Source organism: Natator depressus, chromosome 4 (genome assembly GCF_965152275.1).
Source record: "Natator depressus isolate rNatDep1 chromosome 4, rNatDep2.hap1, whole genome shotgun sequence".
Lineage (NCBI taxonomy): Eukaryota > Metazoa > Chordata > Testudines > Cheloniidae > Natator > Natator depressus.
Window position 1 is genome coordinate 2,929,394 of NC_134237.1, and position 121,857 is coordinate 3,051,250.

Genomic DNA, 121,857 nt, shown 5'->3' on the forward strand with positions numbered 1-121,857 from the left:
AGGGCAGATATGGCAGAACAATGCTGAACAAAGCAGCTTTATACCTATAGTTTAATAGATGGTACGGAGAACAAGGGAACTAGCTGGTAACTGGATTAGCCGGCTATATGGATACTTAGGGCAGCTTGCTATTGGATAAGTATGCTGAAGAAAGGATGTATAAAAGCCTGTGTAACTTCCTGCTCGGTGTGCAGGATTTGAGATTCTATTCTCCCTGTACCTTCTTTGAAGCTTCAAATAAACTTTTCCGCTTCTCCACCCCGTTGTGATTATTGGGTGACGCACACCGGGCAACGAACCCCTGCTGTTGCTTGCCTCTGGCACTGGGTGCCGGCAACAGCTTTTGGCGTCCCTGGGAGGGCTACGAGGCTGCTATTTAGCCTTGCCCGGACCCCTCCTGGAGGTCGAGGATTGCAGCGAGAACCGACGCCCAGCACGCACCGGTGAGTTCATCGGGGGCCTCGGAGGAGATGCGATTTGATCGACCCCGGAGGGCAAAACGGTGCAACGCACTCATATAGTGGAGAAGCAGCTGCGGGCGACGGTGGGGAACCGGTCCCTTAGATAAGGTAGGAACCTTTTGAAATCCGGATTGTATGCTCTGTTGGAACCTGGGGATGCCCAGAGTTACCCTGTAGGTATGGGACAGGGACAGAGCTCGGGGGGTAGGGCATAGCGTACGCCCTTAGCCCTGGTCTACACTAGGACTTTAGGTCGAATTTAGCAGCGTTAAATCGATGTAAACCTGCACCCGTCCACATGATGAAGCCCTTTATTTCAACTTAAAGGGCTCTTAAAATCGATTTCCGTACTCCACCCCTGACAAGTGGATTAGCGCTTAAATCGGCCTTGCCGGGTTGAATTTGGGGTACTGTGGACACAATTCGACGGTATTGGCCTCGGGGAGCTATCCCAGAGTGCTCCATTGTGACCGCTCTGGACAGCACTCTCAACTCAGATGCACTGGCCAGGTAGACAGGAAAAGAACGGCGAACTTTTGAATCTCATTTCCTGTTTGGCCAGCGTGGCAAGCTGCAGGTGACCATGCAGAGCTCATCAGCAGAGGTGACCATGATGGAGTCCCAGAATCGCAAAAGAGCTCCAGCATGGACTGAACAGGAGGTACGGGATCTGATCGCTGTATGGGGAGAGGAATCCGTGCTATCAGAACTCCGTTCCAGTTTTCGAAATGTCAAAACCTTTGTCAAAATCTTCCAGGCATGAAGGACAGAGGCCATAACAGGGATCTGAAGCAGTGCCGCGTGAAACTTAAGGAGCTGAGGCAAGCCTACCAGAAAACCAGAGGGGCGAACGGCCGCTCCGGGTCAGAGCCCCAAACATGCCGCTTCTATGATGAGCTGCATGCCATTTTAGGGGGTTCAGCCACCACTACCCCAGCCGTGTTGTTTGACTCCATCAATGGAGATGGAGGCAACACGGAAGCAGGTTTTGGGGACGAAGAAGAAGAAGAAGATGATGATGAGGTTCTAGATAGCTCACAGCAAGCAAGCGGAGAAACCGGTTTTCCCGACAGCCAGGAACTGTTTCTCACCCTGGACCTGGAGCCAGTACCCCCTGAACCCAGCCAAGGCTGCCTCCTGGACCCGGCAGGTGGAGAAGGGACCTCCGGTGAGTGTACCTTTTAAAATACTATACATGGTTTAAAAGCAAGCATGTGAAAGGACTAATTTGCCCTGGCATTCGCGGCTTTCCTGGATGTACTCCCAAAGCCTTTGCAAAAGGTTTCTGGGCAGGGCAGCCTTATTCCATCCACCATGGTAGGACACTTTACCACTCCAGGCCAGTAACACGTACTCGGGAATCATTGTACAACAAAGCATTGCAGTGTATGTTTGCTGGCATTCAAACATCATCCGTTCTTTATCTCTCTGTGTTATCCTCAGGAGAGTGAGATATCATTCATGGTCACCTGGTTGAAATAGGGTGCTTTTCTTCAGGGGACACTCAGAGGAGCCCGTTCCTGCTGGGCTGTTTGTCTGCGGCTGAACAGAAATGTTCCCCGCAGTTAGCCATGGGGAGGGGGGAGGGTTGAGGGGGTAGCCACACGGTGGGGGGAGGCAAAATGCGACCTTATAACGAAAGCACATGTGCTATGTATGTAATGTTAACAGCAAGGTTTACCCTGAAAGAGTGTAGCCACTGTTTTATAAAATGTGTCTTTTTAAATACCGCAGTCCCTTTTTTTTTCTCCACCAGCTGCATGTGTTTCAAGGATCACAGGATCTTCTCCTTCCCAGAGGCTAGTGAAGATTAGAAAGAAAAAAGAACGCACTCGTGATGAAATGTTCTCTGAGCTCATGCTGTCCTCCCACACTGACAGAGCACAGATGAATGCGTGGAGGCAAATAATGTCAGAGTGCAGGAAAGCACAAAATGACCGGGAGGAGAGGTGGCGGGCTGAAGAGAGTAAGTGGTGGGCTGAAGACAGGGCTGAAGCTCAAATGTGGCGGCAGCGTGATGAGAGGAGGCAGGATTCAATGCTGAGGCTGGAGGATCAAACCAGTATGCTCCAGGGTATGGTTGAGCTGCAACAAAGGCAGCTGGAGCACAGACTGCCACTACAGCCCCTGTGTAACCAACCGCCCTCCTCCCCAAGTTCCATAGCCTCCACACCCAGACGCCGAAGAACGCGGTCAGGGGGCCACCAGCCAACCAGCCACTCCACCACAGAGGATTGCCTCCAAAAAAGAAGGCTGGCATTCAATAAATTTTAAAGTTGTAAACTTTTAAAGTGCTATGCGTAAAGTGCTGTGTGGCATTTTCCTTCCCTCCTCCACCACCCCTCCTGGGCTACCTTGGTAGTCATCCCCCTATTTGTGTGATGAATGAATAAAGAATGCATGAATGTGAAGCAACAATGACTTTATTGCCTCTGCAAGCAGTGATCGAAGGGAAGAGGGGAGAGTGGTTAGCTTACAGGGAAGTACAGTGAAACAAGGGGCGGGGGGTTTCATCAAGGAGAAACAAAGAACTTTCACACCGTAGCCTGGCCAGTCATGAAACTGGTTTTCAAAGCTTCTCTGATGCGTACCGCGCCCTCCTGTGCTCTTCTAACCGCCCTGGTGTCTGGCTGCGCATAACCAGCAGCCAGGCGATTTGCCTCAATCTCCCCCTTACTCTCACAGATATTGTGGAGCACACAGCAAGCAGTAATAACAGTGGGAATATTGGTTTCGCTGAGGTCTAAGCGAGTCAGTAAACTGCGCCAGCGTGCCTTTAAACGTCCAAATGCACATTCTACCACCATTCTGCACTTGCTCAGCCTGTAGTTGAACAGCTCCTGACTACTGTCCAGGCTGCCTGTGTATGGCTTCATGAGCCATGGCATTAAGGGGTAGGCTGGGTCCCCAAGGATAACTATAGGCATTTCAACATCCCCAACCGTTATTTTCTGGTCTGGGAATAAAGTCCCTTGCTGCAGCTTTTGAAACAGACCAGAGTTCCTGAAGATGCGAGCGTCATGTACCTTTGCCGGCCATCCCACGTTGATGTTGGTGAAACGTCCCTTGTGATCCACCAGAGCTTGCAGCACTATTGAAAAGTACCCCTTGCGGTTTATGTACTCACCGGCCTGGTGCTCCGGTGCCAAGATAGGGATATGAGTTCCGTCTATGGCCCCACCACAGTTAGGGAAGCCCATTGCAGCAAAGCCATCCACTATGACCTGCACATTTCCCAGGGTCACTACCCTTGATATCAGCAGATCTTTGATTGCGTGGGCTTCTTGCATCACAGCAGCCACCACAGTAGATTTGCCCACTCCAAATTGATTCCCAACTGACCGGTAGCTGTCTGGCGTTGCAAGCTTCCACAGGGCTATTGCCACTCGCTTCTCAACTGTGAGGGCTGCTCTCATCTTGGTATTCGTGCGCTTCAGGGCAGGGGAAATCAAGTCACAAAGTTCCATGAAAGTGCCCTTATGCATGCTAAAGTTTCACAGCCACTGGGAATCGTCCCAGACCTGCAACACTATGCGGTCCCACCAGTCTGTTCTTGTTTCCCGGGCCCAGAATCAGCGTTCCATGGCACGAGCCTGCCCCACTGCCACCAGGATGGCCAAATTGCCGGGGCCTGTGCTTTGAGAGAAGTCTGTGTCCATGTCCTCATCACTCTCGTTACCGTGCTGCCATCGCCTCCTTGCCTGCTTTTGCAGGGTCTGGTTCTGCATATACTGCATGATAATGCGCGAGGTGTTTACAATGCTCATAACTGCCGCGGTACTCAGGGTACTTTTCAATAGTGCTGCAAGCACTGGTGGATCACAAGGGACGTTTCACCAACATCAACGTGGGATGGCCGGCAAAGGTACATGATGCTCGCATCTTCAGGAACTCCGGTCTGTTTCAAAAGCTGCAGCAAGGGACTTTATTCCCAGACCAGAAAATAACCGTTGGGGATGTTGAAATGCCTATAGTTATCCTTGGGGACCCAGCCTACCCCTTAATGCCATGGCTCATGAAGCCATACACAGGCAGCCTGGACAGTAGCCAGGAGCTGTTCAACTACAGGCTGAGCAAGTGAGAATGGTGGTAGAATGTGCATTTGGACGTTTAAAAGCACGCTGGCGCAGTTTACTGACTCGGTTAGACCTCAGCAAAACCAATATTTCCACTGTTATTACTGCTTGCTGTGTGCTCCACAATCTCTGAGAGAGTAAGGGGGAGACATTTATGCTGGGGTGGGAAGTTGAGGCAAATCGCCTGGCCACTGATTACGCGCAGCCAGACAACAGGGCGGTTAGAAGAGCACAGCAGGGTATGCTGCACATCAGAGAAGCTTTGAAAACCAGTTTCATGGCTGATCAGGCTACGGTGTGACAGTTCTGTTTGTTTCTCCTTGATGAAACCCCCCACCCCTTGGTTCATTCTACTTCCCTGTATGCCAACCGCCCTCCCCACCCCTCCCCCCTTCGATCACCGCTTGCAGAGGCAATAAAGTCATTGTTGTTTCAAATGCATACATTCTTTATTAATTCATCACACAAATAGGGGGATAACTGCCAAGGTAGCCTGGGAGGGGTGGGGGAGGAGGGAAGCACCAGGTGGGGTGGAGAGGAGGGGAGAAGGGAAGGACAAGGCCACACTGCACTTCAAAACTTATTGAATGCCAGCTTTCTGTTGATTGGGCAGTCCTCTGGGGTGGAGTGGTTGGGTGCCCAGAGGTTCCCCCTCCCCCCACATTCTTGGGCATCTGGGTGAGGAGGCTATGGAACTTGGGGAGGAGGGTAGTTGGTTACACAGGGGCTGCAGTGGCGGTCTGTGCCTTTCCTGCACCTCAACCATACGCCGGAATATTGGTTTGATCCTCCAGTAGCCTCAGCACTGCATCCTGCCTCCTTTCATCACGCTGACACCACCTTTCCTCTCGCTCGTCCCTCCTCTCCTCACGTTCATTTTGTGCTTTCCTGGACTCTGCCATTGTCTCCCTCCATGCATTGTGCTGGGCTCTTTCAGTGCGGGAGGACTCCATGAGCTCAGAGAGCATTTCATCATGAGTGCGTTTTTTTCACCTTCTAATCTGTGCTAGCCTCTGGGACGGAGATGCTAGTCACAGCGTTGAAACATTTGCAGCTGCGGGAGAAAAAAAGGGAGATTAAAATTGAAAAAAACACACATTGGCCATTTAAAAGGAGGGGCTGAAGTTTTTGGGTTAACGTGCAGCACAAACCCAACTAAACTCCCCCCACACCCAATTCTCTGGGATGATCGTGTCACCCCTCCCCCCACCGCGTGGCTAACAGTGGGGAGGATTTATTTGCAGCCAAGACAAACAGCCCAGCAGGAACGGCCACCTCTGATGTCCCCTTAATAAAATTCCCCTATTTCAACCAGGTGACCATGAATGATATCACTCTCCTGAGGATAACACAGAGAGATAAAGAACGGATGTTGCTTGAGTGCCAGCAAACACCGGGACCACACGCTGCCATGCTTTCTTATGCAATGATTCCAGACTACGTGCTACTGGCCTGCCGTGGTAAAGTGTCCTACCATGGAGGACGCAATAAGGCTTCCCGCTCCAGAAACCTTTTGCAAAGGCTTTGGGAGTACCTCCAGGGCAGCTTCATTAAGATGTCCCTGGAGGATTTCTGCTCCATCCCCAGACACATTAATAGACTTTTCTAGTAGCTGTACTGGCCGCGAATGCATCCCAAGTCTTCAGGGCAAATTAATCATTAAACATGCCTTTAAACCCTGTATTATATTTACAAAGGTACACTCACCAGAGGTGCCATCTCCGCCTTCAAGGTCCGGGGGCCCGGGTTGGGAGGGTATTGTCTCCAGAGTGATAAACAGTTCCTGGTTATCGGGGAGAACAGTTTCTCTGCTTGCCTGGTGTGCGCTATCTTCCTCATCCCCCAAATCCTCATCCCTGTTGCATGAGACTCCTTTGCAGGAGTCCACGTACAGGTGTGGAGTAGTTGTAGGGGTACCCCCTAGAATTGCATGCAGCTCATCATAAAAGCGGCATGTCTGGGGCTCTGACCCCGAGCAGGTGTTTGCCTCTTGGGTTTTTTGGTAGGCTTGTCTGAGCTCCTTAAGTTTCACGCGGCACTGCTGCGTGTCCCTGTGACAGCCTCTGTCCTTCATGCCCTTGGAGATTTTTTCAAATATTTTGGCATTTTGTCTTTTGGAACAGAGATCTAATAGCACTGATTCATCTCCCGATAAAGTGATCAGATCCAGTACCTCCCATTCGGTCCATGCTGGAGCTCTTTTGCAATTCTGGTACTCCATGGTTATCTCTGCTGATGAGCTCTGCGTGGTCACACCATGGTGGCCAAACAGGAAATGAAATTCAAAAGTTTGTGGGGCTTTTCCTGTGTACTGGCCAGTGCATCCGAGTTGAATGCGCTGTCCAGAGCAGTCACAATGGAGCACTGTGGAATTGCTCCCGATGGCCAATACCGTCGAATTGCATCCACACTAACCCAAATTGGACCTGGCAATGTCAATTTCGGCCCTAATCCCCTCATCGGGGAGGGGATCGATTTTAAGAGCCCACTGAGTCAACAAAAATGCCTTTGTTGTGTGGACGGGTGCAGGGTTAAATCGATCTAACGCTGCTAATTTCGACCTAAACTCGCAGTGTAGACCAGGACTTAATGATTACCACAGTGAGCCCCATGCACCCTGAAAGCAGGAGATGCTAAGTGAAGCAGAGTGGCTGCACTGTGGATGCGAGCAACATAATAGATGCAAGTGTATGCTATGTGCAGTGTGGAGACAGCATCATTAATACACAGCTTTAGGGAGCAGCAAGGAGACCCAGGCAGGAGACTACAGGGAGCCACATGGCACCAGTGATGTGCGTGCCAGGCCCACTGCAGGAGGTACAGGGCTGGAGAGTCAGCCCAATGCTACAGTGGATAGAAGGTTGCTGCCAGCTCCAGGATGGGTCCCTTGGTGCCCTCCTGTAGAGGGGGTACCATAAGTCACTATCTCAGATTTCCTCCCCCTGCCAACAGGGGAGCTCCCTTCTCCACAGTCCTGGCAGGCAGCCCCTTGTTGGCTGCCCTACACCTTTGAAAAATGTTCCCAAATCCTGCAGTACCAGCTCCTGGCCAAATGAGGAGGTGTCTGCCCTTTCCTGCAACCAAGGCCCTCTTGGGAATTATTTATTTTATTTGCACGTGTTGGTCCTCCGACCTCTGCCCAGCCACCCTGCTCCACTGAAAAAGGCTGAATTCAAAATGGCCACTCTTGGATTTCCTGGTTCAGGTGAAAACCTCCTGTTTTGATAATCTGAGTCAGAATATTTCATTTCAATAAATATTTGGAGGTTTCAACATCTCATCTCAGTATCGAAATATCGCAATTTCCCACAGGATGGAAAAGCTGTTTTTGACTAGCTCTAGTAAATTGGCACAGATGTCATCATTGTCATGACATGGTAAAAACTCATTGAGTCCAACAGGATTAGTTCAAGCACAAGAGATTTAATTTTCTCAGGGGGTGGTTTAAATTCACCATGCCTGACGAGATGGCAGTTTTGGAGTCCATCTTCTGAAAGTCCCTGTAAGCACTCAGCACCCACTGAGAAGAATGGAGAACCCTGCAGCCATTGAGGACAATGGGAGCTGCTGGATGCTGAGCACTTTTGAAAAATCTGGCCCTGAATGTTAAACAGATTTTCTAAAAAGTTAGGCTGATTTGAAGTTCACAGCCTGGGGGTATTTTATTTGCACTATGCATTGGAATTTAAAAGGAACACAAACAGTTTTTCAACTCATGATCTTGCTTATTAACCATACTTAATGGAAGAGGATTAAAACAAAGATTTTTAAAAATCAAATTTAATTTTCCTGGGTTATACTGTTCACTTTTCACATTTATGGTCACTGGGATGATGAAACAGACTAGTCAGTGTTTAGTCAGTTTCAATTCTCATGCTGGGTAGTGCATAAAGCAGTGGTCTTCAACCTATTTACCACTGTGGGCCGAAACTGCAGCTTTCTGTGTTATGTGAGCCGCAACCAAACATTATACTATCTCTAGGCCCCGAGGATGTCAAATGGGCCAAAGCTGTGTGCTGAGTGGCCCGCAGGTTGAGAACCACTGCTATAAAGGCTGGGAAGCAGATTCTGCAGGGCAATGTTTGTTTCCATTGGCAGTCTTGCGTTTAGTCTTACAAGTCTCTAAAAGGCTGTTTTTACAAAGCCTGTAGTTTGTGCCAAACTTGTCCACCTACCCCTCTACTAGTGCAATTTCCACCCAAGTTCGAAATGCCTCAGTCCAAGCCAGCACACTCTTCCCCTCTACCTACCTCTTCCCTACCCAATTTCCTTGAAAAATTATTTTGCAACATTTACCAAAACAAAAGCAAGAGGAGCATGGAGGAAACTGCCAGGGGGATTACACAGAAACTGATCTATTTACATAGTCCAACTGCAAACTTCCACTCAAAAGAATGTATTAAACCTCCCTCTAGCTTTAATATAGAGCTTAGTACGACTACATTTGGCTGGCACAGGGGGTGGTGGGGGGGTTGGAGGAGAGAGAGAAATAAACGACACCGTATGAACACCAGCATTTTCTGAAGGGCTTTACAGTTAAAGGAGAAGCAACTGTGATTGGAAGAGGAGTGAAAACAGCTCTCTCCCCTCCCCTTCCCCCTCCCCCCGGCAGCCATCATATTCTGTATACAGCCACTACAGATCCTGGCACCAACCCAATCAGTACATACTGTCCAAGAGTGTATTAGAAAGATGGAAACACTGGTCATGCCTCTATAGTTGAAGTCAACAGGAGCTGGGATTGCTCAGCAAAAAATCAATCCATTTTTTATTGTGGTGTCTGAACTTCCAGTCTTCACATTTGACAGTTTTGGCCATGACGATTAAGAATGTAGAGTTCTCCAAACTAGACTGCAAACATCTAAACATATACACTCGAATGCTGAATTCACAGTTGTGGCCAGAGTGAAAGCTGCTTTATGTGTTATGATTTACTCTTTATAGTTCTAGTTAGAGACCATACATGTGATAGACAAAGTGATTTCTAACACTGCATTCAGGTTCTTTCTGTAAAAAATAATTGTGTTTTGTTCAGTTACCCCTGTTCTCAGCCCATTCCATTGTGCTATACAAAACAGTAGCACAAAAATGTGTTTTTGTGCCTGATCTGCCTGCCATCCAAAGCACAATACTCACTGTAACTTGGTCTTGGAGCCAGCTGCTGCTAGAGAATTCCTTCCAGTCCACGCACACTTCCTTTTCTACCGTGATTGTTGCTACCTGCTAGCAATTGCAAAGCAAGTGCCCCCCACACTTTAACACAGGAGACATGCGTCCCTGCAGTGCTAAGATGATAAAATGGTGCAAGAGTTGAGACTGAGACTGAAAAGCAGTGTGTCTGACATGCTGGTAGCTGGAAATGCAAGTACGGATGTTCCTCTGCTTATGGTTTTTGTCTGAAGGGCTCCAGGAATTTCTGCTCAGTAAGAAATACTGTTCCTGTGCCATGCAATAAATCCATCCCAGCTTAGCGAGCCTGGCCGTCTGAACTGCAGCCCCCAGACCCAGTGACACTTGTGCACCAGTCTATGTACAGTGTGCTGTCTGGTAAGGCAGTCTGGCGTTGGAAGGCTTGGTTATTTCAATCATGTAGAGTTAGCGGCTACCAAAGGGTGGAGGAAGCAAGACTCCCATCCTTGAAGAGGTACCATCAGAGCAGTTCAGAGAAAGCCTAACCAGCCCAGGGGCCTCCAAGAGCCAGCTCCTATGCTCATTTCTTCGCAAGGAGCTGAGTGTGACTGGTGCCCCCATTAGTACACTATCCCTACAAATATCGGTATAAAACCCCAGACACCATCTTATGATTCAGGGGCTTTAGGCTGGCACAAGAGTGTGCATCAGTAAGACAGCATGAGCATCCTTTGTGAGGAGAAGCAGGGCATGAGGCATTGTCTACATCATCTTGCTGCAGCAAAGATTTTTGGAAAATATTCCTAAACCCCTGAAGATCGCACCCAAACAGGTCATAATACATGTGAAGGCTGAAATCTGGACTGTGTCCCTTGGGCATGGCCAGACCCTGAAAACAAAGTATTGAATGCCAGACACCACAGGGCAGATGCTCAGAGAGCTCAGCACCCAGCACTCCGGCCGCAGAGGAGAAGTGTGCCATTTCCAATGCCCTGCCTCATTCCAGAAGGATTTGTTCCTCACGGAACCCAGAACGTGGGCTGCTCCCCCACAGCGCGCTCCCAAAGGCCAGTGTTATCCACTAACAAAGCAGCATTCTCACACACTGCGTCTGGCTAGACGAAATCAAAGCCTCCAGACAGTGCCAAGGTGCCACAGGTCGCCTGTACCTTGTCCTGGGAGGCTCCATGCAACCTCAGATTATTCTTAACTGACACATTTAAGAATGTGGCTCTCCAGAGTTCAAGCCACAAAATGAAGTGATAGTGAACTGTCCCTTCTGAGATGCACAGCCACCTCCAGACAGCACCCCACAGGCTCTGTGTCCAATGTCTGCCCTCCTGTCACCTAGGTGAGGGCCTTTGCCAGGCAGCCCAGAGACAGCAAGGGCCCGTGGGGAGGCCAGTAATGTGGCATGTTTGTCAAGACTCATCACTCCAGCTGATTCTCTGCTGCAAGCAAGACTGGGGAAATACCTTGTGTTTGTGTAACTGCTGCAGGGGGCCAGGGCACACCAGGGAGGGACAATGGTCTGACTCGGTAAGCAAATGAACCATGATTCTTCCACCTCTCCCCCCCCCCCCCCCCCCAAAAAAAAAAAAAAAAAAAAACAATGGAGGGAAACATCGGGCAGCGGGTTAGGAAAGGGAGCGGGAATGGGAGGAGGAAAAGCTTCCCTTCCCTTCCCACTGCAGAGGAAATGAAGCCCAGGAGGAACCTTTTCAAGACAGCGTGAAGGAAGCCGTGACTTTGTGCTGCTTCTTACTCTGATCTTTATTCTGTTCTCAGCACTTTACAGCAGAGAGCTCCAGTCCCTCACACAGCCAGCTCGGCAGCCGCTCTCGTTACCAGCCTCCCTTGCCTCCTTTCTTCTTCTTCTGCTGCTGCTTCTTCTTGGTTGCTGCAGCGCCAGCAGGTTTCTGGTGCCGGGGGGGTATCATGTTACTCGTGGCTGCGGAAGACGTGGCTGTGGTACTGCCAGGCCGTGGGGAGGTAGGCGGGCTGCTTGCTGTCTTACTGGCATCCCTGCAGGGAGACAGGGAACACCGCCGGGTTAGGAGCGCCTCCCAGAGCCTGGGGACTTAGAACATCGCTGCTAGAGAGAGGAACATTTTCCCTTTCTTTGCCCAAAACAGAAATCAAAGGGAAACTGATTTAGGCTCCAAAACAGATAAACAAGCAATTGGCCTTATGCCATGGGACTTGCTTTTAAAGCTGTGGAATTACAGCCCAACAAAAAACGGTTATCTTACCCTTTTTGTAACGGTTGTTCTTCGAAATGTGTTGCTCATATCTATCCCAGTTAGGTGTGCGCGCACGACGCGTGCACGGCTGTCGGAAACTTTTCCCTAGCAGCTACCTGTCGGGCCGGCTGTGGAGCCCCCTGAAATGGCGCCGGTATGGCGCTCTATATACAACCCTGCCGGCCCGACCCCCGCTTCAGTTCCTTCTTGCCAGCTACTCTGACAGAGGGGAAGGTGAGGGGGAATGGAATAGATATGAGCAACACATCTCAAAGAACAACAGTTACAAAGATGAGTAACTGTTTTTTCTTCTTCGAGTGCTTGCTCATATTAATTCCAGTTAGGTGACTCCCAACCCTTACCTAGGAGGTGGGGTCAGAGTCAAGGTATTGCCGACCAAAGTACTGCTCTGCTGAAGGCCGCATCATCCCTAGATCGGTGGACGATGGCATAGTGCATGAAAGTAAGCACCGAAGACTACATCCCAGCCCTGTACATTTTCTGGAGAGGTACTTGGGCTAGAAAGTCAGTCTACAAGGCCTGCGCCCTCATGGAGTGAGCAGTGATGGAATCTTTGCCAAGTCATAACAAGTGCGGATACAAGCTGTGATCCAGGAAGAGATCCGCTGGGAAGAGACTGGCAAACCCTTCATCCACTCTGCTATAGCAACAAACAACTGGGTTGTCTTTTGGAACGGCTTTGTGAGATCGATATAGAAAGGGAGCACCCTCCTAACATCCAGCGAGTGTAGTTGTTGCTCTTAAGGGCTGTTGTGAGGTTTTGGATAGAAGACTGGCAGGAAAATGTCCTGGCTGATATGGAAACGGGACACTACCTTGGGAAAGAAAGCTGGATGGGGTCTAAGTTGTACCTTGTCCTTATGAAAGACAGTGTACAGGGGCTCAGAGGTGAGGGCCTGTAGTTCAGACATGCGTCATGCTGAGGTGATAGCCATCAGAAAAGCTACCTTCCAAGAGAGGTAGAGGAGTGAACAAGAAACTAAAGGCTCAAAGGGAGGGCCCATGAGGGGGGAGAGGACTTTGTTAAAGTCCCAGGCTGGGATGGGGGGCTTCATCGGGGGATGTATCTTCTCCAGTCCTTTAAGGAAATGACCCATGATGGCGTAAGCGAACACCGAACGCCCAGAATCACCTGGGTGAAAAGCTGAGATGGCCGCGAGGTGGACCTTGACAGAACCAAAACACCAGACGCTGGTGTTTTAGCTAAAGAAGATATTCCAGGATACAAGGGATGGGAGCCTGGAGCGGGAGTACCTGCCTTTGGGAGCACCAGCTGGAGAACCTCTTCCATTTCGCCCTGTACGTGGTCCTAGTAGACGGCTTGTGGCTTTCCAGAAATACCTGCCTCACCGGCTCTGAACAAGCGAGCTCTGCCTGATTCAGCCACGGATTCTCCAGGCCATGAGGTGGAGAGACTGAAGGTCTGGGTGAAGGAGGTCCTGTGTAATGAGATCGGGAGTGAGAGGTAGCCACATCAGTGACTGGACCGACAAATCCACGAGGGTGAGATACCAGCAATGGCGAGGCCAAGCTGGGGCCACCAAAATGACATCCACCTTGTCCCTGTGAACCTTGAAAAGCACTTCGTGGATGAGCGGGAATGACAAAAATGCGTATAGCAGCTCACCTGACCATGGAGTCATGAACGCATCTGCGACTGAGCCTGGGCTGTGGCTCCTGAAGGAGCAAAAGGTTGGGCACTTCCTGTTGGCCCGTGTGCCAACCTGGTCGATTTGGGAAAACCCCCAACTGCGGAAGATGGAGTGGATGATGTCTGGGTGAATCGACCACTCGTGTGAGAGGAAACGTCTGCTTAGGCTGTCCGCCAGCATGTTCTGAACACCTGGCCGGTATGAGGCCTGGAGAAGGATGCAGTGGGCTAGACAAAATCCCCACAGTAGGAGGGCTTCCTGACACAGAGGAAATGAGCGGGCTCCACCTTGCCTGTTTATATAGAACATGGCCGTGGTGTTGTCCGTCAGTACCGCTATGCAGTGGCCCTGCAAGTCAGTCAGAAAAGCTTGGCAGGCGAGACGGATCACCCCGAGTTCTTTGATGTTGATACGTAGAGCCAGTTCCTCTCCTTGCCATAAGCCCTGAGATGTCAGGCTTCCCAGATGTGCTCCCCAGCCCAACACGGACGCGTTTGTGACTAAAGTCAAGGTGGGTTGGGGTGGGTGAAAATGAACCCCGGCGAGTACCATGCGGGGATTCAGCCACCACCGGAGGGAATTGAGGGTGTGCTGAGGGATGGTCAGCACCATGTCAGGACTGTCGTGGCCTGGGTGGTACACAGAGGTGAGCCACGCTTACAAGGGTCTGAGTCGTAACCTGGCGTGTTGAACCACATAAGTGCAGGATGCCATATGGCCTAACAGCCGGAGACACTGCCTCGCCGTGGTGGTAGGGAAGCTGCAAAGGTTGCCGATTATCTGCGAGAGGGCCAGGTGACGAGTCTCTGGCAGGAATGCTCTCGCTTGAGACACATCCAGAACGGCCCCGATGAATTCTATCCTCTGAGTTGGAGTGAGCACTGATTTGACGACGCTGAAAATGATACCTAAATGTTTGAACGTGTCCCTGACTATCTGCACCTGCGATTCCACATGCTGGCGGGAGCGGCCCCAGAGGACCAGTCGTCCAGGTAAGGGTAGACATGCACGTGGTGGCGGCGGAGCAAAGCTGCTACAACTGCCATGCACTTGATGAAGACATGAGGCACTGTGCAAAGCTCAAATGGGAAGGCCATGAACTGGTAATGCACCTTGTTCACTATGAACCGTCTGTGAGCTGGTGTGATGGATACGTGGAAATAAGCGTCCCTCAGATAGAGGGTGGCATACCAGTCTCCCAGGTCTAGGGAAGGAATGATTGTGCTTAGGAACTTCAAGCTGACTATGAACTTGTTGAGCTCCCACAGGTCCAGAATGGGCCTGAGGCCCCGCTTAGCTCTGGGGATTGAGGAAATATCGGGAGAAGACCTTCTCCACCACTCCTAGAGCAAGGAGAGCCTGGATCTCCTGGACGAGAAGCTGCTCATGATACGGGTCCCTGAAGAGGGACAGGCAAGGGGGATGGGAGGGTGGGGAGGAACGGAATTGGATAGAATATCCCGCCTCTACCCTGTGGAGCACCCATTGGTCCGACGTAATAAGGGACCATGCATGGTAAAAGCAGGATAGGACGGTTCAGGAAAGGAGGGGTTGTGGACTGGTAATCCGTCCTTGTTTGCACCTTTAAAAGGGGCGCTTAGGGCCCGAAGGGGGTTTGGATTGCCCCTGGCCCTGCCCAGGAGGACGATGCGACAGCTTGCATTGACTGTATCTACTTCTCCTATGAGAGAAGTCCTGTCTGGGCCTAGGGGGAAAAGACCACTGCTGGGTGGTCTGCGATTTAAAGGGCTTCCTTTGGGTCACCAGAGTGTGCATGCTGAGGGATTTTATTGTGTTCCGGGAGTCCTTTGGGTGACGCAATCTGGAATTTGTTTGCTCAGCAAATAGGCCCTGGCCAAAGGGAAGGTCCTGTATGGTCTGCTGGACCTCCGGGGGAAGGCCAGAGGACTGGAGCCAGGCATTGCGCCTCATCGCAATCCTGGACGCCAGAGTCCGAGGCATCAAAGGAGCCTTGGAGGGAAGTCCGGGCAACAGCTTTACCCTCCTCGGTGATGACCCCCAACTCCACTCTCAATTCAGAGGGAAGGTGCTCTTTAAACTTTAAGATTGAGGACCATGAGTTATAGTTGTATCTACTCAGGACCACGAGTTGATTTGTGATCCTGAGAGAGAGAGACCCCCTGTGGAATAAATTTTCCTTCCAAACAGATCAAGCCGTTTAGCCTCCCTTGATTTGGGTGCGGGGGCCTGCTGACCTTGTCTCTCTTTTTCATTCACCGCCTCCACCACGAGAGAGCATGGGGGAGGGTGGGTGAAGAGACACTCATATCCCTTAGTGGGAACAAAGTATTTACGTTCAGCCCCATTGGCCACAGGGGGAACGGAGGCAGGCGTTTGCCAAATGGGTTTGGCATTGGATTGAATAGTTTTTATAATGGGTAAGGCCACCCTAGAGGGCCCTCTTGTGCCAGGATGTCCACCATAGGGTCCTCCTGTTCGACCACTTCCTCCACCTGGAGGTTCATATTCAGGGCTACTCGTCGGAGGAGTTCCTGCAGGGCCCTGTAATCCCTGGGTGGCGGCCCAGACATTGAGGTGCCTGCCACCACCTCATCCGGGGACGATGAGGAGGAAGCCACCAGTAGGATCAGTTCCATGGTGGCCTCTTGGTCCTTAGGGACCGGGTCCTCACAAGCACCAGGCGTAGCTTCAACGGGTGAACGTGGAGCTGGGTCTGGGTTTTGTGGAGGGTCCAGGGGTGGGCGGCTGAGGGTTGCCTCTGGGAGGCGAGATCCTGAACGGGGAGGTGGTGGGATATCAGGAGGGGCACCCTGGGCCTAATGGCATGCCCAAGGGGTCCAAAACTGCCACTGAGGCTGCCACTGGGGCGCTGAAGCGTCCTGCCTTAGGCTCCCCGGCCCCGACCTGGGCACCTCTGATGCCCCCGATGCCCTGCCTGAGCGGAGGAAGGGTGACCTTCAGTGGGACTGCCAAGGGGGAATGATGCAAGATAGCACCGAAGAAACATCCTCCTCCGACAGGCAGGATGCATGCCATGAAGTGTAGTGGGGCCTTGATGTCAATCGGTGCAATGGTGCAGAGCAGTACCGCTGTGAGGAGCGGTGGTATGAAGTAAAGCAGTGCCGCGACACAGAGCCGCGTCGAGGCAGGGAGCGGTGCCACGATCGAGGACAGTGACGAAGCGGGGAGAGATGCCGCGGCGTGGAGCGGTGCCTCGAGCAGGGAGCGGTGCTGTCCATTGAGCAACACCTGGAAGGTGAACAGCGTGCAGGCTGATGCCAGCGCTCAGAACGATGCCACGAGGTCACAGAATGGGACCTGGACCTCGAGTGGGACCACGACTTGTCCGCCAATAACCACCTTGAGTGGGAGCGGCTCCGAGAGTCACGGCTGCCAGACCAGTGCTTGGATTCAGAGCGGCGCCGGGACTTGGAGCGGTGCAGAGATCCAGGTCAGGGGCAGACTGGCCAAACATGGCAGGCTTGCCTCTAGATGGTGCCGTACCTCGAGGGAGTGGAGGCTTATCCCTCATAGTGGGAGACTTAGGTGCCGTCATCTCAATGAGCCCCCTAGCAGCTTCGAAGGTGTCCAGGGTGGAAGGCATCATAACTTTCCCCACATGCAGCCGCAGTGAGTCCAGGAGAGCAGGACTTCCTGGGGAGACAGGGGCCCGCGAGGATTGTGCGCAGCCCAAGGGTCTGTCAGTCATAGGACCGTCCCCTGCACAGTCCCCTTCCGGGGGTGCAGTAGCCATAGCAAGCTGCTGGGGGGACTTCCCCTTGGCCTGTTTCTTACGAGCATCCGGTGAAGGAGAACGGTGCCAGGGAGAGTGCTTCTGGGGCCTGGGGGACTGGCAGCTCCCGGGTTGGCATGCAGAGTCCTTCCACGGCACTGCAGAAGGCACTGCAGGAGGATCGCTCGGGGCCGGGTCCTGCTGCGGACAGAGGGCTGACTCCATCTGAAGTTGTTTTAGGCGAATGTCCCTCTCTTTCCTGGTGCAAGGCTTGAAAGCCTTGCAGATCTTGCACTTGTCGACTGATGGCCTTCTCCCAGACACCAGAGGCAGGAGTCATGGGGGTCGCCCGTGGGCATAGGTTTAGCACAGGAACTACAGGGTTTGAAACCTTAAGATGGCATGCCCTGAGGTCCTGCGGGGCACGAGTTGGAGGGGGAGACCCCCCAACTGCTAAGTAGTGAGACAACAATTAACAACTAACTAAGAACTATTAACTAACAATGAGTAACTATATACAGAGATTAGCAGAAGAGCTAGGGATTAGTGGGACACTTGCAAGCAAGAGACCACTGTTCCAACAACCGTCACTGGCGGTAAGAAGGAACTGAAGGGGGGGTTGGGCCGGCAGGGTCGTATATAGAGCGCCATACCGGCGCCACCCCAGGGGGCTCCACAGCCGGCCTGACAGGTAGCTGCTAGGGAAAAGTTTCCGAGAGCCATGCACGCGGTGCGCGCACACACCAACTGGAATTGATATGAGCAAGCACTCGAAGAAGAACTGAAGTGACCACACTGTCTAGGTTATGGTTAAATTATTCAGACACAAAGTAGAAAGCTCACGCTCAGGGAATGCAGACAAGCAAACCCGACAGAAGCCAGACTCTTGCTTTTCTCTTGCCTGCACTGTTACGGGGAGGTTTGTTTGCACCAGGGCTCCCCCTGCCACAACTCAGCTCCTCCCTGCTTGACCCTGCAAGTGGCAGCAATGAGCTCCTATCCAGTGCACAATTCTTACTGAGTTCAATGCAAAACAGAACCTCACTTTAGCCCAGAATCATGCTTAGGAGCTCTGAAGGGTCTGTAGGAGCTGAGCTCATTTATCGTAAAACTAAACAGAACACAGTCTCCTTTCTAGTTCAACATGAATGTAACATGGTACACCTGAAAAGTGGGAAGGGAAGAAGACAGGAGCCAAGAAAGTTTTAGGAAGTGTGATTTGCCTCCTAGCTCTAGCTCACAAAAACCGCAACCAGCACACACTTTGGTTCCAAATCAGAACATTTTATGTCAGAAGAATGGCACAAGCTTGCAGAAGACAAATTCTGGGCTGAAGGAACCTTTTCACCCAAACCTCAGGTAGCATAAATCACCTGTTTGTTCACTAACGACAAAGCACCAGGTCCCTCGTTCTGTCTGGGCTGGGGTCGTGAAAGGGTGCAAGGGAATCAGGTGAAAGTCAAGGGGCATTTACCTCCATTAGGCACTTTTGAAAACCCCAACATCTCTCTCCTCTGGAGCACCAACCGGATGATACATACTGTTGGGTATTCCATCCCTGCAGGCCCCAGGTGCAGGGAAGGCTGGGTTCTGGTGGGGCAAAGCAGCAACACCCAGCCAGGTCTGCAAGGACACTGACAAGCCCCCAGCTGGGAGGGAGGCCACCCTGCTGCTGAATGGCTCTTGCCTAGGGATGGCTCCCACACTCCTGGACAGTGAGTGAGTGAGCAGGGCTATAACAGTGGGGGGAGGGATAGCTCAGTAGTTTGAGCATTGGCCTGCTAAACCCTGGGTTGTGAGATCAATCCTTGAGGGGGCCATTTAGGGTTCTGGGCAAAATTGGGGATTGGTCCTGCTTTGAGCAGGGGGTTGGACTAGATGACCTCCTGAGGTCCCTTCCAACTCTGATATTCTATTAATCTATTCTATGAATCTATGAACAGTGGGGCTGCAGGAGGCTCCCTGCACTGCCTGGGGCTGGACACAGCAAGGTGGCCTGCCCCACGGCCACCAGCTCATCCTCCTGCTCTCAGTCTTGGCCAGTCTCTGCTCTGCCCTGCCAGGAATTCTGCTCTCAGTCTCTGCTCTGCCCTGCTAGGAACTCAGCCTTCCTCGCATCTTGTCCCTGCCGGGATCGGGGGTCACTACAAAGTTATTGTCCGACACCCCCCACCTTAATATTCTGCAACTGTGAACATTCAAATAGAAAAAAAAAATTTAAAAAGGTGAAACCCTTCAGTTCACACTGAGAAAATTAAAACTGATACATTTCAAAATGTTTAACAGTAAGAACTGATGTAGATCACAACAACAAAAACATAACCATTGAATTCTGCTAAAGCCGCCGCCCTGTCGACAGATTCTGAGCCTGTGATTTGCAGGTGGCGACAGCTGCGTAACGGCTGCACTTAGCGGTGAGTCCCAACTCACAAGTCTGCAATCAGAGCCATGGCCACCTTTTTCACAAGTGACTCCAGGTACCACTCAGGCTAAGAGGAACTACAACTCCCATTTGCTTCTACCGCTATTAGTAGCTTAATAGTTTCAATCCTTTCTAAAGTAATCAGCTGCACTAAGAAGTGATTTAGCCATGAATTGCCCATTTAACACTAGGCTCATATTATACACACACAAGTGTGATGAGAGAGAGAGAATTCATTCCACCCCAGGGGCACCACAAAGGAAAGGCTACTGGAAAAGTTGAAGCAGCTCTACCATTAAGCTAAGTCCAAGGCAGGGTTCAAAAAAGAACTAGGTAAGTTCATGGAGAATAGGTCCATCAATGGCTATTATTCAGGGTGGGCAGGGATGGTGTCCCTAACCTGTGTTTGCCAGAAGCTGAGAATGGGCGACAGGGGATGGATCACTTGATGATTAGCTGTTCTCTTCATTCCCTCTGTGGCACCTGGCATTGGCCACTGTCAGAAGACAGGATGCTGTGCTGGATGACCCAGTATGGCCGTTCTAATATTATTATGTAATTCTTTCTACCTACGTTTTCCCACACTTGCAATTGGATAAGGATGTTTCACTTCCTGTCCTGAAGTGCTGCCTAATTCACCCGTAAGCTGTTGAAGAACTACTGTTTTTAATGACCGATGAAGCTCTGTCAGCGTATACTCTGTACATTATGGTCCAGCCCCATATGCCCGGCGCACGCCAGACTCATGCCACACACGGATGACATGCTCAGTTTAAGACAACTACAGATACAGTCCCAGCTCTGGGGAGTTAGCAACCTACAGAGCAAACAAATCAGGCTCAATGCATTGGCAGAAGCAGAGGATAAGCCTCACTGGCCTCGGTGGGATCTGGGGGCCATGTTTGTGAAGCAGTTAAGGAGCGTTTGCTGCTTGAGGCACTGTGTAATTACAAAGCACTCTTCTGTGCAACCGCTACTCACAACTCAGATGTGCCAGTTGTCGTTGCTCCCTGGGTTCCCTTTCCAATCTGATCCTTCTTTTTGCCCTTCTTCCTTCCGCGATAATAGGAGCGCTCTCGCATCGGCAGCCACCGCTCAGGGTCCGGGGTCACCTTGGGATCATAGTTTTTGGGCAGTTTTCCTGCACAGCAGTCAGCAGAGGAAAAACATGGAGATCACGTGACATGGTGAAGAAAACCCCACACACATCGATATGAAGCTCGAGTAATTTTTCTATCTTCCTTCCATCTGGGATGTTGTCCTAAAAGAACTGCTCAGGGAATTATTCCAGGGCAGTTCTCTGGCCTGTGTTATACAGGGGGCCAGGCTAGTCCCTTCTGGCCTTAGAATCTGTGACTCTACAAAGCTTAAGCCCGCAAGGTGTGCAGGGTCAAATGAAGCTCCTCTTGCTGGTACAGCTGCGCCTGCTAAGTCTGACAGGCTGCTTTCCCCTCTAAAGGGGAAGTGGGAAATACTCTCAGGAATCAAAGGCATGGAAATCAGAGGGGTTCTGGTTTGTTTAGGACCCAATCCTGTATGATGCAAACTGCCTTCAACTCCCACTGAAGCCAATGGGAATAGAGGAGTGCTCAGGCCTGGCCACTTCACATTTTATGTTGAACCCAGCAGCTGAGGAGTGAAGAGGTTGAAGACACAGGACTAGGCAGGAAACATGCAGGAAGCACAGTGACCTGGTGTGAGGGAGGGCATGTAGCAGCCACCTGTTATTCTTTAAAAGAGATGGTTTAAACTCTATATGTGGGATTTCCAAACCCTCCCCACCCCTGCCAAGGAAATGAGGCACTCAGCGTCTATGGGACTTGGGCACCTAACTCCTGTAGGCGTTCCCCCCACCCTCAAAGAACAGCCTGGGATTTTCACAATCTTCTGCTTTTCTGGACAGGAGTTTAAAGAACGTTACCAGGGACAGGGGTAATGCACAGATGATACGGTGTGGTCGAGGCTCCAAACTGATGGCTAGCAGGACAGCAAAGGTGTATTTGCAAACACACACAACTCACCCTTCTTTTTCCTCTTCTTTTTCTTTACATCCCCTTGCCTAAAAGGGTGAGGAGAAGAAACAAGATCACAGTGCTGCCGTGGGTTCCCTGGAACGCACCAACAAGCACGGAGCCAGGGATGGGAAAAGAAGACTGTCTTTTTTCAAAGAAGTGAGGGGGCAAGGAGGAAAGGACACCAGTCTCAGAGAAACAGTTCTAATCCCCTGGGGCAGTGGATCTCCAGTTACTTCCCCCAAAGATCAGTCTGTAAGAGACCCTGACTCCTGCTCCCAGAATACCCCCATTTCCCCGGCTCAATGTTTCATTCTGCAGCCCTCCAGCAAACGCACCACAAGCTAATGCACAAGAACCCCTGTGTGAGGGAATGTTCCCCAGACCATGCTTGGCCTCACTCTAGTGGTGTGCACAGCTCTGACTTCACAAGGGCCTTGCTGCCCACATCTGCATCGCTCATAGGGACATGTCCTTGCATCGCTGATCGGGACGACTGCTGTCCCTCTCTGGACCTCCCAGAGTTACCTACAGACACTCTAAGGGACAGCCTGCTTTTCGACTAGTCAGACCATTTGCAGGGTGGCTGCAGAAACAGGCCTGAAGCTCTGAGGTGATCCACACAGCAGGTGCTTTCTAACCCCAAGCCCACGGAAAAGAATGACGGGCGAGAGATGCTTTTTACCCTTGTTCTTTCTGCTGGTTCTCTCCCGTGAGCTTTCCGCCTTTCTTCCGAACGTATGTAGCCCCGGGGGAATTTTCAAGCACATCCACGTCTACTTTCAAAGACATCGTGTCCGACGAGGGCAAGTGTTTGCTAAGGCTGTCGAGGGGCGGAGCTCAGGAATGGAAACAGGAATGCATTCAGCAAAGAGAGCCAGGAGGGAGGCACCAGCAGCAACTCAAACCCCATCTCGGTCCCAGGGGGATTAACCAGCAGCTCCAATCCATAGACACAGAGTGAATTAGTGCAGAGGGCAACAGTCAGGGACCCAGGAGACCTGGGTTTTGTTCCTGGCTTTGCCACTGGCCTGCTGGGTGACCTTGGACAAGTCACTTCCCTTCTAGGTACCTGTGTCCCCATCTGTACAGTGGGAGGGATGACCCTGAGGTCCTTTGTAACATGCTTTGAAAGCTGCTGATGGGGAGTGCCGTAAGAATTGGTTATTATAATAAGAGTTACACCAAACGATTCGGTGGGAAAGTACAACATGTTACCACTATAGGACAAAAACGCCACAGCAAAAAGTTGGATCATACTGATTTGTTTGCTCATCATTAACTGACTGAAGTTCTCATTGCTTTTGGGGGGCCATGGGGCGATTCAAAAGCCCTAAGGGAATTAGACACCCAAATCCTACCAGAAGTAAATAGCAGCTAGGCACTCAACTCACTTAGGTGCCTTTGAAAAGCCCACCCTTAATGTGGAGTTGCACTATGACCTTCCCACTACTCCCCAGGATCAGAGGCTCTCTGATGTCCCTGTTGGAAGGGTCCTGAAGCAGCTCAAAAATTCCAAACACTCATGACATCATTAGGAAAACATTCTGGGAACCGAAGGGACAGCAAAACCCCTTTCCCACCGCAAGCCCAGTCACCACCACAAAGGATACACCTTCGCCTTCTCGGGGTCTACGAGGGAGTATGCGGAGATGAGCTGGGCCAGAGTATGAATATCTCTTGGATTTTGCCTTGAAGAGAAGAAAGAAACATTCTGAAGTTCACTAAACACTCTACAAACACCAGCCATGCCCCAAGTGTACACTACAGCTAACCACTCGGCCCAGCGCTGGCTAGCCCCGGGCAGGTGCTTTCAGTGTGTGCAATAGCAGGTGCCAATAGAGGCCTTGAGATTCACAGTACAATACGCAGGGTGTTCACTACCTAACACTGCCAAGCACTTTGACTAGCCTCTCCCCAGGGACCATGCAGCCACCAACAACCCTAGAAATCTAGGGCCTGTTTTCATTTTTCTTACCCATTTTCTTATTCTACATTTTTTTAACTGGGGTGTTTGTTTGTTTTTCCTTTAAGGTCGCTCCGATGAAAATCTTCTACCCCTATAAAAAAACCACACTGCCTCTGCTTCTCTCCACAATTAGCTCAGACTGCACAAACAGGCCGATTTGTCTTTTGGCACAATAGGAGAGAGAGTTGCAGATCAGACCTCAGAATATGCCAGCATCAAGAAGAGTCTGGGGTTCATATGAATTTCAGATACATAAGAACGACCATACTGGGTCAGACCAAAGGTCCATCCAGCCCAGTATCCTGTCTACCGACAGTGGCCAATATCAGGTGCCCTAGAGGGAGTGAACCTAACAGGTAATGATCAAGTGATCTCTCTCCTGCCATCCATCTCCATCCTCTGACAAACAGAGGCTAGGGACACCATTCCTTACCCATCCTGGCTAATAGCCATAAATGGACTTAACCTCCATGAAATTATCCAGTTCTCTTTTAAACCCTGTTATAGTCCTAGCTTTCACAACCTCCTCTGGCAAGGAGTTCCACAGGTTGACTGTGCGCTGAGTGAAGAAGAACTTCCTTTTATTTGTTTTAAACCTGCTACCCATTAATTTCATTTGGTGGCCCCTAGTTCTTATATTATGGGAACAAGTAAATAACATTTCCTTCTTCACTTTCTCCACACCACTCATGATTTTATAGACCTCAATCATATCCCCCCTTAGTCTCCTCTTTTCCAAGCTGAAAAGTCCTAGCCTCTAATCTCTCCTCATATGGGACCCCTTCCAAACCCCTAATCATTTTAGTTGCCCTTTTCTGAACTTTTTCTAATGCCAGTATATCTTTTTTGAGATGAGGGGACCACATCTGTGCGCAGTATTCAAGATGTGGGTGTACCATGGATTTATATAAGGGCAATAAGATATTCTCCGTCTTATTCTCTATCCCTTTTTTAATGATTCTTAACATCCCATTTGCTTTTTGACTGCCGCTGCAAACTGCGTGGACGTCTTCAGAGAACTACCCACGATGACTCCAAGATCTTTCTCCTGATTAGTTGTAGCTAAATTAGCCCCCATCATATTGTATGTATCATTGGGGTTATTTTTTCCAATGTGCATTACTTTACATTTATCCACATTAAATTTCATTTGCCATTTTGTTGCCCAATCACTTAGTTTTGTGAGAGCTTTTTGAAGTTCTACACAGTCTGCTTTGGTCTTAACTATCTTGAGCAGTTTAGTATCATCTGCAAACTTTGCCACCTCACTGTTTATCCCTTTCTCCAGATCATTTATGAATAAGTTGAATAGGATTGGTCCTAGGACTGACCCTTGGGGAACACCCCTCTCCATTCTGAACATTTACCATTTATTCCTACCCTTTGTTCCCTGTCTTTTAACCAGTTCTCAGTCCATGAAAGGATCTTCCCTCTTATCCCATGACAACTTAATTTACGTAAGAGCCTTTGGTGAGGGACCTTGTCAAAGGCTTTCTGGAAATCTAACTACACTATGTCCACTGCTTCCCCCTTGTCCACATGTTTGTTGACCCCCTCAAAGAACTCTAATAGATTAGTAAGACATGATCTCCCTTTAGAGAAACCATGTTGACTTTTGCGCAACAATTTATATTCTTCTATGTGTCTGACAATTGTATTCTTTACCATTGTTTCAACTAATTTGCCCGGTACTGACGTTAGACATACCGGTCTGTAACTGCCGGGATCATCTCTAGAGCTCTTCTTAAATATCGGCGTTACATTAGCTATCTTCCAGTCACTGGGTACAATAGATGATTTAAAGGACAGGTTACAAACCATAGTTAAGAGTTCCGCAATTTCACATTTGAGTTCTTTCAGAACTCTTGGGTGAATGCCATCTGGGCCCGGTGACTTGCTACTGTTAGTTAATTCCAAAACCTCCTCTAGTGACGCTTCAACCTGTGACAATTCCTCAGATTTGTCACCTACAAAAAGATGGCTCAGGTTTGGGAATCTCCCTAACATCCTCAGCCGTGAAGACTGAAGCATAGAATTCATTTAGTTTCTCTGCAATGACTTTATCGTCTTTAAGTGCTCCTTTTGTATCTTGAGTGTCCAGGGGCCCCACTGGTTGTTTAGCAGGCTTCCTGCTTCTGATGTACTTAAAAGCATTTTGTTATTAGCTTTTGAGTTTTTGGCTAGCTGATCTTCAAACTCCTTTTTCGTTTTTCTTATTACATTTTTACATTTAATTTGGCAGTGTTTATGCTCCTTTCTATTTACCTCACTAGGACTTGACTTCCACTTTTTAAAAGATGCCTTTTTATCTCTCACCGCTTCTTTTACATGGTTGTTAAGTCACGGTGGCTCTTTCTTAGTTCTTTTACTGTGTTTTATAATTTGGGGTATACATTTAAGTTGAGCCTCTATTATGGTGTCTTTGAAAAGCATCCATGCAGCTTGCAGGGAGTTCACTCTAGTCACTGTACCATTTAATTTCTGTTTAACTAACTTCCTCATTTTTGCATAGTTCCCCTTTCTGAAATTAAATGCCACAGTGTTGGGCCGTTGAAGTGATCTTCCCACCACAGGAATGTTAAATGTTATTATATTATGGTCACTATTTCCAAGTGGTCCTGTTATAGTTACCTCTTCGACCAGATCCTACGCTCCACTCAGGACTAGATCAAGAGTTGCCTCTCCCCTTGTGGGTTCCTCTACCAGCTGCTCCAAGAAGCAGTCATTTCAAGTATCGAGAAATAATGTCTCTGCATTTCATCCTGAGGTGACATGTACCCAGTCAATATGGGGATAATTGAAATCCCCCACTATTATTGAGTTATTCTGATAGCCTCTCTAATCTCCCTTAGCATTTCATCGTCACTATCACTGTTGTGGTCAGATGGTCAATAATAGATCCCTATATTCTGTTATATTCTTATTAGAGCATGAAATTACTATCCACAGAGATTCTATGGAACATGTGGATTCATTTAAGATTTTTATTTCATTTAATTCTGCATTTTCTTTCACATATAATGCCACTCTCCCCCCGCCGGCACGACCTGTTCTGTCCTTCCGATATATTTTGTATCCCGGAATGATTGTGTCCCATTGATTGTCCTCACTCCACCAGGTTTCTGTGATGCCTATTATATCAATATCCTCCTTTAACACAAGGTACTCTAGTTCACCCATCTTATTAATTAGACTTACAGCATTTGTGTACAAGCACTTTAAAAACTTGTAAATATTTATTTGTCTGCCCTTTTCTGATGTGTGAGATTCTTTATGTGAATGTTTCTCGTCTGATCTGGCCAATACTTTATCCTCTTCCATCCTCTCCTCCTGACTAAAACCTAGAGAATCTCTATCAATAGATTCTCCTCTAAGAGAAGTCTCTGTCCGATCCACATGCACCTCTGCAGCAATCGGCTTTCCCCCATCGCTTAGTTTAAAAACTGCTCTGCAACCTTTTTAATGTGAAGTGCCAGCAGTCTGCATCTGGATACAGACTGGGGAACTCCTCCCGCAGTGAATGGGTGCTGGCTGAGGACAGAAGACATGGCATCCAACATGGAAGACACAGCTTCTATCAGGATGTAACACAAAAGAACCCACAACAGATCGCAGGGCTAGGCCTGCTGGAACAGTTACTTCATCCAAGGGGTTGGACAGGGAGCACAGCTTTGACCAGAAGCCCCTTTACAATGTTTAAAAGGACGAACTATTGCCTCAGACGTCACCAAAATGCTAGCAGACGTTATCTGGCTCTAGAACCCCTGAGCAGTCCTCACGGGGACCAGGCACTGCTCATGTTTCAGTGCACAAGACAGCAGGGCCACAGCTCAGGTCCAGAAGGAAAACAAGATACCCCTCTCCCCTCCCTGAACTCACCTCCACAGCTCTTCCAGGTCGCTGATTGCTTCCTTCTTCCTCCCATACTTCAGCTTGAAGTTGGCTGCTTCCCTTATCAGCGACAAATGAACTGGAGACTTTGGCTGCAAGTCACAAGGTTCTTCAAATGAAGACATGTTTGACAGCACTTAGCAATTTAGTGATGTGGCTGCTTTGCTTCCTGATGTTACTAGAGACTGGCTCACACCAACGTGCGCTCCCCACCCAAGTGATCTGGAAGGAGAACTGAGCTGCAGGAATTTCTTCCCCGTTCCTTGAGGAAAAGGCTTGGCAGGCTGTGGCATTAAACCATTACGCATGTTAGACGGGGCTGGGAAAGGAGAAGTGGTTTGCTCACCAGCAGCTACCTGTATGAGCCTGAGGCGGAAACAGGCTGTCAGCTCATTAATACAGTACACAGATGGCTGTTACTTAATATTCATGCCTGTGTTACCTCCTGCAACCAATGCTCTGAGCCTAGCGCTGCTGGCTGGTGTAGAAGGGGGTGGGTCCACAGCTCAGTCTTTGGGTTGCGTATTTACCAGGAGTGTAAGGGGCAGGATTGCTCCTGGCCCCTGTGCACAGCCCTCACGCACTTTCCCTGCCCCTTCACACCCAGATGGTGCTAGCACAACCTAGCCCCTTGTTCGGAGACCCCTCATATGTAAGAATAATCTCCAGTTCCTCTGCCTGGTTCTTAACAAACACAGCTACTAACCCTGCCAGCAGCCCCAGAGCAACAGAATTGGGAGGAGGGGGTGAAAATGGGAAGGGGACAGGCATTTTAGCCAGCGTCTGACAATCACGGAAAACTAACAGTCTGCTGATGATGATGATTTGCAACCTGCAGTCAGCCTCGCTTAGGACATCAGCCATTTCCCCAGTGACCAGCCAAGGCATCAGATCATCAGGTAAGGAACAAGTGCAGGCAGACACATTTTGAAAAGGCAAATGTCCTTGCTGTTAGAAAACCAGGGAAGAGAGAAACAAAGGAAACAGCCAATGCCAAGGCAGCTTTGTGAGAACACTTCCCATGGGGGTCACACTTTTTCCGGCAATTCACTGTTTGCTGAAATAATTGCTACCTCCAGCCCCAAAATAACCAGGTTCCAGGAACGAATCACTAAGCCCCCAATGGAACCATCACTCCGCTCAGACAGACTCCAACTGGCTCCTTTCAGCGGCCTGACATTCCGATTAACTGAGTACAGCCAGCAGGCTGCCGGGCTGGAATCAGTCTCCCCCTCTGAAGCTCTTCTGCTCAAGCTTTTCCTTCTCCTCAAGTGCATGCAAAAAGCCAACTGACTGCTGCTGCTCCAGTGTCAACATGGGAAGAGGGACAACACTGCGATGTTCCCTCTGCTAGCCTCCAGAATCTATAACCTGACAGGCACTGGAAGAGCTGGAGAAGAGTCTGCCATTTTTCCCACACTGCAGACTTGCCATTGGTCTGAATGACAAACCTGGTGCAAGAAGCATGCCAGAGACAGAGGGAGACATGGAGTAGAATGTTCCCTGGCCCCCCATCATCTCATCAGAGGTAGTGAGCCGTTGGCAAGGAGACCGCTCCTCTCCAGGGGACAGACAGGTGGGAGCTGGACAGGAACAGCTGGTCTCCAGCAAGTTAGCAAGGGACAAAAAGTAGCTTCACCTCTCAAATGTATTGTCTGCCCTGATCTACTTGCCTGGTATCCCTGGTGCCACTGGATAGCTTGCGTGAAGACCTCAATAGCACTGTCAATGTCTTCTTCATGACTGTACATCGTCACCAATGCAGACACCTGCAAACCCCAATAACAGTCAGCGTGCAGCCACGGGACGGGCGTTACTTGTAAGTGATCATTTTAAGGTACTTTTCATGTAAACCCGTTATTAAAAGAATTGCTGAAAAAAAAGGGAATGGAACGAACTACTACAATGGAATTTGGAGGCAGCAACCGCCCCCTGGGATTATCCTCCCCAGTACAGCTAGGACATTACTGCAATGGTCGAAACAGCCCAGTAGAACTGTTTTTAAAAGGTTTCCGATCAATAGAGGATAAGGGATGAGAGAATTACTTAATTGGAAAAGCCAAGGCTCTCACACTGTTCTCTCACCACCACAATGGTCGGCAGGGCACTTGCTGCTGCTGGGGCCCTGGGGGGAGCTGGAAGGTCTTACAATATTGGCTCCTCCTTGCTTCCCACTGCTCACTGCCACATGGAGCAGCTTAAAAATGTGTTTGATACTTCCCCAACATTGCTTACTGGGCAAGCAATTCCTGTAGCTGCCCTAGGGCTGTTAAGGGAGTGCTGGAGGAAGGGGAGGCAGGTCCGTGCAACTATGAACGAGAGGGAAGCTGTCTACTCTAAAAACAAGTTTGGGGACCCTGATGCAAGTTATTACCCTTTGTCTGGCTGGCTTTCACCACAATAAGTGAGCTATCTAAAGGTCTAACATCTACTCTGAGGCATAATGCTGTTTATCAAAAATCTCAGCAATCAAGCCCCACTGTGCAAGCAGACCAGCAGACTGAGACCAACGCTGGGCACCCAGATCTGAATCTCAGCCCAGGAGTAGCTCAGGAGACAGGAAAACAGGAACAGGGAAGGAGCATGAAAAGGATGACGGTATTCTGGGTTGGTCCCTGTTAACTGCCACTCACCATGCCTGGCTTATGCTTCAGCTCTTCTATACTCCTCAAGATGATGCATGCTTTGGTGATGCTGCCTTAGAGAAAGAAGGGAGAATAATGCAATTTAAACAGCAATGCTTTCCCTGCCCCTGTTCTCCATCCTGGATCCCCCTGCCCTCAGAGTCTCCCTGGGGAAGTCAGCATACACCAACCAGCCACTACGCTCCTCTGCCTGCAGGGCCAGCTGCGAAGAGGTTTTCTCCACTATTATTCTTAAGACAACACAATCGCTGGCCATTCATGGGGAAGAAACGTCAGTCCCAAACAGTGCTCTTCTCATCCTCAGACTAAACAGCCTTTGCAGCAACCCCAGCACCTACTGGGCTTCCCACCTAAGTGTCCAGCACGCCCAAGGCTGCTACCACATGCAAAGGGCTCATCCCCACCTCCAATGCTAGAAGCAGTGGGTCCAGAGCAATGCTTTACTTCCCTATGAGAGGGAATGGAGCATCAGCAGCTGGGTGTATTCTTTACGATTTCAGAACAAACCTAAAACAGCTCTGGCCTGCCTGCTCCGACTGATGCCAGTGCAAGTTTTATCACAAACTTCAGTGAGAGCAAAGCTGGGCCAACACCAAGTGCTTTGACCCCCTCCCCATTCTCCCCACCCCACGCAGTGTGGGGCCAGATCCTACCCCTTATTTCTCCTGAATAGTCCCACCCATTGCAGGCACAATGGAGCACGGCCCATGCCAAGTACTGGATGCTGGGTAGTGCATATTTGAGGTAGCTCGAGGGGAACTTTAAAACTTGAGTGACATGCAGTCAGCAACAGCCAGCCATTTCAACACGCAGATCCCCAGGCTTTCCAGTATGCACTTCTGCAGCCACTCAGGAAAGGGTCAATCCCGCACCAACCACATTAATATGAATTCCCCTTCCCCCGCCCCCGCTGACTCTCAGTGCCCAGCTGTCCTGCTCCCTCTCTCGGGTCAGGCTGAGGCACACACATCAGCCCAGTGTCAATGTGGTGAACGCCAGCCATCAGCACAGTGCCCAGGGCTGCCCTCCACTTGTTCCACAGGCCATGCCCCCTGGGGCACACAACCCCCCACATTGCATGGACAACGCCAGGTTCAGGCAGGAGCACTGATCTCCATAGGGCACCCCTCTCGGCAAGAGGTGCCATACTATGGGATTGCAGGCATCCTTCTGAGAAGAAAGAGACAAGGAACGGGAGAAAGTCTCCTCATTTCTCACCCCCCCATCCATGGTGAAAAGAGAAGAGGCCCGCCCCTGCCAGGCTTAATTCCCCTCCCGCCCCCCCGAAAAAGGTGCCATCCCCTAATTACAGGTTTCAGAGTAGCAGCCGTGTTAGTCTGTATCCGTAAAAAGAAAAGGAGTACTTGTGGCACCTTAGAGACTAACAAATTTATTGGAGCATAAGCTTTTGTGAGCTACAGCTCGTATGCATCCGATGAAGTGAGCTGTACCTCACGAAAGCTTATGCTCTAATAAATTGGTTAGCCTCTAAGGTGCCACAAGTACTCCTTTTCTTTTTATCCCCTAATTACAATCCCTTCCCCTGGTAACTCCTCTCAGAGACACCAGAGGGGCAGGTGCAGCCCTGTCCAAGAACTAATCAAGAGAAAAATGGTTCTGGCCAAATGCAGAGTACATCTTGCTTTAATGCTGCTCATTATGAGGAGTGGAGATGTCGTCCCAGCCCTCGTGCAAGGCTGTGAAGCGCAGTGTTTGAGAAGATATTTCTAACCCGCCCTGGATGGAGCTGTCTTGCTGGGGCTCACAGCAGCAAGAGGCCACTCTCAGTCCTGGCTCTCCGGACACTAAGGCCAGCAACAAAGAATTGTGGGGTTTTTTAAACTTAGCATTAAACAAGCATTTCTCAGCACAAAAGGGCACTGGTACCTTGAGCGATTTTCAGCTGTGCCATCGTCAGCTTTATCTGCGCCGAGTTGGCAGGGCTCTGCTCCGCAAAGTCCTGAGAGCGAGAGACGCAAAGAGCATGTTCATGAACACAGCGCATCAGCCATGGCCCGGGCCCATTTTAAAACCAACTTCAGAAAGAAAAGCTCGACTGTGTCATTTGAATAGACAGGGAGGGAGCCAGTTCGAGTGGAACCACGCCACCCAGAGTCCTGAATTGCTTCCATGGTCTGTCACTCCTCCCACAGTGCCATCCCATTCCACCACAAGCAAGTCCCAGGGTCCATGCCCTCACCACACACAGTAGCTGCTCCCTCTAGGCAAGCAGCTGGCAAGTGCAGTGTCCCAGGTGACGCCTGACACCAGGACCAAGGCCTTGTTTACATAAGGAAGCTGTACCTGTTTAAGTAAACCAGTTTAAAGTGCCATGTGAACACGACTTCAGTTTAAAACCAGCTTATTTCAATTTAGCAGAGGTTGAGTAGGAACAGGGCACTCTGAAACCGAAGTGTCCGCAGAGTCTTTAGCACCGGTTTAAACCCCAATTTTAAGTAAACCAGTGCAACCTGTGCATGTAGATGAGGCCAGAGAAGGGCTGGAGAAGGAATGTGGCCACCACCACCCTTTGGGATGAGAGGCCAGAAGTGAAGTCCTGCCTTCCAGAGGAGCACAGCCCCAGGCACCAGCGCCCACCATGTCCCTGTGGGAAGGAAAAGCAGCCCTGGCACCACCGCCATAGTGAAGGGGGTCATGTCCAAATGGGGGTCTCCCTTTACAGAAAGAACACACCCTTCATGATCAGAGCATGGGCGTGTCCATGTCTCTCCCCACAGACCAGTCACTGCATCCTCACTACTGAGCCCTGCGTAAGCCACATCCATTACACAACGCAATGACCACTGCGGGTGGTTGAGCTAACATCCACTTCTGCAGTGCCCAGTGTTGCAGGACTATTAATTGCCCCTTGTACCAACTCCATCTGTCAGGTTCCAGTGCAGGGAACAGCGCTCCGCTCTCCTGGCCAGCAGGAGGAGATCAGTCACCCACCTGTAGGAGCTCAATTGCCCCCGCATGCTGCTTCTCTCGACAGAGCTGGGCAGCCTGGATTAGCACGGGCAGCAGGTGCTCGGGGTTCTGGGACTGTAAACTTGCTGACAGCTTGCGGCACTGATCTGCCTAAGGGACACAATGGAACGTTTTCCTCAGTATTAGTGGATAGTTAGTGCAACTGTGCAAACCCCACAGAGAGAACAGGGCGAAGGGGCTAGTGGGGCCAGACGCTGCCTGCCATCAGTGGGGAATGGGACGTGGTGGCAGGGGAGGCTGTGGAAACAGGTAAAGTCACTGGCCCAAGGAGATTCTGACCCACGACTCCCACATGGCAGGGCCTTTGGGTGATAACTACAGCCATCACTCTGCACTCCTCTACATCTCTCCTACGCAACACTCAGTGGGCAGGCAGCTGGTTACTACACTGGCCAGAGCCACCTCATTACGCCCTTGTGCTCCTCCTGCCAGTTTGTTACATCTGCCTAGACGCTCAGGCTGCAAGCAGTGTGGGGGCAGAGACAGCCTTATGTGCATCCAGTGCCTAGTTCAATCAGCATCAGAGCCTGTAGGTGCTACTGCAATAATAAATACATTATCTGGGAAGAGACTCTCCAAGTGAGGCACTGTGCAGGCCACCATCATATGAATTCTTCCCAAAAGTTCTCCCTTGTTTTTCCACCAGAATGTCTGTGTGGAAGATGGAGGAGCTAGACGCACACACGGGAGTGGAGTCTGATTTTACAGGAAATGGAAGGGGAACCATGTGAAAATGCCCAGCACACCTCTTCTACCAGATACTGTAATAGACAAAGGATAAATCTCAGTTTCTGTGTACATGCAGCTCCAGGTATTTATTTCTTGCTAGAGTGGCTCAGAATCTCCCTCACTACAGGACCACACCGAAAGCTGCCATCAGCAGCCAGCGTGTAAGCCCATGAAGTGTCTGTACAGGTAGGTCTCTGTGGTCTAGAAAACAGACAGTATTTTTTGTTAGTTATTTAGACTTCTACAAAGCTCACGCCTCCAAAGCGCTGAGCTTCATGGACCCGATATTAGTACCAAATCCATTATTCCTGTGTTTTCATTTTGGCAATGGATATTATTGGTCCTTGTTAACAAGAACAGCGGTATGCACATGTCCTCATGTATAGCAATGCACAATTTCTTCTCAACCTGTAGATACCCAGCCAATACTATTTTAACCAACAATACGTTTACCAGGACAGTCACATGACGTTTCCCTGATAGGTATTAAACATTATGGGCCAGACTTTTTTTTTTTTAAATGCTCATCTCCGATTTAGGCACCTAAATGAATTGGCCAGATCATCAAAAGGCCTCAGCAAAAAGATTATTCTCAATAGGAGCTGCTGGGTGCTGAGCACTTCTGAAAAATCTAGCATCTCTGGATAACATCCTGACTATTTTGAGGGGGAAAGAACAGTCTATGGAAATCTAACTAGCTCAATTCCTCACATATTAGGAATGGCAATATACAAAAACCTGTAGGAGAACGCTTCAACCTCGCTGGACACACAATAGCAGATGTAAAGGTCGCCATCCTCCAGCAAAAAAACTTCAGGACCAGACTTCAAAGAGAAACTGCTGAGCTTCAATTCATTTGCAAATTTGACACCATCAGCACAGGATGAAACAAGGACTGTGACTGGCTAGCCAACTACAAAAGCCGTTTCTCCTCCCTTGGTGTTCACACCTCAACTGCTAGAAGAGGGCCTCATCCTCCCTGATTGAACTAACCTCATTATCCCTAGCCTGATTCTTGCTTGCATATTTATACCTGCCTCTGGAAATTTCCACTACATGCCTCCGATGAAGTGGGTATTCACCCACGAAAGCTGTTGCTCCAATATGTCTGTCAGTCTATAAGGTGCCACAGGACTCTTTGCCGCTTCTGCAGATCCAGACTAACATGGCTACCCCTCTGATACTTAACTAGCTCAACTGGATTACATTTCTGCTTAATTAAACTCCTGTGACTGGTTGTAAATCTGTACCCAGCAGACACAGGACAGTTCTCTACCTGATTGGTGTACATAGCCAGTAAAGCTTTGTTGAATTCGATGGCCTGGAGCTGTTTCTTGGAGAGTTTGTGCTCCACGCCTTCTGCATTGGTCAATTTCACCTTTTTCTTTGAGTCAAAGACATTTTGGTCCTGTAGGAAACAAAACCAAGATCAAGCCAAGTTCTACTATCTTAATTAAATGGTGATCGCTATCTAGCCCTCCCCACACCACATGCACAATGTGCCATGAACACCCACAGGCATGTGTTTCTGCCTTGTTTGCCAGCACTGGGCAGCATAAAAAACACGAGAGAGGAGCCGACGAGGCACGGTGACTGGGAGGGAAATAAGATAAGAGAGCATAGCGTGGTTAAGTATCTATATAGCCTCCATTATGGTGCTACCTGAGCACCTGACAACCTTTGTCGTCTTTATCCTCAACACCCCTGTGAGGTAAGACCATATTGTTATCCCAATCGTATAGATGGGGAACTGAGGCACACAGATTTGCCTTAGGTTGCAAAAGGAGTTTGTGGTAGAGCAGGGACAGAACCTGGGTCTCCTAAGTCAGCACCCTTCCCTCTGGGCCACATATTCTGATTCTCCCCTCGCTATTTTCCACCATAAAAACATATTAAAAGTATGTAACTAGCCAAATCCTGACTTATAGAAATAGTATTTGCCTCCTAGAGCAAAGCCTGGCTCACCTCCTGTGAAAGAAACAAGACCTTGATAACTGCTGATACACATCAATCAGTGTTTATGCTTGTTTGTTCTCTTGCAAGACTGGCTTTGAAGTTCTCACTGGTTTCTTATTACAAGAAGAGTTCACTCACTTGACAATAAAAAACACAAATTAACCAGAGTGGCAACCCTTTGGGAATGTTGCATTATTTAGGTATTTATATGACTTCCTGTGAGATACATACAGAGAAGAGCGTTAGAAGGGGCTGAACTGGGCCAGTGTGCGAGAGCTCAGCGAGTCAATACTTTCCCCTGGAGGCTGTGTCTCACGTTCCAGAGTTTTCACTTAAAAAGAAATCAGGCCTCTAGTGCTTATGGCTGTGAAGAACATTTCCCAAACGTGAACCAAGTGTAAACTGGAGCTGTGATACGTAACTAAGGCCTGGTCTACACTACGTGCTTAGCTCAACAAAAGGCAGTTTACATTGACCTAGTTGTGCACGTGTCTACACTCAAATTGGTCTCCCACCAATGAAAGCACCCCATTACGCTGACATAGTAACACCTCTGCCCCCCAAGCAGGGGAGACCCACAGTCGATGTGCTTAAGTCGACGCAATGCAAAAGGTAGACTCTGCATTAGTTACATTGACCCTAACTGTCCTCCACCAGGTGTCCCGCAATGCTCCACACTGACCACACTGGTTACCATTGTGAGATCCACTGCACAGGGGTCATGGAGACCAGAAGCCCCTTCCCTATAAAGCCTGGCGAATTTTTGAAATTCCTTTTTCTCATTGCCCAGCTTGGTGAGCACACTTAGCAGCTCTCCACTGTTGAGTGGAGCTCCCCAACTAACCATGCCAAGTGCACACTCCAGCCTGGAGCAGACAGGAGATATTGGATCTCGTGGGCTGATGGGGAGAACAGGCTGCGCAGACACAGCTCCAATCCAGCCACAGAAACGTGGACATCTACGAGCAGATTGCTTGGGGGAAGCAGGAGGAGGGGCACGACAGGGACAACAGCAGTGCCATGTGAAAGCAGGCCAGTGAGGCCAACAGTCAATGTGGGGCTGAGCCGCAGACCTATCACTTTTACAAAGAGCTACATGCCATCCTCAGACCCCACCACCACCCCCTACAGCACTATGGCTACCTCTGAGGACCCCGAGCCACAGGTCCCTGCTGTGAAAAGTGAGGAAGAGGAGTATGGAGTCAGGTGACCGGTGGGATCCACCTGCGCAGAGAGCCAGGACCTGTTTTTGACTTCGCTGCCGTCCAGCCAGTTCCACCAGCAGAGCACAGGTGAGCCTGATGCAGGGGAAGGCACCTCAGGTAGGTGCGTAGATAACTTTTCCATTACAGGGATGGCATCCCCAAAATGGCAGGACACAACTGTTGACTTTTCATTACTTTACTGGTGCTAGAAGAGGGTGTGGCACAACCAAGAGAGGTAGAGTTGCTACCTGCTTTTCATTCCCCTCGTTAGGCCAAGGGGGCCAAGTGGAGCAGTCTGTTTATGTGCACCGGCATGTCTCGTGAATCCTCCATCAAAATCTCGATGAAACTTTCATGGAGGTGTCTGCACTCCCCTGCTGAAGGTTTCTAGAGAAGGCAGCCTTATTTCTTCCGCCGCGGTGGGACACTTTCCCATGCCAGTCAGTGATAACTTCAGCAGGCGACATTGGAGTGCACAGGTTAGCAGCATATGAACCCTGGTGGCTTTGGGACCCTAGCAGCAGCTTTGCTCTCTCTGCCTTTGTTACACTCACGAGTGAGAGATCAGCTAAAATCACCCCTGCCTGTAGGAAATGGTGCCAGTGCTCAGTGCCATTGCCCTGTGCCAAGAGAATCATGCCAGTGAGCAATTCCCTCCGCATTTCCCCAACCCCAGTGGGCCATACTCACCAGGGCTGGTGCTGCGAGTGGGGCTATGCACGAGCAATCCCAATCCCAAGCGAGAATGCAGAGCTTACAACGTTAGGGGAGCAGGGGGAGTGAGTTCAGCAGCAGTAGTTTCGCTCTCTGTAGTGAATGTGCTGACAATGTACCGCTGTGTGTTGTATCTTCAGCTGCTGCCACTGTGGCCTTCAGGGTCTCCCTCCCACACCCACAGAACACCTAAGCCAGATAAGGAGGAGAAAGAAGAGGACTCGGGATGACACGTTCAATGAGACCCTGCAAGCCAGCGCTGCATCGGACCACGAGCACAGGGCCTGGAGGATGAACATTGCGGACAGCCTGGAGAAGGAAAGAGTGGAGAGGAGACAGGCCCAGGAGTCCCAGCAGGAAAAGGAGAGGGAGAGGCACCAAGACATAATGGAGAGATTCTCAGACAGCAAACACAGATGCTGCAGACTCTGCTGGACCTGCAGGTTCAACAAGCCCGAGCTTGCCTCCCTCTGCAGACCATTGCAAACTCAATAGCGGGACCTTCCCATTAATCTCCCCCTAACATTCCACATGGCATCGGGGTCACTGCACTACCCCTACCACTCCGCCCTGGGGGACACTGAAGACAACTGCAACGTCACAGACCCAGGCCTTTGAAAGCCACCGTTGGTGTACGTGTAGCTGAAATGGATGTGCATGTTCTTTTCCCTTCAAAAGTTCTGTGCTCTTAATTTATCACGTTTTTATTAGGTTTTTAAAGTATTTGTTTTAAAATTGCATGGGGATGGGGTTGCACTGAATTTTGTTACAGAATAAAATTATTTTGAACATAATTATTTCACAATACATGCAGCAGAATGCTCAGCAATTCTGAAACCCATCAATTTCCTGTTACTGCATAATGTCACACAACTCGGATTCAGTCACAATTAAAATTCATAGGTAGACTGACAACGTTACAGCAATCACCACAGGATTCCTACTAGGCCACAGGAGCACACCACCACTCACTACTCTCGCTCACTATTAAAATGGTCTTTCAAAATCTCGTTGAACTGCATAGCTCCATGTTGAGCTCTTTTAATAGCCCTTGTAGCCGGCTGTTCAAACTCAGCAAACAGCCACTCCACCTCCACCATCCACCCCCGCAAAAACGTTTCCCTCTTTGCTTCATATATATCATGCAGGACACAGCTGGCAGCTATAACCATTGGGGTATTTTTCTCACTGAGATCCAATCTTGTGAGTAAATACAACCAGCTGCCCTTCAATCAATCATTCCGTCATTCTGCACCTGCCGAGCAGGGAATTGAACCATTCCTTGGTGCTGTCAAGGTGGCCAGCGTACAGCTTCATCGGCCAGGAGAGTAAGGGGGAGGCTGGGTCGCCCAGGATCATGAGTGGTATCTCAACATTCCCTGTGGTAATCCATCTACCAGGAAAAAGTCCCTGCTTGTGGTTTTCTGAACAGTCCTGTGTTCTTAAAGATACAAGTGTCACGCATCTTCCCTGACCAGCCAACAGTGATGTCAGTGAAGCATCCCCAGTGATCCACCAATGCTTCCATAACCATAGAAAAGTAACCCTTTCTTATGATGTACTCAGTGGCTGCGAACCAGCTGAGCAGCGAACAGCAGAGCAGCTAACAAAAGGAGATTGCCTGGGAGTTCGCCTAGGGAGAGCCCACTGAGGCTTATATCTTGCCGGATTCTCTAAGTACTACAACTCCTGAAGAAGCTCGTAGAAGGAAGGTAATATGGATGGGGGGTGTTCAGCTGTTGTGACCTGCACTGGATGTGCTATGTTTGTCTTTCTTCCACAGGACAGATGCGACTTTGTCTGTACAAAGTGCAAGCTGGTCTCCATACTGGAAGAGAAGGTTCAAGGTCTGGAGCAACAGGTATCGACCCTGCGTTGCATAAGAGAAACTGAAGATTTCCTGGACGGATGTCAGGATAGGCTTCTACAGGCACAAGGTTCTGAAGATTCAGAGCAGGCTGCGCAGCGGGGACAGAAGGACGGTGAAGAAATTTGGCATCATGTGACCTCCAGAAGAAAAAAGGGGAACGTCCATGTACCAGCAGGGCAGATACAGGTAAATAACCGTTTTCATGTTCTCTCCACAGGTACTAATGTGGAGAGTGGACCAGATGATACGTCTGAGGGAAGGGAGCAGAAAGAGACTCCGCCGATTGGAAGGCATGGGATGCACTGTCCTAGGGTTGGGGGTTCCACGACCACCGCTCCCAAGAGAAGGAGGCAGGTGATGGTGGTCGGGGACTCTCTCCTCAGGGGGACTGAGTCATCTATCTGCCGCCCCGACCGGGAAAACCGAGAAGTCTGCTGCTTGCCAGGAGCTAAGATTCGCGATGTGACGGAGAGATTGCTGAGACTCATCAAGCCCTCAGATCGCTACCCCTTCCTGCTTCTTCACGTGGGCACCAATGATACTGCCAAGAATGACCTTGAGCGGATCACTGTGGACTACGTGGCTCTGGGAAGAGGTTTGAGGTGCCAGTGGTGTTCTCGTCCATCCTCCCCATGGAAGGAAAAAATCCACCTGCGTAGAGACCGTCGAATCGTGGAAGTCAACGAATGGCTACGCAGGTGGTGTCAGAGAGAAGGCTTTGGATTCTTTGACCATGAGATGGTGTTCCAAGAAGGAGGAGTGCTAGGCAGAGACGGGCTCCACCTAACCAAGAGAGGGAAGAGCATCTTCGCAAGCAGGCTGGCTAACCTAGTGAGGAGAGCTTTAAACTAGGTTCACCAGGGGAAGGAGACCAAAGCCCTGAGGTAAGTGGGGAAGTAGGATACCAGGAGGAGGCACGAGCAGGAGCGTGTGAGAGGGGAGGGCTCCTGCCTCATACTGAGAAAGAGGGGCGATCAGCAGGTTACCTCAAGTGCCTATATACAAATGCACGAAGCCTGGGAAGCAAGCAGGGAGAACTGGAAGTCCTGGCACAGTCAAGGAATTATGATGTGATTGGAATAACAGAGACCTGGTGGGATAACTCACATGACTGGAGTACTGTCAAGGATGGATATAAGCTGTTCAGGAAGGACAGACAGGGCAGAAAAGGTGGGGGAGTTGCACTGTATGTAAGAGAGCAGTATGACTGCTCAAGTATGAAACTGCAGAAAAACCTGAGAGTCTCTGGATTAAGTTTAGAAGTGTGAGCAACAAGGGTGATGTCGTGGTGGGAGTCTAGTATAGACCACCGGACCAGGGGGATGATGTGGACGAGGCTTTCTTCCGGCAACTCGCAGAAGTTACTAGACTGCAGGCCCTGGTTCTCATGGGAGACTTCAATCACCCTGATATCTGCTGGGAGAGCAATACAGCGGTGCACAGGCAATCCAGGAAGTTTTTGGAAAATGTAGGGGACAATTTCCTGGTGCAAGTGCTGGAGGAACCAACTAGGGGCAGAGCTCTTCTTGACCTGCTGCTCAGAAACCGGGAAGAATTAGTAGGGGAAGCAAAAGTAGATGGGAACCTGGGAGGCAGTGACCATGAAATGGTCGAGTTCAGGATCCTAACACAAGGAAGAAAGGAGAGCAGCAGAATACAGACCCTGGACTTCAGAAAAGCAGACTTTGACTCCCTCAGGGAACTGATGGGCAAGATCCCCTGGGAGAATAACATGAGGGGGAAAGGAGTCCAGGAGAGCTGGCTGTATTTTAAAGAATCCTTATTGAGGTTACAGGGACAAACCATCCCGACATGTAGAAAGAATAGTAAATATGGCAGGCGACCAGCTTGGCTTAACAGTGAAATCCTTGCTGCTCTTAAATACAAAAAAGAAGCTTACAAGAAGTGGAAGATTGGACAAATGACCAGGGATGAGTATAAAAATATTGCTCGGGCTTGCAGGAGTGAAATCAGGAAGGCCAAATCACACCTGGAGTTGCAGCTAGCAAGAGATGTTAAGAGTAACAAGAAGGGTTTCTTCAGGTATGTTAGCAACAAGAAGAAAGTCAAGGAAAGTGTGGGCCCCTTACTGAATGAGGGAGACAACCTAGTGACAGAGGATGTGGAAAAAGCTAACGTACTCAATGCTTTTTTTGCCTCTGTCTTCACGAACAAGGTCAGCTCCCAGACTACTGCACTGGGCAGCACAGCATGGGGAGAAGGTGACCAGCCCTCTGTGGAGAAAGAAGTGGTTTGGGACTATTTAGAAAAGCTGGATGAGCACAAGTCCATGGGGCCAGATGCGTTGCATCCGAGAGTGCTAAAGGAGTTGGCGGATGTGATTGCAGAGCCATTGGCCATTATCTCTGAAAACTCATGGCGATCGGGGGAGGTCTCAGATGACTGGAAAAAGGCTAATGTAGTGCCCATCTTTAAAAAAGGGAAGGAGGAGGATCTGGGGAACTAGACGCTAGTCAGCCTCACCTCAGTCCCTGGAAAAATCATGGAGCAGGTCCTCAAGGAATCAATTCTGAAGCACTTAGAGGAGAGGAAAGTGATCAGGAACAGTCAGCATGGATTCACCAAGGGCAAGTCATGCCTGACTAATCTAATTGCCTTCTATGACGAGATAACTGGTTCTGTGGATGAAGGGAAAGCAGTGGACGTGTTGTTCCTTGACTTTAGCAAAGCTTTTGACACAGTCTCCCACAGTATTCTTGCCAGCAAGTTAAAGAAGTATGGGCTGGATGAATGGACTATAAGGTGGACAGAAAGCTGCCTAGATTGTCGGGCTCAACGGGTAGTGATCAATGGCTCCATGTCTAGTTGGCAGCCGGTATCAAGTGGAGTGCCCCAGGGGTCGGTCCTGGGGCCAGTTTTGTTCAATATCTTCATAAATGATCTGGAGGATGGTGTGGATTGCACCCTCAGCAAGTTTGCAGATGACACTAAACTGGGAGGAGAGGTAGATACGCTGGAGGGTAGGGATAGGATACAGAGGGCCCTAGACAAATTGGAGGATTGGGCCAAAAGAAATCTGATGAGGTTCAACAAGGACAAGTGCAGAGTCCTGCACTTAGGATGGAAGAATCCAATGCACCGCTACAGACTAGGGACCGAATGGCTGGGCAGCAGTTCTGCAGAAAAGGACCTAGGGGTTACAGTGGACGAGAAGTTGGATATGAGTCAACAGTGTGTCCTTGTTGCCAAGAAGGCCAATGGCATTTTGGGATGTATAAGTAGGGGCATTGCCCACAGATCAAGGGACGTGATCGTTCCCCTCTATTCGACATTGGTGAGGCCTCATCTGGAGTACTGTGTCCAGTTTTGGGCCCCACACTACAAGAAGGATGTGGAAAAATTGGAAAGAGTCCAGCAGAGGGCAACAAAAATTATTAGGGAACTGGAACACATGACTTATGAGGAGAGGCTGAGGGAACTGGGGATGTTTAGTCCACGGAAGAGAAGAATGAGGGGGGATTTGATAGCTGCTTTCAACTACCTGAAAGGGGGTTCCAAAGAGGATGGCTCTAGACTGTTCTCAGTGGTAGCAGATGACAGAACAAGAAGTAATGGTCTCAAGTTGCAGTGGGGGAGATTTAGGTTGGATATTAGGAAAAACTTTTTCACTAGGAGGGTGGTGAAACACTGGAATGTGTTACCTAGGGAGGTGGTGGAATCTCCTTCCCTAGAAGTTTTTAAGGTCAGGCTTGAGAAAGCCCTGGCTGGGATGATTTAGTCGGGGATCGGTCCTGCTTTGAGCAGGGGGATGGACTAGATGACCTCCTGAGGTCCCTTCCAACCCTGATATTCTATGATTCTATGAACGTGGGCTTGTGCCAAAATGGGTACATGGGTGTTGTCTATCGCCCCACTGCAATTCAGGAACCTCACTGCTGCAAATCCATCAACCATGTCCTGCGCATTGCCTAGAGTCACAGTCCTGCATAGCAGGAGGTGAATAATGGCCCTGCATGCTTGCATCACAACGACCCTCAGCATGCATTTCCTGACTCCAAATTATTCCCGAGTGACCAGTAGCGATCTGGTGTTACAAGTTTCCGCAGTGCAATCGCTACTTGCTTCTCCGTTGTCAGTGCAGCTTTCCTTTTGGTGTCCCTGCAACGGAGGGCTGGAATGAGCTCAGTGCACAGATCCAGAAATCTGGCATTGTGCATCTGGAAGTTCTGCAGCCACAGCTCTTCATCCCAACCCTGCATTACAATGCGATACCACCAGCCCGTGCTTGTTTCTTGGTCCGAGAATCAGTGCCCCACTATCCGAAGCCACTCTGAGACCACCACACCACCAACCTCGAATTGGTTCTCTGTGTGTCCCACAGCAATCTGTCCTCCATGAAACCGTCATGCTCCCTATTCATTCGGTTCTTCTTGAGGCTCTGCAAATATTTCAGGATCTTGAGCCCAATGCTTGCAATGCTCATGACAATAGTGCAGAAGTAGAGTGAGACTAGATAAGAAATGACTCCTCCGTTATGCTATTTGTAGTTTTCACACATAAAAATACTGCTGTGGCTGTGCACTTGATGTAAATTTCACTGAAGTCATCCACCAGGTTTTGAAGACAGCACAAAAGCCTCATGTCCACAATATGCACTAACAGCTTGCATGATGCACTTTAGAAGTTACAGAAGCACAAGCACAGCACACCTAAATCCAGAATCTTCCCAACTCCCTGAATCCTGTACCTGAAAAAAATTCTCTCTCTCTCACACACACCCTTAGTCTGGAAGCTCCAGGCTTCTAAGACCCAGATCCTGCAAATTCCTAGCCACACATGTAACTCTAGTCATGCAAGCAGTGTGACTGGCTCCAGTGGGACTCATTTTGGTGAATTTATCTATGTGCAAGATCATTTTGCAATCTATTTTTGCAGGACTGGGGCCTATAAGGATAAAAATATAATGGAAATACCAGTGTAACAGCACAAACAGCAACACTGTAAATAGAACTTTCATGCTAGAGTGCTTCCACTTGAAAGTAAGGACTTAGTTCGAAGAGAGATGCAACTCTCCAATCTCTCTGCACGCAGAACCCCCCTCAAAGCCAATGGGAGCTCTGCATGTGGTGAGTTCTGAGTTCATGCTCATTTCTTTGCAAAAATGCTTTAGAAAGAGGATGGGCAAATTCTATACCTTATTAATAGTGATGATGTTATTTGCAATGACAGCAATCAATCCCACGTCTGTCGGCCTGCAGACAACAAATGAGAATGAAAGGCACAGCTATTAGACAGCAGCCTTGTCACATGTGGAAGGATGAGAGCTTGTTTGAATGAAGCACTTACTTTAATTTGATGATCTGATTGTAAAGCTGGAGAGCATCCTCTGTACGTCCCTGTAGTTGCATGATATACGCCATCTGACCATGAATAATGGCCAACTCAGCCTCAATGTCTTCCTCAGTCACATCCTGAAGGAAAATCCAGACAAAACAAAATGAAGCCTCTCCCTTTGTGTGCTCCCTGGCTTCAGCGTTTCGCAGAGGACCTGTTCCTTTTTCAGTCGATCTTGGGCAAAACCATCAGTCACAATCCCCACCACTAGAAGAGCATATCTTCAAAAGATACCGTTACACACATTCACGCCATAAACCAGAAAATAGGCGCAAAAGGCAGAGCTACTTTTAACAACAGAAATTACCCTCCCAACCCACGTGTGTGCGGTCTGCTTCCACCCTACAGTCATGTCAAAGTGTGCTGGATATGAATCACAAATTGTGGGCCTGATTCACGCAGCCTCAACACCTCTTCAGTGGGCGTACCCACGCCTCTAATGTGGTAGGAGTACACACACATTGCACTGATTAAGGGACTGCAGAAGGGGCACGGCAGGAGACAGTCAGGCCCCAAGAATTTAAATTTTAGCAACAGGCAGAAGGATAGCTCACACCTCAGGAGTGGTATTGGGAACATGAAATTAGGCAGACGGGTGACTCTTGCTGGGTATGATATTGCATAGCAATTTAATAAGTGATCACATGGCTAATCCCTGGGGCACTGCTTTGAAATGCTTTGGTGTAAAAGGCACATTATTCAGAGTAACAGCAACAACTTACAGAGTCTTCCGAAAGCGACTGGCGACACAGATCTAGAGAAAATAATTTGAAAGACAAATTTAGAAAGGGTTAATTCTTACCTAGAGGAAAGCACAGAACAAGACGATGGCAGGAATGTTTGTTTATATCATGTGCCCATTGTGAATAATAAGTGAGGCTTCTACAAAGTTTCACAAGTACTTTTTAATGCAAGAAAGTAAGGAAATGACTGGGTGTGTGTGGGAGAGAAATACAGTCTACAGTGAAATTTTTTAAAAAGTCAAGAATGCCGGAGACATTGCTCCTCCAGAATTCTTTTTGAGTACTCACGTTTTTTTACTTAGAGACTAACAAATTTATTTGAGCATAAGCTTTCGTGAGCTACAGCTCACTTCATCGGATGCATTCAGTGGATGAAGTGAGCTGGAGCTCACAAAAGCTTATGCTCAAATAAATTTGTTAGTCTCTAAAGTGTCACAAGTACTCCTTTTCTTTTTGCGAATACAGACTAACAGCTGCTACTCTGAAACCTGTTTTTTTACTTGTTTCTCTCCTTCCCCTGTTCATTTTCTTTAAAAATACTTTATGATCTTTCATGAAAGAGCTCTCTCCACCATAACTACTTGTTACTCATATGACCTTACCCAGACTTAAAAGACTGATGTAGATTTTGTCACTCTCCTTTGTGCAATACTGCCTCACTAGGTCCTTCTGGTTTTCATCCCCACTTTTATTCCTTGAGTCTTCTCTCTTCTCTCTCACCTACTGCTCAGTAAGCAGTTTTGCAGTGTGATAAAAGCAGTGAAGCTCTGTGTTTTCCTAAAGATTATTGTCTCAGCGCCTGGATTAACTAACAGTAGAAAGAACATCCACTAAGAATGGCCTGCAGCTCGTCTAGCTCCACACAACTGTAACTAAGGTCAAGACTGAACTATGTTATTTATTACCATGGTATCCGACAGCACACACACCTGAAGGGTTCGCATTATGTTCCACAATTAGATCACAAAAAAGCAAAATTACTAAATAGGAATGTACACAACTAGCACTCCTGATTCCACAGTAACATTTAGATTAGATATTGAACCAAAAAATTATGTTAGAAGTACATTAAGTTTGCAAAGTCAAGCACTCCAAAGTCAGGAAAGGCCAGAATTAAGGTTGCCTGTGCAAGCTTAACTCAGCCCCCTTCCTCATCTGGTTGCACACAGACAGAATCTTCAACAAATTTAGCTGTAAAACTAACAAACCTCTAGTATTTGAGAATTGAGATTTTCAGAGACGTATAGCCTGTGATGACAAAAGGCACATCCATGACACCAGGGCAACCCCTTTGCCAAATACTGAGTACTTGCTCTGTCACTTGGGCTAGAACTTCTCAGTGAAACTGCTGTAAGCATTGTTTGTTTGGTTTTTAACATGGGCAAACTAAGGTATTGTTTCTTACACCCCTTCTTGGAAATGGCTGAACTATTTATGCTGAGGTTTTCCAAAAATGTCAGGCCTGAGGCAAGCACCTGGCCTGGAAAACTTCTGAATGACTATAGTCTGGCAAAGTTATAAGCATCTGAAAACAGGGCCTTACAATGGCAAGTGTTGGGTAGCTTTAAGTACTGATGGCATTGCCAGCTCCACTTATAACATATTTAGTCAGCTTAATAAGAGGATATAAGGGAGATCAAGCTTTTCAGTTTTGCAGCTGTCGATGTTAAACCTAATCTGAAAGGCCTGTAACTTGGTTCCTCTTCGCTACTATCAACTTCTACTTTAATCGTTTATTCTCCTTCCTACACATCTTATTGAACAGACTGAAATATAACAATAATAAAAATGGTCTTTCTGAATGTGAAAAATCAAAGTTAGTACACTTGATAGGGCAACCCCCAACTCAGAACATTACGGCACTCTACAGTCTTCAGTACACTCATAAAACAACAACTAAATAGGGCTTTTAAAACTTCTGCTAACGTGAAGAGATTGCACTGTCAAAGTTATAAGCAGATACCAAATTGCACTTGAGAATTAAACACCAATTGGGAGAGAAGACTGAGATGTTATATACCGTTTACTATTGTAAAATGACAGCAAAACAATAAACTATGCATAGCTGGAAAGCAAGCTGAGAGCTACAGATTGAAAAACTATGGACTACATGGGAATTGTAGATAAGAAAACAGTTTGATCTACAATAGTTAAAAATTACTGACATAATAGTTAAGTGCTACTATGTCCCAACCAGTCTTGGCAAACAAGCTATGGAAACTGTAATAGAAGAACCCTACGGTTGTCCAATCCCATTTTCAATCCGGAATCAAATCCTTGTTCTCTCTTTAAATGTGTTTACAAAGAATGAGTGACAGAGAGATCTATAACCCCCCTGTGTTTTTACCTTCTGCTTTCTGTAGGTTTTTCATTGCCTCATTCAGCCTGCCTTGACCAATCAATGCACATGCAGCATTATAACACAGCTCATAGGTAGCTTCTTGGAGGCCCAGATCTTCCTGACATGGAGTGAAAGGATTGGGTTAAATGCTTGAAAGAAATTAAATACAGCCTAATTTTGGATTAGAATCTAAACAGATTTGTTTAAAGCCACTTTTATAGGATTACTACAGACACAAATCATAGCTTTTAGCAAACATGCCAACTTCTTAGATTAATATACAACAGAGATTCATTATGAAATCCACATGCGAAGGTGATCTTGAGAGGATATGTGCTGTCTAAAAAGCCACGGCATGAATGGTCTTCCCTTTACGCTGCAGGACAAAGCCAAGGGGGAATCTGCAATGGAGCTATCCAACTCCTAGCTGTAGAGCAGTCCTGTTCTTAGGAATTAGAGAAAATCAGATTAGACCTCAGGGGAGCTGTCCAGGCTGTTTAAGCACAGAGAGAATTGGCAGAAACTGTAGCCCTGGAGAATTTCGAAGACAAGCTGCAGTCTTAAATATTTAAAAACTTATTTAATGTGCCTAACCATTGAGCTTTACACTTGCAATGGCTCTTCCCAGTCACTAGTGCAGATTAGCAATGTTCTACTGGATTTAAGTAGGCTTTGCAGGACCTGGGGCTTACATCCATTCACATTCAGTGGAATCTTGCTGGTTTGCACGGTCTTGGAGACCCACTGTAAATTACCAGATTGCACAAGTGTGGTAATATGTGCATGAACACTAATGACATATATAGATAGTGCCAATTGCAAAAGGCACTTTTGTTAACTGTAGTTTACATTAAATTATACTTCACGACGTGCTGGGGTATCCAATAGAAAAGACACTGGTAAGCAACATGACAGATGACTCATTAGCAATAAATGTCCACATTCCCAAACTAGAAACTTGAAGTACGTCATGCACTCGTGCATTAAGGGACACTGACTGCATGGATAAACCACAAGAGTGACCTCTGACACTTCCAGAGGTCACTCTGGATGCGCTCCTGTTGGATAGGAGGCCTCCAGTTTGGAGAAACCACCATCACCCTCACTTGATGATGCGTTGGAGAGGTTTTAGTTGGGGGCTGAAGGTGATGGCTAGTGGCGTTCTGTTATTTTCTTTGTTGGGCCTGTCCTGTAGTAGGTGACTTCTGGGAACTCTTCTGGCTCTGTCAATCTGTTTCTGCACTTCAGCAGGTGGCCCAACTAAAACCTCTCCAACACATCATCAAGGATCTACAACCTATCCTGAAGGATGACCCATCACTCTCAGATCTTGGGAGACAGGCCAGTCCTTGCCTACAGACAGCCCCCCAACCTGAAGCAAATACTCACCAACAACCACATACCACACAACAGAACCACTAACCCAGGAACCTATCCTTGCAACAAAGCCCGTTGCCAACTGTGTCCACATATCTATTCAGGGGACACCATCACAGGGCCTAATCACATCAGCCACGCTATCAGAGGCTTGTTCACCTGCCCATCTACCAATGTGATATATGCCATCATGTGCCAGCAATGCCCCTCTGCCACGTGCATTGGTCAAACTGGACAGTCTCTACGTAAAAGAATGGACACAAATCAGACGTCAAGAATTATAACATTCATAAACCAGTCTGAGAACACTTCAATCTCTCTGGTTACTCGATTTCTAACCTAAAAGTGGCTATTCTTCAACAAAAAAACTTCAAAAACAGACTCCAGCGAGAGACTGCTGAATTAGAATTAATTTGCAAATTGGATACAATTAACTTAGGCTTGAATAGAGACTGGGAGTGGATGGGTCATTACACAAAGTAAAACTATTTCCCCTTGTTTATCCCCCCCCCCCCCCCCCCACTGTTCCTCAGACGTTCTTGTTAACTGCTGGAAATGGCCCACCTTGATTATCACTACAAAAGGTTTTTCCCCCCCCCACCCTGCTGGCAATAGCTCATCTTAAGTGATCACTCTCCTTACAGTGTGCACGATAAACACCCATTTTTTCATGTTCTGTGTGTATATAAATCTCCTCACTGTATTTTCCTCTGAATGCATCCGATGAAGTGAGCTGTAGCTCACAAAAGCTTATGCTCTAATAAATTGGTTAGTCTCTAAGGTGCCACAAGTACTCCTTTTCTTTTTGCGAATACAGACTAACACGGCTGCTACTCTGAAACCTGCCATTTTGTGTGTGTATTAGCTGAGTTCTCCTATTTTCTGTTAATGATTTAGGTTCTCGAATGTCCTCTTCCTGCCTCTGCCATCTATGAGCCATGCAATTCATCTTCAGAAGTGTTCTAACACAGGCAAGGTTCAGCAGAGAGAGGGTGGAAGGGGGAACAATCTCTCCCACGTGTGCGTGCATGCACACAAACTCACTGGCTCCACTTTCTCCCATGTGCTCTGTGCTGCAACCACTGCAGAAAGGTTGGTTTTCCTTTCTTCTTCGTAGTCGTCTTGGGAGTTCCGGATGAGATCCCGATACACAGCTAAGCAGTCATCATAGCGCTCCAACCTGTACAACTGAAAAGAGAGACATTGCCCTGCACATCGGCATCCACAACTAGAGACACCCGAACAAGTGCTGTAAAGTCTAATTCAGAATTTACTCGAGAAAATAGAGTCCATTATGGTCTCTGCCAGCCTCCTCACAGCAGGCTTTAGCTCTCTAGGGAGCAAATTAAATGACCATCTTTCAAGCACTGTTTACAGCAAACAACTGTTTCTTCCACATGTTGGGATTATTCTAATCAACTATGGAAACAAAAGGAGGAGGAAAAGCCTTTTCTCTTCCTCTTTTCAATCCTGATGCTCCAAGGTAGTCCATCCTTGTGTTGCTTCACACACAGCTGCTCCTGATGTCAGAGCTATATGCATGAAGCATGTGCAGGACTAGATCCTAAACCAAGCGCTCACAGAGTGAGAAGTAAAGCACTCGCCTCAGGACCGCCCACTTCCCTGGCTGATGGAAATCAAGCAAATCACTTCATTCTAGCCCTGGGGAGAAGGAAGGTGGCCAACTGTATGGCTGCACAGGCACATTTTGGTTCAGTGGCGTCCAGCAAACCACCCTGATTTCCGGAACAGAGGAATGTGATTTATTAGGAGCTGAAATGGAAGGAAGTGGGGGAAGATTAGTGAGCCAACAAGTGAAAGGGTGGTGCTATCTGACAGTTTGGGAGACCCCGGCTAACTAGAAGAGAGGGTAAAATCCTAGGCCCCACTGAAGTCAGTGGGAGTTTTGTCACTGATTTCACTGGGGTTTTCGCCCAGAACATAACCATTTATTAAATCACAGCTGAGGGGGAGAAAAGTTTCTCTCTGACTTTTTCCACCTTCACAAAGCACAGGGCTCATGAATGATAGACAGAGTTTCCAAAGCAGTAATTACCACTTGTCCATGCAGCTCCTTCAGTTTGTCTGTCTGCTGGCTGGCACTCTGAATGGTCTTCAGGGCATTTTCAATTCTGTTCAACCTGTACTCACAGTACGCCTTCTCAAAGGTGATAGAGTCACTGCGAAAACAAGGCAGAGACGGATGGCGGGCGCATCACCACAGCGCTCATTCTACAACATCTGCCTCCTAGGAGAGCCATGAACCCTTATTTGAGCATCTATAACTACTCTTATAAGCCTACCGTGTTGCTAGAGACAGAACAGCATGTGTCAGCACAAGGGTATTGAATTATTTCTCTACTGAGGAGGCATTTCAGAGGACGCTACCATGGAGATCCGGGACTTTAATCTCTTACCTTGCAGCCTAAATTTGGCCTCCGGGACCTCTCTTCTACCTTTTCCTATGTCTCTGGTACCCACATGTACCACAACCACCAATTCCTTCCCACCACTACCTGTAAGGCTATCTACGTCTCATGCGATCCACTACCATCACACCTGACAGGTAATTTCCCATGAGGTTCTACCAGTCCTCACAAGTACATATACACACCCACACACACATATTTTTACACAGGCTGAATGAAAGTTGCTTTGCTATTTAAGTTACGAGTGTTCAAAGCGTCAAGGAATTAAGGCTAAAGTCTAGATTGATTTTTTTTACATTCACATTAGTGGTTATAAATAAGGAATATGAGAAAATACTTTTAGAGTGTACTCTTGTACTACAACAATAATCAGTCCTACATCCTTTCCCTCCATGCATACTTCTTGCTTTCCCATAGAGAAGTGATTCTGACAGTACATACATTAGTTTTGCTAATAGTGAGTTCTTACATAGCAGTTTTCATCCTAAGCCACTGCACAGACACTAGGCCACAAACAGCCCTGTGAGGCAGGAAGGTAGGTATGTAACATTTATCACTGCAGTTTCACAGATGGGAAAACGGAGATAAGGAGGGGTATGGGCCCCAGTCTTGGGAACGCTTTTGCATATTCTGAACTTTATTCACCTGAGCAGTTCCATTGACTTCCACAGGAGTGCTTATGAGAGTAAGGGCATGTCTACACTACAATCTTAAGTCGACCTATGTTAGATCGACTTACAGCCACCAGAATAATTACCATGGTGGCTCATGTCCACACTACCCCCCTTCTGTCAGTGCTGTGCATCCTCACCATGATCACTTCCACTGGCCTGGGCTCTCAGTTCCACACCGCTCCGCACTGGAAGCCCAGCTGCCCCTGCAAGGCTTCTCGCCTGCATGCTCCCAGTCAGGAGTGGGGGGCAAGTCGCCCGGGGCTTCTCACCTCTAGCAGGTAAATCCGCACCCGGAGTCTGGTCAGCTGCCGTGTTCCCGGCAGGGAACTGGGACCCCGGGGGGCAGCAGGGCTCCCAGGGAGGAACGGGGAGCTCAGGTGACAGCCCGGCTTGGAGCAGAGACCTGGTAGCAGCCCAATGGGTGAGCCAGGAGCCAGCTTTCTTGTCAATTTCACAGCTGCACTGGATGACAGCCAACAGCAGATATAAGTGTCTACACAGATACTACGTCATCGTAACTACACCGACATAAGGCCTACACCTCTTGTGGAGATGGAGTTCTGTCAGTGTAGTATGGCACTTACACTGGAGGGAGCAAGGCTGTGGTGCGTATACTGACATAGTTAGGTTGACATAAGCTGCCTTACATTGACCTAACTGTGTAGTATAGACCAAGCCTAAAGTTAAGCATGTGAAACACTGAAAACATCAGCAACAGCCATTGCCAACCAGCACCACCCTTCTACCTAGATTAATAGCTTCCTGGGGCTTGTGCTTTTTTCATTTGCAGGAGGCTCTGGGGCTACCACTCACCTGGTTAACACTTTGGTATGGGTGTGGATTACACTAAGGGCTTCCTTGAAGCTTCCATTCTGAATGAGACACACCACTTTGCAGTGAAGGGCAGTCACATCATCCTTGTTGATCTGCAACACTTGGGGAAGCAAAGAGAGTTATCACAATCTCTAACTCCTTTCCTACTTCCCATTAAAATCAGAGTTCATCAAATTAAAATCCAGACAAATCAGAGTTCATCAAATTAAAATCCAGACAATGTCTCAGACCTTGTCTAGACTAGAAAGTTGAACTGCTTTTAACAATCCCAGTGACGTAGAAGTGGCCAAAAACCCGTGGAGTGGATCAGGCATAGTGGTATAAAAGTGATTATACTGGTATAGCTCATTCTGGTTTAGGCAGCAAAAGCTATACCAGTATAAAATACCTTATACTGGTAAAACTGCCTCCACAGTAGGGTTTTATACCTGTAATACTGGTATAAATAAATAAATTACACAGTTAATCGCCAGCTATACTGGTAGAATTTTTCTTTAGGGTAGACCAAGCCTTGATGTCAGCTAAGTGTGAAAGTGACGGGAGGGCTAGATAGCACCAGGGTTACTGCACTCGCACGTCACTCTGCAGATCAGAGGTCAAAGCCTGACTAGCAGGTTCTCAAGAACTGGGCATCATCAATTCTGCAATCCCTACTCAGGAACAAAAGGGAAAGCACACTGAGAAAAAGCAAAGCAAGTCCAGGTCGACAAGAGGATTAATTTCAGGACCCAGAGGCTTGCTACCAGGGAAAGATGGTAGGGAAAAATTTGGAACACGGTTTGTATTTTTGCCACACGACATTAATTGTTGACAGTTCGACTATGGAAAAAAAACAGATCCACTCCTTCCCCCGAAAACATGTCAAAGAGAAAAGTACCTGCTCTTTCCCTATACCACCCTCAGACTACACCACTTTAGATACCAGACTAACAGTCATATGACAACACCTTTCAACCCTGATTGTCCAAACTCCAGTTAGCCATAGGTCAGCTGCTTCCAAAGCTGCATACACAAACCAAGGCTCCTTCTTCCACACTGAAATCTCACAGGGCTGAAGCTCCCTGGGTGCCACCCAACGCTCCCAAACTCTGATTTCACAAAGCTTACGGGTGCCTCTACAAAACTGACAAAACTCAGAATTCTACTACATGTATGGAGACAGAGCAAGGTGAACTTAACCCCTAGAAAACATCAGGCTCTTCAGAAACCATATCTAGGCCGCCGAGTTAAACATAACCAAACTGCATCCCAAACACAATCTAACAACAGCCCCTGATGCAGGACTAGGGCCTAAATATGCACCCTTCCTCTCTTGCTTCTCCTTCCATCAGTATTCTCCCTTTTCCTCTCTCTTACCAAGGTTAGCCCGATTGCAAACCAATGGATTTATGAAGCCACATCATACTTTAGCAATGGAACTGTTCACATAATATTACTACTCAATAAAATATAGTCTGCATCTTGCTACTGTACTGTAGATGCTTTTCTTTATTATTTGTATTACTGTAGAGCCTATAACCCAGGGCCCCACCGTGCACTGTAGAAACGCAATAGAGACAATCCCTCCCTGGAAGACCTTACAATCTAAGGGTATGTCTTCACTACCCACCGGATCAGCGGGCAGCAATCAATCCAGCAGGGATCAATTTATCGCGTCTAGTCTAGACGCGATAAATAGACCCCTGAGAGCTCTCCCGTCGACTCCTGTACTCCAGCGCTGCGAGAGGCGCCGGCAGAGTCGACGGGGGAGCGGCAGCAGTCGACTCCAGCTACGTTATTCACGTAGCTGAAGTTGCGCAACTTAGATCGATCACCCCACCCCCCAGTGTAGACCAGGGCTAAGTGTAATGTTACAAAAACAAGTGGCTAAATGAAAAGATGAGGGGAGCACTAGGAAAGAATAAAACAAAACTAGTCAGCATGAAAAGCAGTGATCACAGAAAACCAGCTGCCTGACCACCAGCATTACCCTCACAGGACATACTGGGGCCCTGATCCTGAAATCAGATCCATGCAGGCAGGCTTCTGAGAAAATGAAATGCCTAATTGAGGTTGATAAGCCGCTGGCCACACAGACCCAACTGCAGAATCAGGATCCTGGGAGCTGAGAACACAAATATCCATAGATGGAGACGTTCTCAATACATTAAGATGTGATGTAATGAAAGTCCCTTGAGATGGTTTTCAAACTGTGGGGGGCCTGGAGGAACATTTGGGTGAACGTGCGGTGACGCCAGGCAACTTGGGCTTCAGCCCGGTGGAGCTCAGAGAGGGAGCACCACCTCCACCCCCGACTCACCTCTTTTTGTCTGGGCGGGGGGGGGGGGGGGGGGGGCCGGGGGCACACAATTGAAAATTGTAACTCAAAGGGGGGTGGGAGGGTCCAGCTCAAAAAGTTTGAAAACCACTGAACATAAGAACAGCCATACTGGGTCAGACCAAAGGTCCATCAAGCCCAGTATCATGTCCTCTGACAGTGGCCAATGGCAGGTGCCCCAAATGGAATGAACAGAACAGGTTATCATCAAGTGATCCATGCCCTGTCACCCAATCCCAGCTTCTGGCAAACAGAGGCTAGGGATACCATTCCTGCCCATCCTGGCTAATAGCCACTGATGGACCTATCTTCCATGAATCTATCTAACTCCCTTTTGAACCCCGTTATAGTATTGGCTTTCACAACACACTCTGGCAAGACGTTCCCAGGTTGACAGTGCGTTGCGAGAAAAGATACTTCCTTGTGTTTGTTTTAAACCTGCTACCTATTAATTTCATTTGGTGGTTCCTTGTTCTTGTATTATGAGAAAGAGTAAATAACACTTCCTTATTTACTTTCTCTATACCACTCATGATTTTATAGACCTCTATGATATCCCCCCTTAGTCGCCTCTTTTCCAAGCTGAAAAGTCCCAGTTTTATCAATCTCTCCTCATACGGAAGTCGTTCCATACTCCTAATCATTTTGGTTGCCTTTTTCTGAATCTTTTCCAACTCCAATATATCTTTTTTGAGATGGGGCGACCACATCTGCACGCAGTATTCAAGGTGTGGGCGTACCATGGATTTATACAGACAATATCATATTGCCTGTGTCTTATTATCTATCCCTTTCTTGACAATTCCCAACATTCTGTTCACTTTTTTGACTGCCACTGTACATTGAGCGGATGATTTCAGAGAACTATCCACAATGACTCCAAGATCTCTTTCTTGAGTGGTAACAGCTAATTTGGACCCCATCATTGTATATGTATAGTTAGGATTATGTTTTCCAACATGCATTACTTTGCATTTACCAACATTAAATTTCATCTGCCATTTTGTTGCCCAGTCACCCAGTTTTGTGAGATCCTTTTGTAGCTCTTTGCAGTCTGCCTGGGAAGAACAGTTTTGTATCATCTGCAAATTTTGCCACCTCACTGTTTACCCCTTTTTCCAGATCATTTATGAATATGTTAAATAGGACTGGACCCAGTACAGATCCCTGGGCGACACAACTATTTACCTCTCTCCATTCTGAAAACTGACCATTTATTCCTACCCTTTGTTTCCCATCTTTTAACCAGTTACCAATCCATGAGAGAACCTTCCCCCTTATCCCAAAGACTGATTATTTTGCTTAAGAGCCTTTGGTGAGGGGCCTTGTCAAAGGCTTTCTGAAAATCTGACTACACTATACCCACTGGATCCATGCTTGTTGATCCCCTCAAGGAATTCTAGTAGATTGGTGAGGCATGATTTCCCTTTACAAAAACCACATTGACTATTTCCCAACAAATTATGTTCATGTATGCGTCCGACAATTTTGTTCTTTATGATAGTTTCAACCAATCCCTGTGGCGGGGAAACCTCCACAACGGCCCAACACTGTAGCATTTAATTTCAGAAAGGGGAACTAGACAAAAATGAGGTGGTTAGTGAAACAGGAATTAAAAGGTACAGTACCAAAAGTAAAATCCCCGCAAGCTGCGTGGAAACTTTTTAAAGACACCATAATAGAGGCTCAACTTAAATGTATACCCCAATTTAAAAAACATAGGAAGAGAACCAAAAAAGAGCCACCGTGGTTAAACAACAAAGTAAAAGAAGCAGTGAGAAGCAAAAAGGCATCCTTTAAAAAGTGGAAGATAAATCCTAATGAGGAAAATAGAAAAGAACATAAACTCTGGCAAATGAAGTGTAAAAATATAATTAGAAAGACCAAAAAAGAAGAACAGCTAGCCAAAGACTCCAAAAGTAATATCAAAATTTTTTTTAAATACATCAGAAGCAGAAAGCCTGCTAAACCACCAGTGGGGCCACTGGACAATTGAGATGCTAAAGGAGCACTCAAAGACAATAAAGCCATTGCGGAGAAACTAAATTAATTTTTTGCATCGGTCTTCACTGTTGAGGATATGAGGGAGATTCCCAAACCTGAGCCATTCTTTTTGGGTGACAGATCTGAGCAACTGTCCCAAACTGAGGTGTCATTAGAGGTGATTTTGGAACAAACTAAACGGTAATAAGTCTCCAGGACCTGATGGTATTCACCCAAGACTTCTGAAGGAACTCAAACGTGAAATTTCAGGATTACTAACTCATCTGTAACCTATCATTTAAATCAGCTTCTGTACTAAATGACTGGAGAATAGCTAATGTGATGCCAATTTTTAAAAAGGGCTCCAGAGGTGACCCTGGCAACTACAGGCCAGTAAACCTCACTTCAGTACCGGGCAAATTGGTTGAAACTATAATAAAGCACTGAGCTAAACGATACTACCTAGCACAGACACACGTCTTAGGAGACCTCCCTGTTAATGGAGAGACATGCTTATATAGCTGGGACTTTCTAAAAGTTATTGGGCGAACTGGTGATCTCAGTTTTTGCTCAGTCATGTCAAATATCTGAGGCTACAGTGTCTCAAGCACCAGGTATGGAAGTTAACAGGTTCTCTCTGTCTTTGTTATGGTTGTGCTGCCTTTTAACAGCTAGAGGCCTTGAAATGCAACTAGGTGCTCCAGGCCAGTTGTTCTCAATCAGGGTACCTGTACCCCTGGGGGTACGCAGAGGTCTTTGGGGTGGGACGGGGACATTAATTCCTCTAGATAGTTGTCTAGTTTTAGAACAGTCTACGTGAAAAGCACTACCGAAGTCAGTACAAACTACAATTTCATACAGACAAAATGAGAAAGTCAGTAATATTTCAGTAACAGCGTGCTGGGACACTTCTGCATCCTGGTGTCTAACTCTATCGGCCAACAGTTTAAAAGTGAGGTGAAACTGGGGGTTCATAAGACCCGTGGGCCTGCTGAAAGGGCACAGCCTGGAAAAGCTGAGACCCGCTGCTCCAGCCCATCAAGGCGCAGCCGGCGCTGCCCCGGGACAGCCCGAGCCCGGCGTGTTTGTGACACGTCGGCAGACGGCACCGGCCTGCACAGCGGGCTGCAGAGAGCGCTGCACCGGGCCCGGCGGGGGGGACAGTCCCGGGGCCCGGCAGCGCTGCCCGCCACCGAGCGCCAGGGATCTCCCAGGGCCCGGGGAGAAGGGGCAGGTCCCGGTCCCGGAACGGCCAGGCGTGGCAGCTGGGCCGGCACCCCGGAATCGGTACCAGCCCGGGGCTGGACGCGGGGAGTCTCGCCGCGGCCCGGAGCCCCCACGCGCCGGCTCGGACCGGCCCACCCAGGCTGGCGGGGACGCGCGGACCGGCCCCTCCGCACCGCGCGGGGAGGGGGGGGGCCGTGCGCGCGCGCGGGACTCACGCTTGTTGACGGACTTGAGCGCGCGGCCGAAGTCTCCGTTCTGGCCGCTGCGATTCACCTCGCTCCACAGCGCGGCCGCCGTCCCCGCGCCGCCCGCGGCCGCCATCTTGGGAACGGGGAGAGAGGGGGCGCGGCTCGTCACCCTTCCCCCGGAAGCGGACGCGTGCCCGCCGGGGCCCGGCGCTGTACGGGCTCGGTCCGGGGGCGGGGCCAGCGCCGATAGCCAGGCCCGGGAGCTCTAATGGGGAAAGCGCGCCCAGCCGCCTGCACACACCGGGGCGCCGCCAGTCCCGGTCCCCGCCCAGGCCGCAGCGCCGGCTCGCCCTCGGGCCCCTGCCGCAGAAAGCTCGTGTAACGGGGAGGGGTCTCTCCGCCGGGCAAAGCGCGGGCTCTCCGCCTTCTCCGGCCAGGCCAGGCCGGCGTTTAGCGCACGCGGTGCAGGACTCCTTCAGGCCCCCTCTGAGCCCCTGGAATAAGACTTACTTCAAGGGAGCGCTACAGGCATTTGACCGGTGCTGGACTCCGGGGCCCTGAGGAGAAAAAACTTAGAAGCGTGCAGAAGTGAAAATAGCAAACACAATCTGAACCACCCGGTTTGTCACTAACTTATTCCAAGCGGATCGGGGCTTAGCAACACCGTACTTTCCCAGTTTGTTACCTGGGATAGCGGGCCCTTAACCACGCTGTTTCAGACAAGGTACTTAGGGCAGAACGAAAAAAGAAAAGGAGTACTTGTGGCACCTTAGAGACGAACAAATTTATTTGAGCATGAGCTTTCGTGAGCTACAGCTCACTTCATCGGATGCAACTTAGGGCAGAACAAAAACCTTTCCCCTCTATTCTCTGCTTGCAGTGGCCCCTTCTGACTGTAAAATCTGTAACATGGGAGAGAATATTTTAAAAATCTTAAAATGCATTTGATTTCAATGTTTGCACTGCATCACTTTTTAGTTAAGACTAGCTACTTTTGTGGCCATAGTTCTCTCAAAATTTGGCAAAACGTTTGTGCCATACATTTCCTCAGCAAACTTCTGCAGTATTTTATACACTTGGGATTATCTTGAGGCAGCTCTTATTCCAGCTTCAGTTTGGGTTCGTACAGCTTAGACTCAAGCTTTAAGGCCTGAAGGGACTATTATGATTTTTTAGTCTGACCTGTATATCACAGGCCACAGAACCTCACCCACCCATTCCTGTAATAGGCCAATAATTTCTGGATGAATTATTAAAGTCCTCAAATTTTGATTTAAAACTTCAAGTTACAGAGAATCCACCATTTACTATAGTTCAAACAAGCGACCCATGCCGCACACTACGGAGGAAGGTAAAACAAAACAGGGTTTCTGCCGACCTGACCTGGAAGAAAATTCCTTCCCAACGCCAAATATGGCAGTCTGTTAGACCCACCAGCCAGACGCCTGGGAAAAAATTATCTGTGGTAGCTCAGAGCTCTCCCCCTCTCATGTCCCATCTCTGGCCTTTGGAGAGATTTGCTAGCAGTCACACATGAGCCACATTGCTATCATAGGCAACATCAAACGATCCTGTCAAGGTTCCTTCCCCACTCTGAACTCTAGGGTACAGATGTGGAGACCTACATGAAAAAGCCCCTGAGCTTATTTTTACCAGCTTAGGTTAAAACTTCCCCAAGGTACAAACTATTTTTCCTTTTGTCCCTGGACTTTATTGCTGCCACCACCAAGCGTCTAACAAAATATAACTGGGAAAGAGCCCTCTTGGAAATGTCTTTCTCCCCAAAATCCCTCCAAGCCCTACACCCCCTTTCCTGGGGAAGGCTTGATAAAAATCCTCACCAATTTGCAGAGGTGAACACAGACCCAAACCCTTGGATCTTAAGAACAAGGAAAAAGCAATCAGGTTCTTAAAAGAAGAATTTTAATTGAAGAAAAAGTAAAAGAATCACCTCTATAAAATCAGGATGGTGAGTACCTTACAGGGTAATCAGATTCAAAACAGAGAGAATCCCTCTAGGCAAAACCTTAAGTTACAAAAAGACACAAAAACAGGAATATCCATTCCATCCAGCACAACTTATTTTATCAGCCATTTAAACAAAACAGAATCTAACACATATCTAACTAAATTGTTTATTAACCCTTTACAGGAGTTCTGACCTGCATTCCTGCTCTTGTCCCAGCAAAAGAAACAGACAGACAGACCCCTTTGTTTCCCCCCCGCCTCCAGCTTTGAAAGTATCTTGTCTCCTCATTGGTCATTTTGGTCAGGTGCCAGCGACGTTATCTTTAGCTTCTTAACCCTTTACAGGTGAAAGGGTTTTTTCCTCTGGCCAGGAGGGATTTAAAGGTGGTTAGCCTTCCCTTTATGACACATCCCCTGCATAAAAACTTAACAAGCTCAGTCTTGAAACAAGTTAAGTTTTTGCTCCCACTGCTCCTCTTGGAAGGCTGTTCCAGAACTTCACTCCTCTGCTGAGAATAGCCAAACTACACAATGACCATGAAGTACAGCTTGCTGTTGTTACAGGATTTGATTTTAACAGTATCTTTGGCACAAACAGCCTTTCCTTGTTTAACTTACAGCTTAGCAACAGTGCCTAGGAACAAGATCCACAAAAACTAAAATAATAGAACAAGTACATGTAACACTTCCATAGTAAATTGGTAGATTAACGTTGCCACTGACTTAATTTTATAAATAAAAGGACAATGTGGGAGAGATTACATTTAGAGGTTTTAGACTTGAGCATTTGTTGCACACGGTAGACAAATTTGAGGGAACACTACATGCTAAACATTTTTTCTATACTTTTTCCAGTTATGGTAACACACTACTCATTGAAGGAGTAATTTGTAATCGGCAACAGACTCAGAAGCTTCATTTTATGTTGACATTGTTAACACTTCACTTTGTTTCCAGTCTCTGGTATGTAAACCCATTGTACCACTATTTTTGTATAAACATTTAAATCTCAGTGGTTTCTTGAGGCCAGGTGATTGCATAAAGTTCAAGTCTGTAGTATCCATCCTTTTGCAAATGCAACCTAAAATTTTTTTTTTTTTTAAATAGAATAGGCAGCCTTATTCTTTAAACTATCCATCCACAAGGACTTTTTGGCCTTTTCCACTCATAAGATAGTGCAAGTTCAGAGTTCATGCGTGTGACATTCTATACCTTGGGGGAGCATACTGTAGCCCCCATATTCCTCATTTTCATATAATTGTGATCTTACAAATAAAGCATGCTTTGTAAGGTATCAGGGGAAAGGTCATGATCTGCTGGAAGTCATTTCTCTATCCATAGATGTGTATCGTTAACTCATATGATATGAGAATTGTGTTGTACGGTGGTCACTAAAACATGCTGTAAGTTAGGGGAATCAGCCAGATGTTGGCTTCACAGAGGCAACAGCAAGGAAGGTAACCAACACCCAGGTGGGGTATCAAACAACCATCAACAGCCATTGTCCAACAAGGGAGCTGCAATGGGTGCTGCAATGACTCACCTGCATGGGGCCACACCAGGGGAATTGCTCAACCTTGCTTGGAGAGACAATGCTCACGCAACTCTGGACAGGAGTGGGGGGGACAAAGCCAATAGGGAAGAAAGGACATGATAAAAGGAAGAGACATTTGCCATGCTCTTCCTCTCTTCCACCTACATCTACAGACACCACACCAAGCAACTGAAGCGCTGATCAAAGGGGAGAGCCTGGCTGAAGAGCAACCAGCCAGCCTGTGGTGAGAAGCATCTAAGATTGTAAAGACATTGAAAGTGTTAGAGCAGCTTAGAATGTGTTTTGCTTTTATTTCATTTGATCAAATCTGACTTGTTATGCTTTGACTTATAATCACTTAAAATCTATCATAGTTAATAAGTTTCTTTATTCTACCTGAAGCAGTGCATTTGGTTTGAAACATGTCAGAGGCTTCCCTTGGGATAACAAGCCTGGTACATATCAATTTCTTTGTTCAATTGACAAACTCATAAACTTGCAGTGTCCAGCAGGCATAACTGGACATTGCAAGATGGAGGTTCCTAAGGTTGTGTCTGAGACCGGAGATATTGGCTAGTGTCATTCACTTGCAAGTAGCTGGGAGCAGCTTCCATGCCAGAGGCTGTGCATGAACAGCCCAAGAGTGGAGATTCTCACAGCAGAGCAAGGTAAGGCTGGCTCCCAGAGTCAAGGATTGGAGTGACCTAGCAGATCACCAGTCCAGATAACACCAGGGGGGAACGTCGCAACAAGTATTTTAGATTTTAGTCAAGAGTAACTTATCCTAGTCAAATTCCATTTGCCATTGTGCTAATTAATGTCCATTGATATGTTTAGACCTAAAGTATCCCTAATTCTTATTTGCTAATTTAATAGTCTCAACTCAGTTGCGTCCAACAAACAAACTATATTAACACTTCCCCCACTACTGGTCCCAAGAGATCTCATTTACCCCAGAAAAGCAGCTCTTCATTGTTACGGTCATAAGTTCTTCCCTCACCCACTACAGGACTCTGACTCACTCGTTTCCTCACTTATGAGTGATGGTTAGAAAATTAAAATTTCAACCATCAGAAGCCATCTATTATAATTTTCCTCAGATTTCACACATTAGAAATACGTGTATTTTGCTTTTCAGAAACTGGTTTGACCCCCATCAAGTTATCAGTTTTTCCCCCCTAGAAAAAAGGAAAGGGCTCATCCACAGTTTCCATTGATTTCTTTTGTTAGAAACAGGCACTTCCCAATTTTCAGAAGTTTGCTGATGAACGTATTTCACACCACTCTTTATAAATCAGTATTCTTATACCTTGTGTGTACTGAGGCAATAAATGTAGCAGAAGCTCAACATACCAGAGTTTTGACTGACAATATATTACTGTGGAATATTTAAGTTTATATTGTGCTAGGTTGGGCGAATCCACTGGTTACAACTAATAAAATACTGTATGGTTTAGCATACTGTTATATATAATTTAAGAATTTCAAAAGTCCCCATATTGTGACATCTATTGGCAATGTAAGCATATACAATTAAGTTAGAGAGGTAGTATCTGATATTACACATCTTACAAATGAAATTCAAGAAAATGGGAGAGAGAGACTTGGAAAAGTGTCTAAACATTTTAAATTATCTTTTATGGCTTTTTTGGAGTTTGTTGGGACATCATTGTGTACTGATGAATATATAATCTTAAACCTCCACAGTAAGTCTCAATAGCAGCCTCAGATTAATGAAGTACTGGCTCACAGAACTGCCTCAAGTAATTTTTGAAAACAAGCACATTTTTCCAACAGCAAGGACAACCCTATGAAAACAAGTTGGGGAAAGCAATCCATGTTTTAAACACATCAGATTATACTCTTTGATTAACATAACAGTATATTTTAATTAAATACCCAGAACTCAAGCTGATATTTAAAATGTTTATTGTTTCATCATTAAAAGTTCTCTATAGAAGGATGGCAATGCTATTTCAGTGCATATTATATGGAAAAATCATACCTCTCAAGTGTCTAGCCTAGAAACCAGAGACAGCACTATGTCTAATTAGTGTGCAAGGTCAAGAACACAATGCTGTCAATGCAAATATACAGAAAAATACATGGCTATTAAATATAAAAAATTCTGTGGTCAAGTGGAAGAGTAACAGGGTATTACAATGACACCTAGGAAAGCAATGTGGGTATGGGAAAAACAGAACTCATTTCTTGGGCAATTGACTGGGACAGATCAAAAAAATTCAAGAATCTGGGAGGAGTTGTCAAAGTCACAAGTGCTACCTTTTGTGTGAAGGCAAGTACTATCCTTAGCCACTGGTTTAGAAGATTTTCAAAAGCATGGACAAGTGCCGCTGAAAGTCAATGAGACATGCTTCTAACTCACTTAGGCACTTTTGAAAATTTCCACCTTACTCAGCAGATTCTTCTGTTACACGTCTTTACAGGTGGCTGAAATGCTATCTGCTAAAGACTCACTTTCTGCACACCTATGACTTTATTCTTCAGTTCCTTTACAGCTATGGAGAATATTGCTCAAAGCCACAACATTGTGTGGCTTTAGTAGACTGACAGGTAGCTGTACACACTAGACTAAATATCTTGAACATACAATATCACACATATAACTATCAGACTTGAAATAGTCAGTTTTATAGTTAGTTTACATCCGTGTAAATAAAATAATCCCCTTTCAAACAAGATAAGCCAAGATCCACTTACTCTGTGCTTTTTTATACTGAAGCACTGGTCATTAAGACCTAAGTAATCAATTTTTTATCATGCCTGCACAGTTAGCTTTCTAATCTTCATTTTAAAAAAAGTTGAATAAAAATAGATTTAGAAGTATTTTTGGTCAGCTTTATTGATGCATCTAATACAATCAAGCCTGGCTAATCTGCATTAATCCACTGTCTACCACAATGAATGTCTAATAAATAGGATTTGCTTCAATTAAAAACAGACAACTGAGAGGTATGCAGAAAACTTGTCTTAAATATTGTAAATTACAGGTGATATAGCCTTATGGAACAAGAACTACAATTACAGATAACATTACTGTTAACAGATAATGCATGAACTGAAAGACTGACAGTCACTAGGAAATCATTTCAGTCAAAGACTTGCAAAAAAGTTGTGCTTTGACGGTACTGTATATTCATATAGCAATCAATTTTCTTACATAAGTTAAATACCTATGATTTAAGTGTTAGTCTACATTTGAAAAGCCATTTTACTCAATATATACTATGTATAAAATAAATTTAAAAAGGGAAGCGGGGAAAATATTTTGTATACGCTGCTAACAAAAAAAAAAACAAAAAACACACACACACATCAGTAGTTCCATAAATGAACATTTTACCTCCCCTTTGGTAAAATGTGAAAAGTTGACATAAGACCAAAAACATACAATACTTATAAATAGAAACATTTCAACACAGATTTTTTGAAAAATGGAATTAAATATCAGTTTTCTTTTCTCAACAATGCAATTTAAATTTTGCATTTTATAGCATCAATAAACTTACAGATAAGAGATTTGCATGTCACACCCACACAAGAGTTGAGAACAAAAAGGGGGAAGTACTCCTTTAAGGGTGTTAAAAACATAGGAATCAGATCCCAGAAAATAATTACCCGCTTATTGGCAGAAGCCCCATCCCCAAGCCAGTGGCATCAATACTTCAGTCATAGTGAGGTATGAACAGAAAAGTCTACAGCTGGTACTCCCACCCATTATGCATACCTCCACCCCCATACACATTTGCTTATTGACAATGTTGTCGTTTGGGCAGTACAATTGCTTACTTTGTCTCCTTTGTACATCATATTTTAATCACCAGGGTCAAGAGAAAGAAAAAAAAGATACATTTTATCTTTAACTCAATATTACTGTTGCTCTTTTTTTAAAAAAAAAAAAAACTTTCAATGAAACCATTTAAAAATTCTTGTTCCAGCATTTATATGTAGCATAAATACAAAAACAGAATGGAACCAACAATTACAATTTTTAAAGTGAGATACTAAACATATTTAGATAAAAGGAAGTGAAAACAGTGTCTTTTTCCAAACAATAGAAACCTTGAAATCCATCAGCAAGTCAGTCAAGATAGTACACTTAAAATAAACAAGGTGAAAAGGAGTATCTAAAATACACCCAAGGTTTGCTACGCTATTTCTCCTTATTGCCCTTTCTCTCATTTGTATGGATGGCCACTGAATGACAAGATGTCTGTGACAGTTCTGTACTAAACTCCTTTCACCACTGCTGCCAGCTGAAGTCGTCATTGCTGCCAAAGACCAAGAAAAATCCTAGGATAGTAGCAAAGATGACAGTATTCCCTGTGAGGACGAGTGCACATGCTCCCCACAAAATCTGTGGATAAGGGAAATTTAGTTACATATACAGAGAAACAGACAGCAGAAGCAACCAAATGAGACAAAAACGAGTATGCAAAGTTACTGAACGTGGTCCGAAGTGTTAACAAGTCACTGATGCAAGGACAAGTTTGTATATTATGATTTGAAATTAAACCACAAAGCCCAGGTACATGTTTTAACAATTCTCTCACAGTTGGTCCGGCACCAGAGCAGCTCCCCACACTGCTAGCAATGGAGGAAGCGCTAGAGTACAGGTACAGCTGCTTTTTACCACCATATCATCTAGACCTGCTCCAAGCAGGGTTAGATAACACAGTAAAACACGTCTGCTCTCAACCTACCCTTGTGCTTCTTTGGTTGCTAGCCCGAGTACTAGACTTGCCTAAACAGAGAATTATAGATGCAGCCCTCAAAAAAAAAAAAAAAGTTATCTTGGTAACTAAGTGGGATTTTCAAAAGCCATCTAAAGGAATTAGGTGTTCAGAATCCATTAAAAGTCAATAGAAGTTGGGCACCTGACTCCCTCAGGCACTTCTGAAAGCCACACTTCAGTTGGGAGGTTTCCCTCTAGGAAAGAACTTAAACAACAACTTTATTTTCTGATTTTCTCCATGGAATTAAAGCAGACTAGATATTCTTTTAAAAGGTGTAAGTGAAAGAATACAAAGCAGTACAGAGTGTTTTGAGGGACTGAAGAGAATTATACATGGATTAGAATGAGGGCCACTCATTTTTTCATCATTCTCTGACATCCTATATTTTTGTTTACTGAACCTAACAAAAAGAAGAAAGAGAAATAGCTGACTACCAAGGAACTATCCTTTCTATTACACAAATGGTCTCCAAATTATTTGGAACATTTCTAGTTTTGTTTCTGGGGGTAAGTTTTTATATTGCTGTTGTGTTATATATATTTTCATCTACTCAGGTACACTCTAAACATCTTAGTTTAAGTTATATCAAAATGTATCAGCAAAACTTTAAGCTCAGAGAGAGTATTACACAACATAGAATCATTTAGCAAAGAACATGTTCCCATATGGAAATATTACCAACCAGTTGTGCTCTGGCAAATACTATAGGTAGTCCAAATGCTGAGACAACAATGCCTGTTGTAAGAAATATTGCTAGTTCCTTGCAAGCATTACTTGTAGCATCTGTTTCATCTACTAATCTTCTTGCTATGCAGTATGGAATAGGAGAAAGGATGTAAAAAAACAGAACAAACAGTGGCCAGTATTGGCTGGGGAAAAGAAAAAAAAGAGACAAGAGTTAATATTCCCATTTCTCCACAGTAAATACTTCATTGTTGCTTTTCCTGATATAAGATTATACTTTTATCCCACCACCCAGGAAACAGGAAAGTTTAAGAAGCCCCTACCACAGTGATTGCTGTACAAAGCATATTAAGAACTAGTCGCTTGCCCCACTGCAAAGTTATAACCCTCTTTTAATCGATTTCCTATTCAGGCAAAACTTTAAGAATGGGGCATTCCAACATGAACTGACAGACATATTGGCTCCAGTTCATTTATGTGGGAAGTGAATTCCATAACCAAGATAGGCCCACCCATGAAAATGTTCTGGCAATAGCCCCAGATGTTCAAGCCTGGGGCTGATTCAGCTGACCTCAATGACAGTGGAGGAAAACCGGTTGAGAGGGAGTTCTCAGAAGGTTATAGAGAAAGATCTCAATCTGCTCCTCCCTTCACTTCATGAACTTGTATTGAAACATTTAAAACAAAAAACAAATCCAGCTATCATTACTAAAAATAATCAAGTGCCAAGATCTTTTAACATTTTAAATGTCCAAGTGTAACAATGCCATTATGTAATCCATACATCCATACCATTTGGCAATAATGGTTTATTTTATTAACACTTAAACCGATATGGTTTCTTAAGCACACAATGAAGGGAAAGACATATCCATGTTTTTCTGGGAGCCTCATTGCATCATTTAAGAGAACCAGATATGATCAACTCCACTCTGAATATTTTAGCACCCAAGCCAAGCTTTATAGGACTTAAAAGCTGCCCATAAAAAAATTATCTGTGGAAGGAGACAATTGTTCTCCACAGACATTTATAAAAAAAAAAAAAGCATAGCAATGGAATGAATGCCTCCATAATATTTTTAAGAACTTGGAAAATTAATATTTTGGCAGATATTTTAAGTTTAGAGTTCACTCAGTAAGAAGGGGTCATACAAAGTATATTTAGCACTACACCTGACATTCAACACACAGAAAGCAGGGAAAAGGACGCTACAGACCAAAACACAGACCCATGAGGGCAACTTATCCCACAACAACAGTGCAAGATGTCATCCTACCTAGCAAGAGGTGTTTAGTATATTTTTTTTCATTCTACCATAAGTTGAAATACCAGGACAATTTATCAAACAGATCTGGTATACGGAAGAAACGAGAAGGGCCTTCCCTGGGGCTAGATGGTCTACAAGCTTGTCTATCAGTGAATCGAGAGAGACAAGGTAGGTGAGGTAATATCTTTTATTGGACCAACTGTTGTTGGCGAGAGAGACCAAGAAGTTGGTCCAATAAAAGATATTCCCTTTCCCTCCTTATCGAATATTCTGGGACCAACTCAGCTACAACACTGAATGTATCAGTGAATCTGCCAACTATCCAACAGAGCTTGTTGGACAAAGTGGCCATCACACTGGCAATACATTTCTATTTCCCATTTCAATACATGCTAAAACCCTTGTCAATCGCAAGTACACAGAGGTTATAGGATAAAAGGAGTATTTGAGAAATATTTTTCTGATGCTTTCCTTAATGGTTTGTATTTAAGACTATCCTATTAATATTAGTTGATTTCCCTCTTCTGACCAGATAGCTGCAAACTAGTTCACAGGTGATCTTTGTTTTTTCCAACATTTTCAATCCATAATCAAAAAACTGCCTATAGGAACAGGCGAGTGTGCACCAAAAGGATTTTCAGTACACTGGATCTGGAGGACAGACTATTCAGTAGTGAAAGGGCAAGAGGTCAAACTGTATACATTACCTATTGTACTGTGGAAGAGCACATCCAAGCATTAAGAACATTAGTCCAATTGCTCCTCCAAAGGACAAACTAATCAAAGCTGTAAGGAAAACAAATCAAGAACAGGATGGTCAGTTTGTTGGACCACATGGAACACTACTACACATTCTGAAAGCATTCACAATTTTTTTGGATGTTGGCAAATCTGAACAATATCTACACAAGTCAAGGGTGTCATTGCGATAACAGCCTCCTCCTGCTGCATTAACAGACTTTCAAAGTCAAGGTGGAGGAGGGGATATCTTTCATTGGACCAACTTTTGTTGGGGAGAAAAACAAGCTTTCGAGCTTACAGAGTATCCTATAATATCCAAGTCAATTTTACTTTTATAAACATTTAAAACAGATCAATGGATGCTGTTGCAGTAGATTGGGGCGAGCTGATCTCATTCCTCTCCAGCATTTGCTTGACAGAATACGCTGTAATTAAGGTTGCAAAATAGATTCAATAATAATCCTGTTTTTCACTTGCTCAAAAACTCCTTGGGGCTAGACAGAAGATTAATTTTTTGGCATGTTTGAAGGAAATCTATTCAACTACTTGAATTGTGAAAAATAAATGTGTCACACTAATAATGCAAATGGGCTGAACTTTGAAATGAGCCACAAATCACGCTTATTGAATGGAATATCCCATAATCAAGCTTGCAAAAAATACAACTGGACATATTTCTAAATTACTTGTATTCACTTAGCACAATAAGATTTTAGCAAAGAAGCCCAGCCTCCTTTGTATAAACTCACTGCCTTATACTTATTCATTATTTAGTATCATAGGTCAGAGATTGATAATTGTTCACAAGGCTATGTTCTGAAACCTTCTCTTATGTGATTTTTTTTTTAAAAGTTATTCTGAAGTTATTTGACTAAATTAGTGTCAAGTCACATGCAACATATACCTCATAATTTTATTTCACACTCTGAGATGTCCACGTTTATATAAAAAAAGTATGGTAATTGCATCCACTAGAAATCTTTTTTTTTTTAAATCAGAAAATAGAAGCTATTCCCATTGACTGATGTGAAAGCGTAATTGTTTTAAATCCTCATTTTACATCCTATCAAACAATGTCCTCTTAAAACTGCTCAGTTATTTACCAATGAAAATGTTAACTTGATATACAGCCAAATTAAATTTTACAGCTACTATGCTTTTCAGAATTAAATCTTTTAAAGTGCTACCATTTGTGTATTAAGTAGGATTCATTCAAATCTACTGAAACTCAAGTTCCCAGATTCTTTTCACTGATTCCAAGCCATTAGAGCATTATAAGCAAACATTTTATTTCTCATTTGTTTCATATTTAATTTAAGCAGATGTTTATTGGTATTACAGTAAAAGGTTCTGTACATTTGTATTTAACACTACACAAAAATGTAACTTTGGTTACAGGAACATTTATATTAAGCTTTAAAAGAAAGTCTATTTTAGATGAAGTTTTGAATGTAATTTAAAATGAGGCTTTCACCTCTTTGTTTGCTACATATTTTCACCTGTTAATACTTAAAGAACAAAGATGATGCAAGTGGGACTGTCATATCCACCTTGGGACTTTCTGAAGCACAAGAGAGGTTGAGTCCCTTCAGGTAACCTCATGGGGTTACTTCATTTATTAATCCTATTCTGAGGAAAATGTGATTTAACTTTGGCAGTATGATTAAGCTAGCAATGAGAATGAATAGAGGTTTCTCATGAAGCTATGTGGCATATACATACCCATTTCTCAGTATAGATTCAGACAATAAAATTGAAGTGAACAGAGTTTTTGGAATTGTAAAAAGTATTTTCCTTTCATATTTTTCAAAATGGATTATTCGGTTTGTTTATGGATTCCAAAGCCCACTGGAGCTAACAAAAACTCTGACCTCAAAGGACTCTGAATCAGGCCCTTCATTAATTTGACAGCATTTTGCCCATAGTACATTGTACTGTTTACCCCGTACACTCAGTCGGTTTCTTCTATTTATGTGGGTCATTTTAAGAGAAAATACAATTATACTGCAAAAATCAGTGAGATCTCAGAAGCAGAGCTAGTACCTGAGGCTACTTCTAGCTCATTTCAAATTTTAAACAATCAAAGGAATTATTAATATAGAAATATGTTAAATTTCATGTTAAACCTGTTTCCCATTAAGTTATTGTGCTTTTGGTTCCATGTGTTCATTTTTATCTGAAAACATTTTGAGGCAAATGACAGATTTTCAAGAAGCTGAAGTCTTACCAATTCTTAACCAGCCAGCGGGCTTTATTGTAAATCTGTCTTTAAATAACATCCTAAGATCAGAATTATTTAACTTCACAGATTCATAGAGGTATTCCCCAAGAGATTTCAGTCCATTTAAAGTTAGGATTTGTTTTATGAAAAATGTTACTGGAGATTCTAGTTGTATAGATACAATACAAATGAAGATTAGAGTAAATCTAGGATTTGAGGAGTCAGCTTGCCAGTAGCCAGAAGATGACTTTCATTGGAAGAGCAAGGGAAAGCAAAATAATATTTCTTGCAAAATTTACTGGTTGTGGGTGTTTAAAATTTGACCTTCCACCCTCCTGTCTGCAAAGGCGCCCCCACGAACGAGAGCCAAGGGTAAACCAATCAAGTGCTGCAGGCCTAAGGCTTTGTTTTCACGTGGAAACAGCTACCTTGCAGTCAAACCCAAGTGGGGACAAGGTACGGGTGTGTTTGCTAGCCCCCGGCGGTGGGTACTGGGTTGGCCTAGATCAGCCACGCGGAGGAAGAGACCACTCGGGCCTCCGGACCGAGTCTCCCCCCCAGAGAGCGCTCACCCCGAGAACCGCTCAGCGCGGCGCCCGCTCTCCCGCGGCTGCTCGCGGCGCAAGGCAGCTCTGACAGCCGTTTCTGCGCGCCCGCGGCCCAGCCACTGCTCCCCGCCAGGGTGGAGGGCCCGACCCGAGGCTGCGGGAGACCGGCCCCGCACCGGGGAGCGAAGGCGCTGCCCCGGCGGCTCCCCCTCTACCTCGGGGCACGGGGTGTAGCTGGGACACTGGGTCTCGGGGCACCCATCCGCCTCCGCTCCCTGACCCCTCCCGACGCCGAGCGCCAACAACCGCTTCTGCCCCCGGCACCTTTGATCCCGGCCATAGTGCCGCCGCCGCCGCTCCCCTCAGCGCACAGCCGGCCGCCGGCGCAGAGCACGCCCGACCCGACCCCACCCCACCCCCGGAAGTGCGTATGCGGCGAGACAACACTTCCGGTAAGAACTGCGCAGCCGCCAAGGCAGGAGCTTGCTCCCCCTCCCCGTCTTGTGTCTCGGGCGGCTGTGAAGCCTTGCGCGAGGGGCCTGTCGGGGAAGGGAGGTGGCTGCTTAAAGGGCCGGTATCGCAGCGGGGAATCCTTACAGGGCCAGGGACAACATGTTACTCAGCCTCCCTAGACCAGCAAAATGAAGCGCCCAAGTCACACCCCTTGCCGCCTGGCCCTGGACTGCTCCCTGCTGGGCGCAGATGCCAGCTGTGCCTCAGTTCTTACCTCAGAAATGTTGCAACCCCCCTGATATTATCATTAGTCGCACAACGTTTGGTGCTTTCCTTAAAGCCCCAGGTCCTGGAGCCCTGTGATTATGGGAGACTCTCCTCTGTAAAACAAGTTCGTTTCTAGCCCTTGTGGTTGGCTGACACTGTGAGCCAGTCAGACCAGGATGCTGAAAACAAATCAAAACATCCCCACTGTTGTTATTTTGTTATTTTTCAGACAAATTTCATTTGGGTCTGAGTCATGATTTTTGAATGCTTGAGGTTGGCAATTCTGCAGCTGATAGAGTGCCTGCTCCTCCCTCCAGCGTGAACAATTTTAGATGTTGCTGGATGTGTAAGGTAATTGCCCATCCCTTTCAAAGGAGCCACACAAAATATGTAATTGCACACTGAATGCAGAGCAAAGGAACTTGGAAGGAGCAGCTGGTACAAAGCAAAAAAGGCCCTCCATGACCAACATGCTTTTTGAACATGTGTATATTCCAAATCTGTGTCTAGCTCAAGTCCTCAATAAGCAAAACCAATTTACTACGTTTTGCCAAAAACATTTAAGGCTCAGTCCTTCAAGAGGAGGATTGGGTGTGGTCTACATTTAAGTTTAATGCAGCAGTTCTCAACTGGGGGTCCGGAGCCCCATAGAGGGCTGCAAGCAGGTTTCAGTGGGTCTGGCAAGCAGGGCTGGCATTGGACTCTATGGGGCCCAGCGCAGAAAGCCCAAACCTGAGCCCCGCCATGGGGGGATGAAGCCAAAGCCCGAGCAACTTAGCTTTACAGGGTACCCTGTGGTGTGGGGCCGTGGTCAATTGCCCTGCTTGGCTGCTTGCTGCCCCCTAATGCCAGCCTGGACTTTTCTATGCAGAAAAACTGTTTTTGTGGCACAGGTGGGCCAGGGAGTTTTTATAGCATGCTGGGGGGAGAAGGGGGCTCAGAAAGAAAAAGGTGGAGAACCTCTGGCTTACTGCATTAGGCACTATATGACCCACAGAAAGTTTACAATATTGAAAAAGTTTATTAACACAAATGAGAGCTATAGTGCATAAATTGGGTCTATAGATTCAGTTGTTAAGACCAGAAGGGATTAAACTGACCTCTTATCTAGTGAATAACACAAGCCACAAAATTTCAACTAATGCATCCTTTTGCAAGCCCAATAACTTTTGATTGAACAAGAGCATCACTCTTTAGGTATGTCTAGGCTCCAAACAAAGCGTGTTCTTAACTCAGGATCGCTAAATTGGGTTAAAACAGCAGAGAAGACTCAACTATTTGGAATTTAACTTGGGTTAGCAGCTCATGTTCAACCCCAGGCTGTGTGGCAGGTTTGGCCTTGGGCTGCTAGCCCTTGTCTTCCTGCTGTTGTAAGTAACCCAGGTTTTAACCCATACCGTGTAACCAGCTGAGACTGTGACTAAGCCAAGACTCCACTTAGGAGGCCTGGCCGAAGAGACACAGGCTGGGCTCTGGGCACTGCAGCCCTTACATTAAAACGTATGCCCAGGAGGAAGCATGTGTTTTGACCAGCAGGGCTGTAATTAGAGGCCTGTGTGCTGTGGAGGGGCCCCCTGGTCTGAGGGGGCCCCAGGAGCTGTGGGGATTGGCTCAACCCCAGGAAAGGTGCCCTCCATGGGGTGTAATAACCTTCCACTCCTTCAGCCCCACCTGCACCCAACATCGCTCTTTGCTAACAAAACAACCTGAGGACACAAAATCGCCTCCAGGCACCCTTAATTCTGCCTGTGCCATCCCACAGGTCCAGCACTGCAGCAGGGCAGAGGCCCAGCCTGGGAGGCACTGGGGTGGTGCTGAACAGCGAGGGAATATGGGAAACAGCTGCAGTACAGAAATCACATGTGCACCTATTAGACATTGCTAAGGCTGAGAGTCTTTCATGGAGGTCACGGATTCTGTGGCTTCCCGGGACTGCCAAGACTTCTGCAGCAGCCGGTGCAGCTGACCCCAGGCGCTGTGGCCAGCTGCACCAGCCCCTGCTCGTGCTGCCCTGGAGCAGCAGCATCCGCTGGAGCCCCCCCGCACCCCCAAGAGCACCTCAGTTTTAGTTGGGGTATATCGGACAAGTCATGGACAGGTCGGGGCAGTGACTTTTTGTTTATTGCTATGACCCGTTGGAGACTTTTACTAAAAATACCCCTGACTAAATGGCAGCCTTAAACTTTGCCCAGCGGCCCCTCCGGCAGGCTCAGAGCCTCCTCTCTGCCCCTGGGCGCTGCCGGCAGAGGGTCGGCATCAGGACGGGGGTGGTGCGAGGATTGGCCGGACTCCGCCCATATTCCGCGCTGTGGGCAGAACGCAGCAGGGTGCGCAAGCAAGTCAACCGCTCAACAATCACTAGCCAATTAGAGGGCGCGGCTTGCAGGCGCGTGCGCAGTAACGCGAGCTGTCGGGGCCGGGTGCGCCCTGGCATCGTCATGGCGGCCGGCGGGCGGGTCCTGCTCGTATCCCTGCTGCTGCTCCTGAGCGGGCCGGGGCTTGCGCGGGGCTGGGACCAGCCGGGTAAGGACGCGACCCCTGCCCGCGGGAGCCGGGCTGCGCGGGTCTCTCCTGGGCCCTGGCGGGGGGCCGGTCCGCCTGCCCGGGTCTCAGCCCCCGAGAGGGTGTGAGCCCTCCGTGCCCACGCCCAGCCCACCTGCGGGCCGAGCCACCGCACGAGCCCTTGCTAACGTGGGAGAGCAGAGGGCACGCGGGGTTGGGAGCGTTGGGCTGACGCTGCCTCGCAGCCCGCCGCTGAGCAGGCGCAGGCCCCGCAGGGTGCCAGAGCCGGCAGAAGCAGGTGCTCAGTGCAGGGACAAACAGGCCGGACCTGGGGAAAACCATCTCCTCCTGGCATGCTCCCGCGTGGTCAGGTAGGTTTACCAAGCCCCCTCAAATTCCCAGCTCTTTATACCCCTCAGCAAACCAGTGATGTCATTGCCAAGGCCCCAGCTAAAAACACTGGGACGCTGTCACCCTTAGTTCTAGTCTCAATCCAGATGAATTTTACAACCTCCTTTCTCCCCAAGGCCTTTCCTCCCCTCCTTCCTGTTGTTCAACAGGTTTTCCATTCCACCTGCGTTCACATGGGCTTCACTTTTAAGATAACGCTGGTGGGGTGGGAAGGTTTATGTTTGCTCCTTTTAAGACAGGTTTCAGAGTGGTTGCCATGTTAGTCTGTATCAGCAAAAACAACAAGGAATCCTTGTGGCACCTTAGAGATATTAAACAACAAATTTATTTGGGCATAAGCTTTTGTGGGCTAAAACCCACTTCATCAGGTGCTTGGAGTGGAACATACAGTAGGGAGGTATAAATACATAGCATATGAAAAGATGGGAGTTGCCTTACCAAGTGGGGGATTCAGTGCTAATGAGCCAATTCAATTAAGGTGGAAGTGGGCTATTCTCAGCAGTTGACAAGAAGGGGTGGAAATCACTTTTGTAGTGCTAATGAGGCCAATGTAAATGTAAACAAGGTGGCCCATTTCAAACAGTTGACAAGAAGGTGAGTATCAGCAGAGGGAAATTAGTTTTTGTAGTGACCCATCCACTCCCAGTGTTTGTTCAGGCCTAATTTGATGGTGTCCAGTTTGCAAATTAATTCCAGTTCTGCAGTTCATAGAATCATAGAATATCAGGGTTGGAAGGGACCTCAGTGAGGTCATCTAGTCCAACCCCCTGCTCAAAGCAGGACCAATCCCCAATTTTTTTTTGCCCCAGATCCCTAAATGACCCCCTCAAGGATTGAACTCACAACCCTGGATTTAGCAGGCCAATGCTCAAACCACTGAACTATCCCTCCCCCGCAACAGTTTCTTGTTGGAGTCTGTTTTTGAAGATTTTTTGTTGAAGAATGGCCACTTTTAAGTCTGTTATTGAGTATCCAGGGAGATTGAAGTGTTCTCCTACTGGTTTTTGAATGTTATAATTCCTGATGTCAGATCTGTGTCCATTTATTCTTCTGCGTAGAGACTATCCGGCCAATGTACATGGCAGAGGGGCATTGCTGGCACATGATGGCCTATATCACATTGGCAGATGTGCAGGTGAATGAGCCCTGATGGTTGGCTGATGTGGTTTAAAACCATCTCCAGTCACCTCTATTGGTCACAGGCCTTCTTTTTATAAACTTCCCCTCACCCAGTGGTTCTCAAGCTATGGCCCACAGGCCGCTTGCAGCCCGATCAGCACAGAGCTGCGGCCCACGTGACAGCCTCAAGGCCATACAGGTAGTATTGGATGTGGCCCCCATAACACATTGTGGCCCACAATGGTAAATAGGTTGAGAATCACTGCCCTAATCTCATTAGACAGAATACTGGGCTAGATGGACCACTGGACTGACCCATTCAAAAGCACAAGATCAAATCGGCACAGACACACCCCTGGAACCCCGACCTGGGGTATTCTATCTGCTACCCAAGATCCATAAACCTCGAAATCCTGGACGCCCCATCATCTCAGGCATTGGCACCCTGACAGCAGGATTGTCTGGCTATGTAGACTCCCTCCTCAGGCCCTACGCTACCAGCACTCCCAGCTATCTTCGAGACACCACTGACTTCCTGTGGAAACTACAAGCCATCGGTGATCTTCCTAAAAACACCATCTTGGCCACTGTGGATGTAGAAGCCCTCTACACCAACATTCCACACAAAGATGGACTACAAGCCGTCAGGAACAGTATCCCCGATAATGTCACGGCAAACCTGGTGGCTGAACTTTGTGACTTTGTCCTCACCCATAACTATTTCACATTTGGGGAGAATGTATACCTTCAAATCAGCGGCACTGCTATGGGTACCCGCATGGCCTCACAGTATGCCAACATTTTTATGGCTGACTTAGAACAACGCTTCCTCAGCTCTCGTCCCCTAATGCCCCTAGTCTACTTGCGCTATATTGATGACATCTTCATCATCATCATCTGGACCCATGGAAAAGAAGCCCTTGAGGAATTCCACCATGATTTCGACAATTTCCATCCCACCATCAACCTCAGCCTGGACCAGTCCACACAAGAGATCCACTTCCTGGACACTACAGTGCTAATAAGCGATGGCCACATAAACACCACCCTATACCAGAAACCTACTGACCGCTATTCCTACCTACATGCCTCCAGCTTTCACCCAGACCACACCACACAATCCATTGTCTACAGCCAAGCTCTAAGATACAACCGCATTTGCTCCAACCCCTCAGACAGAGACAAACACCTACAAGATCACTATCAAGCATTCTTACAACTACAATACCCACCTGCTGAAGTGAAGAAACAGATTGACAGAGCCAGAAGAGTACCCAGAAGTCACCTACTACAGGACAGGCCCAACAAAGAAAATAACAGAACGCCACTAGCCATCACCTTCAGCCCCCAACTAAAACCTCTCCAATGCATCATCAAGGATCTACAACCTATCCTGAAGGATGACCCATCGCTCTCACAAATCTTGGGAGACAGGCCAGTCCTTGCCTACAGACAGCCCCCCAACCTGAAGCAAATACTCACCAGCAACCACACACCACACCACAGAACCACTAACCCAGGAACCTATCCTTGTAACAAAGCCTGTTGCCAACTGTGTCCACATATCTATTCAGGGGACACCATCACAGGGCCTAACAACATCAGCCACACTATCAGAGGCTCGTTCACCTGCACATCTACCAATGTGATATATGCCATCATGTGCCAGCAATGCCCCTCTGCCATGTACATTGGTCAAACTGGACAGTCTCTACGTAAAAGAATAAATGGATAGAAATCAGATGTCAAGAATTATAACATTCATAAACCAGTCGGAGAACACTTCAATCTCTCTGGTCACTCGATCTCTGACCTAAAAGTCGCAATATTACAACAAAAAGACTTCAGAAACAGACTCCAGGGAGAGACTGCTGAATTGGAATTGATTTGCAAACTGGATACAACTAACTCAGGCTTGAATAGAGAGAGACTGGGAGTGGATGAGTCATTACACAAAGTAAAACTATTTCCCCATGCTTATTCTCCCCCCCCCCCCCAACTGTTCCTCAGACGTTCTTATTAACTGTTGGAAATGGCCCACCTTGATTATCACTACAAAAGGTTTTCTTCTCCCTCCCCCCCACTCTCCTGCTGGTAATAGCTCATCTTAAGTGATCACTCTCCTTACAGTAAGAAAAGGAGTACTTGTGGCACCTTAAAGACTAACCAATTTATTTGAGCATAAGCTTTCGTGAGCTACAGCTACAGCTCACTTCATCGGATGCATTCAGTGGAAAATACAGTGAGGAGATTTATATACACACAGAACATGAACAAATGGGTGTTATCATATACACTGTAAGGAGAGGTTTCAGAGTAGCAGCTGCGTTAGTCTGTATTCGCAAAAAGAAAAGGAGTACTTGTGGCACCTTAGAGACTAACCAATTTATTTGAGCATAAGCTTCCAATGAAGTGAGCTGTAGCTCACGAAAGCTTATGCTCAAATAAATTGGTTAGTCTCTAAGGTGCCACAAGTACTCCTTTTCTTTTTGGACTGACCCAGTATGGCTGTTCTTGTGTATGCATTATTTAGGGTCTGTCTTCAAGTCTCTAAGAGGATTTTACTGTTTTGTTTGATTTCATTTTTTGTCCCCTTGGAAAAACTATGATTGTGAGCGTTTGTTTGCTTGTTTGACCTGCATGGTTCATGTATTGTGGTAAATTTCTAGAAGGTGTAAGATACTTGGTGATCCTCATTAGTAGGTGATAGTATGCTTAGTCATCATGATACAGCAAGCATTTAATTTTTGTGTCATTTGGGGATTCTTGACTTGGGGATTGTTCCTGTAGAGTTGGTATGTATAAATTGAAGAGAGCTAGGCTGAAATTAAACTGTTTTACTCATCTTTCTTTCTTGACGTCTTCAGTTTGTATATTGCTGTCCTGAATTTGATGGACTGGGACATGGATTGACTAAAGTCATAAGTTTTTCCTCCACTTCCATTTTGTACTAATTTCAGGTTCAGTCATTCAGTTCAGTTTTTATGGAGTCTATGAAGCAGACTGTTTTTTTTCTTTTAAACAAATTTGTTCATGAGCATCTATATGGTAAATACACAATCAGGGATTTGCTTTTCACAGAGAAACTATTGCATTGTAACCAAAGGTTCTTGCATAAGCCTGTATGTTTTTGGTGAGGTGCCAGCTGGGCTGTGACATACACAGTAACATCTCTTTGAAAGGAGTAGAACATAGCTGGGTCCTATTAGCAGGGCCTGTCAGTGTCATAGACTTTCAGCCACAATCACATTGTTGCTGGGAGTCTCAAGTGGTTTTTAAAGTGCTCGCTGTTCTGAAAGCACCGTGGCAGGCTGCTTGTGTTAACTATCACATTTACTCTTGTTCTGAAACACATTCTTCATGCATGCTAGTTCTGTTAATTTGTGTACTTCCTGTTTCAGGGAGGGTTTTGTTGCGGGAGATCCAAACTCTCACTCTCTACAGAGATGGATATACTACTTCTCGGCGGACATCTCCAATTCCCCAGTTACAATGTACTGGAGGCACAGCTGGATGTGCATACGTCCCCGCGGTTGTTCAGTGTCATAACAAAGGATGGGATGGCTTTGACATACAGGTAGCTTCACTTCAAAGTGCTTGTAAATGAAATGCTAAATATTAAATAAGAATCTCTTTGCACCGACTGAATGAAATTTTCAGCAACCATAAACTAAAAAGAATCACAAGAACATTTCTAAATTATGGTGCAGATTATTCCTTTAATGACTGAGTTTGAGACCCCTGTTTTAAACATTTTACCTTAGGGCCAGTGGCAGTCCTCAAATCATTCCAGTGGCTAATAAGGTCACAGAAAAGAAAACATTTATATTGTATTTTTTATTTTGAATTTTGTAGAAATAATAAAACTATCATACAACTTTATACAATTCTTCGCCTGCCAGAGAGTTTTTACTGTTTGCCAGAGAGTTTTTAGTGTTTGTTTGCCAGACACCTGGCAACACTTCAGTTCTGTCAGTTTGTTGATATTTGGCCTCAGTGACTGAAACCTTCAGGATTACAATAAGGTGTGCATCAGATAGTTGTGTTGGGTATTTTGACTTGTTTATATTCATTGTGGGGGGGGGGGGGGGAAGTGACAGTGCCTGACTCTCTGCCCAGTGACTAGTGATAGTATCTCTGTCCCTCTCCCCCAGCCAGTGGGAGCTGCGGGGGGCAGCGCCTGCAGTGGACAGAGCCAGCTGCATGGGTCTCTCCTCCACAGCCGCAGTGGGGAGGTTCTCGGGCTGCAAACGCCTGTGGGCCAGGACTTTGAGGCCCCTGGTTTAAAAGCATAGTTTTAAAGGGACATTGTCTGTTAGTTTACACCCCAAACTTAAATTTTGTTTAAAAGAACACTGTCCAGTCAAATTTGAGCCAAATGTTGGGTTTCTTAAAATACACTTCCTAAAATCAAAGACCAATACAAAAGTCTCCATATTACCCATCTCTTTCTTGTCTACATGAGAAAGTTGCAGCAGTTTAACTTAATTATTTTTAAACTGAGTTAGTTAAAATAGTGCAAGACCATTTATGGACACCCTTATTTTGGCTTTGCTAAAACAGTTTGCCAGTCAATTTATGCTAAACCTGAAACAAGGCATTCTGTAACCAAACACAGAGGTTTGTACCATCTTAGCAAAACTGATTTTTAAAACCAATTTAAGTTAAACTGCTGCAACTTTCCCTTGTAGACAGGCTCTGACTTTCAGATCTTTCTAAGATCTTTCAAGCAAAAATGTGGTTTAAATTTTAATATTTTATCCAATTGTCGAAAGTTTGGGTAATAGCAAAATAGGTTTCTGCGGAAGAAAGCTGAAATGGGAGTCTTGGCAATAGAAACACTGAAAGATCTTGGTATTACTTTGTAAATTCGGTCGAACATGGATTTATAATTGCACGTGTCATTCTGAATTGTTTCTTCAGGAATTAACTATTTAAATCTTGCTAAAACTATATGTGCCCTATGGCTAAGGCCATTTTTTTGTTTGATGAGATAGGCACTTCTTTAGGAGTTGCATTTATGACTTTCTTTACAGAATGCTTTCATTACATCATTGTTTCTGATCCTGCAATTTAATCTATGTGGGCAACCCTTCTGTCTCACTTATGTCAATGGAGCGCCACCTAGATACAACAGTCTGTTGACATGGATCAGCTTGCAGGATTGGAGCCTTGATTAGTATTTCATTGTAACTACCACCCAGCTTTCTTGTGGGGGACACTTATTTAAAACATTTTAAAGGCTATTGCTTTTTTTATTACATGATACTCTGCAGTATTCTGTAAAGATGAATGCGTAGAAAAACCTGATATGTGAACTACTGAAACTTTGTCTTTTAAAGTTACAATTGCTTTACTTTTTGAATGTTCCGTTTCTCTAAGTTAAAGGTTCATGAATCTTGATAGCTAACTTAAAATACAAATGTCCAGAAGCTCTCCTAATTACTGTTTTTAAATGATTTGATTAATTATTATTATATTTCACTACATATATAGGAAAGTAAACAAAAGACTACTCTCACCAACCTGGAAATGGTTACTACTTTGAATTTTGTTTACTAATTTCAGTGGGAGTGTAAGGCAGACTTGGACAACTCCTATCGCTTTGGAAGAATCGAAGTGAGCTGTGAAGGCTATGATTATCCAGATGACCCATACATCTTAAGGGGGTCTTGTGGTTTGCAGTACGGGTTAGAGTTAACCGAGGAAGGCCAAAGAAAAGCTCACAACTTTGGTGGAAGCTTTAGCTCCAGCTATTACCAGTCAAGTAAAGTGAATTCTCAGGATTCCTCTGATTCTGCTGCTGGAGTGATTGTCATAATAGTACTTCTGCTCCTTGCTTATGGATGTTACAAGCTATTCCTCAGTAATCAGCTGCCTCAACAGGATTTCTCTAATGGTGATGGATACTCTAGGACATCTTGGCAGAATAGTCAGACACCACCTCCTCCTGGTTTTAAATCCAGCTTCACAGGTATGGTTCTAAGCTTGTTGTAGTGTTAGAAATAAAAAGCAATGTGGTATTGCTCTTGCTTCAGCAAATGTGGGCAGAAATAGTTTAAAAAACAAAAAAAGTCTTCATGCATTGCTGAGTGTGAATGTCAGTTATGGGGCCACAAAAACGACAAGGAGCCCAGTAGCACCTTAAAGACTAACATTTATTTGGGCTTTAAGGTGCCACTGGACTCCTTGTTGTTTTTGTGGATACAGACTAACATGGCTACCCCCTGATACTTGACACCAGTTATGGGGCCCACAGTCATGATTTCATTATTAAAGTTGCAACTAGCTTTCTACTATCCTCTTTGGAGGAGACTTTCAAAGGCACAAATGAATGTTAGGTGCCCAACTCCCACTGACCCTCAAAGAGAATTGGATGCCTGGCTGCCCTTTGTCTTTGAAACTCTCGCGTTATTTTTAACAAACTTAACTTTTTTCAAAGCAGTCCTTTTAGTATGAAACTTCATATTTATTTGGTCAGAGTAGGAGAGGGGGGTTGGTCACAACTTGAAAGGAATCAAACGTTTTGAGTAAAATTATTTTTTATGTGGGGTGCCATTGTGCTAGGTGTTTAAATACAGAAAAAAGATAGTCCAGTGCTCCAAAGTTTATAAAATTAAATATAAGGAAAGAGACACCAGATGGATACAGACAGACCCACAGAGGAACACAAGGAAACAATGCGATAACATTGGACAACATGATAGGCAGTGGTCTCAGCACATCAGCAGCCCAGCCATTGTCAAGTTTTTTGAAGGCTTCATGGCAAAGGGGGGTTTTGAGGAGGGAGTTGAAGGTGGATAATGAGGTATGGTAGAACCTCAGAGTTACAAACACCAGAACTATGAACTGAGCAGTCAACCACACACCTCATTTGGAACCGGAAGTACAGAGTCGGGCAGCAGCAGAGACCTAAAAAAAAAAAGGGGGGGGGGGGACAAATACAGTAGAGTGTTAAATGTAAACTACTTTTAAAAAAAAAAAAGGGAAAGAAGCATTGTTTTTCTGCATAGTAAAATTTCAAAGCTGTATTAAGTCAATGTTCAGTTGTAAACTTCTGAAAGAACAGCCATAAAGTTTTTGTTCAGAGTTACAAACAACCTCCATTTCTGAGGTGTTCATAATTCAGAGGTTGCACTGTAGTTGTGCAGATGTTTACAGGGAGTGCCTCCCAAGTGTGTGGAGAAAGCATGACAGTGCTGCTTTGAAAATCTAAGTAGTGGGCAACGGAGGCCGGCATCATTGGCTAATCGGAAGTGGGAGTCAACCTTTCAATACTGAATGAGAAATAGGGTAAGGATAAATCAAGTGGAACCTTGAAAATTTAATGCTGTGAAATAGTGTGGTGGTGAGTGCTTTTATATGTATGTTAATGGAACTTTTGCTCTTAAATTCCATAAGAGCTTTTGCAAAATCTGTTCCCATTTGCTGATTCTGGAATTTCTAAACCATGTGTCTGTGCCGTGTGCCCATTAGTAACCCTGGTGAGTTCCTACTGCACACCAATGGCTATTGTTATCATTATTATGTATTTGTATTGTGAAGCACCTACAAAATCCAGCCGTGACCAGGATCCTACTGTGCTAGGTGTTGTCAAGCACAGAGCAAAAAGTCATTTTCTTCTTCCATCCTATTCCTTATCATCCAGGTTTAGCCAAGTCCCTGTCCTTGCCAGGGCCAACAGATTTCAGACATGTTAGGAAATTTTCCCTGTTGTAAAAAATTTTCTTTAATTCTTATCTCAAATACTTCATTGATTTTTTTTTTTCTTTTTTTTTTTTTTTTTTTTCCCCTCAGACTACTATGTCATAACATTCCTATGAAGTTTCTGGCAGATTGGTTTAGATTGGAGTTCAGGGGGAGTTTAGACTGCCTTCTCTGATCACTTCCCTTTTTATTAAAAAGAAAAGGAGGACTTGTGGCACCTTAGAGACTAACCAATTTATTTGAGCATGAGCTTTCGTGAGCTACAGCTCACTTCATCGGATGCATATTGTGGAAATTGCAGAAGACATCATATACACAGAGACCATGAAACAATACCTCCTCCCACCCCACTCTCCTGCTGGTAATAGCTTATCTAAAGTGATCATCAAGTTGGGCCATTTCCAGCACAAATCCAGGTTTTCTCACCCCCCCCTCCCCCCCACAGACAAACTCACTCTCTTGCTGGTAATAGCCCATCAAAAGTGACCACTGTCTTCACAAAGTGTATGATAATCAAGGTGGGCCATTTCCTGCAGAAATCCAGGTTCTCTCACCCCCCTCCAAAAACCACACACACAAACTCGCTCTCCTGCTGGTAATAGCCTATCCAAAGTGACCACTCTCCTTACAACCTGCATGAAAATCAAAGTGGGCCATTTCCAGCACAAATCCAGGTTTTCTCACTCCCCCACCCCCATACACACACAAACTCACTCTCCTGCTGGTAATAGCTCATCCGAAGTGACCACTCCCCCTACAATGTGCATTATAATCAAGGTGGGCCATTTCCAGCACAAATCTAGGTTTTCTTACCCCTCCCCCCCCCCCCCCCCCACACACACACAAACTCACTCTCCTGCTGGCAATAGCTCATCCAGACTGACCACTCTCCCCACACTGTGCATGACAATCAAGGTGGGCCACTTCCAGCATAAATCCAAGTTTAACCAGAATGTCGGGGGGGGGGGGTAGGAAAAAACAAGGGGAAATAGGCTACCTTGCATAATGACTTAGCCACTCCCAGTCTCTATTTAAGCCTAAATTAATAGTATCCAATTTGCAAATGAATTCCAATTCAGCAGTTTCTCGCTGGACTCTGGATTTGAAGTTTTTTTGTTGTAAGATAGCGACCTTCATGTCTCTGATTGCGTGACCAGAGAGATTGAAGTGTTCTCCGACTGGTTTATGAATGTTATAATTCTTGACATCTGATTTGTGTCCATTTATTCTTTTACGTAGAGACTGTCCAGTTTGACCAATGTACATGGCAGAGGGGCATTGCTGGCACATGATGGCATATATCACATTGGTGGATGTGCAGGTGAACGAGCCTCTGATAGTGTGGCTGATGTTATTAGGCCCTGTGATGGTGTCCCCTGAATAGATATGTGGGCACAGTTGGCAACGGGCTTTGTTGCAAGGATAGGTTCCTGGGTTAGTGGTTCTGTTGTGTGGTATGTGGTTGTTGGTGAGTATTTGCTTCAGGTTGGGGGGTTGTCTGTAGGCAAGGACTGGCCTGTCTCCCAAGATTTGTGAGAGTGTTGGGCAGTCGGAGAACACTTCAATCTCTCTGGTCACGCAATCAGAGACATGAAGGTCGCTATCTTACAACAAAAAAACCTAAAATCCAGAGTCCAGCGAGAAACTGCTGAATTGGAATTCATTTGCAAATTGGATACTATTAATTTAGGCTTAAATAGAGACTGGGAGTGGCTAAGTCATTATGCAAGGTAGCCTATTTCCCCTTGTTTTTTCCTACCCCCCCCCCCCCCCGACATTCTGGTTAAACTTGGATTTATGCTGGAAGTGGCCCACCTTGATTATAATGCACATTGTAGGGGGAGTGGTCACTTCGGATGAGCTATTACCAGCAGGAAAGTGAGTTTGTGGGGGGGGGGGGGAGTGAGAGAACCTGGATTTGTGCTGGAAATGGCCCACTTTGATTATCATACACTTTGTGAAGACAGTGGTCACTTTTGATGGGCTATTACCAGCAAGAGAGTGAGTTTGTCTGTGGGGGGGGGGGGGTGGAGGGTGAGAGAACCTGGATTTGTGCTGGAAATGGCCCAACTTGATGATCACTTTAGATAAGCTATTACCAGCAGGAGAGTGGGGTGGGAGGAGGTATTGTTTCATGGTCTCTGTGTATATGATGTCTTCTGCAATTTCCACAGTATGCATCCGATGAAGTGAGCTGTAGCTCACGAAAGCTCATGCTCAAATAAATTGGTTAGTCTCTAAGGTGCCACAAGTACTCCTTTTCTTTTTGCGAATACAGACTAACATGGCTGTTACTCTGAACTCTGTTCCCTTTTTATTGTTTATTTTTAGTGATTATGAATATGTTTATCTCTGGAGTTAGAGTGCAGTTCTACTCTAAAATGTGACTGTAAATGACATTGTGAAATTCCACGTTGCCTCTGATTCCAGGTTAAAAGGCTGCTGCTAACAATTAAAAATATGCCTTTTTCTAACTGATGATTTTGCATGTTCAACCAGAGATTTAAGTCGAGCTGGGTTTCCCCTGACTCATGCATCACCAATAATGAAGATTTTTGCAATCTGATCTTGGTTAACAGTGCTGTTAACATGCACTTGAGACAGAACTACCAGGAGAAAAATGTGGTATTGTTGTTTTAGTCATTAGATTGAGCACATACTACTCAACATACGCAGTTACTCAAAATGGCAGCAAATCTGTTGAGTGAGAGGACTGGGAGGCAGTGTGGTCTAATGTATACGGCACTGAGCAAGGTTTTGTTCCCAGCTTTGCCACTGACCTGCTATGTGATCTTGAACATGTTGCTTCACCCTTGTTTCACCTTCCATACTTTATCTGTCTTGCCTGTTTAGAGTATAAGTTCTTTGGGGCAGGGACTATCTCTTGTGCAATGTCTAGTAACAAAGAGACCCTGATCTTGGATGGAGGCACTAAGCATTACTGTAATACAATTATTAAACAGAAGGTGCCATTTGTAATGTAATCACTTTCCAGAGCAGAACCGCTCCCTGAAGCTCTTCAAATGGGGATTGAGCCACTGAAGGATTAAAGTCCATTGAAGTCAGTCTCACAGTTAGTTCTTTGTTAAAATAATTCTTTTGTATGACTCTAAGGATGGCATGATGGTAAATTTGCCATTGACTCAAAGTTGATGATTGGTTTTTTTTGTTTTTCATTTGCAATTTGAATTAAGGAGCTGGTGGTTTTGGTGGCGGTTCCAGTTCTGAGGCCAATTCAGGACCAGGGTTTTGGACTGGACTTGGAACAGGAGGCCTACTAGGATACTTGGCTGGTAGTCAAAGGTAAGCACTATGCTCGCTCTCTCCTTCGCTGTTCCCAGTAGTCTGTCCTCCTCATGGTGTACGCTTTACCTAGCTATAAAATATTCACATTGCTTCTGGATTTGAGCTTGCAGGATCCTGCATCATCCAAGCAGCAAAATTCTGCCACAATAGCAGTTCCCAGTTGGAAGCTGAAGCTTCAGCAGATGGGGCATTTTAAAAGGGTTCTTTAATACTGGTTTTGTTTCAGGTAACCACCTACCACTGTAGCTTGTTTCGATGAACTGCAAATTAAAAAAATTATATAAACAAGTTGTGTGGAATATCTTCAATGTCATAGCTAAGAGCATTAAGAATAGAAGTAATTGTAAATTAGTAGGGCTGTTGATTAATTGCTGTTTAACTCATGCGATTAACTCAAATTAATCGCAGTTTTAATTGCACTGTTAAACAATAGAATATCAATTGAAATTTATTAAATATTTTTTGGTGTTTTTCTACATTTTCAAATGTATTTATTTCAATTACAGCACAGAATACAAACCGTAGAGTGCTCACTTTATATTTTTTATTAAATATTCGCACTGTAAAATGATAGTATTTTTCAATTCACTTCAGAAGTACTGTAATGTGATCTCTTAATCGTGAGAGTGGAACTTATAAATGTAGGTTTTTTTGTTGTTGTTACATAACTGCACTCAAAACAATATTAAAACTTGAGAGGCTATAAGTCCACTCAGTCCTACTTCTTGTTCACCCAATCACTCAGACAAACAAGTTTGTTTACATTTACGGGAGATAATGCTGCCCGCTTATTTACAGTGTCACCTGAAAGTGGGAACAGGCATTTGCATGGCACTTTTGTAGCTGGCATTGCAAGGTATTTACGTGCCAGATATGCTAAACATGCGTCTGCCCCTTCATGCTTCAACCACCATTCCAGAGGACATGCTTCCGTGCTGATGACACTTGTTAAAAATATAATGCATTAATTAAATTTGACTGAACTCCTTGGGGCAGAATTGTCTCTCTCCGGCTCGTTTTAATCATAGAATCATATAATATCAGGGTTGGAAGGGACCTCAGGAGGTCATCTAGTCCAACCCCCTGCTCAAAACATGCATCAGTCCGCACTGCTTTGGATAGTTATCAAGCCAAATCCATCATCAGCATGGACGCATGTCCCCTGGAATGGTGGTAAAAGCATGAAGGGACACGAATCTTTAGTGCATCTGGCACATAAATATCTTGTGACGCCAGCTACAACAGTGCCTTGCGAACGCCTGTTCTCACTTTCAGGAGACATTGTAAACAGGGAGCAGGAGCATTATCTCCTGAAAATGTAAATATAGTTGTTTGTCTGAGTGATTGGCTAAACAAGAAGTAGGACTGAGTGGACGTATAGGCTCTGAAGTTTTACATTCTTTTATTTTTGAATGCGGGGTTTTTTGTACCTAATTCTACATTTGTATGTTCAACTTTCACGATAAAGAGATTTCACTACAGTACTTATATTAGGTGAATTGAAAAATACTATTTCTTTTGGTTTTTACAGTACAAATATTTGTAATCAAAAATAAAGTATTCTGTGTTGTAATTGAAATTAATTTATTTGAAAATGTAAAAAACATCCAAAATAGTATTCTATTGTTTAACAGCGCAATTAATTGCATGATCGCAATTAATTTTTTTAATCACGTGACAGCCCTATAAATTAGCCTTTATTCTTAATTTTATCTCCCCTAAAGTCACTTTGGGCTGGTTCCTGCTCTGCTGTGACATCCAGGATGCACCATTCTGAGACATTATGGGAAGCCAAATTCCAAGGGGTTCCAGTACATGGACTAGTCTCTCCACCTCGTATCCCATGAATAGAAATCCAAGTGGCATGATTCTACAAATGACTTTTACTTTGTACAAAGTACCAGGCAAAAATCTGTTTTACAATAATAAAGTAATTTAAAAGAGCTGAGCCCTTATCTGCCATTCACATTTGAAATGTTTATTTAAAAATCAAAACATTTTGTAAACTCTTCCAAACAGCCTAGTAGGATTAGCAACAGTTGCCATTTTAGTGGGATTTTATAGGTCTTCAGGGACTCTGCAGAGCTCAAACTGATCTTGCACAGGAGTGTTTTGTTTATCAAGTGACTGGGCTACCTACAGATATGCCAACTCACCATTTATTGGAATATAGAAATATATGGGGCTGTGTGTATTTACCTACTCTTCAAGGAACAAAAGTTGGGATACAAACTGATAAAAACTTCATGACTCTAATACGAAACATGCTGGAATGCACTGAAGTTTCAATCTACTTTGAAAAGTGATTGGGAGGGAGCTGTAGGAGACAAACTGGCAGCTCTGCAGAAAAAACAGTTTGGGAGCAGAGACCAATTCTGATGTACAAGGAGCAATAGAATCCAGCTGACACTCTTAGCTCTGAAGGGCTAATAGAAGTAAAAGCAGCAAAGCTAGCAGATATGACTGAATACACACAGGATGAAGATTTCTTCAGCAGGAAGAAACAGAAATGTTTACAGTGTCACTCTTCAGAGGAGAGTGGCTTGTTGAAGTAACTGAAGTCACCCCTTTAGGGCTCCTAGGATGTTTTAAATATCTGCTTGCCTTTTTTTTTTTTTTAAGCTTTAAACTGGCCTAAACACCAGGAAATTTGTATACAGAAAAGATGTGCTTTTTGACTTCAGTCGGAGCTCTTGGGTGCTCAGAATGCTGGAAATTTGAGTCACTTATTTAGTGGCCTAAATAAGTATTTAAGAGCCTAACTTTTTAGCTTCCTGTCTTACAACAGATTTTAAGCCAACATTTTCAAACTTGTGAAAGCACATACCACTGTCCCCAAGTACCATAGTAGCTTTGTTCCATTAAAAAACTCTTCTTTCCCCATGTTCTGACAAGAATAAGAAGAAATTGTGATCCAAACTTAGAGTGAAGGAGTAGACTCTGGATTTTCAAAAAGTCGGAATCTCCTGTCTCTAGAGGTTGAGAATAAACTGAAGTGAGATGAGTCAAAGATCATGAATTTTACTCCGTCTCTCTTCACACCTGTATTGCAGTTGCTCATATCTTCTCTAGTAAAATGTCCTAGAGATACTTGAAAGTACTTTTTTTTTTTTTTTAACATTACATGAATGTAATAGAAGAACAAAGGAATTGCCAGACTGGATCAAAAATCTAGTCCAGTTTCTGACAATACTCAGCATCAGATTCTTAGGAAGGTGCAAGAAACCTCTTAATCCCTAGGAATTAGATACTGGTTAAATCCTGAAGCATGCGGTTTAATATCTCTTCCAAAACTTGTTAGCATTAAGTATGATAGCTCTGAAAAACCTTGTTGTTCATGTATATATCCAATTCCTCTTTGCATCTTGCTAAGTTTTAGGCCTAAAAATAAGTAAAATGTGTGCAATTGTATTTTTCTACTCATATCTGCCTTTTTAAAAAAGATGCTTTGCTTTGGATGCTAATACCTTCTTAAATAGTGACCTTTCTCTAATTAAAAAAAAAAAAAATCCTTAAACCCATGTTTCTTTTCTCAGGGCACAACCACGTTCCTCACATTTTCCATATGCCAATCCATACGCTGGTCCCACTGCTTCTCCTCCTCCAGGCGGAAATTCAAGTGGCTCTACGGGGCCTCATACCTCAGGGACAAGAACTGCTTCTGGTAAGGCAAAAACTGTTTTATCTTCCTGTGGCTCCTCAAGAGATTTTGGGGCTGATCCAAAGCACATTGAAATGAATAAACAGACTACCATGGATTTTAGTGGGCTTTGGATCCACTCCTCCTGGGCAAAATAAAACCTAACATATTGCTGAGATGTTCTCCATAAAGTTCCTCGAATGTGTGTGAACTTCCTACTGTACATAGCTTCTTTCCCAAAGTGTTATTCATTAAATAATTGAAATGCCAAATTAGAGAGACAAGGTGGGAGAGGTAATATCTTTTCCTGGGACTGACACATCTACAGCTGAACTGCATGCATGAAGTGCCAAATGACTTTCCAAGACTGCCACCTCCAGCTCTTTAATGACCATGTTCAGGAATTCAAACGTTGTACGTAGAATCATAGAAATGCTGGGCTGGAAGGGATCTCAAGAGGTCACCTAGTCCATCCTGCCCGCACTGAGGCAAGATTAGTATTCCTAGACCATCTGACAGGTATTTGTCCAACCTGTTCTTATAAACCTCCAATGACTGGGATCCTACAACCTCCCTTGGAAGCCTATTTCAGTGCTTAACTATCCTTGTAGTCAGAAAGTTTTTCCTAATATCTAACTTGAATCTACCTTGCTGCAAACCAAACTAAGTACTTCTTGGTGGACATGGAGAACAATTAATCCCCATCATCCGTATAACAATCTATTACATATATGAAGGCTGTTATTGTGTCCCCCCTCAGCCTTCTCTAGACTACAGTAGTTGACTTGATTAAATCATAGAATCATAGAATATCAGGGTTGGAAGGGACCTCAGGAGGTCATCTAGTCCAACCCCCTGCTCAAAGCAGGACCAGCCCCCAATTAAATCATCCCAGCCAGGGCTTTCTCAAGCCTGACCTTAAAAACTTGTAAGGAAGGAGATTCCACCACCTCCCTAGGTAACGCATTCCAGTGTTTCACCATCCTCCTAGTGAAAAAGTTTTTCCTAATATCCAACCTAAATCTCCCCCACTGCAACTTGAGACCATTACTCCTTGTTCTGTCATCTGCTACCACTGAGAACAGTCTAGAGCCATCCTCTTTGGAACCCCCTTTCAGGTAGTTTGAAAGCAGCTATCAAATCCCCCCTCATTCTTCTCTTCCGTGGACTAAACATCCCCAGTTCCCTCAGCCTCTCCTCATAACTCATGTGTTCCAGTCCCCTAATCATTTTTGTTGTCCTCCGCTGGACTCTTTCCAATTTTTCCACATCCTTCCTGTAGTGTGGGGCCCAAAACTGGACACAGTACTCCAGATGAGGCCTCACCAGTGTCGAATAGAGGGGAACGATCACGTCCCTCGATCTGCTGGCAATGCCCCTACTTATACATCCCAAAATGCCATTGGCCTTCTTGGCAACAAGGGCACACTGTTGACTCATGTCCAGCTTCTCGTCCACTGTAACCCCTAGGTCCTTTTTCTGCAGAACTGCTGCCGAGCCATTCGGTCCCTAGTCTGTAGCAGTGCACTGGATTCTTCCGTCCTAAGTGCAGGACTCTGCACTTGTCCTTGTTGAACCTCATCAGATTTCTTTTGGCCCAATCGTCTAATTTGTTTAGGGCCCTCTGTATCCTATCCCTACCCTCCAGTGTATCTACCACTCCTCCCAGTTTAGTGTCATCTGCAAACTTGCTGAGGGTGCAATCCATGCCATTCTCCAGATCATCAGTCCTGGGACGCTGAACTGAATGCCGTCACTGGCAGAATCATTCTCCTTCAAATCCTTTGTGGTGTAAAGGAAATGGGGGTAGAGAAGGCAGCCTAGGGCCTGCAATACCTAAATAGCCAATGGTTTGCAGATGTTTAGAAAGAAGCAGGGCCATTGCTCCTCGCACAGCAAGCAGTTCTCTCCCACACGCATCAGCATGGGAACAGCCACCCGGAACAGACAGTAATTCACCCAGACCAGTATCCTGTTCATCCCAAGGACTAATGGCACCATCAGAGGGAGGCTAAAAACCCTGTAATATACATAGTTATGTGATGTGATATACTATGAAGTAATGACAGGTTTCAGAGTAACAGCCCTGTTAGTCTGTATTCGCAAAAAGAAAAGGAATACTTGTGGCACCTTAGAGACTAACCAATTTATTTGAGCATAAGCTTTCGTGAGCTACAGCTTCCGATGAAGTGAGCTGTAGCTCACGAAAGCTTATGCTCAAATAAACTGGTTAGGCTCTAAGATGCCACAAGTCCTCCTTTTCTTTTTACTATGAAGTAAAGTTTCCTGTTCCACTTATGCCCTGAAAGAGAAAAATGAATAGCTCTTGTATTTTTGTCCTTGTAAGTCCAATTCAGAAGGCTCTCTGTATTCATATAAACATCTAATCCCTTTCTTTTCGTGTACTAAGCTATTTGCCTCAGTAACATGCACCAATGAGTTCCACGGATTCATCGTCTGTTGATTAAACGAACCACCAACTACCCTATATCTCACAAATCCCCATGGCTAACGCCAGATGCTCAAAACCATATGAAAAAGTGGAGTTCTCAGCTTGCCAATGCCAGAGTCAGATATAGCCCTGACAGTTTCTGAGATACCCAGGATTAAAACCGTCCCTGGCCCCAGATGTCACAATGCTATTTTGTAACTGCTCCAGGACTTAAAATAGCACACCCTGGCCCTCCTACAAGAATAACTGTCTGTCTCTGGAGATCTATAACTGGCCTTTCATTTCAGTGGCCACTGTGAAGGCTGAAGGCATCCATGAAGTATGGGTAATATCATATATACGGTTTAGCATATGTTTTAGGTGGATGCCTGACAGCATTTGGACAACTTGTAGCCAGCTCATCCCTAGTTTCTCTGCTTACCTGCCAAAGGTTACATTAGACTCAGTACCTTTCCCCTTTCCAAATGAGACTAGAAACATGTCCAGAGTCTGACACAAGGGTTGCTGTGAAGAGAAGGGGGGTGGGTGGGTGGGTGGGTGCGCGCATGCATGCATGTGTATTTATTATACATATCTCCCACACACACACCCCTCCCCCACTCCCACCCCCCATGGAAAGGAGCAGGAACATGGCAGAACACCTTTTTGGTAAGTTTCTACTGAAGCAGGCCTGAGTCACAGAGCTCAGACCTGGATCTGAGCCTGCCCAGTGTCCAGCGGGTGTTTGGACGGGAGCCAGTCTCTATTCCTTAGTCTGCCTGCTAAGCCGAGGAAAACTGATCATCGGTTTAGTAATTTTTAACTTGTTCAAATAGTTGTACAGTTTGTGTCGCATGGGGTCTGTATGTATTACTGCCACAGGCTACGCCTATGCTGCCCTGCAGTTAGAGCCACAAGTGCACACTGGCAAGCTGCTCTGTAACTCCGCCACGTGGCTGCTGTGGGGCGTGAACCAAAAGGTACTCAGTTCCCACCAATGAAGTCCCCTTTGACCAAATAAGTTAATGTGAGCTAGGTACCTTCCAGCTCACGCCCGCAGCATCCACGCAGGGGACTTACAGTGCAGCACACCAGTGCAATCTGCAATTCACACCCCCACAGCACACCATGTGGGGCCACAGAGACAAGCCCTTAGATCTCATGATTGTCTTTTTCCTTTGCAGGCTTTGGAGGCACAAAAAGGAGATGATGATCTTAGTTCCCTGGCACAGTTGCAGTTAAATACAGTTAAATATGTTAAATACAGTTAAATATGGAGCTTCAGTTTTTAAAACTATTGAAATCCTTCTTCATAGAAAATACGGGCTGGGTGTTCAGTTAGAAATATCTCCACAGCTTAGAGTTTATTTTAATTAGATGCTCCTTGGATTTGGATGTTGTAGATGTTGTGCTTTGGAGATCCATTTTGAAAAAAAAATGGAGATAAGATCAGTGAGCAGATACTGCTCTTGGTGGTGAGAACAGTTTTTTTTGTTTGTTTTTGTTTTTTTTGGTTTTGTTTCTCTTTTTTTTGTTTTTGTTTTTTGTTTTTTTTTGTTTTGGTTTTGTTTTTTGATGTGTTCAGACTAAAGTCTATATGACTGCGTGGGAGAGGCATGAATGAATAAATATATGCAATGACTTTTTCATAGCCCTAACAGAGAGGTGGGATACTATCATCTTGTTTAGAGATTTAGCAGGTATCAGAACATATTCTGTTTTCTCATAATAAAAACACAAAGGGATATCTTTCCAATCTTTAGTATTTTAATGATCTGGCAATGGTACCTGTTCCAGTCTTCCAAAATAACTAGCTTAACCATGCCCTAGGAGCCAGTTCTTTTCAACCAGGGTTTCTCAGTCTTTGTGCTTCAGCATCTGCAAGCCAGTGTTAGACAATTCCATGGGACGCTAGCAAACTTGGTAATAAACGTTCCAGCTCATCTTCTCAGAAGATATTATTGAAATCAGTGGAAGAGAAAGGAGCCTAAATATCTTTGAGGATCTGGACCTCAGTGCATAACGAAGCCTGGCATGTAAGGAATTGTTCACCTCAGTGCTGTTTTCTGAAGATCCATTTGGGTTCTCTTTCACTTATAGAATTGATGTGTGTTACAGTAACGGTGAATTCAGTTAATCGTATATGCAGGCATTGTCCATAATTGTAGGAGTGCAAAAAAAAGTGTTCTTATGTTCAGGACTCTTTCTGCCTTTGTCCCACATGTAATGGGGATCTTGGCATCAATGTTGAGGCCTGAAGGTTGCATATTTGAACAGTTACTTGCTTTATGATTCATCCTTGAAATGACATGACTTATGTGCATTATTAGGTATTTTGTTTTTTAAGTATATATCCACAGGTTCATCTAACACTGGGTGTCTTAGCCTAGATAAGGAGCTACTGGCCATTGCCTTTAATTCCAAATCTTGTCAGAGCAGATTGATGTGGTGTTAAATGCTTATGGCCACAGCAGTCTTGTCTATAGCAGGGCTCCAGATGTTTCAACCATGGCTGTTAGCTATGGTGGAAAGTTCTTAGCAGAAAAATCCTTGGTGCAGACAAAGCTTATGCCTCGGCCACCATCCTTCCTTTAGGAAGAACTGGCCAGGACTCAATTGGTTGGGAGTGATCGCTATAATTGGACAAAGAGCATTGCTGCCCCTATTCAAAAACTAAAATGTCGTCCTCCAAAGCACAGCAGACCTTGAGACTGAGCCCAGAATGTGAATCAGGTCTCCTAGGATATGTCTACATCGAGGCTTGGTGGTGTGATTCATAGCGCAAGTACCTACTTGCTTGAGCCTAGTTAGTGAGAGGTCTAGCACACTAAAAATAGCAGTGTGGATGTTACAGCGCAGGTGGTAGCTCAGGCTCAGACCCAGGGGTCAGGTGGGCTCGGACTAGAGCAACCAGCCAATGCTCTAATAGCCACATTGATATTTTTTAGTGCACCAGCTTGAGCGCTAAAATCACACCTTCAAGCTGCAGTTTAGACATACCCCTACAGGGCTGTGTCTGAGCTGGTTTTGCAGATTTTGTTTTTAAAAATGTTGTAGCCTTTTTCTGTAGCATGGACTCTGTGGCCCTTCGGCATTGCTTTCTGATGCTATTTTGGAACCACCAATGATGGGCCCTGTGGGAGCTTCCCCTAGCCTCCTCACATCATGGGTTGGATCTGGGAAGGGAAGAGAAGCTGCTTTAAAAAGCAAAGAAATAGGATCCTCTAAGGACCCCTGGAGGAATGAAGAGAATAATATGACACTAAGGCCAGATATACACTAGAAATTCTTGATGGTATAGTAATGGCAGTTTGAATGGTAATTTTTTTTAGTGACATTTCTATACCAGCAAAAGCCCTAGTGTAGACATGGCCTCAGGGCTAGTAAGCGCAAAAAGAAAAATATAACCACAACTATTATTAAGCACAAATGCAATTGTTTAAGACTATTTTGCCTGAGTTTGGGGCTTGTTTCATGCAAGAAAACTAAATTTATAAGAATCCTATTAACCAAGAAACTATTCAGAATGTGGAACTGACACTAAAAGATAGAACATTACTACAAATTTGGGACTTCTTCACCATCTGAGAGATCTGGATCTGCTTTCTGCTGGACTAGTGGGGACCAAGACTACTCCAGGAACATCACATTCAGGCTTTGGCTTGCTCATTACTGATCCTGACAGCCAAAGAAGGAACACTGTTTAAAAAAAAAAAAAAAAAAAAAAAACTCTTACCTGTCTGGGTGTGAGACACTCACCTGTATACAGCCAGAAAGACATAACTGATCTGGCCGGGTGGGCAGGTACAGGTATGGGAGTTTTGCTGTTTAGAGCTACCCGAGGACCACATGGTTGCTGGGGGAGAGGAATTGAGCAGGTTCATTTTCTCTCTGTCTAGAGAACAGAATAAACTTTAAAATAGGGAGAGAGAATGAGTCTTACTGTTGTCTTGCTAGAATGCCTGTATAATTATCTTAGCTCTTAGGTAGTGTGAGGAATAGTAAATGGTAGCAAGGGTTGATAGCTTTTTTTGGTGGGGCTTTTGGTTTTGTTGGCCAAGTAGAGTGAAGTAGCTTATTTTTACTTCACCTTCTTGATATTTTTTTATCTGTGTATCATGCCATTTAATTTGTAATTATTTTCTCATTAAAATGTAATGTATAGTTTAGCTCTTTTAGCACTTTGTTTCCTTGCTATGCAAGATAAATATCCATTATCATAGAACTGTCTGGGAGGAGTTTGAATTCTGTGCTTGGCTTAGAAATGCATAATGTTGTATATAACATGTTTCAGATAATGCTTTGATTTGTATTTTGAATATTTCTTGTGTATTTGTTCTGATGTGTAACCTTGATGACCCTGATGTTTCTACAGCCGTACCAACCTATCATTGACTTATTTTTATTAAATCAACAAAGGGGCAGGGCAAAAGCAAACAATTACTGGGGGGATGTACTGTTTCAAAACCAAGTAAGTACACTATATCTAAACCCTAGATCAGTGGTTCTCAAACGATTTTTTTCGTGGACCACTTGAAAATCGCTGAGGGTCTTGGCAGACTACTTAATGATCTTTCCAGATGTTGTTTGTACCATTAGCTAACTATTGTAAAGCGCTTTGGATAAAAGCGCTATATAAAAAAAACTTAATTATTAACTTTTTTTGTTCTGCAAATAAAAGCACACAACTCATATTTTAATATCAGTAGTCTTACCTTTCTAATGCAATGGATGTGCCCTCTCTCCCCTGCAACAGCAGCCCCCAAGCTGGGGCTGGGAAGGCGGGGGGTCTCTCTCACACTGCAGCAGCCCCCGAGCTGGGGCTTGGAAGAAGCTGGGGGGTCTCTCCCCCGCCACAGAGCTGAGGCTGGGAAGGAGGGCCATCTCTCCCTGGCAGCCGCAGCCCTGGAGTTGGGGAAAGTTGCATCTTTCTCTGGCCGCTGGAGCCTGCATGTCCCAAATTCTCCCCACCCCCTCTTCTCACCCCACTGGCCCCTCCCACCTACCCCCTTGTGACCACCAAGGCCACCACCTTATCTTACATGTGAGTCTTCTCCAAGGTCCAGGCACCTAATTAGTGGAGCCACACCTGCGTGGCTCCACTAATTAGGTGCGTGGCCCTTCATTCTCTTGTGTGCGGCTGCCCAAGCGTGCACTTAAAGGGAACTATCCGCGGACCACCTGAATGGAGCTCGTGGACCACTGGTGGTCTGCAAACCACAGTTTGAGAACCTCTGGCCTAGATGACTCTTCTCATTGCCATGTTGTTTACAGTATACCATGATGCTGTTTTACAGAGCACCTGTGATACCACTGCACCTCTGGATTATTAGCCTGCATATCCAGCTGCAATGCTGGTGTATGCCATATTTTGTTTTAAAGGGGGAAATTACTAGTGCATATGAGAAGATTTATTTTTGTCAGTCTTGCAGACAAAATCTAGCAAAACAAGCTAATTCCAACATAAGAATGGCCATACTGGGTCAGCCCATAAGTGCATCTAGACCAGTATCTCGTCTTTCAACAGTGGCCACTGCCAGGTACCCCAGAGGAAATGAACAGAACAGGTAATCAAGTGATCCATCCCCTGTCGCCAGTTACCAGCTTCTGGCAACCAGAGGCTAGGGACACTATCCCTGCCCATCCTGCTAATAGCCACTGATGGACCTATCCTCCATGAATTTATCTAGTTCTTTGTTGAACCCTGTTATAGTCTTGACCTTCACAACATCCTCTGGCGAAGAGTTCCACACGTTAATTGTGCTTTGTGTGAAGAAATACTTCCTTTTTGTTTGTTTTAAATCTGCTGCCTATTAATTTCATTGGGTGACCCCTAGTTCTTGTGTTATGAGGAGTAAATAACACTTCCTTATTTACTTTCTCTACACCCGTCATGATTTTATAGACCTCTATCATATCCCACGTTTGGGACTTTTCAGCTTGGAAAAGATGACGACAATCTTATTTAATCTCTCCTAAAATGGAAGCTGTTCCATACCCCTAATAATTTTGGTTGCACTTTTCTGAACCTTTTCCAATTCCAATATCTTTTTTGAAATGGGGCGACCATATCTGCACACAGTATTGAAGATGTGGGCATACCATTGATTTATATAGAGGCACTATATTTTCTGTCTTCATATCTATCTCTTTCTTAATGATTCCCAACATTTTGTTGCTTTTTTGGCTGTCACTGTACACTGAGTGGATGTTCTCAGAGAACTATTCACAATGACTCCAAGATCTTTTTCTTGAGTGGTAACTGCTCATTTAGACCCCATCATTTTATATGTATAGTTGGGATTATGCTTTTCAATGTACATTACTTTGTATTTATCAACACTGAATTTCATCTGCCATTTTATTGCCCAGTCACCCAGTTCTGTGAGATCCTTTTGTAGTTCTTCGCAGTCTGCTTTGGACCTAATTATCTTGTAGTTTTGTGTCATCTGCAAATTTTGCCACCTCACTGTTTACCCCTTTTTCCAGATCATTTATGAATATGTTCAATAGGACTGGGCCCAGTACAGACCCCTGGGGATCCCACTATTTACCTCTCTCTCCATTCTGAAAACTGATCATTTATTCCTACCCTTTGTTTCCAATCTTTTAACCAGTTACTGATCTATGAGAGGACCTTCCCTCTTATCCCACGACAGCTTACTTTGTTTAAGAGCCTTTGGTGAGGGACCTTGTCACAGGCTTTCTGAAAATCTAAGTACACTATATCCACTGGATCCCCCTTGTCCACATGTTTGTTGACCTCCTCAAACAATTCCAGTAGATTAGAGAGGCATGATTTCCCTTTACAAAAACCATGTTGCCTCTTCCCCAACAAATTATGTTCATCTATGTGCCTGAAATCCTGTTCTTTACTATAGTTTCAACCGATTTGCCGGGTACTGCAGTCAGGCTTACTGGCCTGTAATTGCCGGAATCAGCTTTGGAGCCCTTTTTAAAAATTGTCAGTTAGTAGTTCTGCAATTTCACATTTGAGTTCCTTCAGAACTCTTGGGTGAATCCCATCTAGTCCTGGTGATTTATTACTGTTCAGTTTATCTATTTGTTCTAAAACCTCCTCTAATGACACCTCAATGTGGGACAATTCCTCAGATTTGTCACCTAAAAAGAATGGCTCAGGTTTGGGAATATCCCTCACATCCTCAGCCTTGAAGACTGATGCAAAGAATTCATTTATTCCTCATTTATTCATTCATTTATTCATCAATTCCGCAATGGCCTTATCATCCTCGAGTGCTCCTTTAACATCTCGATCGTCCACTGGCCCCACTGGTTGTTTATCAGCTTCCTGCTTCTGATGTACTTAAAAAAAAAAAAAAAAAAAAAAAAAAGCTTCTTTTACTTTGTTGTTTAACCACGGTGGCTCTTTTTTGGTTCTCTTACTAGTTTTTTTTTTTAATTTGGGGTATACATTTAAGTTGAGCCTCTATTGTGGTGTCTTTTAAAAAGTTTCCACGTAGCTTGCAGGGATTTCACTTTTGGCATTGTACCTTTTAATTTCTGTTTAACTAACTGCCTCATTTTTGTGTAGTTCCCCTTTCAGAAATTAAATGCTACTGTGCTGGGCCACTGTGGTGTTTTCCCCGCCACAGGGATGTTAAATTTCATTATATTACAGTCACTATTACCACGCAGTCCAGCTATATTCACCTCTTGGGCCTGATCCTGTGCTCCACTTAGGGCTAAATCAAGAATTGCCTCTCCTCTTGTGGGTTTCAGGACTAGCTTTTCCAAGAAGCAGTGATTTAAGGTGTCAAAAACTTTATCTCTGCATCCCACCCTGAGGTGACATGTACCCAGTCAATATGGGGTTAGTTGAAATCCCCCATTATAATTGAGTTTTTTATTTTAATAGCCTCTCTAATCTCCCTGAGCATTTCACAGTCACTATCACCATCCTGGTCAGGTGGTCGGTAATATATCCCTACATCAAATCTGATAAAAGAATACTTGATCTAGAGTGCTTTGAGAAGTAGTCATATGTATGGAGAGGATTCCTGTTGAGTTGCAATAATTTTTTTCCTTCCATGCATTATGCTAAACCTATTTTTGGGTATGTTTAAAAGTGCTCTAGTATTAGTGAATTTCAGATAAAAAGGATATTGACTAATGAATCGTTAAGAAATTTATAACCAGCTGTAAAAAGTGGTGACTGATACATGCAAATCCCACTCTAGGAGAAGCAGTTGTTTGTCTGCCCAGTATTCTACAGTCCATTCATACTAAAAGAAACCAAACTACCTATTGCTGACAACAGATGTTGGCAATTGATGTAGCTCAGCTGGGGCTGAACACTATTTAAGCTACAAAATTAACTGCATTGTAACATGCTTTGGCCACAGCTATATTTAAACATTTTTTTCCCCATTGCTTTTTCTGAACAGACAGAAAAAAGCCCATTCACAACTGTGGTTAAACATGTCTGGGTTGCAGTGCATAAGGGCCTAATGGGCAAGAGAAGGCCCCAGCAGCACAGAATTAGAAAGAAAGCTGGAAGAGTACCTGAGTACCCAGAGCTATAACTGACTGTGGCGCCACCTAGTATCAAAATTGACAACTTCACTTTCCATTAGGGCATTATTCTGCACTGTGTATGTGTGAAATCAAGGCTGCAAAAGAATAACAGATTCTGTGATTTTAAGATATTACCATAAGTGTAGCTACTTTCTGCAAAATATAAAGCCTGGCGTACACTAGACAGAGTTTGCCAGGGTCACGATTCCACTGAATCCTCCTAGCTCAGGCAGCAGCTTAGAATGGTAGGAGAGTTCTTTTGCGGATATAAATGCATCTACAGCAGGACGTGTGCTGGCTTAGCTCTATCGGTTAGGAGTTTAGTCTTCTCTTGCACCGAAAGAGGTTTCACAATGTAGCTGGTGCTTAGTTGTGAAAACTCCACCGTCTGGCCTGATGTGTTAATTTTAACTGCTGGTTGGGCCTATTTAAATGCCAAACTTATCAAGCGTGGCAATATAAGGAAAGAAAGGTGACTAGACAACTTGGTCATGGCCTAATAAGGACCTACACAGAGAGAGAATACCTGCTGTTAGGAGGCCTTCTATCTAGCCCGCAAGATCCACTGGTTAGAAGTTGAAGAAAGGAAAAATCTGAATAGAAATCAATGCAGCTATTTAACAGGGCGAGGGATTACACAGCTTCCTAAGGGATAGAGTAAACTCTGCGTCATATCTACACGGTTTCTGTATCAATTTAACTATAGTGCAGTTATATTGCTACGGTTTACATCATAAATTCCTTTATACTGATGTAACTGTATCCACCCTTGTGGTTGCATAGTTTATACATTTCTAAACCAATATAATTAAATGGGTACAAAAACTGTGTGTAAACCAGGAGTTGGAGGGTCAGATTCACAAAGGTACTTAGGTATTGCAATGTTTAACTCCTAGGGATCTTTTTGCCTCATGGAATTCTCAGCTCCAAGTTAGGCTCAGTAGGGGGGTGGTTAAGCACCTCCGCGCATGTCTACACTACAAAATTAGGTCGATTTTATAAATGTCAATCTTTAGTAACCGATTTTATACAGTCAATCATGTATGTCCCCACTAAGCGCATTAAGTCGGCGGGGTGAATCCTCAATACCGTGGCTAGCATCGACTCATGGAGTGGTGCACTGTGGGTAGCTATTCCACGGTCCCCGCTGCCCATTGGAATTCTGGGTTAAGCTCCCAATGCCTGATGGGGCAAACACATTGTCGTGGGTAGTTTTGGGTACATGTTGTCAGTCTCCCCTCCCTCCCTGAAAGCAACGGCAGACAATCATTTTATGCCTTTTTTCCTGGGTTAGCCGTGCAGATGCCATAGCGCAGCAAGCATAGAGCCCACTCAGCTGCACACTGCTTTTGTGAGCATTCTAAACACTGCACGCATTATCCTAAAGTCATAGGTGCCGACTCTGTGGGTGCTCCAGGGCTGGATCACCCACAGGGAAAAATTAGTGGGTGCTCTGCACCCACCGGTAGCCAACCTTCCCTCCCCGCCTCACCTCCTCCTCCGCCTCTGCCTCCTCCCAGCACGCCGCGTCTCCGGTCCTCCCTCCCTCCCTCCCTCCCAGCGCTTGCGGCCAAACAGCTGTAGCAAGCTCTGGCAGGGAGCGGGGAGGAGGTGGGGAAGAGGCAGGGCTGGGGTGGGAATTTGGGGAAGGAGTCCAATAGGGCCAGGGAGGGGGCGGAGTTGGGGCTGGGACTTTGGGGAAGGGGTTGGAATGGGGGCGGGAGAGGGCAGGGCACAGGTGGAGTTGGGGTGGGGCCGGGGCAGAGCGGGTCGAGCACCTACCGGCACCAGAAGAAGTCGGTAGCTCTGCCTGCAGTGCGTGCAGAGCCTGGCTAGGAACTGCCAGCATGAGGATGATTGTGTGGAGGACATGGACACAGACGTTCCTGAAAGCATGGGATGTGGCAATTGGGATGTCATGGCAGCACTGGGGCAGGTTCGTGCCGTGGAATGCCGATTGTGGGCCCAGCAAACAAGCACAGACTGGTGGGACCGCATAGTGTTGCAGGTAATGGGATGATTCCCAGTGAGCTCTGAAAACACGTCATTGAGAGTGCATTTTTTCCACCTTCTAATCTGCGATAACCTCAGGGACGGGGTTGATACGGGGAGCACAGAAACATTTGCAGCTGCAGGGGGGAAAAAAGGGAGAGTACAGTTTAAGAAGATACATTTCTGAGAACAAAAGGGAAACTCTTTCACAGTGAATCAAGGAATTCACAGCAGACAGCATGTGCTTTAGGTACAAGGTCGCATTTTGCCTTTTATATTGAGTGCCTGCCAGTATGGTGACACATCACACACGGCTGGGCAACAGAATTCGGTTTGCAGGCAGGAAGGGTAAGCCAAAGGGTACGTGGGGTTGGCTTCTTCCGCATTCATAACGCGGGAATGGTTTCAAACTACAGCACCCTCCTTTCCCATAGCAACCAATGCTGGTTGGTTTTGCCATTTAAATGGAGGGGCTGCAGTTGCTGTTTAAAAGGAGGGCTGCGGTTTCTGGGTGGATGTGCAGCATACCCTCCCGCCATGCGTGGCTATTCTCCAGGATGATCCATTTTAGCAAAGTGCAAACAGCCCAGCATGCCCGGGGTCTAATGTGCCGGGGATCACCAAACAGAGGGGATCACTGTTCCATTACAAAACTTCCCCTATTTCAACCAGGTGACCATGAATGATGTCACTGTCCTGAGGCTGACACAGAAAAATAAAGACCGAATGCTGCATGAATGCGACCAAACCCCAGGACCATTCGCTGCCATGCTTTGAGCTGCAACAGATTCCAGACTACATGCTACTGGCTTGGCGTGGTAAAGTGTCCTACCCTGGAGGATGAAATAAGGCAGCTTGGAATATTCTCTGTTACATTTGAATCAAAGTTACCTTATTTAAAATATAAAGCAAAACTATTTTTAACACCCCAAATTAGTAACCATCAGTCTTTTGAAATAAAAGTAGTCGTTCTTTCCTCTAAGTTTTGCATTCAGGTTTCTCCTTCCCACCCGCAGCGCGATAACCCGGGCGCAGGTCAGCTCCCGGCACGCTGTTGCAGAGCTATCGCAGCAGCGTAGCTGGTGGGGGGGGGGCCGCGCCGAGCTCCCCCACCGACCAGGAGTGGCGGCTTTTTAATTCTTTGGCTCCGGGCCCTGGGCGGCGGGCCAGGCGGCACTCCGGGTCTTCAGCAGCACTTGGGCGGCGGGTCCTTCGCTCGCTCCGGCCTTGGGCGGCGGGGCGGGGGCGGGGGGAGGGGCTTGGTCCTTCAGTGCCCCTGAAGACCGGAGCGAGTGGCGCCTTTTTTGGTCTCCACTCCCCCTGTTTTCTCCACCTGGCTACGCCACTGGGCTATGGGGGTCCAATGTCCCCAAGGCTTGTACGGGGAACACAGAACCTCGGACTCCAGAGCCGGTCAGTAAATGGAACAGCTGCTTTCAAATATTTAATTTCAATAGTTATTTTTAAACCTAAGCATATAGAATAGAACCTTCCTTATTCACACAACGAGTTGGGAAATTCACTGTAGATTGCTCACTCATCTGGGACTGCATGGTCACCTCTGCTGCTGAGCTCGCCATACTTGACCAAACAGGAAATGAAATTCAGAAGTTCCTGGGGCTTTTCCTGTGTACCTGGCTAGTGCATCGGAGTTGAAAGTTCTGTCCAGAGTGGTCACATTGGAGCACTCTGGGATAGCTCCCGGAGGCCAATACCATCAATTTGCACAGGGCTGCATCTGCACTACCCCAAATTCGACCCAAGAAGGTCCATTTTAGTGTACTCCTCGACGAGGGGAGTAGCAACAGTCGATTTTAAGAGCCCTTTAGGTCAGCGGAATGGGGTTGGTTGTGTAGCCTCATTGCTTATAAAATCAGCCTAACATGGCTAAATTTGACCTAACCACGTAATGACCAGACCTAAGAAAGGGTTGCCCAGAAGCAGGAAGCAGAGGAGGGACCCACCTAACCTAGCCTGGTGTGAAATGCAGAGGAAAGGTATAGGGCTGAGGTGCCTTTTGTGAATCTAGGCCTTAACTTCCTTTGATCGGGGCCTCGGGTGCCAAAGAGTACATCTACACTGGAATAAGAGACCCCAGCATAGCTGTGGCTGGTGTGGGTCAGCTGATTCAGGCTTACAGAGCTCAGCCTGCAGGGCTAAAAGTTGCAGTTCAGGCTTGGACTGGAGCCCGGGCTTTGGGACTGGCCCCCCTTGTGGGGTCCCAGAGCTTGGACTGCAGCCTGAGCCCACACATCTACACAGCAGTTTTACAGCCCTGCAGCCTGAGCCCTATGAGCTTGAGTCAGCTGACCTGGGCCAACAGCAGGTGTTTAATTGCTATGTAGACATACTTTGACTGACAGGCAAGCAACAGGTGTCTCCTTTTGATAAGGATTCTCAACAATGAACCCTTCTGGAATTAGGTGCCTATGTCACATCTGGCCTTTCTCAGGGAGGATGATTCCCCCAACCCCATCATACCCAATAGCCCAGTGGTTAAGGCACTCATCTGGGATGTCAGCGACCTGGATTCACGTCTCTGCTCTAACTCAGGCAGCGTGGTGATTCAAACCTGGGTCTTCAACATCCTAACTGAATGCCCTAATCACTGGGTAGGTATGCACATGCACACTCAGACCTGCTGGTGCAGTAAATGGGGGACCAGCTTGTTTAAGAATCCCACTGGGGCTTCAACTAGCTCTTTAGCTGGGGGGGCAGCATCTGGATTTGGGTGGCTTTGCATGTGCCTACTGCCAAAACAGAGGGATTTACAAGGTTAGGTGGCAACTGAACAGTTGTTTTGAGAATGGCAGCTGTGCCCAAATGTTGAATTTGGTGCCTAAGTACCTTTGATCTAGCCTGGAGTTGTGAAATCAACACTGACTGTCTTTCTGAGAGATGCTGTAGTTCAAATACAACTTATATTGGGCTCACTTGTGAGACAACAGGAAAGAATAATCCCTTCCACTGAAGGAATCACTGGGTAGCGCTCTGTGACTTGTGTTATGCAGGTCAGACTAGAGCATCAGAATGATCCTTTCTGGCCTTATAATCTATGAGACACTCAGCTGGAGTGAAATTGTTTTTCTCAAACATTGTATTTTGGCTCCCCTCTCCTCACACTTCAGGCTTGATCCTGTTCTGAGTGAAGTCAATGGGAGCTTGACTACAGCGAAGCAAGATCAGGCCTTTATGTACTTACAGGAGCAGCTTTGTCAACTGGTTTTCTAAAGCAAGAATTTCCTGTGATGCTGCCAGGGCTGATAAGACTGGGATTGTTCTTAAATCTTCATCTTTTAGTGTGTGTTTGTTTCTGTTTTGCAATCACTCAAGGAGCAACTGAGGACTACCACCACCTCAAGCAGCCTTGTACCTGTGAAAATTCTCCAGCAAGAAACAAAGCTACACAGGTAACAGACACTGGGCAAATTCTGCTCAGTTATTTGTACATCTTCCATTAATTTCAGTGTAGCTGCATAAGTGTAACAAACAAAAATTTCATCATTGTAAACTGTGAAGGGCAGGAACTGTCTTTTTGTTATGTGTGTGTACAATATCCAGCACAATGGTCACCCCCTGTTAGAGCTTCTATGCAAAGAATACATAGTAACGACACCAGCAATCACTTGACTGCTTAACACAATGCATTTTATTAGACTCGTTTTAAAGAGAATGATATTATTCCACTCCCACGGTGCAACCATAAACTTTTTAATTTTGAATCTGTTATAGATTAAAAGAACTGTGTGTGTGTCTGTCTCTCTCTCCTATGATTGCTGACACTGAAATGAACACCAAATGGCACTCTAACTCTGCAGAGGCCATAGATATTTAAAAGTGCAAAAGACAAATCAAAAGGCATAACACTTACAATCAAATTCACTACAAATGTTAGTCACTTCCTATGTACTTTATTCTTTCCTCAACTATATTCTAGTACTTGTGTAATTGTTTCATATACTCTGTACGGCTATAATGTACCAAATGTCAACCTGTGTATTTCACCTTTACTCTTACTTTTGAGCTTCTCCCTGGGTATCTTGTCTACAAGCTTAGAGCACAATCCTGAGAAAAACCTATGCATGTGAATAACTTTGCTCCCACGAAGGCCCATGACTTCACTGATACTGCACACGGTAAATTGAAACTACCAAGTAAAGTTGCAGGCTCATTGAGGCAGGAACCATGTCTCACTATGATCTTGGTCAGAGCCTCTCAGCACTACTGCATACAAATAATAATCACTGAGTGATCAAGGGTTAATTCTATTTAAACTAATGGAAGAGTAAACAACAATAGATCTACATATAGAGTCCTTGATTTCAAAAGGCAAAATTTTAAAAAAAATTAATGGAGTTAGCTAGGGAAGTGGACTGGACTGAAGAACTCAAAGATCTGAATATGGAAGAGACTTGGAATAAGTTGCAGAAGCTTTCTGAAGCCTGCATCCCAAGCAAGGGGAGGGAAATTCACAGAGAAGAGTTTTGCAGACCAAGCTAGATGAACAAACATCTCAAACAGGGTATTATGTGAAAGCAGAAAAGGAATGGAAGATGGGAGGGATCACCAAGGAAAGCTACCTCTTGGAGGTCAAAAAGTGTAATAAAAAGTGAGAGCTGCCAAAAGCCAAGCAGAGTAGGACCTTGCAAAGGAAATTAAAGCCAATATTAAAAGGCTCGTTAGCCACATAAATAAAAAGAAAACAAGGAAAGAAAAAGTGGGACCATTAAGCAGTGAGGATGGGGTAAAGATTAAAGATACTTTGCCTCCATTTTTATGACGGTAATGAGTTTAGAGGTCGTGGCAGGGTGGCTAATGGGAACAAGGATATGGAAGTAGAAATTACCACATCCAACATGGAAGCCAAACTCAAAACAGTTTAATGGGATAAATCAGGGGGCCTGGATAATCTCTATCCAAGAACATTAAAGGACCTCGCACATGAAATTGCAAGCCAACTAGCAAGGATTTTAATAAATCTGTCAACTTGGGGGTCACCCTATGACTGGAGAACTGCAAATACAGCATTGTGACATACCAAGATACAATCCAGACTGATGAGTAGCTGTGTCACTCCTGCCCTGTAACCTGGGGCCCCCTTTACAATGCCTTGCTGCTCACAAATAGCAACCAGCATGTAAGTCACTCTCACCTGCGTGTGTGTGTTGCACCCAGCCAGCCATACCTTGGGTCCTACCAGTCTTAATAATTACCACCACTGGGTGAACACAACACACTCCCAGCTTCAGCTTTCCTCAAAGACATACGTCTGTACTGCCCAGCCCTCTCCTGGATGGTACAAAGCTATTGAGTACATTATTGCTTTCAGGGTATAATATGTACACAACTGGTTCACCCAAATGGAGTTACCCAGACACTTCAACTTGAACACACTGGATTACTTAAAACAAGTTTAACAACTACAAAAAGAGATTTTAAGTGAGTACAAGTAACGAGGCATAAAGTCAGAAATGGTTACAAGAAAAATAAAAAGGAAAGGCCTATTGATGCCTAAATTAACAAACTATATTAGATTCAAAGCAGAGATTTCTCACATGCTTTCAGCCAAACTCTGTAGGTCAGGACCCCTCCACCAGAGTCCAACGGTTGCATCCTTTGTCTCTTCAGGTACCGTGAATGCAATGGGCAGGGAGAGCGAGTGAGAGAGGGGTTCCTTGGGATGTGTGTCCTTCCTTTTTATAGTTTCAGCCCCCCTCTTGAAAAACATTTCCAGCGGAGAACCAGGAGCCAAAGAGTCTGTGCTGAAGAACAGGGGTAGGCAACCTATGGCACGCGTGCCAAAGGCGGCACACGAGCTGATTTTCAGGGGCACTCACACTGCCCGGGTCCTGGCCACCAGTCCGGGGGGCTCTGCATTTTAATTTAATTTTAAATGAAGCTTCTTAAACATTTTGAAAACCTTATTTACTTTACATACAACAATAGTTTAGTTATATATTATAGACTTATAGAAAGAGACCTTCTAAAAATGTTAAAATGTATGACTGGCACGCGAAACCTTAAGTTAGAGTGAATAAATGAAGACTCAGCACACCACTTCTGAAAGGTTGCCGACCCCTGCTGAAGAATGTTCCTTACTGTTTTATTTACCTGTTTGAAATTCCTTTGTCCTCTCTTCCTGCTTGATGACTCTGTTTACTGCTTAAACGCAAATTAAACAGAGCACACATTCCTTTGTTTAGGACAGACCTGTTGCCCCTCTGTTTGAGCAGGGCTGTAGGGTTTGTAAAATGTGTTACTAACACCATACAGGGGAATCTTATAACTTCACATACAATATTGTCACACATATTTTACCAGGACAATACTGATCAGCAAATTATGAGTTTTCAAATGATATCTTCCAAGGCATACTTTGTACAAAGATTATTACAATAGTATATGTAGGATGTGAACACAGGTTTGTATTCAGTCACAAGTAACTATATTTAAGAAAGGGGAAAAAACATGATCTGGAAAACTACAGACCCATTAGTTTGACCTCAATTCTGTGTGAGGTCTTAGAACAAATTTTGAAAGAGAGAGTAGTTAAGGACATGAAGGATAAAATATAACATGGTTTTACAAAAGTTAGATTGTGCCAGACCAACCTGATCACTTTCTTTGAAAAGATAACCAATTTTTCTAGACAAAGGAAATGTAGTAGATCTGAATAATCAGGATATCTGTAAAGTATTTGATACAGTTTCACATGGGAAATTAATTAAATTGGAGAAGACAGGGTTTAAGATGAGAATCAAAAGGTAAGGAACTGGTTAAAGGGGACACTACAACAGGTCATGCTGAAAGGTGAGCTGTCAGACTGGAGTTACTCAAGGATTGGTCTTGGGATGAATCTTATTTAATATTTTCATTAATGTGGGAGTGTGCAAATAAAATTTTGTGGCTGACACAAAGTTGGGAGGTATTGCCAATATGGAGGAGGATCAGAATATCATACAAAATGATTTGGATAACCTTGAAAACTGAAGTAATAGAAATGGGAGGAAAAATAACAGTGCAAAGTGCAAGGTCAGGCATTTAGGGACTAACAAGAATTTTTGCTATAAGTTGGAGATGTGTCAGTTTGACTCAACAGAGGAGGAGAATGACATGGTGTATTAGCTGATCAAAGGATGACTATGAGTTGCCACTGTGATGCAGCCGTGAAAAAGTTTAATGCAATCCTAGACTACTGTTGGATCATATTAAAGAAGTTCTGTATTAAAATCACAAATGAGTTTGATTCCCCATAGTTTAAATTCCAGGGTATTACTAATTAAGAGGTCTCTTGGGTTTTGGTACTGTTTCTCTCCCTCTATGTGTGAAACTTGCAAGCTGCTAATTGTGTTAGTACATTCTAAGACAGAATCTGTTCTCAAAGCAATTCACAGAGACTCAAAGCAATACTCTAACAACAGAAACAGCACCCAGAGACTCCCCGCCCTTTTGTTGTATTAACAATTGTGATTAAAATAGAGATAGAGGATGTATGTGGACGGATGCTTGGTGTGGATAACAACTGAATGATCAGGGAGGTGCCAGCCTAAGAATCCAGTGTCCATCGGCTGAAGAAGGCGTCAAGTGGAAATAACCAGAGGACCCCCGGAGGGCAGACTGGAATCCACCCAACAGCCTCAAGAATGGGAGAACCAAAGAACAAGATAACTTCTTGGAGCCGTCAGGAATGTGCTATCTGCTGATTGATTCAGCAACAGCATGATGAAGCAATTCCCATAGACTGGCATAGGAAGAAATTCCTATAAAAATAGACTCTTAAAAAGTGAGAACTTTGGGGTCTGATTCTGCAAACCAACTTCCAGGAGCATCAGATGAGCATCTGACAAGGCCCTGCTCCCTCCTCATGTCCAGGCCACCTGGCCAGTGGCTTGGCATGAGCAACTCTAAGGCTGGTAACTATGATGACAACCTTGCAGAACCTCTGTGTGTGTGTGTGTGTGTGTGTGTGTGTGTGAATGTGTGAATAAATATGAGATTGAATGGAATGTTATAGCTATAACTAACTGCTTACTATGATAACAACCTTGCAGAACCTGTGTGTGTGTGTGTGTGTGTTTGTATGAATGAATGAGTGAATAAAGATGAGATTGAATGGAATGTTACAGCTGTAACTAACTGCTTACTATGATTCTTTCTGTATTCACAATAAATGTGGTATTTTGCCTTTTTCCCTTTAATAAGATCCTGCTGGTTTTTAATTTATTGGTACAACATTTTGGTGGAGAATTGCGAAAGGGGGAATATTGGTAAAAAACCTCAGTTATTGTAAATATTGGTGTGCACACCGCCAGCTCTAGTGAGCTAGGCATTTCTATTAGGTTAACCAGACCTGCTGGCCTCCGAGAAGGTAGCAGGGGACCTGCTGGCCTCCGAGAAGGTAGCAGGGAAAACAGATTAAACCAGACCTGCTGGCCTCCGAGAAGGTAGCAGGGGACCTGCTGGCCTCCGAGAAGGTAGCAGGGAAGAACAGATTAAACTAGACCTGCTGGCCTCCGAGAAGGTAGCAGGGAAAACAGATTAAACCAGACCTGCTGGCCTCCGAGAAGGTAGCAGGGGACCTGCTGGCCTCCGAGAAGGTAGCAGGGAAGATCAGGTTAACCGGACCTGCTGGCCTCCGAGAAGGTAGCGGGGAGAAATAGGTTAACCAGACCTGCTGGCCTCCGGGAAGGTAGCAGGGGACCTGCTGGCCTCCGGGAAGGTAGCAGGGGAAAAACGCATAGATTAAGCTATGATTTCAGAATCTAGGCTGTGTCACTTGCTAAGTAATACCAGCAGTGACAAAGAGATTGAAATATCCATGTTAAGATGTTTAAAAGAAAACAGGGTAAGCCAGTACCAGAGGGAGGAATGGAGTCAGAAGGAACTCCAACCTCACCTTTTGTTAAAGAAATTACACCTTTTAAACAAAACCTTCAAAAATTTGGGCACAGTCCTTGGACTAAACAAGCCCTAGCTGATCTCTGCACTATTTCGGACCTAGAGGATAGATTGGCTCAGTATATCCTCATATACAAACCTTCTAGTGCTGCCAAAAGAGATGCAGCAGCAATTTGGTTGTTGTGGGAGGCATGTAAGGATTCTTCCCTCCGCTTGTCTTCATGTAAAGAGGAAAAGGCACAAACGGAAAAGGGAGCAGACAATTGGAAGGTGCTGGCTACAAATACCCAAAGCCAGCTGAAAATAGTGAAAGAGGCACTCCAGGAATACAAAAAGAGTGAAAAAGTTAACTCTGCAGAGGCTGGAGGGAGGCAGGTAAAGGGGGAGAAGGTCCTATGTATGGCACCCCCAGGCATAATTACAAAGAGAAAGTAAAAAAAAAAAAAGTTAACTCTGCAGAGGCTGGAGGGAATTAAGCAGCTAAACTTTGTGAAAATGTTAAAAAGGAAAAAAAAGTGTTAGAGAAAGAGCATTCTTGGTTTCTTTGCAGCCATTCTGAGGGAAAAATGGGCCCTTTTCCAAAGGAATGTCTGTAAATTAGCCAGGCAAAAGAAACTGATTAAAATCATTTGACTGGACAATTTAGTCAAATTTGCTAAAAGAACATAAGGGGGTTCTATTGGAACTTAACTGCCTCAAATGTATAAAGGGAATGTAAGATGTAAAAAAACAGAGCAACGTGGAAGGGATGTTAAAGAAAAGAAAATGTGTATGTATCTATCTGTGTGTGTGTAAATATGTAAAGTTCTAAGGACCAGTTGGTTTTGTTTTTGTTTTAAATAATGCCACTAAAAATCCATTTGACTCTTTAATTCAAAGTTGCAAAACTGACAGACCTTTTTGCTAGACACAGGTAATTAGTGTTGTTTGGCTTTGGGATTTGGCATTTAACCCTTAAAAGGTAACTCAATGCTTTACAAAATTTAAAATGTTTTTAAGTTGTGGCTGCAGCAGTGCAGTCAAAATCAGGAGAATATAAAAAAAAAAATTCTGGATTCTTTTTGTTTGTTTGTTTTTGTAACAAAATAGCAGATGAGAGTTGTAGTACAAAAAAAAAATTAAAGACAGTGCCCCTCTGAAGCAACAGCAGGGGTGAGGTGCACAAAACAAAAAGAAGCAATGTTAGAAACACTGAGTCTTAAAATGGCTCTGAGTAATCAGACTGTCACTTTGATAAAGGTACATGAAACCTCTGTAAGCAAAAAAAGAAATAGTGACACCTTATGTAAAAATGGATCTGGATAATGTTATAGAAGTTAAACTATGGAAGGAATGTGCATTTGCCCCAGAACATGTGCAGGGTATATTGTAGAAGGGGCAAAAGAAATGCAAACATACCATGCTACTTAATTAAAATGCTATTAGGGCTCCAAAGGGAGCCACAATAGGTTGGGTTTTCTTTTTCAGATTGCTGTGTGTTTTGGAAGCAGAAGTTAAAAGTAATCAAAACTCTGGTGAAAGTTGATGGTGTCCCTTTTAGTGAGCTGCTGATGGCTTTAAATCCAAAAGCAGGAAGCTTCTGTGAAAATGCAAATTACCTAAATGATAAAGGAAGGAAAGAATTAGCAGCACAAAGGAGCTGCAGATAAAGGACATACCTGGTCAGCAAACAAATTGTCTAAATAAAAGGCATGGGATAACAAGATAATTTTAATAAATTTAATGATAATAAGTATCCCTGTAACAATGTATAGTGTGTATGATTTTTGGAAAAACCCTTTAACGTCGTATGGTAATGATGCTTCTCAGTTATTACCTGTAAATAAAACTTAAAGCTTAACACAGCAGGAAAAACATTATTAACTTGGTCTGCAGTATAAGAAGGAAAACTCAGGGATTTAATGACTAAACAGTGGGATAATTTCCCCATAACCCTTAAAAGATAAAAGCCATTGAAACCTGGCCTGCCTATAGAACAAAAACAGGAAAATGTGGGGGCAATTCCTCTGTTTTGCCTGCAATCAGCAAGGGTATTTGTAAAAGAAATATTTTAAGCAATAATCTGCCACCCCAAAAGGGGTAGAAACATGTTCTTTTTGTCTTTCAGAAAATCAGGAAAAGCTAATGCCAGCTGAAAAGCAACCCAAAACCATGAATCTACTGTCACAATAGAAATTGTGTTTTGTGTTCTATGTTTTGTCTTGTGTTTTGTCTTGTTGCTAGCACTGTTGTGTGTTTAAAAAAAAAAAAAATACTGAAGACCTGCAGGAACTTAAAAATAAATTAAGCTTTCTGTCCCAGCTACAGGACAGCCTGATACAAAAACAAGTACATGCCAACGTAGACTTGGTCCAAATTGGTCTGGGTAACCTAAAAGCCCGATGGAATCTTTGGCAATGGCTTAATACTACCACATGGCTTATGCATAAGAAAAAAAAAATTAGAAATAGGAAACTACACAGCCATAGCTATGGGATGCACTGAAATGCAGAAACTTGCACTAGCTACTTTGGAACACAAAATGTTCTGGGTCATATTGGGAAATATTAAGGTTTGATGCATTTGTTAAAAAAGAAAGAGATCATTGTTTGACACTTATCAATATGAATGGATTCAATATGTTTCCAGTATTGTAAAACCAGACTTGTTAATGGGAGAAATTGTTGTCAAAATTGCACACCAACAGTCCCTGGAGGCAAAGGTATTGAAGGTTAGCCCACTCCCCATATTACACATGGGATCCTTCTGGCTACCCTGGACCTTGAGCCAGTGGGCTGGGGAGGGAGGGAAGCTATTGGACACTAGAGGTTGTACCGAATGGACTCCTCAAAAGTGGGTGTGCCTCACCTTGCCTGTTGCCCCAGAACCTTGTAGTAAAGATACATCACTAGGATCGTGTATGTGGCATGAATTGGAATCACAAACTCAAATTGCCTCACAGTACCTTCTCTTGAATAGGCTACATAGAAAGTGACACTGACGATTATAAATCTTAGTGTCAAAAGGGGGATTATGTTGGATCATATTAAAGAAGTTCTGTATTAAAATCACAAATGAGTTTGATTCCCCATAGTTTAAATTCCAGGGTATTACTAATTAAGAGGTCTCTTGGGTTTTGGTACTGTTTCTCTCCCTCTATGTGTGAAACTTGCAAGCTGCTAATTGTGTTAGTACATTCTAAGACAGAATCTGTTCTCAAAGCAATTCACAGAGACTCAAAGCAATACTCTAACAACAGAAACAGCACCCAGAGACTCCCCGCCCTTTTGTTGTATTAACAATTGTGATTAAAATAGAGATAGAGGATGTATGTGGACGGATGCTTGGTGTGGATAACAACTGAATGATCAGGGAGGTGCCAGCCTAAGAATCCAGTGTCCATCGGCTGAAGAAGGCGTCAAGTGGAAATAACCAGAGGACCCCCGGAGGGCAGACTGGAATCCACCCAACAGCCTCAAGAATGGGAGAACCAAAGAACAAGATAACTTCTTGGAGCCGTCAGGAATGTGCTATCTGCTGAGCATGATGAAGCAATTCCCATAGACTGGCATAGGAAGAAATTCCTATAAAAATAGACTCTTAAAAAGTGAGAACTTTGGGGTCTGATTCTGCAAACCAACTTCCAGGAGCATCAGATGAGCATCTGACAAGGCCCTGCTCCCTCCTCATGTCCAGGCCACCTGGCCAGTGGCTTGGCATGAGCAACTCTAAGGCTGGTAACTATGATGACAACCTTGCAGAACCTCTGTGTGTGTGTGTGTGTGTGTGTGTGTGTGAATGTGTGAATAAATATGAGATTGAATGGAATGTTATAGCTATAACTAACTGCTTACTATGATAACAACCTTGCAGAACCTGTGTGTGTGTGTGTGTGTGTTTGTATGAATGAATGAGTGAATAAAGATGAGATTGAATGGAATGTTACAGCTGTAACTAACTGCTTACTATGATTCTTTCTGTATTCACAATAAATGTGGTATTTTGCCTTTTTCCCTTTAATAAGATCCTGCTGGTTTTTAATTTATTGGTACAACACTACATCAGGTGAGGTACTTCCAGAAGCAATTGGGAAGTGTTAGTACCATTATACAAGGCCCTGGTGAGACCTTATCTGGACTACTGCAAGTTTAAGAAAGATTAATTCAAACTGAAACAGGTGCAGAGAAGAGCTACTAGGATGATCAGAGGAATGGAGAACCTACCTTACAACAGAGCCTTAAGGAGCGTGGCTTGCTTACCTAACACAATTAAGGATGCTTTCTATCAATACATCAGAGGGATAAACATCATGGAGGGAGAGACGTTATTAAAATTAAGGACCAATATTGGCACAAGAACAAATGGATTGGTCATCAATAAGTTTAGGAATGAAACTAGAAAAAGCGTTCTAACCCTCAGAGGAGTGAAGTTTTGGAACAGCCTGCCAAAGGGAGTAGTGGGGGCAAAAAACCTAACTTGTTTTAATACTGAGCTTAATAAGTTTGAGGGGATGGTATGATGAGATTGCTTAAGGTGGCATATGACCCATCATTGACTGCTATCAGCAAATATCTCCAACAGTAAGAAATGGGACACTAGATGGGGAGGGTTCTGAGTTAATGCAAATAATTCTTCCCCAGGTGTCTGGTCTTCCCCACGTGGGTCTTGCCCATGTGCTCAGGGTCTAACTGATCACCATATTTGGGATCGGGAGGAACTTTCCCCCCAGGACAGATTGGCAGAGACCATAGCATTTTTCATCTCCCTTTGAACTAGAGTAAATGGTGGATTCTCTCTAACTTGAAGTTTTTAAATTAAGGTTTGATGACTTAAGTAACTCAGCCAGAGGTTAGGGTCTGTTACAGGAGTGGGTGGGTGAGGTTCTGTGGCCTGCAGTGTGCAGGAGGTCAAACTAGATGATCATGGTGGTCCCTTCTGGCCTTAACATCTATTAATCTGATTCTGCCACCCTGACTGACGTGAAGTAGTATCTTGAGTTTAAGAATCCCGTTTTTAGTCATCTAGCTCTCCCCATGCAATGCCTGGGCCTCTAACTTGGGGATGAGAACTTCAATAGGCAGCAAAGTGTCTCAAGTTACCGCTTTTACAGATCCAGACTAACACGGCTACCCCTCTGATAAATTTCAGAGTAACAGCCGTGTTAGTCTTTTCGCAAAAAGAAAAGGAGTATTTGTGGCACCTTAGAGACTACTTTTCTTTTTCCCTCTGATAAAGTTACCTTTGTGAATCTGGCTCTTACTTCACAAATATTTACTCCATTGAAGTCAACGGGCCACTTATGAAATTAGATACATTTCAGTGTGGCAAAACTGAGACCAATAATAAAGTTACATGTATTAAATGTTTGCAGGCTCAGTAAAAATTAAGTAAATGAGCAAAACAGTTTGAATAGATGGCTCTTTAGAATTTACCATGGTAATTCTTTGCAGAATTCCATACACTTGGAATAAAAGACTCCACAGAATTTGTGGATGTTTTCTGCAGTCTCCCGATGGTCTTGTAGTCTCAAAACAACCATTTACAGGTACAAAACTTTAAAAAAAAAAAAAATCTATTTAGCATTCTGAGGGTGTCAGGGCTCCTTCCCCACTCTGAACTCTAGGGTACAGATGTAGGGACCCGCATGAAAGACCCCCTAAGCTTATTCTTACCAGCTTTGGTTAAAAACTTCTCCAAGGTACAAACTTTGCCTTGTCCTTGAACAGTATGCTGCCACCACCAAGCGTTTTAAACAAAGAACAGGGAAAGAGACAACTTGGAGACGTCTTCCCCCAAAATATCCCCCCAAGCCCTACACACCCCCTTTCCTGCGGAGGCTTGAGAATAATATCCTAACCAATTGGTTCCAAAATCATCAAAGACCCAAACCCCTGGATCTTGGAACAATGTAAAAATCAGTCAGGTTCTTAAAAGAAGGATTTTATTAAAAAAAAAGAAAGGTAAAAATCATCTCTGTAAAAGTAGGATGGAAAATACTTTACAGGGTATTCAGATTCAAAACACAGAGGATCCCCCTCTGGGCAAAACCTTAAAGTTACAGAAAACAGAAATAAACCTCCCTCTTAACACAGGGAAAATTCACAAAAAACAAAAGAAACTAATCCACCTTGCCTGGCTTACCTATACTGGTTGCAATATTGGAGACTTGGATTAGAATGGGTTGGAAAAGATGGATTTCTGTCTGGCCACTCTCAATCCCAAGAGAGAACAACCACATAAACAAAAATCACAAACAAAAGCCTTCCCCCCACCCGAAGATTTGAAAGTATCTTGTTCCCTTATTGGTCCTTTGGGTCAGGTGCCAGCCAGGTTAGCTGAGCTTCTTAACCCTTTACAGGTAACAGGATGTTGCCTCTGGCCAGGAGGGATTTTATAGCTCTGTATACAGAAAGATGGTTACCCGTCCCTTTATATTTATGACAGAGGGCTATCACTCATTTTAGTCTCCAAATTAACTGTATGCCACATAAATCTGGGTCTCTTTCACTTTTATTGCTGGCCATTGTCTATAGCAGAAATAAGCACAGAGCTGAAGTTATAGGAAGAGATATTTACATGCAAGGAAGGAATCCTACAGCAGATCCAGTTGCTGCAAAAATAAGTTGTTTATCTTTCATTTTGGACTTTGTCCCACAGCTGGGCCCTGTCAAGTTGAGAGAAAAGTTCTGCTATAAAATGGGAATAGTACTTTCCTTCCCACCAGTACCCCCAGGAGCCTTTTGTTTCATGTAATCAAGTGCTTGCCAGTGATTACCTGACATTTCTCTTGTTGGCTTGAGGAGTTGTGTAGGAAAACAGGTCAACTCACAAGGGGCAAGAGCCAATTGTCAGACCACTGACACTAATATGAGAGAGATCTTTGGGTCAGCTTCAGGAGAAGAAACCTGGCCACTAAGCAGGGGAAGTAGAACTGCAGCAGCAGCGAGCAGGAGGCCACACTGCACTTGTGCATGTTCCAGGAGTCACCTACTGCCTGTAATCTGATGCACAAGGGAGGCGACAAATACATCTGAGGCTGAGTCAAGGAGATCAAGGACACTATGCACATTAAAATGTGGGTCCATCACTACCGTTTAGGTCCTCAGTGGCCTCACCTCCATCCCCTTTCCAGGCAGGAGGAGGCCCCAGGCAGCAGCAGCGGAGGAAAGGCCTCAGCCTGCTCGTGTGCACCTTCACTTCAGCGTTAACTCAAGTGACCAAGCTCTCCAGCACAAAACCGCATCGCAAAATAACACTTTGGTTGGCCAATAATACCAATATGCACAGGAACATGCAAATAGATTGGAAAGTCTCCAGCAAGGAATGGAGTGAGATTTCCCTCTTACAATATTGTTTAGACTTTTTGTTTTTCATAAGGCAGCAGATAAGGAAAAGCAGAATTTCCATGCAATCGTTTATGGGGGAGAAATAGTATGGGGAGAAATAGGGGAGTGAACAATAAACATTGCTACAGAATATATTAAACTCGAGAAGGGCTGTGAAACAGGACTGACCTTTGTCCAGGTGAAATGTTTTATCAACATTTGCTCAGGCCCAAAAAGAATGCTTTATTGTTGCTTTTCTGAATATCCCCAGTGCTTTCTGAAGTACTTACTTCAGCAACATTGGAAGGCCCAGAATTGCTACAGATGAATGCAATGGAGGTAAAATCAAGCTCCTTTTGTATTTCTCTCTCTGTAGCCTGGTCTATGCTAGAAAAATGACC

The 121,857-nt window shown here is 45.4% G+C and overlaps 3 protein-coding genes across 3 annotated transcripts; 1 reads left to right on the forward strand and 2 right to left on the reverse strand.

The window, feature by feature from the left end:
- Positions 1-11,407: 11,407 nt before the first annotated feature.
- On the reverse strand, positions 11,408-59,336 carry SRP72 (signal recognition particle 72). The gene is made up of 19 exons (XM_074950270.1): positions 59,198-59,336; positions 53,435-53,555; positions 51,575-51,698; positions 50,563-50,706; positions 48,148-48,259; positions 45,780-45,811; positions 45,010-45,134; positions 44,858-44,915; positions 35,234-35,365; positions 33,190-33,318; positions 32,125-32,197; positions 30,226-30,290; positions 29,266-29,361; positions 27,581-27,684; positions 23,346-23,423; positions 22,418-22,555; positions 21,742-21,779; positions 20,702-20,861; positions 11,408-11,692 (listed from the first exon to the last, which is right to left on the reverse strand). Exons 1-19 carry the CDS (start codon positions 59,301-59,303, stop codon positions 11,512-11,514), a joined length of 2,016 nt encoding a protein of 671 aa, XP_074806371.1. The 5' UTR covers positions 59,304-59,336; the 3' UTR covers positions 11,408-11,511.
- A 5,254-nt stretch (positions 59,337-64,590) lies between these two features.
- LEPROTL1 (leptin receptor overlapping transcript like 1) lies at positions 64,591-73,293 on the reverse strand. The gene is made up of 4 exons (XM_074950265.1): positions 73,216-73,293; positions 70,089-70,167; positions 68,112-68,298; positions 64,591-67,050 (listed from the first exon to the last, which is right to left on the reverse strand). Exons 1-4 carry the CDS (start codon positions 73,229-73,231, stop codon positions 66,934-66,936), a joined length of 399 nt encoding a protein of 132 aa, XP_074806366.1. The 5' UTR covers positions 73,232-73,293; the 3' UTR covers positions 64,591-66,933.
- Positions 73,294-76,007: 2,714 nt separating this feature from the next.
- On the forward strand, positions 76,008-97,987 carry SARAF (store-operated calcium entry associated regulatory factor). Its single transcript, XM_074950266.1, has 6 exons — positions 76,008-76,134; positions 81,045-81,220; positions 83,212-83,617; positions 88,545-88,653; positions 92,193-92,320; positions 95,912-97,987. The coding sequence occupies exons 1-6, from the start codon at positions 76,050-76,052 to the stop codon at positions 95,935-95,937; spliced, it is 930 nt and encodes a 309-aa protein (XP_074806367.1). The 5' UTR covers positions 76,008-76,049; the 3' UTR covers positions 95,938-97,987.
- The last annotated feature ends 23,870 nt before the right edge of the window (positions 97,988-121,857 follow it).

Excerpts from the sequence above, each read along its gene's own strand:
- LEPROTL1 (XM_074950265.1), bottom strand. Across the intron at positions 68,299-70,088 it reads GCTCTTCCACAGTACAATAG|CCAATACTGGCCACTGTTTG; the intron begins GTAATGTATACA and ends TCTTTTCCCCAG. Across the intron at positions 67,051-68,111 it reads TATTTGCCAGAGCACAACTG|ATTTTGTGGGGAGCATGTGC; the intron begins GTTGGTAATATT and ends CCTTATCCACAG.
- SARAF (XM_074950266.1), top strand. The coding sequence starts at position 76,050 with ATGGCGGCCGGCGGGCGGGTCCTGCTCGTATCCCTGCTGCTGCTCCTG. Across the intron at positions 83,618-88,544 it reads TTTTAAATCCAGCTTCACAG|GAGCTGGTGGTTTTGGTGGC; the intron begins GTATGGTTCTAA and ends ATTTGAATTAAG. Across the intron at positions 92,321-95,911 it reads AGGGACAAGAACTGCTTCTG|GCTTTGGAGGCACAAAAAGG; the intron begins GTAAGGCAAAAA and ends TTTCCTTTGCAG.
- SRP72 (XM_074950270.1), bottom strand. The coding sequence starts at position 59,303 with ATGGCGGCCGCGGGCGGCGCGGGGACGGCGGCCGCGCTGTGGAGCGAG. Across the intron at positions 45,812-48,147 it reads AAACCTACAGAAAGCAGAAG|ATCTGTGTCGCCAGTCGCTT; the intron begins GTAAAAACACAG and ends TATTTTCTCTAG. Across the intron at positions 45,135-45,779 it reads AGTCGCTTTCGGAAGACTCT|GATGTGACTGAGGAAGACAT; the intron begins GTAAGTTGTTGC and ends ATTTTCCTTCAG.